The sequence below is a fragment of the Pantherophis guttatus genome, chromosome 18, assembly GCF_059756535.1.
Source record: "Pantherophis guttatus breed Tessera chromosome 18, ASM5975653v1, whole genome shotgun sequence".
Classification (NCBI taxonomy): domain Eukaryota; kingdom Metazoa; phylum Chordata; class Lepidosauria; order Squamata; family Colubridae; genus Pantherophis; species Pantherophis guttatus.
The window spans coordinates 12636024-12777995 of NC_142080.1; the positions used below are offsets into that span (position 1 = coordinate 12636024).

A 141972-nucleotide genomic window follows, 5' to 3' on the forward strand; every position below is an offset into this window, starting at 1 on the left:
GAATATTCATCTTAATTGTGGCTATCTTGCCCAAAAGTGATCATCTTATTTTCTTCCATCTGTCAAGGTCTTGTTTCATCTTCCTAATTAGGGGAGTATAATTGTCGTCTTTTAAGGTCGAACATCTTGATGTAATCCAAATTCCTAGGTATTTAATTTTTTTGGCAACCTGTAGTCCTAATACTTGTTTTTCTGGCTCTCAGTTGTATTCTTAATCAATACTTTGGTTTTGGTTTTGTTCAATGTGAAGCCTGCCACCTCTCCATATTTACTTAATTCCTCTAGCACTTTTGGTCCTGATTCTATGGGGTCTTCAAGGATTAAGGCTACATCGTCTGCAAATGCTTGCGTCTTGTAAATTTCCTTCCTGATCTTCAGTCCTTTTATTTCCTCATTAATTCTAATTTTCCGTAAAAGAACTTCTAAGGCCAAAATAAACAATAATGGGGATAGGGGGCAACCTTGCCTTACTCCCTTACTAATTTGGAATGTTTTAGTCCTATGCTCAGTGGCAGACTTAGCCAATCAAAGAACAAAGTTGATCAGCCTTAATCTTGGTTAGGTTCTTTTGAGATCTAGCACATTGAGGGACACCATCACAGTGGGTCATTCCATAGTGACCCCTAGCTTTGCTCCCCATAATGTCGCTAATGTTATCAAGGGGGTTATCCAGGGGACCCTCCATATCCCATCCCTATTATCTTGGGGAGTAAGAGGCCCCTTGGGTCATGACACCAGCTGTCCCCCATGAGAACATAATGCGGTGATGTCACAGCCCCTGGGGCAGAGATATAAAGGCAGAAGGGATGAGAGGGGAGCTGTGGAGAGTTGAGGAGAGTAGAGGATAGTTGAGTTCAGTTGAGTTGTGTTGAGCAGAGTAGAGCAGAGCAGAGCGGAGGGGAGTGTTCTACTTTGTCAAATACCTCGCTGAAGCCTTTCAACTTTTATTTCTAGTCTGTCTTTCACAGTTACGTTGTTGGTAGGTTGGGCTATAGTTTCTTTTTGCATGCAAAGAACGAGTTAAGCAACTCTGCTTTCTCTCTGCTGCCTGTAATTTCCTTGCCGTCTTCTCTCTTTAGGGGACTTTTAGTTTGGTTGCTGTGCCAAACCAGACAGTTGTAGAGGTACAAAGGAGAGACTCCCAAATTCCTCTGTAGATCAGCAGCTCCTTGGGCAGTCTGAGCTTCTTGACCCAGGAAGAACATGTGATAAATAGAGATAGATAGATAGACAACTAGATAGATAGATAGATAGATAGATAGATAGATAGATAGATAGATAGATGATAGATGATAGATGATAGATGATAGATGATAGATGATAGATAGATAGATAGATAGATAGATAGATAGATAGATGATAGATAGATAGATAGATAGATAGATAGATAGATAGATAGATAGGAGCACCAAGGACCCCTCCTTTCAACCTGGAGTTACAAAACTTCTCCTTTATTGACAGGATCTCCATCCAGTTCAAGAACTCCCTCTTCACGAGAGGATGGACCACATGCTAAAAAAGTTGCCCTTCTTGAAGAAGGAGGACAGCAAGGAGTCCCATCCACAAATTACGAATAATGACCCATGGCAGTGGAACAGTCACTTCTCTGGCTCCCACCCGTCCACTTCTTCGGCCACTCAAAGAACCACGCAGGTCTTGCCCCTTCTTGTAAAGGGTTCCCCAGCTCCAGTGGACATGAGCAAGAAGGTGCAGCCTCCAGCACTGGTGCTGCCAGAATTGGTGCGCAGGACCCCTCTGAGGGCTTCTCAGGGGGAAATGAAGCCTGGCCTCAAAGACCCCCCTCCCTTGCCAAGGAGGCCCGAGAGGGAAAGGGCTCCGGGGAGAAAAAGCTCTCAAGACACCATCCTTCCCTCATATCCAGGTATAGATGCTACAGGGCTGGGCTACCTATGGAACCAGCCTTGTCCTATCACATCAGCCCACCCCACACAATCAATCCATCCATCCCTCCATCAATCAATCCATCAGGACAGAGCCAGAAGGGACCTTAGAGGTCTTCCTTCTCCAGAGACCAATTGCATTAAGCAATAAGTTTCTCTTCCTACCTTCTAGTGCTTTGGAAAATAAGTTGGCCCCCTCCTCTGTGTGCCAGCCCCTCAAATACTGGAAGACTGCTCTCATGTCACTAGTACACCCTTCCTTCCTTTTCCTAACTACCCAAATCCAAATCCTGCAATCGTCCTTCATCAGGTAGGGACGTTATGGTGCAGACTCCATCAGTCAAAGAGTTTCGACTGTGGGGCCTAGGAAGAGGGTCTTCTCTACTGCTGCCACTGTATTAGGGAACATCTTACCCTCAGAGGTGAGGAAAGACCCCTCCCTCTTAGCCTTTTTCAAAGGCTAGATCTAAATTATAAGATTACAACATCATGAAATTTCAAAGCAATAAAAAATTCCAATTCCATATATAAGATGGTTGTCTAAGGACAGGAAGATCAGGGCCTCGAGACTTATGACACGTTTGACCCCTCCCTCAGGCTCAGCCTGGTGATCCACTACGCACTCCTTGTCTCTCTCTGCTTTGAGAAGGCTTGTCCTGTCGAATTGCCCATCAATCTCTGTCTGTCTCTTCTTCTCAGAACTCTCTGACGAGTCTTTCAAAAATTTATGGGAGAGCAGGAAGCCATTAAAAGGCAGACCCGTCAAAGAAATCTTGGATCTCATGGACGAGAGAGAAATATTAGAGACCATCTTGGACCATCTTCGTCCTTTCCAGGTAAGCAGCTGGGTTTGTGTCGCGGTGGGCCCTGAGGTCCATCGTGGAGAGGGTCCAGAAGCCAGGGCTGCCTCGGTGGAGATCATTTATCCCAAAAGTAGACAAATGTAGTTATGGAGAATTTGCTGAACTAGGGGGTCCTTGCTGGAAGGATCATGGAACGACCATGGAATGATTGCCTCAACCATTTTGGACTCCACCTCAACATCAAGACAGGATACTTAGGGACTGTCACCACCCCTGGAATGCTTCAAATCAATGGAGAAAACCTAAAGAAGGTGGACATTTTTTGGTATCTGGGATCCCACCTCCAATGTCAATGGTGACATCAATGGCGAGGTGAGAGCAAAGGAGAATGCAGCCTGGATACGTTGGCGAGAACTCACCAGTGTGTTACTGGACAGACGAATGGCCACCCATCTTAAATCGAAGACCTACAAGACAACCATCCGCCCTGTTGCACTGTCTGGCACTGAATGCTGGGCAGCAGCAACAGGGACCGGAAGCTCTCTGCATGCCACGGAAATGCGAAATGGTCCTGAGTGTGAGAAACAGTCCATTTTTTTCAGTTGTAAACTATCCTTTATAACTTCGAACAGTCAGTAAATAAATGTTCTGACCCAAACACGACAAACCCTCTGAAGTGAACTCAAAGATTCCTTTATGAGGAGAGCCAGCAGCCCCGACAAAAAGTTTCTCTCTCACCACAGGCTAACAAGTCCATCCGGCAGGGAGAAGAATCGTTGTCTGCCACATCTATTCATCTCCGCCCCCTGCCTTTTATCCCCAGAGCTAGGGAGGGGCTTCGCTAGCAGTGGTGGCTCGTCTGTCCCAAGGACCGGCCCATAGATTTCCACTGCTCTCCTCTCCTCTGCCTTCTGTGTATCCGCGCGTCAGGCACTGGACCCAGATGTTCCTCCTCTTCCTCATCCACCTCCAGACCTGCGGTCTGTTGACTCACCATCTGAGGGCTGACGGATGGCCCAGGCTCCTCCTCTGTCTCTCTCTCTGCCAGCCCCATTCCCTCTTCCCCGTCGGAGCTCTCAGGTTGCCTTGATGCTGGCCCTGACTCCCACGCCGCCTCCTCCTCCTCCTCCTCCTCCTCCTCCTCCTCCTCCTCCTCCTCCTCCTCCTCCTCCTCCTCTGATTCGGCTGCTGGAGGGCCACAACAATAAATGGTGATAAATCAAGTTCTCACAATTTGTGGCAGAGATTTTCCAACCGTTCATCTCAAAAGCTGCCTCTGCTCCAGCTGATACAATCCGGATGGTCCTTGTTACGTGCTTCGTGTCTGTCCCAGCTAGAAAAGTCAAATTACTTATAATATGCATCCGGACGCAGAAGGGAAACCAATCCTCCCCTTGGAAACACACAGAAAGCTGTTCCTTCCTCTGCTCCTTCACTTTCTCACAACTTCTTTTTTGTTGTTCTTGTTGTTGTTGGCAAAGCAGATTTCTTCAGACCACAAACTGCCCAGGAGGAAAACAAGCGCATTGCCGCCCATCGACCAGAAGCAAAGCACGTCCCAGGTCTTGTCTAAAGACAAGGTAAATATGCGGAGGTTTTACACTTTTAGGGCCGCAGTTATCTTAGATGCAACATCAGAAGAGGACAGCTTGCCATGGCCAACTCACCGTGGCTGCCCACGAGCCACAGCAGACTCACCGCGGGTTAATTCAACCATTCCGTTCTCTCCAATAATGTTAAAAATCATTTTAACATTTGTCGTTTATGTTTCATTTGTCCCTCCTTTGAGGCCTCCTTTCTTTGACGCTTCTGTTCCACCATTTCCTCGATATTAGACAGACAATGAATAATAGAACTACAGACTTGGAAGGGGGCCTTGGAGGTCTTCTAGTCCAACCCCCTACTGAAGGAGGAAACCCTTTCCCATTTCAGGCAAACGGTTGTCCAATCTCTTCTTAAAAGCTTCCAGTGATGCAACACCCACAACTTCTGGAGGCAAACTGTTCCACTGGTTAATTGTTCTGACTGTTTGGAAGTTTCTCCTTGGTTCTAGATTGGTTCTCTCCTTGATAAGTTTCCATCCATTGTTTCTTGTCTTGCCTTCGGGTGCTTTGGAGAATAGGCTGACCCCCTCCTCTTTTTGGCAACCCTTGAGGTATTGGAACCCTGCTATTAGTGTAACTCTTGTTCCCTGGTGAGTTGGCCACGGCAAGTAGGCCATGGCTAGTTGGCCATGGTTAGTTGGCCAAGCCAAGAGGGCCATGGCAAGTTGTCCCAATCCACCACGGAGAGCTAATGCATGTAAAAAGATGAAGCTGCCAGATCTCCACAGAAACCATAAAGGATCTCAGGACGGCCAAACAGAGAATCAGCAAAGGGCACCTATGGGGATGGGGGAGGGGGGTTAAAGTAGCTTTTCAAGAAGAAGAAGAAAGTCAAAATGGCAATTATTGACTTATTAGATTCGTATGCTGCCCATCTCCCCGATCAGGTCACCCAGGACCAGTTTCCGTGTGCTTGACCACACGGAGTCCTTTTCTGATCCTAATTTCTCCTATATTTCCTTTTCCTGGCCGTTTGGTGGAGCTCCCTAGGACTCACGGACTCTTTTTCCCACCTTCAGATTAGCCTCTACAAATATTATGGCGTTAAACTGCGAAACTCAACACAGAAGGACCTGGTGACGGAACAGCTCCAAAGCCTTCTAAGTTTTTCACTCCAGGAAGAAACAGACCGAGAGGTGAGTGGCAGTGGGATGCCTGCGGGGGCTGAGACCTCCATCTTTGTGGGGTCCTTGGGGCTCTCTGAGCTTGGATGTTTTCTTGCAGACGTTTAGTGACCCAACTAGGTCACCTCATCAGTGCCAGAAGAGAACAGGTTTTGCAGAATAGAGGTGAAGGGAGGAGGAGGAGGAGGAGGAGAATTGTGGGGTCCTTGGTGCTCTCTTAACTTGGTTGTTTTCCTGTAGATGTTTTATTACCCAGCTAGGTAACATCATCAGTGCTAGAAGAGAATGGGGGTTACAGAGAGGAGGAGGAGGAGGAGGACTGTGGGGTCCTTGGTGCTCTCTGTGCTTGGTTGTTTTGTTGCAGACATTTCATTACCCAGCTAGGTAATTTCATCAGTGCTAGAAGGGCCTGGGGTTTGCAGAGAGGAGGAGGAGCAGGAGGTGGAGAAGGGGAGGAGAAAGCGGAAGGTAAAGACAAAGGGTTAGGTGCAAATAAGAGCCTTGGTGGTGCAGCGGACTAAAATGCTGTTAAGTAGCACTTAGCTGCCAGCTGCCGGCAATTACTGTGAGTTCAAATCTCACCAGGCTCAAGGTTGACTCAACCTTCCATCCTTCCGAGGTAGGTAAAATGAGGACCCTGATTGTGGGGGCAATAAGATGACTTTGTATAAAAAAGAACACCGCTTGGGGGGGGGGAAAGACCTACTAAGCAGGTCTATACAAAAGTATGAAGGCTATTGCTTAACGCATTGTAAGCCGCCCTGAGTCTCCGGAGAAGGGCGGCATATAAATTGAACCTATAAATCAATAAATGTCCTAATTCACAAACATCGCTTTGCCTAGGGAATCTCGGAATCCATTCGAATGGCATCCTTTTGCCACCTGCCTGAGATTCTGGTGGCCCTGGAGGAGGCTGGCCAGTTCAGGCAGACAAAAGGACCGTTTGCAGTAGAAGCCCCCATTGAGGTAAGACCAGGGATGGGGTTGCAAGGTCTGAAACTCAGTGCAGAAGGAGGCTGGGGGATTCTGGGAAGGAGAGTCCAATGTGCTTAGAAGGACTTAGGCTCCAGGCTGTCTGGTCTCCTCAGATTGGTCATAGATCTCGTAGATGTAGGTGGTGCTGAAATTCTCCATCTCCATCTCCTGGAGAACTATTTTATAAGGCTAGAGAAGATTAGGAGCTGCCCCAACAAACACCTCGAGTAGACCCAAAGGTGCTTTTTCCAAAGGCTTGGGCTTGGTTTTTTCCTGAAGACATTTCGCTTCTCATCCAAAACGCTTCTTCTCTTTTGACCCAAGTCAGACCTGAAGAAGCTTCTGGGATGAGAAGCGAAACCTCTTCAAGGAAAAACAAAGTCCAGTTGCCTTTGAAAAAGCCCCTTTGGGGCAACCGTGACCTGGATGACTAAGAAGCTCCATCAGTTTCCATCCATTGCTTCTTGTCTTGTCTTCTGGTGCTTTGGGAAAGAGTTTGACCCCCTCGTCTTTGGACTGACAGGACTCACAGACTCTCTCCGAGAGATGGATTCGGACCACATTAATACTCTGCTATGGCCAGGCAGTCCTGGGAGCGCAAGTAGAGGACATGATGCCTTTCCTGGACAACATTGTCTCAGAAATACTCTATCAGTATTCCAGCATGAAAAAGGTAGGCAGGTTTCCACCCTCTACTTCTCTTAATGCTGAGTTTAATCACAAGAACAATTATAATCCGGAGTCCTTAGCTTGTTTGATTTCTTAAAGACATTTCATGACCCAACTAGCATGTTGTGGGAGAGGAGGAGGAGGAGGAGGAGGAGGAGGAGGAGGAGGAGGAGGAGGAGGAGGAGGAGGAGGAGGAGGAGGAGGAGGAGGAGGAGAATCTATGGTCTTGTTGCATTTATTATCCTCAAGGCAGTGCTCGTGCATTACACTCTTTCTTCCTTTCCACACAACAACTCTGTGACGTGTTTTGGATTGAGACTGGCCCCAACTCACCTAGCTGGCTCTCGTGCCTAGGGCGGGACTTGAACTCACAGTCTCCTGGTGATTGGCCCAAAGACAGTTGGCCTTTTTCCCTAAGGAGGAACTAGAACTCACCATCTCCTGGTGATGGGCGCAAAGTCTCTCAGCTGCCTTTCATCCTATAGTGGGACTAGAACCCAGAGTGTCCAGTGATGTTTTGATTGGGGGCCCCCAGAGTTCAACCAAAGACAATCGGCTACGTAAAGGTTTCAGTAAATAAATACATCCTCTTCCTTCTGGTTTCTTTTCATTCCCACTGGGGTTTTCCAGGACGAAGGGCTGAAGAAAGCCTTCATGAGGTCCATCATCATGATCACCAAAGCTGTTGCCAACAGCAGGAGGCAAGACCTCGATTTGCCCCAGAAACAGGAACTGGTCACAAACATCGTTGTAAGTGGGGAGAGGGGGGGAGGCAGGTGCTCCTGGGCGTCTTTCTTTTTGGAAGTGAATTTGAACCGAATTGAATGCCAATCAATGGAGCCTGAAAGGTTTTGTTGCTAAGAGGGACATTTGTTAAGGGAATTCTGCCCATTGTACGACCTGTCTTGCCACCGTTGTTAGCCGAATCATTTTCGTTCGGTTAATCGCACGGCTGTTAAGGGAATCTGGCTTCCCAATTTTATATAGGTCATCAAGAGGCCACAGTTACCCACCCCTGACTTAAATCATGGTCACGGGACACTGCAAACTGCCATCAATGCAAGCTGGTGGCCAAGTGACCGAAATGGGGTCACAGGATCGCTGAGGAAGGGGCGCCTCTCGGAACTTGGCATCTGGGTCATAAGTAGTCCTGAAGAGATCCCTCAAAACTTTAAATGGTGGCTAAGTGACCAGTTGTAAGCTGGGGACTTCCTGTGTCAACCAGAAAAAGCGTAGGGCTGGGAAGAGGGCCAGCTGGAGGGTGGCCGTATCTCAGGTTCTTTCTTAGATGGGTTTCCTTCTCTTTTCAGGAAGTCATTGAAGATGAGCCCGCGAGACCCTTGTCCATCGAAAATCTCCATCAAGCGATCATCACCATCACCTGCATGAGGTATGTACCTGCCAAGAGACAGAGAGAGAGACAGAGAGACAGAGAGAGAGAGAGAGACAGAGGAAGGAGGGAGGGAGAGAGAGAGAAATCCTGCATCCTGTTTTGGTCACCACAATATAAAAAAGATGTTGAGACTCTAGAAAGAGTGCAGGGAAGAGCAACCAGGATGATGAGGGGAGTTCTGATATTTGAGGGGCTCTCAGAGAGAGGAGGGGGTCAACTTCCCCTCCAAAGTAGCTGAGAGCATGATGAGAAGCGATGTAGGGAAGCTTATCAAAGAGAGATCCAGGAGAAATTTCCTGACACCGAGAACAATCCATCAGTGGAACAGTTTGCCTCCAGAAGTTGGGGGTGCTCCATCCCTCGAGGTTTTCAAGAAAAGAGGGGACAACCATATGACTGGGATGGTTTAAGGACCATCAAGCAAGGGTTGGAGTAGAAGACCTCCGAGGTCCCTTTTAGCCTAATGAGTCTATGATCTTCTCACCCTCCTCCTCTTTTCTCGTCTTTCATCAGCCGTATGAAGCCCCCCTTGAACTCCGAGATGAGGTCTAAAGTGGTGAGAAAAAGCATCCAGAAGGTGTTTTCCTTGCCGGCTTACCTGGTGACAAAACTGAACGTGAACGGCCCAGGACAACCAGCTCAAACTCAGGTGAGCAGTCCAGATGGAGCCAAGCCATCTGAGATCCACCTGGAAATAAGCATGATTCAAAATCTCCTCCAAAACTCTGGATCCATCCATCGAGCCCAATGTCCTTTTGTTCCTCGTGTTCAGCCGAGAAAGCATTTCCTCCAACTCTGGAAGAAAAACCAGCCCTGCAAGACGGGCCACTCCGTTGATTGCAGAAGGGTGGACTTCAACTCCCAGAAGTCCGTGGCTGGCTCAGGATTGTTGGGCGTTGCAGTCCACCAGTCGTCCTAAAAGGGCCATAAGTTCCCCAGCCCTGGATTTCTTCCTCTTTCTTCCTTTACACCACTTCTTCCTTTAGATATTCTTTTTCTCCTTCTAGGATTTTTATGACCAGATGGTGACCACCTGCAACACCATGGTCACCGCCTTGCTGTCCGAGGCTCCCAATTTGGATTCCCTGCAGGATGTCTTGACGGTAAAGAGTGATTCTTTCTCGGGGTTGGTCAGCCAGATGTTTAGGCTGGATTTGGCGATTCTGTCCAGCTGTCGAGCCCCTCCCAAGGACCCGGGAGAGGCAAATGTGGCTGTTGGATGGACAACTCGTCCCATGGGACAATTCAACCATTCAATTGAACTCATTTCAATAGTTAAAAAATGATGTTCATTTTTGTCATTTACATTTGTTTTGTCCCTCCTCTGGCATCTTTTCACTAATGATTCTATTCCACTATTTCTCCGATATTCGTGTCTCTCTTGTCCCACGGCAAGGAGGAAGGGAGGGAGGGAGGGAGGAGATGATAATAAGAGTGAGGGAGGGTCTCAGGGAAGTCCACAGGTGCCCCTGACACGAGAGACGTTGAGCTGGCCACTCCCACCTCGGCCACGCCCCCCTCGAGGTCAAACACAACCTTGATTCGGCCCTCCATGAAATCGAGTTTGACACCCCTGTCATAGAGCCTCGCAGCTGTTCCGAGTAAAGCTGCCTTCTGCAATTGACCGATGCAGATTATGTCGATGCCGATGGGATTCATTTTAGCAACAGAAATTTTGGACTCATTGTGGTCATAAGTCGAGGACTACCTGTATTTGTGATGGTTGCAGCATCCTGGGGGGGGGGGTGTCACCTGACCACCATTGGCGAACTGCCCAACTGGCTTCCGACAACCCAAAGTCTACGGGGAAAGCGAGATTCGGCTAATGACTGCATTATTCACTTAAGGACCACAGGGATTCGTTCAACCCTGGCAAAAAAAGGTCATAAAGCCAGTCACAAGTCGCCTAACATCCACCTTGGTAAGCACCCCAAATTCTGGTCGTAAATCAAGGACTACTTATACAGGAAGTCCTCGACATACAGCCATTCATTTAGTGACCGAGCTGGGATGCTGCAGCCGTCATAAAGATGAGTCATTGGCCAAGTGTTCAAATTTTGATCACGTGACCATAGGGATGCTGCAATGGTCATAAGTGTGAAGAATGGTTGTAAGTCCCTTTTTCAGTGCCATTGTAACTTTGAACAGTGACTAAATACTAATAGCACTTAGACTTACATACCGCTTCACCGTGGTTTACAGCCCTCTCTAAATGAGGACCCAGGTTCTTCTCCTATCTGGGTCCTCATTTTACCGACCTGGTAAGGACGGAAAGCTGAGTCAACCTGGAGCCGATCAGGATGGAACTGCTGAACTTCTGGCAGTTGGCAGAATTAGCCTGCAATACTGCGTTCTAACCACTGTGCCACCACGGCTCTAAATGAACTGTTGTAAGACTAGTTGTATTCCAGAAATCTTCAATTGCTACTCTAGTTTTCAGTCTAAAATAGACCTCAATTGACCAATGTCTCAAATTTGTTGAGCTCCTTAGATTTTCTCCCCAGTCCTGGCAACTTCTGTGGCTCTTCCAACTGTGAATCACAAATTCTTCCTTTCCTCCTTCTCCTCCTTTGTTTTTCCTGGCAGCACATTAATCCCTGGATTGAATCTCCCAAGAGACACGAGAGAGAGAGGGCCATCAAGAGCATCAGACACCTCCTGAAGTTCGTTTCTGAAAACGTCAATTTCGACGTAAGTCACCGTTTGGGATGCGCAGTGAGATGTTTTCAAAGAAAGGAAGAAAAAGAAGAAAGTCCTGCTGCCTTTTGGAAAAAGCATCTTTGGGATGTGACCAGGAGGATAGAAGGAGTCCCGCTTGATGAAGGGGTTGGAGGAGAAAACCTCCACAGTCCCTTCCAGCAATTGAGGTTCTGGGATTCTAAGGTTCTAAGGTTCTAAGATTCAGAGATTCTGAGATTCAGAGATTCAGAGATTCAAAGATTGTATGATTTAGAAATTCAAAGATTCTATGATTCTAAGATTCTATTATTCAAAGATTCTAGGATTCACTGCTTTTATGAATCTATGACTATGATTCTAGTCTTCTAAGATTCAAATATTGGATAATTCTAAAATTCTAAGATTTTATGTTTCTAAGATTCTGTGATTCTAGAATTCTAAAAGGTAGGATTCTAGGATTCTGTGGTGCTATGGTTCCTATGCTCTGATTTCAGTTGGCTGAAACCTTCATGAGCCCCCCTTCTCATCTTTCCCCTCCTTTTTGCTTCCTTTCATTAGCCCACAGGTGACTTTTCTTTGCTGGGACAGCTGGTGGCTTTGCTGGGCCTGCACGTTGGCGACACCAGCAAAGAAGTTGGCCAGACGTCCGCAGAGGCCGCCTACCACCTCCACCACCTCATCATGAGCAAAATGGGTGAGAAAGTTGGACTCCAAGGGCTGCCAGGAGCCCAGGGATGCGCACTGCCCAGGAGAGCACTGGGTGGCACAGCTTGTGGCGTGACCAAGACCCCGGTCGTTTGCCTGGGCAGAGATGCCTGGAATTGGCCGTTGGTATTGGCACCTCTCAGGGCCAGGGGTCATTTGAAGACTGAGTTTCTCACGTTAAGTGGATCCGTTAGGCCAGTGGTCGGCAAACTCATTAGTCAACAGAGCCAAATATCAACAGTACAACGATTGAAATTTCTTTGGAGAGCCAAATCGGTTAAACTTAAACTAGATAGGTAGGTACATTGTTATTAACTTAATTAGGGTACTCCTAAACTGGCCTTTGCTAAGAACGTCCTCAATCTGATGGAGGTACGTTCGCTGAGGTCGACCCCTTCCATCTCTCCCATCCACACTCGTCCTGTATACTTCTTTTGTCTATCTCCTTTCGTTCATCCTCTTTATATGTCCAAACCATCTCCTCGACACTACATCTTCTTTCACTCCACAACATTCCCTAAAATTAACTTAATAAACTTTACTTAAAGTTTTAAGTCTTAGTTAAACTATAGGTACGTTGAATAAAACTTGATCTCATACTTAACAACGATATTATTTATTGATAAAATTAAATTCCTTACAATTGACCTTACAATATCCATAAAATTAAATCATGACAATGACTGACAAACACTAATGTGAACAATGGCCTTGCATCTCCTTGGAAAGTTTGAGTAAGTCAGGTTTGTATGTTGTTTTTAATTTTAGGCACGATTCCAGGTTCTCATCAATAAGACAACTTCTCAATTTACTCTTTTTTTTTTATTGAAAAAGTTTTCAAATACAAATTTCCCCCCCTTTTTTTTCCCCTCTCCCTCCTCCTCCCTAACCCCCCCTCCCCACCCATCCCCCCCTGTGACTTCTTCATAACAAAAAAAAAAAACCTAATTCATAACAGATTACTTACTCCCTCCTCTAGATATTGACCTTTACTTACTAAAAATATTATTAATATTATAACATCCCCCTTTATCCATACATTTCAGAAAAGAGAAAAGAAAGGGAAAAAAAAAAGACATTATACTATGACATTATAGAATAACTTCTCCACTTTAAAACTATACAATAAGTCCTACTTTAACATTTAATCTTCTATATATATTAGTATAACATTTCAAAGTGGCCTTCCCCATAAAATCTAGTTTAACATTTATTCCACTCTATCCATTTCCTCCACTCCCCTAAATATATCACTTAAAAATCCCTTTTCTTAGACTAATCAATCTACTAACTAGCTTATTCACCCACTATCATGCAAAATTACCATACACAACATTTCTTAATATCTTTGAATCACTGCCCACACTACTTAAAAATATATGTCTATATTTTCCATTATATCTAAATAAAAAAAAAGAAAAGACAATGACTTTAAATTTATAATCCATGTAGTATCTTCTTTGAGGTCTTTCCACTGGATTGGTAGAACCAACATCCATAATCGGGTAACATAGCTTACTGGTGCAACAGTTTATTCAGGATCTTCAATCATATCTGCCCCCGTCAGTAGTAAATATCTTCTTATATGTATAAAAGTAAAAACAACCACCCGAGTGACATTATAATTATATTCCATATAGTAATAATTGTGGGTTTCATCAGGATTATTAATTCCCATCATCGTAGTGGGTAACAACCCGATCTTCTGCATGCCCCAGCATAATTCTCTTGCCTTGTAATTCAAGATAATATAATATGTTTATCAACACAAAAAGAAATTCCAAAATGGATAATTCAAATCCATCAGTTTAAGGCTCGTTTCACGTTCCCAAATTACGGCCATGCAGAGATCTGCCACAATCCTCAGGATGATATTAACCAATACATCGCCTCTTCTGTGTTTACACATAATCATTCATATTTTAAAGTCACTGGCTTCACTGTTGCCTAATTTAGAAATTTCTATTTTTATGCCACCTATTTCTTTTTTTCTTTTCTTTTTGTGGGTTTGGTTTCCATCCTGGTTTCCTTTCTACAAATTGTGTATCATCTGGTCGGTTTTTATTCTGCTTTGTAGATTGGTCTTGTTGGTTTTGTTTTTGTATCTCATGTTTCTTTTTTATCCCTTGTACATCCCCTAATTGGTTTCCATACTTATCCTTGCCTTGATAAGTCATCACATTAATGTTAGATGCCACTTCTCTCAAATTTGTAGATAGTCCAGCTGGGGTATCCAATAAATCCAAAGGCAATTCATCTAGTACAGTCTCTGTAATTCGATATTTTACCTTTATTTCCGGCTCCTTCTGCTTATCCTGTATTATACCTGAAGATATTAAGTTCATTTTCAACCTATTTTGATAAAATTCTTCCGCTCTTTCAACAGTATTTAGCTGATATCTTTCTCCTTGGTATCTAAATATAATACCAACTGGGGCGTCCCACCTGAATGAGATATTTCTCTTTTTTAACTCATTCACCAGAAAACCAAATTTCTTCCTTTCCATCAATATCTTAGGTGGGAGTTCCTTGTAAATCCAAATCTTTCTTCCATACAATTGCAAATTAGAATTGAAGGAATTTTGCACGATATTATTCCTAATTTCTTTGTCTGTAAAATAAATCACCACATCTCTAGGCAATTGCCTTTGCTTGGCAATCCAGGAGTTAATTCGATAAACTCTGTCAATCCTACAAAACACTTCGTCAGGTTGAACCTTTAGAATCCCAGCTAGAAATTCAGAAGATATTTTCCTTAAATCCTCTCTATTATTTTCCTGCAAACCTCTTAATCTTATCGCATATTCTGTGAAATTATATTGTACCATTAAAATCTCTTTTTCAATCTTCTGTTGCAGATTTTCTGCATTACCATACTTTTGATCAGCATCAGCGATGTTTCAACAGGCTTGGAAAGTGAATCGAAGTTTCTCTTTCAAAATCTTGAGCAAAAAGAGATCATTGGTTTTCGAATGAAATAACTTCTTCTAACATCGAAAAAATGGTGTTTCCTTTCCCCTGTAGTTTACGATTAAGCTGATTCAAATGAGACGTAATATCTACCATGAAATAAAATTTTTGGATCCACTGATCGTTCGTTAGTTCTGGATAGCGAATCCCCTTCTCATGGAGAAATGCTTTAATTTCTGTTAATAAGGAAGCGAAACGTTTCAAAACGTTTCCTCTTGATAACCAACGTACCTTGTTATGCAGCAGAAGATCGGCGTACTCGCTCTCCATTTCAACTAAAAATCCTTTAAATTGGTGATGATTAAGAGGTTTAATCAGTATATTCGAAGACATTTTGACTGTTCTGTCTTTCACTGTTTTAGCAGACAATGGTAACTCTTTAATTTTTTTTAGAATATCGGCTTTGTTCTTAAAATCCCGAAATAGCTCTTCGGATGCATTTATAAAACAACTTTTTATGTATTCGCCGTCTGTATATGGTTTTCCTCTCTTAGCAATCTTTTGACTAACCACAAAACTTGCAATATTAACATTGTTGGAAGATTGAATCCAGTAATCAAATACAGAACTTGATTTTTCTTGACTCTTCTGAAGTTCCTCAACTGCTTTCTTCCTTGCATCAACGACAGGATATTTACTACTAAATGGCACGTGTTTAGTTTTAAAGTGTCTCTCCAAATTTGATTTCTTGTTATGCACCAATTTTTCCTGACAAATAAGACAGGTCGGAAGGCCATTTAAGTTTTGAACAAACGCGAAAGTCTCGGTCCATTCAACTTTAAATTCATGGTTTTCGTCTTCCGTTTTTCTTTGCTTCTTCTTTGTAGCCATGTCAAACAGGGCACCTAAAAAAATGTTTCATTTTATAATAATAAAGCCACCAACACAAAATAATTACAATTCTTAAATTGATGACAAAAATACCTGTAGGATTTGCAGCTGGTTGGAAAAATACAGGTAACTTTATGCTCCGAGTAGTTACTTTTGTCACCCGCGCGTGATTGGCGGATGCGACTAGCACTAACCACTGCACAAGGAGATTGCTGACTGACTGGCTGACTCAACTCGTGCATGAATCGCGTGCGCCTCTCCCACGCTGCGTATCCCATGGCCCACCTGCGCCGCGTCTCCCGTCTCCCGTCTCTCGCCCGCAAGACACCCCCACTTCTTCTAATGCCACTTCTTCAGAATAGACTCGCCCAGGCCGAAAACCGACTTCTGCGCATGGGCCACGAAGTTCCAATCGCACTGTGCGTGCGCGCCCGCAGGTGGTATTTTGTGGAAGAGCCACACTCAAGGGGCCAAAGAGCCGCATGTGGCTCGCGAGCTGCAGTTTGCCGACCACAGAGTTAGGCTAGGCATCTGCCATCAGCCAGCCTGGGCTTGTGAGTCTTGGCACATGGATTGGGTCTTAGCGTGTTTTGCAAAGCCACCTTTTAGTCATTGGATGGCTGCATGTATTGCAGGAAGCCAGAAAACGGGTTAACCAAGTTACGGGTTGAGTGGGCATTGTTAAGGAAAGAGCTAAAGAGGGTTTATAATTGCAATACATTATTTGTTAATTTTATAGTTTCAACCCCATTTTACGTGTCTTCTAATTTTTAATTGGGAGCCGTCCACAATCGGTTGAAAGACAGGCACTTATATCAATGGTTTACCTAAAGAAAAGGATCGGTTAAATTTGGCTAGTTAAAAGCTTAACCCAGTGGCAACTTTAAGCCATGTGGATTTCAATGCCCAGAATTCCCCAGGCAGCACACAATCAATTCACAACCTAATGCTTCATTTGCACATCAGACCAAGGTAGTCTGGGTTAAATCCGGTTAGATTCATTCATTCGTTTGTTCATTCGTTTGTTGGTTCATTCCTTCATTCCTTCATTTATGTAATTTGTCTCTTATGTAGCCCTATATTTCCCCTCCATTTACAGTCCCATCTATTGTGTTAACCTAGAAAAGGGGTTACAGGTAGTCCTTGACTTACAACAATTCATTTAGTGACCATTCAAAGTTTAACCGGCAGTGAAAAAAAGTGACTTGTGATTGTCTTTCACACTTACGACCGTTGCAGCATCCCCATGCTCACGGGATCAAAATCTGGACACTTGGCCACTGACTCCGATTTATGACGGTCGCAGTGTCCCAGGGTCATGTGATCCCTTTTGTGACCTTCTGCCAAACAAAGTCAATGGGGAAGACGGATTCACTTAACAACCGGGTTGCTAACTTAACTGCTGCGGCAATTCACTTAACCACGTTGGCAAGAAAAAAAATCACAACCTGAGGCAAAACTCGCTTCATAACTGTCTTGCTTAGGACTCAATTGTGGCCGTAAGTCGAGGACTGCCTGTAATTGGACCACTAAAGAGGTCATTGTACCTGTTTCGTTCCTGATCAGTGAGATAAGAGAAAGGGGGGGGGCAGAGAAAGAGGGAGCGAGGGGGGAGGAGGAGGACTGGTGTCTCTGAGCTTTGTTGTTTTCTTGTGAAGGTTTCATGACCCAACTAGGTAACGAGAAAACCACCGAGCCCAGAGAGCACCAGGGACCCCTCAGGTCAGCCCTGAGCTACAGATCTTCTCTTCTGTTGGAACGACTAAACCGGCCGTCAGACGAAGGATGTTCAGAAGTTCCGAATGCCAAAATCTGACCTTCTCTTGTTTTCCTCCCTCCAAAGCCAAAGAAATGGATGAGAAACCTAGAAACAAGAAGGGGAAGGTCGTCACTTGGCTGAGGGAAGACTTCTCCTTTTCGGGCCCAACAATATTTTATAATAACGTCTCCAAAATGGCTACGGTACGTTGTCGTTCAGCATTTTGCCTGGCTTCTTATTGACCTTCCTTTCTCTCCTCCTCTTGACCTGGAGATACTCAAAAAAGTCAATATCACAGTGGGGACGGCAGGCTCCAAAGGCCGGAGGGTGGATATCCATCCCCCACAATGTCTAGGAGCAGGCGATCTCGGCTGCCATGTTGGCTTCTTTCACCCACATCCTAATATCACGTGGTGGATGTCATGGAATACGGCCTGCCTCTCTACATGGGGTGCTGTCCCCAGATACGGGTCAAAGTCTCTGGCTTGTCAAAACCCTGATGCATCTCTTCATGGTCTCCTTTTCTTCTTTCCGATAGGCCTTTGGCGAGCATCTGAGCCCATCACAAATAAACGACCTGATCTTAAAAGCCCTGGCAGCTCTGACACACCTGGACAAAAACATTTCACACACTGCGGGACTCCTGCTCAATTCGTTCTTGGAAGAATGTGGGATGGACATGGAGGAGGTAAGAAAATGGCAGGGTTTGGAGCAAAAGGGATAGAGGAGATTTTGTAGAAAAGAAAGATGAGAATGGGTGAGACCTTGTTGACTTGGTGACAACACTTCAGCTGGATTTAAGAAGGCTAGGGTTGGATGGAGACCACCAGGTAATCTTAGGGCTGTTGAGAAAGTTGGTCATCCCTTGGATTTCTCTTTTGCCATAGCTGCCCATGATCCTCAAGGAGATCTACCGACGTCTCCCGAAGATCTTGGACCCTGCCACCAAACAACAAACGCTAAAGGCAGTGTGTCACCTGGCGTCCAAACGGGTGAACAAAGTCGTGGATATTCTCCTCGAGTGCTCGGTGGCGTGCGATGGGTAAGAAGAACCTCAAGGAGATGTGCCTCCTGTTTTCTTGTACTCTACAGAGATTCTCAACCATTTGCGATAGGGGTGAATATCTGTAGCTTGGGGTGGGCAGGTCATGTGCTGATTGGGGGGGAGGTTGCATTGGGTTGGTTGAGGGCCAGTGCAGTCGCTGGTTGGCTGTGCAGTCGATCTGAATTCTGAGAGCTTCCTAGGCTGGTTGTCTCCACCATCCAGGTCATGATTGTCCCAAAGGTGCTTTTCCAAAAGGCAGCTGGACCTCCTTGGTTTTTTAACTTTCTTGGTCGCCACACTGTAGAAACAATGCAGAGACTCTGAAAGAGTGCAGAGAAGAGCAACGAAGATGATTAGTGAACCGGAGCCTAAAACATATGAAGAAGAGTTGCAGGAATTGGGTCTCTCTAGTTCGATGAAAGGAAGGATTGAGGGGGGACAGGATAGCAGTGTTCTGATATCTGAGGGGCTGCCACAAAGAGGAGGGGGTCAACCTATTTTCCAAACCACCTGAGGGCAGGACAAGAAGCAAAGGATGGAGACGAATCAAAGAGAGAAGCAACCTACAATGTGCAGAACTTTCCTAGCAGTGCAAACAATTAACCAGTGGAACAACTTGCCTCCAGAAGTTGCGGGTGCACCATCACTGGAGGTTTTCAAGAAGAGATTGGACAGCCATTTGTCTGAAATGGGATAAGATTTCCTGCCTGAGAAGCGGTTTGGAGTACAAGACCTCCATGGCAGGGGTGAAATCCTCTGGTTTGGTCTGGTTCGCCCGAACCGATAGTAATAATTGCTACTGTTTGCCCGAACCGGTAGTAAAAAAAAACACTTTAAAAAGTACGACAATCAGCTGTGCCGGGCAATGTCGGAACCTTTTTGTAATTTCTAATTTCAGCATTTTTTTACTACCAGTCAGCTGTGAGAAAATCAGCTGTGCCTGATTGTCTGTGAGGTTCCTGTTTGTTGCAGGGGCCATTTTGTGTAAAGTCCAGCTGCTTCTGCATTGTATGTGAGTCAGTTGTGTAGCTTTTGTGTTACTTTTGTGTAAAGTGTGATCGTTTGCTTTTGAGCTCTCTGTGATTCAGTGAGGTTCTGCATTGTGTGTGAATCAGTTGTGCAGCCACGCCCACCCGGACACATAACCACCAAGCCACGCCCACCAGGACACATAACCACCAAGCCACGCCCACCCGGACACATAACCACCAAGCCACGGCCGCCTGGTCATATGACCACCAAGAAACGGCCACCCGGTCACATGCCCACCAACCAACGCCCACAGAACCGGTTGGGAACATTTTTGAATTTCACCACTGCTCCAAGGTCCCTTCCAACTCGGTCCTTCTGTGAAAAGCACCTTTGGGTTAATTCTGTAGACACACTGCTCCTAGAAACCTCCCCCCCCTTGACCAGTTCTGGGTTCTCTGGCACTTCCGGTGGCGCAGAGGCCCTCCTTTGAATGGCTACTAGACAAACGGTTGCAAGTCGAGAACTACCTGTAGCTATATCTTTTTCCATGCCTTAAAGCAGTTCATTTGGCCATCGGTTCTCTAACCCTTTCTTCCGTTGGGGGGGTTAATCTATCTGGAATGGCCGTCTCTTTGAAAATGGGGAAAGAATCTGATTTTTTTTCCCAATCCATTTTTCCACCTGCACAGAAGTGCCAGGGAACTGTGGAGGGCGCTGGCTGCAGACCCCTATGCTAACCTGAAGATCATGAAGCCCCTCCTCAAAAGGCTTGATGACCACGATCCCAGCACCGAAGCTATTGGGAGGGGAACAAGCAAATCCATCATGCCCATTGCGGTAAGCCCTCAACCGGTGGCTCTCCTTTCCTGAGATCTGCAGGTGGGCCAGGCCTGAGGAAAGGGGGAAGGGGCTGAGCAGAAGAGTCACCCTCGGGGGTCTCCTCATCAGGAGCAGGCACGCCCTGGCTGGAGGGAGGCAGAGGGCAAACTGGTGGGGGCTGAAATCGGAGCAAAATTTGACGTAAGCCCCCCTTCCCCCCAAAGTGCCCCATTGAAAGTAGAGGCATCTGTGGGCTTCCTCACCAGAACAGCTTTGATATTCATCCATCCATCCATCCATCCACCCATTCATCCAGCCAGCCAGCCAGCCAGCTCTATCATCTATCCACCCATCCATCCATCGGTTCATCTATTCATTAATCCATTCATTCATGTATCCGTTCATTGATTTATTCGTTTATTCATACATTCCTTCATTTATTCATTCCTTTACTCATCCAATCATTCATAATTCAATTGATTCCTTTATTCATTTCTTACGTTATTTCTTACAGAAATAACTAAAAAAGAGTTCGATTTAGGAAAATACATGATAGGAACCAACAAAGGCAAACACCCAACGGAGTACTTTGTGTCATATCTTATTTTAAATATTCTTAATCTGTATTTTTATTATGTGTTATATTGTTTTATTACGTTGTTGTAAACTTCCCAGTGTCAGATTGCTCAGATGGCCGGTGGAGAAATTTAATTAATTAAGACCAATAGATTTGTAGTCCAGGTTTGAACTGTGGGGTCCTTGGTGCTTACTGAGCTTGGTGGTTTTCTTGCAGATGTTTCCCGACCCAACCAGTCTAACCCTACCTCTAAGCCTAACTCTTCCAGCACTGATGATGTTACCTAGCTGGGTCATGAAACATCTGCAACCAAAAAACACATGCTCAGACAGCACCCAGGGCCCCTCCAAGGACCCCTAAGAGGTGGAGAGTCAAGAGCCCATTTAGGAATGAAGACAAACAGAGAAACGTGAGGTTACCGATCTCTTTGTCCCCAGTTCTGTCTCACTTGTGCTACTCGTTGTCTCCCTTTTGTCCTGTATCTACACCCCACTGGCCTCTCAAAGTCTGGAGGGGGTGTAGAATGGGAGTTTCAGAAGTCCCACTTCTAGCAACCTTTTGCTCCGTGTCTCAGACATGGACTTTCCTGGCTCAGGTTTCATGGACATGAGGATTTTTTTCTCTCTCTGGGCACAATGAGAATGTATCTGCCGAACAAAACTCTGCATTGGCGACAAGAAGGGCATCCAGCCAGGAAAGCCTCAGCTCCATTCAGTTGCCCAGACTCCACCCCGCAAGGGATTAGGGGGTCGTTAAAAGAAGAAATAGATGATGATGATGAATCTAAGTAACCTGATGAGCCCGAGCTGACTCTCCTCTCCTCCTGTTTCTAGGCCACCAATGCGCTCTCCTTCCTCCTCTCGCTTCCTGAGGCAGCAACCATTGTCCAGCATAAGTTCTCCAGCCTGCTCCTGGCGCTCGTGACGCACATCTATTTTCTGCTGGGAGCAGGCAAGAGCGGGTCAGAACAGACCTACCATCTGGGGTAAGGAATCTCCTGGGCCCAATCTGGATCCTTTCTCCATTTCTGCAAAGCTCAGGAAACAGTCGTTAAGTGAACTTTGTCCTATTTTGCAACCTTTCTTGCCAGAGTGGTTAAGTGAATCATTGCACTGGTTAAGTCCCATGGTCGTTAAGTGAATCTGGCTTCCCCGTTGACTTTGCTTGTCAGAAGGTCCCAAAAGGGGATCGCGTGACTCTGAGACACTGCGACCGTCATAAATATGGGTCAGTTGCCGAGAGTCTGAATTCTGACCACATGACCATAGGGATACTGTAACGGTCGGAAGTGCAGGGGGATCAGCTGAATGATTGGCACCAACTCTTCTGCCTTTGTTTCATTTAGCAACGCAGTCAAAGCCGTCAAACACCTCATCTTGCGCACCGGCTATCAGGAGGAGTTCAAGGACTTAGATATGGTTCAATGTTGGGTGATGCTGATGAGTCCTGAAAGTGTGTTTGAAGGCATTTTCCACCTGGTCCGGTAAGAAATTAAAAGTCAAAAGAGCTTGGCTACGAGGGGCAGTGGGTGAGAGAGGGAGGGGAGGCAGAGGGAGAGGAGGAAGAAGAGGAGGCAGAGAGATAGGGGGAAGGGGAGAGAGAGGGAAGGGGAGAGGGAGAGGGGAGAGGGAGAGGAAGAGGGAGAGAAAGAGGGAGAGAGACACACAGAAGGCAAAAGTGAGAGAGAGGAAAGATTAGAGGGGAGGAGAGGGAGGAGAGAGGGAGAGGGAGAAAGAGAGAGGGAGGGTGAGAGAGAGAGGGAGGGTGAGAGAGAGAGGAAGGGGAGAGGGAGAGAGGGAGGGTGAGAAATTCTCTAAATGGAGTAATTCATTGAGTAATTCATTTATCGATCATTCAGCTCATGATTTCTCTAGCTTGGTGATTTTCTTCTCCCTAACCAGCAGATCTTGTCTGATCTCTCCATATTTATTCTCTTAGGATCTTGTTCAACTATTCGAAACATGAGCTGAAGGTCATGCTCCGACAGGCTGAGACCTACGTGCGCCACCCCGATTTAAGACACAAAACCATTGGGATGGTTTTCTTTTCGGAGGTGAGGAGACCTTGAGATGCACCCCAACCTTCTGGAGCTCAAGGAAAGTTGCCCAGGGTTCAACAGAACTTTATGGTTAGAAACTAGAAGTTGTGGGTTCTCCATCACTGGAGGTCTTGAAGAAGAAACTAGACAGCCATTTGTCTGACATGGTAGAGGTCTCCTGCTTCACCAGGGGGTTGGGCTAGAAGACCTCCAAGGTCTCCTGGTATTCTGTTAATCAGTGGAATGGCTTGCCTCCAGAAGTTGTGGGAGGGAGGGAGGGAGGGAGGGAGGAAGGAAGGAAGGAAGGAAGGAAGGAAGGAAGGAAGGAAGGAAGGAAGGAGATTGAGGGAGGGAGGATGGGAGAAAGGGAGGAAGGAAGACTCAATGACCCCAAATTCCTTTTACTTTTTGCATTATTTTTTGTATTCTTGCAACTATCATTTACACTACCTATCAGACAGTCACAAAAGGGATGACGTAACCTCGAAACACTGCGACCGTCATATATATATATATATTTATATGCCGCCATTCTCCCGAGGGACTCAGGGCGGCTTACAAAAACAATATCCAATACAAATCACAATAAATTAAAATCAACAACCCAATTAAAACAATTTAAAATTATAACAATGTACACCCATAACGGATCAGTTAAGTTGACGAAAGGGCCACATCTTCAACTCAAATATGGACCGGCAAGTACCCAAATTTTGATCACATGACCATGAGGATGCTACCATGGTCATAATTCTGAAAAATGGACGTATCTCTTTAGTCAATGCCGTTGTGACTTTCAGCGGTCACTAACCGAGGACTGTGTTTATTTTCTTTTTCTCTCCCCGTAATGGCTGAAAGTGGCATCCTTAGTCGAGGCTCTCAGGGAAGTTCTCTTCCTTGGCTTGGCTAACGCTCCATATCTCCACTCTTCTTCTTCAGCTGCTGTTTCACCCGGAAATTTGCCAATTCTTTGTCATCCAAGACATCCTCCAGGTGCTGAAGGAATGGATGACCCAGCCATATCCGCTGATACAGACTTTCAGCGTTAGAGGACTGGGGAACCTCATCCAACACCCGTTTGAGGTAAGAGAAGGGGGCAGGAAGGGAGTGGCTTCCAAGGTAGTAGCAGGTGTGACCTCGCTCTCTGGGAAGTCTACAAGGCTGGGAAGGATAGAAGAAGGAGAAGAAGAAGGCAACCAGCAGAAAGAGGACAGCTAGAGTGGTGTCTCTTCTACAAAGATGGCTGCAACCCTGGAAGATCTGAAGGTGCAAGTAGAGGCCAGATCCTCTTGGAGGACATTTGTCTGAAATGGTATAGGGGTTCTGGCTTGAGCAGGGGTTGGACTCGAAGACCTCCAAGGTCCCTTCCATCTCTGGTATTCTGTTAAGGACCAGGGGAGACCTGAGAGCAGTCTTCCAGTATTTGAAGGGCTGCCCCAAAGAAGAGGGGGTCAACCCATTCTCCAAAGCCCCTGAAAGCAGAACGAGAAGCAGCGGATGGGAACTCATGAAGGAGAGAAACAACCTGGAACAAAGGAGAAATTTCCTGACCCTGAGAACAATTCATCCTTGGAACGACTTCCCTCCAGAAGTTATGGGTGCTCCATCACTGGAGCTTTTCAAGAAGAGTTTAGATAACCATTTGTCCAGCAGAGTCTAGGGTCTCCTGCTTGAGCAGGGGGTTGGACTAGAAGACCTCCAAGTTCCTTTTCAACCCTCTTCTTCTATGCTCTGTGGCCTTCTCTTGCGTTTGGCATGATCGCTGTGAGACTCAGAGAACTCCAGTGACCGTTTAATTGCTCGTTTCTTTCCCTGCTTCCTCCAGAAGAACATCTTGGAACCCCTCTTGATGCCAGTGCTAAACTGCGCTTGTCACGAAGAGAAGACCGTGGCAAAAGAAGCTATAAGGACCCTGCATTTCCTCCTCAGGAACCTCGATATCAAAACCCATGCGGTGAAGGCAGTCAACCTCATTCCGCTCCTTCTAAAACATTTTCATGATGTAAGTCAACCAAATCATAACAAACTGGTTTTCCACCTCTCTCTCCCTCCCTCCCTCCCTCCCTCCCTCTCTCCCCCTCTTCCCTCACTCACTCTCTCCCTCTCTTTCTCCCCCTCCTCACTCCCTTCCTCCCTCTCTCTCTCTCTCTTTCACTCTCTCTCTCTCCCTCCTTCCTCCCTCATTCCCTCCCTCCCTCCTGCACTCCCTTTCATTCTCCCTCTCCCTCTATCTCTCTCTTTCTCCCATAAAGATGAGAGAAAGTCCAGAGGAGCTGCTAAGATTGAACAACTCTGGTCTAGATCAGGATTTCTCAACCTTGGCAACTTTAAGAGGTGAGGACTTCAACTCCCAGAACTCTCCAGCCAGCATACTGGAGTTGGGGTCCCCATCTTTGGGGCAACCATGACCTGGATGATTGACCATCTCCATGGACATTGAACTGGGAATAGGTGTGCTCTGAACTTGTGTGTTCTCCTGCAAACTTCAAGAAACTTCTGCATGGCTATTCTGCTATTGGAGGGACTAACCTGTCTCTCTTCCTTCGTAGGACGACATCGAACTGAGGAATACCTCCATCACCATTTTTGGCATGCTCCTGAAAGGACTGAAGGAGTTACGGAACAGTAATATGGCCGAAAACATCCTGAACAGCCTTATTCCCCTCCTCATACAACTGTCAAATGATCGGACAAAAGAGGTGAGTTGAAGGGCTGGCTAAGCTGAGCTCCTGCTCTGATCATGCTACCTTCACAGAGACCACTCTGTACCCCCATCTTCACTCAGAGCAACGTGGTTGTACCACGTGGACACTCTGGAGAATGCAAAGACATTGTAGACAATCCTGAAGTTGTGGGGTCCTTGGTGCTCCCTGAACTTGGTTGTTTCCTTGAAGACGTGTTTCATGACCCAACTAGGTGACAGGATCTCCCTCTTTCCTCCCTCGGCCAGGTCTCCAGGAAGACCCTCGACTCCTGCGTGTCCTTTATGAACTGGGGGGGCTTTCCCAGCAACTTGTTTGACTATGAAATGTACACCAGTCTCCATAGCATGTACTCCAACATCTGCTACGTGGTTGTAAGTAGGAGCCAAGCTGGCCTGTTTTCTTCCAGATTAGAGTAAACTAACCATTTATTTCTTTATTTTGTCCTGCCTTTCTTATTTTTCTAAATAGTTCAAGACGGTGGGCATCCCTAATACTTCTTCTTTTCTTCACAACAACCCTGTGAGGTGGGTTGCCCTGAGCGAGAGGGACTGCACCAAAGTCACCCAGCTGGCCATCGTGACTAAGGAGGGACTAGAACTCCCAAAGTCACCCAGCTGGCTTTGACCAAGAAAGCAGCCCCTTGGTTAAAAAAAAAAAAAAAAAAAGCTCTATAGTTCATTGGCTTCTTTGTTGCCTTGTTTTCCCCAGATGAATAAATGCAAGCAAAACCTTCCTGCGATGTTGGATCAGATGCTGGGATTCCTGAGGAGCCGGAACTCTTCCCATCGCGAGGCAGCTGCCCTCTTAATTGGTAATCACCAATGCCAACTCTGGAAGGAGGGCAGGAAAACCCAAGACAGGCGGGCGGCCTTGTCACCAAAAGAATCTATGCAGAATTAAGCCATGTCGCTTAATCAGACTGGAAGCTGCTCTTATACCGTGTGGCTTCTCCGGAACGGCTACCATCGCGCAACAGTTTCTCAGGCAGTTCCTGCCCTCTTTCTTAAGGGTATCGCTGCCGTTGTTAAGTGAGCCACATGGTTGTTAAGTGAATCTGGCTTCCTCCCGGATTTGGCTCAGCCGAAGATCGCAAAAAGTGATCTTTGACCCCCAAGACACTGTAAGCGTCATAAATACGAGTCGGTTTGCCAAGCATCCGGATTTTGATCTTGATGTGGCAACGCTTCTAAGTGTGAAAAGCAGTCGTAAGTTCCTTTTTTCAGTGCCATTGTAACTTTGAATGGTCACTAAATGAACTGTTAGAAGTTGACGACTACCTGGCCTGTATCCCTCTCTCTTGTATAGGCAAACCCACAGCCGTGGCTTTTTCTCTGGAAATATTTCCAGCTGGCCTCCCATTCTAGTATTAACTGGATTCAAGGCTGCTTAGATTTTTTTCCAAGATGATGGTTGTTTGCACAGTCCTAGAACATAAAGTAATAGAGTTGGAAGGGACCTTAGAGGTCTTCTAGTCCAACCCCCTGCTAAAGCAGGAGACCCGATTCCATTTCAGACCAGTGGCTGTCCAATCTCTTCGTTAATCTCTTCTTGAAAGCCTCCAGTGAGGCCTGGAGACAAAAACAGAGGAAGAACGGCTACCCCTCGTCCTTCTTATTATTAGACAGACCCAATCCCTGGAACCATCCCGTAAAGTCCCAAAGCGACTCTTCCAAGTGGAAACCAATGAATTGCGCATTTCTTTCCTGAATCAGTCGATTTAGCCGTCTCTGTTAACCCCACCAACGTTTTCTTTTTACGTGCCCAGGCTGCTGCGCGCAATACATGCAACCGGAAGTGATGACTTCCAAACAAATGAAAGAAGTTTTCCTGGGTGAGTTTCAAAGTTCCCTCGCTTGAAACAAGGAGTTTTTCTCCAGAAGCTCTGTCGCTGATCAGGGCTGGTTCTCACGGTTGATCCCGGAAATCCTTTGTTTTCTGGATTCGTTTCAGGTCTCCAGGATCTGCAAGGCGATTCCGAAGCCTCAGTGGCTCAGGCTGCAGCTGACTCAATGCAAGAAATCTTTCGGCAGTGTGGCCATCTGATCAAGCCGGGTCTTGTTAGTAGTCAACTCCTCTCCAAAGGCATCAGGAGGATCTCCGAGACCAAGCAATAATAGTTTCATAGTTTCATAGTTTTCATTATTGTCATGGCACCTCATAGAATGAAATTAAGTGCCATCCTCACTGTATATTATACTTTTTAAAAACCCTATAAAAATAAAACAAAAACACACTTCCTTCACATTGTATGCAATTGAATTAAAAAACCCTCGTATTGTATTCATATTGCACTGTACGTAGAATTGTATAGTTACTGCTCTGGGATAGAAGCTGTTTTTCAGCCTACTTGTCCTTGTTTTTATTGTCCTGTACCGTCTGCCAGATGGTAATAGTTCAAAAAGAGGGGGGCCCAGGGTGAAATGGATCCTTAAGGATGCTTTGAACTTTCTAAAGCCAGCGGGAGCTATAAAGCTCTTCCAAAGTGGGGAAGGGGCAACCCATGACCCTCTGGGCACCTGCCTTCCAGCTGGTCTTTGGGGAAAGCGAGGAAGCGTGAAGATAATTCTTACATCGCGAAGGACCACGAAGGAACATCGCAGAAACAAGACCTGGCAGGGAGATTGTGGAAACAGGCCCTGGAGATAGACAGAACAATTTAATGTCAGAGAGAGGAGAAGGTTCCACGAGAAGGTCACAGAGCCACAGGTGCTATTGGAGAAGGGTGGTAGCAACCATCAACCATCGATGATATCTGGAACATCTCCACTCTTGCTCGTCTTCCAACAGAAATAGGAACGCCTAGAGTAGGGCAAATGCAGAGAGCTGAACACTCCGTGGGGGGAGATCTAATGTCCTCCAAAAAGATGCTCATTATTATCCACATAGATGGAGCATTGAATAAAAGCCTTCGGGAAAACCTCTGGATCCCAAAGGCGTCTTCCCATGGGCCCTGATCTCCTTTGGAAAGCATGCAACGTTTCTCAACTTAGTTTGTTAAGCCAGAAGGTGGCTGAGCACTGGTCCCCTCCTCATATCTGTTCCTGGCAGTCCTTTCAACTTTCAGCCCTGAATGAGCCCAGCCTCATAGGTTGTAACTTTGTCTTCTTAAAAGCCTCCATTGATGAAGCACCCACAACGTCTGGTGGCAGGCTGTTCCACTGGTTAATTGTCTTCTTTCTTAGGAAGTTTCTCCTCAATTCCAGGTTGCTTCTCTCCTTGATGAGTTTCCGTGGTTTCTTCTCCTGCCTTCTGGTGCTTTGGAGAATAATTGGACCCCATCTTCTTTGGGGTAGCCCCTCAAATACTGGGAAACTGCTATCATGTCGCCCCTAATTCTTCTTTTCTTTAGAAAAGAATAGCGTCTAATTATGGTAGATGCCCCAAAGTGGAGAAAGGCAGACCAAAAAGGTATAGAAATATCAGGACAGGTAGTTCTCAACTTATAACCGGTCATTTAGTGTCCGTTCGAAGCTACAATAGCACTGAAGAAAGTGTTTTACGTCCCTTTTTCACACTGATGACCGTTGAAACATGGTTGGTCCTCAACTTACGACCACAATTGAGCCCAAAGTTTCTGTTGCTAAGTGAGACATTTTTAAGTGAGTTTTGTCCCATTTTACGAACCATTCTTGCCACCATTGTTAGGTGAATCTCTGCAGTTGTTAAATCAGCAACAAGGTTGTTAAGTGAATTGGCTTTGCTGGTCAGACGGTCGCAAAAGGGGATCACGTCACCCTGGGACACTGCAACCGTCATAAATGTGAATCAGTGGCCTAGTGTCTGGATCTGGATTGTGTGACCCTGGGAAATGCTGTGGAAAACAGCCCTAAGTCACTTTTTCCGTGCCGTTGTAACTTTGAATGGTCACTAAATGAACTGTTGTAAGTCAAGGACTACCTTACCCCAAGGCTTTCCTTTCTTTTCGTTCTCCACTTTCCGTTTCCTTTCTTTTCGTTCTCCACTTTCCGTTTCCTTTCTTTTCGTTCTCCACTTTCTGCCAAGTCTTTCCAAATTCTTCCAGCAGATGGTGGCATAATCTTACGAGTCTTTCCTCAGCCAAGTTCTGTAAAAAAATAATAATCAGAATTTGATTTTGGAATGTTGGAATTTCCCGATATATACGGCATACCTTGTTTGAACTTTCTGAACATGTCCCGGTCAGTTTCTCAACATGATGAGATGGAGGAATAAGACTGAAGAAGAAGGTTCGCAAAAAAGTCAGGAAAAAATCGAGATGGAAAAATTACAATCTTTTTGCCTGGGGAGGATAGTAGTAGTGAAAATGAATGACTAGACTTTTATTTAGGGACATGATTTGTTTTGAAAAGTTATATTAAGTAATCTTACGTTTGAATTGTTATGGGCTACTGACCAAACTGTCACTTTTGTCCTGAAGTATATTAACACTAAAGTTAATTTTAAGCAATGCTTTGCTGAAAATTTATATAAGCTTGTAAAGAATGTTTTGTTGAAGAATAAATATAAACTTGTGGGGTATAAGGAAAATATAAGTGGTGCAAGGGTTGAGGGAAGGTCTTTTACAATATTTTTTATAGATATCAAATAGTGAAGATGTTATTTGATTATAAGCAGTGTATTTGTAGAGAATAAGATGAATAAGTTTATGCAAAGTTATTAAGTAAGGCATGTTCCCAGGAAGAATTAATATGAGTTTATGGGGTAAAAAGTAGAAATAAGGTTTTTACAATATAGTTTATTTAAGATTGGTTAAAATATTTTGTCAATGGTTAATATATGTAAGGGTTGGAGATGTGATGGTTAATTGTAATTGGGTGCTGATTGTGCAATGCTGGAAGAAAGAAGACTTGCGTATTATTGAAGAACGGACAAGAATGAAGTTGGATTCATTATTTTCAAACAATAATCGGTTTAAATAGTTATATTCAGATACGAACAAGGGGAGTTAAAGTGTAAAAGGGAGATAAATCTATAGATAGTTAGCTTATGTTTTTTTTATATGTTTGTTAAATGCTATAGCCTGTATTTGCTCTGGGAAGTCGGGGGGGTGGGGGTGGGAGGGTTGGGCAGGAGGGGGGAGGAGGGAAGGGAAAATATGTGTAAAATTAAAAAAAAAACTTTTTAATAAAAAAAAAAAAGTGGTTTGGAGTAGAAGGCCTCCAAGGCAGGGGTGAAATGCTACCAGTTTGGGCAGGTGAGCCCGAACCGATAGTAATAATTGCTACCTTTTGCCCAAACCGATAGTTTAAAAATGCTTTAAAAAGTACGACAATCAGCTGAACCAGGCAATATCGGAGCTTTTTTAAAACTTTTTTTTAGCATTTTTTTACTACCAATCAGCTGTGAGAAATCAGCTGTGCCTGATTGTCTATGAGGTTCCTGCTTGTTGCAGGGGCCATTTTGTGTGAAGTTCAGCCGCTTTTGCATTGCGTGTGAGTCAGTTGTGCAGCTTTTGTGTTATTTTTGTGCAAAGTGCAATAATTTCTTTTTGAGCTCTCTGTGATTCTGTGAGGTTCCTGTTTGTTGCAGGGGCCATTTTGTGTGAAGTCAAGCAGCTTTTGCATTGCGTGTGAGTCAGTTGTGCAGCCACGCCCACCCAGTCACATAACCACCAAGCCACGCCCACCCGGTCAACTGCCCACCAAGCCACGCCCACAGAACCGGTAGGGAAAATTTTTGAATTTCACCACTGCTCCAACTTCCAACCGGGTCATTCTGGGAAAAGCACCTTTGGGTTAATTTTGGAGACACGCTGCTCCTGGAAACCTCCCCCCCCTTGACCAGTTTTGGGGTCCCTGGCACTTCCGGTGGCGCAGAGGCCCTCCGTGAGGGACGGCCCACTGAACTCTCAGCCACGGAGGGCGCGGTGTGGCTTGCCAACTCCTCAGCAGATGTGGCAGGGGAACGGCCAACGTTTTACCTGCCTGGGCTTCCTTGGAAAGCAAACTTCGGGAGTGGACCAGGGTTTCCGTGCTTCGGAAGGCTTTCATTGCTGCAGAGAAGAAGCAGCAAAGGCCCAGGAGCAACGTAAGCTTCCTGCCATCAGATCAGTTGGCAACCCTGGCTCCTTCACAGGGAGATACCAACCCAGAGGAATATATGGGCGGTCCTCGACTTACGACACAAGTGAGCCCAACACTGCGGAAGGAAGGAAGGAAGGAAGGAAGGAAGGAATTAAGGGAGGGAGGGAGGGAGGGAGGGAAGGAGGGAAGAAAGGGAGGGAGGGATGGAGGGAAGAAGGGAAGGAGGGAAGGAGGGGAGAGGGAGGGGGAAGAGGATATGGGAATGACCTTTTAAAGATATTTTAGGACTTTTCTTGTCACATCTGTTAAGTGAATCACTGCAGCTCTCAAGTTAGAAACATGGTTGTTAAGTGAATCTGGTTTCCCCACTGACTTTCCTTGTCAGAAGGTCGCAAACTGTGATCGCTTGACTTTGGGACACAGCAACGGTCATAAATCTGAACCAGTGGCCAAGCGTCTGATGCTGGGCTTTTTTTTCTGGCAGCCAGCAAACACTCTGCTGCCCATTGGGAGACTAAGGAGACTATGATAGATCTATTTCGGACTTATAAGTCCTCATCAGTTAGCCACACCCTCATCCCATGTATCCTCCCTGTAAAGGTACAGTATTTGTTTTTTTTTTTCCTTTCCTTTTCATAGGCTTTATGTGTATTTCTCTTTAGCCAGGTTCTTCCTACATAAACCAAGATTTTTATGGAACCCTAATTCAGTGAAATCACAATCCACTAGTTTCTAGGCTTTTTTTTTTTCTGGCAGCCAGCAAACACTCTGCTGCCCATTGGGAGACTAAGGAGACTATGACAGATCTATCTCGGACTTATAAGTCCTCATCAGTTAGACACACCCTGTTTGTATTAAAACGGTTTATTTGGCCATCTGTTTTCTAATCCTTTCTTCCGTTGGTGGGGGGGATTTAATCTATCTGGATTGGCCGTCTCTTTGAAAATGGGGAAAGAATCTGATTTTTCCCCCAATCCATTTTTCCACCTGCACAGAAGCACCAGAGAGTTATGGAAGGCGCTGGCCGCAGACCCCTATGCTAACCTGAAGATCATGAAGCCCCTCCTCAAAAGGCTTCAGGATCAAGACCCCAGCACCAAAGCCATCGGGAGAAGAAACAGCAAGTCTACCATGCCCATTGCAGTAAGCCCTCAGCCCGCGGCTCTGCGTTCCTTAAATCTAGAGGTGGGCCAGGCCTGAGGGAAGGGGGAAGGGGCTGAGCAGAAGAGTCAGCCTCGGGGGGTCTCCTCATCAAGAGCAGGCATGCCCTGGTTGGTGGGAGGCAGTGGGCAAACTGGTGGGGGCTGAAATTATTTAATTCGTTTTTAATTCATTTTAAATTTTTTGTATTTATGTGTTTTATCTTGTGGCTGTTCACCGCCCTGAGTCCTTCGGGAGAAGGGCGGTATAGAAATTAAAAAAAAAAAAAAATTGGAGCAAAATTTGGCATAAGCCCCCACCCCCCAAAATGCACCACTGAAAGTAGAGGCATCTGTGGGCTTCCTCGCCAGAACAGCTTTGATATTCATCCATCCATCCTTCCATCCTTCCATCTATCCATCCAGTCATTCACCCATCCATCGGTTCATCTATTCATTAATCCATTCATTTATTTATTCATTTATCCATCTATTCCTTTGTTTATTCGTTCCTTTATTCATCCATTCACTCATGTATTTATTGATTCCTTCATTCATTTCTTATTTCTTACAGAAATAATTAAAAAAGAGGAGGGGAAACCAGTTTGTCGTGATTTGGTTGACTTTCGTCAGGAAAATATTTCAACAGGAGAGGAATTAGATGGACCGCCTCAATGCATGGATGTCCGCAGCAAGGTGCCTAAGGAGGAAATGAAGGGTCCGGAGAGTTTCCTTCGCTACACTCTTCTCTGGGTGACAAGCGCAGTTGATGACCGGCATGAAAACTGGCCCTGAGATGTTCTTCTGGAGGAAGCAGGGAAAGGAACGAGCAATCAAACACGGTCACTGGAGTTCTCTGAGTCTCGCAGCGATCATGACAAACACAAGAGAAGCCCACAGAGCATAGAAGAAGAGGGTTGAAAAGGAACTTGGAGGTCTTCCAGTCCAACCCCCTGCTCAAGCAGAAGACCCTAGACTATGCTGGACAAATGGCTGCCTGGTCTCTTCTTGAAAAGCTCCAGTGATGGAGCAGCCACAACTTCTGGAGGCAAGTCGTTCCAAGGATGAATTGTTCTCACAGTCAGGAAATTTCTCCTTAGTTCCAGGTTGTTTCTCTCCTTCATCAGTTCCCATCTGTTTCCTCTTGTTCTGCTTTGAGATCTTCTCCAAGAGGATCTACTTGATCCTTCAGATCTTCCAGGGGTGCACCCATCTTTGTAGAAGAGACACCACTCTAGCTGAGTCCATCCTGTTCCTGATGATTGTCTTCTTCTCCTTCTTCTGTCCTCCCCAGCCTTGAAGACTTCCCAGAGAGTGAGGCCACACCTGCTACTACCTTGGAAGCCACTCCCTTCCTGCCCCCCATCTCTTACCTCCAAGGGGTGCTGAAGAACATATCCCAGTCCTCTCACGCTAAAGATCTGGATAAGAGGATACGGCTGAATCATCCATTCCAGGAGAACCTCGAGAATGTCTGGCGTCATAAAGAAGTTGTTGCAATATTTTCAGGATCAGACTCAATAAGATTAGCAATAGTTAAAGATTTAACTATATATTCTTTTATTTACAATAGGCATTCTATATTCACTGAATATTCACAGATAGAAGCAAGGGAAAGGGTGTAGGTAGCTCCTTATATATACAATGGGCGGAGCTATACGTGGGAGTGGTGAATTATGAATACATTAAGAAGTGAAGAATAAGTTAACCCCTGATACCCTGTTTGTACACTATTTACACATTAGAGAATAAGGCATTTACATCTGACAAATCCCCCTCTAAATGCCGATTCGTTATACAACACCAGTTACACTCAGATTCAGGACAATACAAAACATACAACTTAGAGGTTAAATATTTGTGTTGCTTAGAAGGTAAAGGCTTTGTCAATATATCGGCTAATTGTTCTGAAGTGTCGCAATGCACTGCTTTAATAAATCCATCCTGAGATAATTGTCTCACATGTTTAAATTTTATATCTATATGTCTGGACCTTTGTCCAATGGCATCAGATCTAGATATTTCAATGGCTGCTTTATTGTCTTCATGCATAACAAAAGGCAAAGCAGGTTTTTTCCAGACATCTGAAATTAAATCATTAAACCACACAAGGTTATTTGCGGCTTTGGATAAACAAACATATTCCGCTTCTGTCGTTGAAGTGGCCACTAGTTCTTGTTTACCAGTGTACCAGTAAACTGGACAGTCATTTAAGAGAAATACATAACCAGATGTACTTTTTCTGCATGAGATGTCTCCAGCCCAATCTGCATCTGCATAACACGTAAGGTTTGGTTCTTTATTATCATTAGGTTCTAACATTAAACAAAAGTCTAGTGTACTTTTTAGATATCTTAAAATTCTTTTAACAGCTTCCCAGTGATACATTGTTGGTTTGCTGACATGCCTGGATAATAAATTGAGTGGTAAAGCGATATCTGGTCTAGTCCAATTAGATATATAAAGGAGTGAACCTATGATTGATCTATAAAATGTGTTGTCCTTGAACTCGGGAGAAGATTCATCAGTATTTCTTAGAAAGTCAGTTTGCATAGGAGTATCACAAGGTTTGGCATTGTTTAAGTTGCATTTATTTAAAAGTTCTATGATCTTATCTCTCTGGGTAAGTTTGAATCCCCTTTTTGTCTTATTAATTTGGACACCAAGGTATTTGTTTACCTTGCCTAAAGATTTCAATGAGAAATGCTCATTTAATTTAGTTACAAAAGTTTCTCTTCTCTCTTTATGTTTTCCTATGTATAAAATGTCATCCACATAAATCAATACAAATTCAATGTAATCATCACCCCTCTTGACAAAGAAACAATTATCAGCAGTGGTAGCGTTGAAGTCCATGGTCTTAAGTACTTTTACTAAACAATCATACCACCGTTTACCAGATTGTTTTAGCCCGTATAAACTCTTGTTTAACAACCAAGTCTCATTTCTGTTTGTGTATTGACTGTGAGGTGCTCTTACGTATATTTCTTTATCTAGTTTTGCGTGTAGGTACGCAGTCTGTATGTCATATTGGAATACATCAAGATTGAGTGCTGATGCTACCACTAGAGCTGTTTTGACACTCTCTGTTCTTACAGTGGGGGAATACGTGTCAGTATAGTCCTCCGGATATTTCTGTGCATAACCCTGTGCAACTAATCTAGCTTTGTATAGAGTATTTCCTCCCTCTAAATTCTTAATTTTATATATCCACCTGGTACCAATAATTGTCTTATCTTTAGGTGCAATTGCAGGTGTAAATACATTTAATCCTTGTAAACTTTCCATCTCTTTCTTCATTGCTAATTCCCATTTTTCTTTTTCTTCGCGAGGAAGTTTTAACACTTCCTCATATGTATTGGGTGTTGTTGGTTCACCATCCATGTGCATTACATAATCCTTGTATTTATTTGGCATTTGATTTCTGGTGTTTCTAATGATTTTTTCGGGTTTACTATCGTTATCATGCAAATATCTTGCTTCCTTTTTTGTTAGTGTGTCTGTCTTTATTTTGTGTTGGCTATTTGTCCAAGTCTTGGTTTTGTTTTTATATTTGTTGATATTTTGCTTTTCTATAGTCCCTTTCTCATGAGGTTTTGTATCTTCATATTTATTTGGGAATATTTCATTAAGATGTAATTTAGACCAGTTGGCTTGTTCATGGAACACAGCTGTTCTGGAGACTATAAATTTGTTGTTACTATCAATGAATCTGTATCCTTTAGTGCCAGTCTCATATCCCATAAATCTGAGTCTTCTGGACACATTTTCTCCCTTTCTTCTTAATTGTTTAGGTATGTGTACGTCTGCTGTGACTCCAAATATATGCATGTGTGCTAATTTTGGTTTTCTATTATACATCACTTCATATGGTGTCTTATTTACAATGCTGGACCATGTTCTATTTTGTGTGTAATTTGAATAATGTAAGGCTTCTGACCAGAATTGTTTGCTTAAGCCAGCATCTTCCAATGTGCATCTAATCATGGTTTGTAATGTGGAATTTTTTCTCTCTGCAATCCCGTTTTGGAACGCAGAAAATGGACTAGATGTGTAATGTAACATTCCTTTGTCTTTTAACCATTGGGAGAATTCCTTAGACATGAATTCGCATCCTCTGTCTGTCATAATTTGTTTTATTTTGATGTTGTGTTGAGTTTCTATGCGTTTGTAAAATTCTTTAAATTTTTGAAATGTTTCATCTTTGTGTTTTAATGTATAGACAAATCCATAGCGGCTATAATCGTCCACTATTGTCAGGAAGTAACGTTTTCTATAAGTGATTGATGGAGTTAATGGACCAACTAAGTCCATGTGTACTAGATCAAAAATTTTGTTAGTTGATCTAGTAGATTTTCTTGGCCTGGGACTAGTTTTTAGTTTTGTAGATTTACATACTGAGCATTCCAGATAATTTTCACAATTTTTTATTTTAACACCTTCTGCGTGTTCAGTCATTTTTTGTACTACAGGAAAACTGGCATGTCCTAACTTCCTATGTAAGATGTGAGCACACTCATCATGAATTGGTTTACCTATTTTTGGCTTCTTATCGTTGTGTGCATCTGTGTGATCATGAGATATTTTACATTCATCATTGTCACTGTTGCTAACATTCTCATCATCTATTTCAATACAATCTTCCATATTTGAATCAATGTTATGTAACCATTTTTCTTTTGTTATCAGATAAGGTAGGCCTCCTTTAATCACCACAGTGCCTACATTTATTTTATTCTTTTCCAAAGTTGCCTTTCCTTTTGAAAAGACAATGTTAATGTCAGAATCTCTGCTTAGTTTTATGGCACTTAATATGTTATGAGGTATTTCAGGTATTAGTAATACCCCCTCTATTTTTCCTAGACCAGGCAAGGTTACATTTCCTCTACCTAATACTTGAACCTTTTCTTGGTTAGCTACCTTAATTACAAATTTATCTTCTGTAAATGAAGATAATATACTTTTGTTATTGGTGGTGTGATTAGTTGCTCCAGAATCAATAAGCCAATTATTGTTCTCACTTTGCTGTGTGTTAGTGTTGTCTTGTTTATTTAATCCATTCAGTGAACCAGATTTTCTATCCTTTGAATTGTCTCTGCCCCCTCTATTCTCTCTGTGATTTGGTGGGCTCCTATATCTATGCCTTTCTATGGAAGGCTGTCTATAATCGTACTTGTTTCTGTATTCTGATCTATATCTTTCTTTTAAAAATTTTGGGCAATCTCTTCTATTGTGTTCCCTGGATCCACAATTATGACATTTAAATGTTCCACTATATTTTTCTTGGAAAGCTACTTTCCTATATGGTTTGTGTTCTGTGTGATTGTTAGAACGATTCCTTCTTGAATTATCTTCTGTTATCAATTTGTTGGATAGACTTTCTACGGATAAATATCCTAGATTGATTGTGTCTAAATGTGACATAAAATTGTCCCATGATGGGTCAAGTGAGTTGATAATAACACTTTTCATTGTTTGGTCTGAAATCACCTCCCCCCTCAAATGCAGTTCAGCTCTTATCTTGTTCAAAGATATTAAATGTTCACTTATGGAAACCCCTGGTTTTACTCTAGACGAAAAGAAATCTTTAGATATCCTTGTGGTGGTAGCTACACTGTCACTGTGAAACAAATTAAACATGCATTGAATAATTTCTGAAACAGTCAAATTTGGCTTAATGCTGTGATACATTGCAGGAGATACACTAGATATTATTAAGAAAAAGGCTCTATGGTGTAAACAATCTATTTTTAGAGTCCAAGGTCTTTTTGGGGGACTAGTGATAAAAAACAGTAAGTTTTCCTTCATAAAGACAACCTGGAGCTGTTGATACCATTCTTGTAAATTAATGCCATCAACCCTTAGTTTTGGGAAGTCACTGGGTAAATTTCCGACATTATTGGGTCCATTACTTACAACCTGAGGTAGTCCGTGGTCTCGTAAATGCAGAAAATTGCAAAACGGCGTGGGGATGCTCGCTACGAGTCTGCATGGTCTTCTCTCCAGTTCATGTCTTCCCGGACCGTCAGCGTAGTTTCGCGCATGCGCGTTGTTCATTTCTTCTTCGGCGTCGTCGTGGAAGGTTCTCCCCATTGCATCTTGCTCGCTCTGCTCCTCTTCAGACGAGTCGGTCTCTGGTTCGACTTTGGGAGTCCTGACGACGGTGGCTGCTCTTCCTCTTCTATTGAGAGCGTTGGTGCTTGCTTCGGTCTGCGGCGTAGGGCGGTATCGGCAGGGCTCTCTGGGTTCGGGCGTCAGCGCTCTTGTAGTCAGGATGGGAGCGGGCAGGTCTTGAGGCATTGGCTTGCTCGCTCGTTTTTTCGGCATCTTTTTAGTAATTTTCAGTTTTGGCCCAAATGCAGCAAAGAGCGTTTTCATTGCTGATTTTATTTGGTGTTTTGTTGGATCTTCCTCACTTTCTGGTTCTGATTCTTCTGAGGTGTTTGAATCTTCTTTTTCGTTTTCGTTGTCTGATAACATTTTTCGCGCCAGAAATTTTGAATTGAGTTTGCTGATTGGCTCTGCTTCGCTCATCTTGGAGGTCCGTTGAAACCAAGATGGCTGCCATTCAAATTTTCGCGCGGGATCATCGTTTTTCTTCTTTGTAATGATTTTCTCCGCAATCATATCACTCACTGCTTTTGGGTCTTTAGGCTTTTCATTAGTGATGTTTTTCTCTCTCGCTGCTCCGCTGTTCTTCAGCATATCTTGGAGTTTCGCGATGAGGCTTTCATCATTCTTCTGGCTTTTTAATAGTTTTAATATCTCTGACCTGAGTTCGTTATTCTCTATTTCGATTTCTTCCTGGTCATCAATTATTTCTTCGTCTTCAGTGGTGTATTCTTCGGACTCTCTCGAAATTGCGTTTGTGGATTCGTTGATTATTTCTTGTTCCGTTTCCATTTCTTTGCTGTAGGCCCTGGTGTTGGGCCTATCTTTCTTAGACATTTTAAAGTTTTTTATTGAGTCAATTAACCATCCTCTGCTACCAGTTTGTTGCAATATTTTCAGGATCAGACTCAATAAGATTAGCAATAGTTAAAGATTTAACTATATATTCTTTTATTTACAATAGGCATTCTATATTCACTGAATATTCACAGATAGAAGCAAGGGAAAGGGTGTAGGTAGCTCCTTATATATACAATGGGCGGAGCTATACGTGGGAGTGGTGAATTATGAATACATTAAGAAGTGAAGAATAAGTTAACCCCTGATACCCTGTTTGTACACTATTTACACATTAGAGAATAAGGCATTTACATCTGACAGAAGTCTCCAACCTCCGGGTGATACAGCAGCTGAGGAAGAAGAGTGGAGATACGGAGCATTAGCCAAGCCAAGGAAGGGAACTGCCCCGAGAGCCTCGACTAAAGATGCCACTTTCAGCCATTACGGGGAGAGAAAAAGAAAATACAGTCCTCGGTTAGTGACCACTGAAAGTCACAACGGCACTGACAAAAGGGACATGCCCATTTTTCAGACTTTCAGACCATTGTAGCATCCTCATGGTCATGTGATCAAAATTTGGGTACTTGCCGGTCCATATTTATGACGGTCGCAGTGTTTCGAGGTTACGTGATCCCTTTTGTGACCGTCTGATAGGCCAAGTCAATGGGGAAACCAGATTCACTAATTCATCAGATTGACCACCGTAAGAACTGCACTGCAGCGATTCACTTAACAACTGTGGCAAGGAAGGTCAAACAATGAGGCAGAACTTGCTTAAGAACTTTCGCTTAGCAACAGAAATTTGGGGCTCAGTTGTGGTCGTATATCGAGGACAACTTTTAGACGGAAATCACTGAAAGATCTGGTTTATCCTAAGTATTCGACCACGGCATTGGCTTAAGGACTGCTGAAATCACTTAGTGACCACTGGAGGTTCTATGACAGTCATATGTCGAGGACTACAGTATGGCAAAAGGTAATGTAAATGATAGTTGTAAGAATACAAAACTGCCTATAATGCAAAGAGTAAAAGGAAATTGTGGTCATTGAGTCTTCCTTCCTTCCTTCCTCCCTCCCTCCCTCCCTTCTTTTCCCTCCCTCCCTCCCTTCTTTTCCCTCCCTCCCTCCCTCCCTTCTTTTCCCTCCCTCCCTCCCTCCCTCCCTCCCTTCTTTTCCCTCCCTCCCTCCCTCCATCCCTCCCTTCTTTTCCCTCCCTCCCTCCCTTCTTTTCCCTCCCTCCCTCCCTCCCTTCTTTTCCCTCCCTCCCACCTTCCCCACCAACAACTTCTGGAGGGAAGCCCTTCCACCGATTAACAGACTAGCAGAAGACCTTGGAGACCCCCTGCTCAAGCAGCAGACCCTCTACAACAGGCACCCTCAAACTACGGCCCACGGGCAAAGAATACGGCCCGCGGAGTGGTGTGATTAAGCCCCGCCCCTTGCCCCGCCCCTAACTGCCTTATCTCCCAGCGAGCCAGCTGCAAGGCCAGCTGAGGGCCAGCTGAGGGGTGATCTCGCCGGTGCAGCCTGGAAAAGCAGCTCTGGGCTTGTAAAGAACTCCTTCAAATTAAAAGTCTTTAAAAACAATTTAAACGGGGGCTTAGGAAGGAGAAAGGCAAAAAAAATGAATCGGCCCCCTCTTTAAAACGTTGGAGGACCCCTGCTCTACAACCTCAGACAAATGGCTGTCCAGAATATTGGGGTGCATCCCAAGGTCTCCTCACCTCCGAGAAGAAAAGCTTCCCGATGGTCTTCTCTCTTAGATCGGGACGGGGCAGGTAGGTGTTGGCCTCTCTGAACATCACCTTCAGCCCCAGTTTAGAGAAGCTGACTAAATTCCCAAAAGAGCAAATATGGAGAGCTCAGACGAGATCTGCTGGTTAGGGAGAAGAAAATCACCAAGCTAGAGAAATCATGATCTGAATTCAATTACTCAATGAATTACTCCATTTAGAGAATTTCTCACCCTCCCTCTCTTTCTCTCTCTTTCTCTCCCTCCCTCTCTGTCTCCCTCTCCCCTCCCTCTCCCTCTCTCTCTTCCCCTCTCTCTCTCTTTCCCTCTTTCTCTTTCTCCCTCCCTCCCTCTCTCCTCTTCCTCTCCCCTCCCTCTCCCCTCCCCTCCCTCTCCCCACTCTCTCTAGCTTTCTCTCTCTCTCTGCCTTTTCTTCTTCCTCTCCCTCTCCCCTCCCCTCCCTCTCCCACCCGCTGCCACTTGTAGCCAACCTCTTTTGTCTTTTAATTTCTTACAGGACCAGGAAGAAAATGGCTTCGAACAAACCATCAGGAGTCACCGTCATGTCCCAGCATCTAACCTTCTCCAACTGACTGAACTCCTCCTGATAGCCGGCACATAATATTAAATTTTTGATGGCTTGCACTGCATTGCTAAATCATGAGGTTCATGAGGACTTCCTTGATGGGTCTGCCTTTTAGCGGCTTCTTGCTCTCCCACAAATTTTGGAAACATTCGTCAGAGAGTTCTGAGAAGAAGAGACAGACAGAGATTGATGGGCAATTTGATGGGACAAGTCTTCTCAAAGCGAAGAGAGAAAAAAATGTGCTTAGACCAGGCTGATCCTGAGGGAAGGGTCAAACGTGTCATAACTCTCGAGTCCCTGATCTTCATATTCTTAGACAACCGTCTTGAGGAGGAACTTTGAACTCCATATATGGAATTGGAATTTTTTCCAATTCCATATATGGCGGAGGGGGTCAACTTATTTTCCAAAGCAGCAGAAGGCAGGAAGAGAAGCAACGGATGGAAGCTACTCATGGAGAGAAGCAGCCTGGAATTAAGGAGAAACTTCCTAACAGTGAGGACAATCAACCAGTGGAACTTCTTGCCACCAGAAGTTGTGAGTGCTTCATCACTGGAGGCTTTTAAGAAGAGACTGGATAGGCATTTGTCTGGGATTGTGTAGCATCTCCTTCTTGAGCAGGAGGTTGGACTAGAAGACCTTCAAGGTCCCTTCTGGCTGTGTTCTGATAGATAGATTGATTGGTAGTGTGGGATGGGCTGATGTGATGGGACAAGGTGGTTCCATAGGTAGCCCAGCCCTGTAGCACCTATACCTGGGTATGAAGGCAGGACGGTGTCTGGTGAGCGTTTACTCCCCCGAGGCCTTTCCCTCTTGGGCCTCCTTGGAAAGGGAGGGGGCTCTTTCAGGCCAGGCTTCATCTCCCCCTGAGAAGCCTTCAGAGGAGTCCTGGCAGATGTCCTGCGCACCAAATCAGGGAGCACCAGCGCTGGAGGCTGAACCTTCTTCCTGACCTCCAATTGAACTGGGGAAGACGTCACAATCAGAGGCAAGGCCTCCATGGTTCTGGCTAAAGAACGGGATGGGTGGGAGCCAGAGAAGAGGACTTCCTGATTGTCCCACTGACGCAGGTCATTGTTGCTGATTTGTGACTCTGACTCCTTGCTGTCCTTCTTCAGGAAGGGAAGCTTTTTCAGCCTATGATCCATCCTGTTGTGAAGAGTGAGTGTTGGAACTGGAGTAGAGTAGAGTAGAGTAGAGTAGAGTAGAGTAGAGTAGAGTAGAGTAGAGTAGAGTAGAATAGAATAGAATAGAATAGAATAGAATAGAATAGAATAGAATAGAATAGAATAGAATAGAATAGAATAGAATAGAATGAGCTGGAAGGGATCTTGGAGGTCTTCTGTTCCAGCCCCCTGTTCAAGCAGGAGAACCTATAGCATTTCGGATAAGTGGCTGTCTAGTTTCCACTCTAGGGATTCACTTAACAACGGTGGCAAGAAAGGTTGTAAAATGGGGCAAAACTCACTTAAGGACCGTCTCGCTTAGCAACCTCAATTTTGGCCTAGATTGTGATGGCAAGTCAAGGGTTGCCTGCGTTTCAGTTTCCTTGCAGACCATCCAGAATCTCTTCCTTTGTGAGATGGACAATCCTTTCACTTAGATGAAGAAAGAAAGAAAGTTTGTTTTGAAGGGGGGGGCGATTTTGGTGATTCAATGCAGCTTCTGGTTTCAGAGCTGAGTTTGCTCCAGTTGCTTTAAACACCGGCAGCTCTTTAAATTTCGAGTTTCTTGGCCTCTTCAGCTTTGAACAACCTTCATGGCATCAGATCTCCCTACCGTCAGTTTTGCACCTAACCATTCCTTCTTTCTCACGGGGTTACACGGCACATCAAGGTGTCTGCGCTTTCTCCAGAGATTTGAGCTGCCATTCACTTGCTGAACGTTTTCTGGATTGGACACAAATAGTTTCATTACTGGAAGAGACTTTAGACATGAAATAAACTCTAATAAGTCAAACAACAATATGAGAGCGTGTTATGTTCAGGGTCCCAGCGTCTGTGAGAAATATATCCTATTAATAATGTCTTTGTGTATTTTGAATGCCTTCACTGAACATAACTATCTGCTGTTTCCACGAGTCACAGCTATTGTCTTAATCAGTTGAACTTTGAACTGAGTAGAATTCTCCTATTATTTCAGAATAAGAGAGTTGGAAGGGACCTTGGAGGTCTTCTAGTCCAACCCCTAGCTCAGGCAGGTGACCCTAGAATCATCTCAGACCAATCTCTTCTGAAAAGCTTCCAGTGTTGGAGTTTCAACTTCAGCTTCAACTTCTGGAGGCAAGTTGTCCCACTGGGTGAATGTTCTAACGGTCAGGAAATCTCTCCTTAGTTCTCGGTTGCTTCTCTCCTTGATGAGTTTCCACCCGTTGCTTCTTCTCCCGCCCCCTTCTTCTTTGGGGCAGCCCCTGAGATATTGGAAGACTGCTATCCTGTCTCCCCTAGTCCTTCTCTTCATCAAACTAGACATAGCCGCCCTGAGTCTTCGGAGAGGGTCGGCATATAAACTTAATTAATTAAATTAAATTAAATTACCCAGTTCCTGCAACCGTTCTTCATATGTTTTCGCCTCCAGTGGTATTAAGACTTCACGGGCTCTTGATTCTCTCCCTCTGTTTACGCAGCCCAGAACTGTGTTGGCTTTTTTGGCAGCTGCTGCACACGGCTGGCTCCTATCTAAATGGTTGTCCACTAGGACTCCAAGACCCCTCTCACAGTCACCACTATTGAGCAAGGGACCACGTCTACGGTACCTGTGCATTTGGTTTTTCTTCCCTAAAAGTAGAACCTGGCTTTTTTCACTCTTGAATTTCATTTTGTTAGATAGCGCCCAATGTTCAAGTCTGTCAAGATCCTTCCGTATCTTGAGCCTATCTGCTGGAGTGTTGGCTGTTCCTGCCAGCTTGGTGTCATCTGCAAATCTGATGAGTTCCCCATCTCTCCCCTCCCCACCTCTCCCACCAAGCCATCAGTGACCGTCTGATAGGCCAAGTCAATGGGGAAACCGGATTCACTTAAGAACCGTGTGACTAACTTAACAACTGCAGGTCGTACAGTGGGGCAAAACTTGCTGAAGAACTGTTTCGCTTAGCAGCAGAAATTTGGGGCTCAGTTGTGGTCGTAAGACGAGGACAATCTATAGAAGGAAATCACTGAAAGATCTTGTTTATCCTAAGTATTCGAGCACGGCATTGGCTTAAGGACTGCTGCGATCACTTAGTGACCACTGGAGGTTCTATGACGGTCATATGTCGAGGACTATACTATGGGAAAAGGTAGTGTAAATGACAGTTGTAAAAATACAAAACTGCCTATAATGCAAAGAGTAAAAGGAATTTGGGGTCATTGAGTCTGCCTTCCTCCCTTCCTCCCATCCGCCCTCCCTCCCTCTGCTTCCTTCCTTCCTTCCTTCTTTCCTTCCTTCCTTCCTTCCTTCCTTCCTTCTTTCCATCCTTCCTTCCTCCCTCCCTCCCTCCCTCCCTCCCTCTGCTTCCTTCCTTCCTTCCATCCTTCCATCCTTCCTTCCTTCCTTCCTTCCTTCCTTCCTTCCTTCTTTCCTTCCTTCCTTCCTTCCTTCCTTCTTTCCATCCTTCCTTCCTCCCTCCCTCCCTCCCTCTGCTTCCTTCCTTCCTTCCTTCCTTCCTTCCTTCCTTCCTTCCTTCCTTCCTTCCTCCCTCCCTCCCTCCCTCACTCACTCACTCACTCTCTCTGCTTCCTTCCTTCCTCCCTCCCTCTGATTCCTTCCTTCCATCCTTCCTTCTTTTCTTCCTCCCACCTTCCCCACCAAGAACTTCTGGAGGGAAGCCCTTCCACCGATTAACAGACTAGCAGAAGACCTTGGAGACCCCCTGCTCAAGCAGCAGACCCTCTACAACAGGCACCCTCAAACTACGGCCCACGGGCAAAGAATACGGCCCGCGGAGTGGTGTGATTAAGCCCCGCCCCTTGCCCCGCCCCTAACTGCCTTATCTCCCAGCGAGCCAGCTGCAAGGCCAGCTGAGGGCCAGCTGAGGGGTGATCTCGCCGGTGCAGCCTGGAAAAGCAGCTCTGGGCTTGTAAAGAACTCCTTCAAATTAAAAGTCTTTAAAAACAATTTAAACGGGGGCTTAGAAGGAGAAAAGCCAGAAAATAGACAGTTAAATTGGCCACGCCCACCCAGTCACATGACCACCTAGCCATGCCCACCCACCCCGTCCGGTCCCCCAACAGTCTGAGGGACTGTGAATCGGCCCCCTCTTTAAAACGTTGGAGGACCCCTGCTCTACAACCTCAGACCAATGGCTGTCCAGAATATTGGGGTGCATCCCAAGGTCTCCTCACCTCCGAGAAGAAAAGCTTCCCGATGGTCTTCTCTCTTAGATCGGGACGGGGCAGGTAGGTGTTGGCCTCTCTGAACATCACCTTCAGCCCCAGTTTAGAGAAGCTGACTAAATTCCCAAAAGAGCAAATATGGAGAGCTCAGACGAGATCTGCTGGTTAGGGAGAAGAAAATCACCAAGCTAGAGAAATCATGATCTGAATTCAATTACTCAATGAATTACTCCATTTAGAGAATTCCTCAACCTCCCTCTCGCCTCCCACTCTCTCTCACCCTCCCTCTCTCTTTTTCACTCTTCCCTTCCCTCCCTTTCTTCCCCTCTAACCTTTCCTCTCCCTCACTTTCGCCTTCTGTGTCTCCCTCCCTCCTTCTTTCTCTCCCTCTCCCCTCCCTGAGACTGATTTCTAGGATCTTACCCAATGAATCCAAACACAGGATGCAGTGAACCAATGCTCTTTATTGATCAACGTTTCTATTACAGGTATTTAGCTGGAAGTGGCCCCTGGACGCCTGGACCATGTCTTAAGTACCTGGGAGGCCGAGCTAAGGGAAGGAGGGGTCAGGGGAGGATCTAGGTGGATGTAGAGTTAACCCTTATCATACCTGGGATGGTGAATGGTGGGCATTTACACATAACAAATCCCCCTCTAAATGCCCAACAGTTGGACCTGTTACAGAATCCATGGATCAGGCCCAATAACTGGCACGAGTCAATCATTTGAATAAGTCTCTTTTATTTACAGGTTCATCATTACGTCACATACTGCATCTGGAAGTGGAAGTCGGGGAAGAGTGTGTCTACTTTTTATACTTGTGGGCAGAGATTCAGGTAAGGAGTGGTCAGTGGGTGGTACTGACCAAGTGAGTATTGTAGTTAACCCCTGCACTACTGTGTCCCTGTTGACCCCTGGCATGAGTAAGGCATTTATTTCTGACAGGACCTGCTTGCGTATTCTGTACCCATACCCCTAATTTAGTCGTAAGGTAGGCATGTTGTTTGCTGGGTAGAGGTTTGGTCAGGATGTCTGCGGCTTGCTCGGCGGTCTCACAATGTACAGCCTTAATAAAACCAATGTTTGTTAATTCTCTGACATGTTTGTGCTTAATGTCTATATGTCTGGACCTTTGGCCTACTGCTTCTGCCATGGATATGTCTATGGCTGCTTTGTTGTCCTCATGTATTACTATCGGGTAGGCCGATTCATTCATCTTTTGTACCATTGGAAAACTAGCGTGGCCTAGTTTTCTGTGTAGTAAGTGGGCGCACCCATCATGAATGGGTTTGCCAATATGTGGTTTCCCTTTGTGTGTTGTGTTTGTGGTGGGTTTGCCTCCTGCGGTGTGTTCTCCTTCACCCCCTCTATTTTCTGTGGGCATGCTTGTCCCTTTCTCGTTACTTTCTGAGTTAGTGTTTGAGTGCTCTTGGGGCACTAAGTAGGATAGTCCCCCTTCTATGATGATCTTTCCTATGCTTCTCTTTCCTTTGGTCATATATGCTTTCCCTTCCCTGAAGGTTGTCTCAATGCCCAAGTCTTTACTTAGTTTGAGTGTTGCTAATATATTGTGGGGTATTTCTGGGATGAATAGTACCCCCTCTATCTTCCCTATTCCATCTATGTGTGCGCTCCCTTCTCCTTTCACCAATACCTTGTTCTGGTTGGCTACATTGATGTGGTATTCCTTAGGTGTGAATGCCTCCAGTATGTTCCTATTGTTGGTGGTGTGATTGGTGGCTCCTGAGTGAATGAACCATGTGTTCCTTCCTTTTGCCTGGGTGTTTGGGTGTTGGTGGTCTCTAAGTTCGTATAGTGACCCAGTCTGACTATCCCTGGAGCTATCCCTATATCCTCTCCTGTCCCTGGGGTTGGGTGAGTCCCTGTGCCTGAACCTGCTTTCTGGGGAGCGCCTGTCTGAGTAACCTGGTTTGCGGCCTTGCCTTTCCCTATGGTAGCTGTGGTCCCTGTCCCTCTGGTTTCTGGGCAATCTCTCCTATAGTGATTCCTAGACCCACAGTTAAAACATTCTGGCTTATCTTGGTCCCTGGTCTGGAAGTCTACCCTTTTTGTTGGTCTGCTTTCCCTGAGGCTTGATGAGCGTTCCCTTCTCAGGCTGTCCTCCGCAATCAGCCTGTTGGATAACGTCTCTAAAGAGAGGTGCTCTATGTTGAGACTATCCAGTTGCATGATAAAGTTCTCCCAACTGGGGTTTAGGGAGTTTATGATGATGCTTTTCATGATATTATCAGAAATGGTTTCCCCCCTTTGTATGAGTTCTGCCCTGGTGGTGTTTAGCTTGAGTATATGTTCCCCCATGGGTGTCCCTGCCTTATGCCTGGCTGAGTAAAATTCCCTGGATATTTTGGTTGTAGTGGCTGCACTCTTACTGTAAAATAAATTAAGTATTTTTTATAGTATCTCTGCCACGGTTAAGTGGTGGCCAAGACTGGGGTAAATGCTGGGTGACAAGCTAGACATTAGCAGATAGTAAGCCCTGTGGTGCAAACAGTCAATCTCAAAAGTCCATGGCTTCTTGGGTGGGTCATCAAATAAGTACAACATATTTTCTTTCAGAAAAGCAATCTGTAGTTGGTGGTACCACTCCAAAAGATTGGCCCCATCTAATTTCAATTTGTAATTGTCAGCAGTAAAAGTTATATTACTTACAGTCTGTTGCTGTCCATGGTTCTTTATGTGAGTGAACTCACAATATGCTGGGGGAATGCTTGTTGCCAGTCTGAACTGACTTATCTCTATGTTCCTTGTACTTATCTCTATGTTCCTTGTACTTATCTCTATGTTCCTTGTACTTCCTGTAGGTGGCAACTGGGCATGCGCGAGGCTCATTTCGCGCCGGAGGTCGTCTGGTGAGGAGCTCCTTATTGCTGCTCTCAGGCCTAGGCCTAGGCCTGCTGGTGGGGGGCTGGGCTCGCTCCTGGCGGGCCCGTAGCCCTCCCTGGGCGTCGGATGCCATGGCTGGGCCCCTGCATCTTGGGCGAAGGCTGGAAGAAGGCGAGGAGGTGAGGCGGTCGCAGGTCAAGGATCCCTGGAGACGGTGGCGGCGGCTGTCGTAAGTCGAGGATCTCCCGGATTCGGCGGCACGGTAGCGGCGGTGTCAGATATGCTTCCTTCAATATCCAGGAAAGAAAAACCCAAACTCAATCATTTTAAAGAGCTTAGTACTTTTACTGAATATGAAATGATCGCAACCCAGGTAAAGCTGGAAGTGAGCAAAATGCGCGAAATAGCATCTACTAAGCTTCTCCCCCCCCCCCATGTCCATTGACCATCATCCAATCCAAAGGTCTCCCAAAGGTCAGGTGGCATCACGTCTGGCAACGTCATTCATCAGGAATGTAGGGCAGTTGGTCAGCCAGCCCCTTTGGAGATTCACTTTCGTTTCTTGGGAAGACACGTCCTACAATGGAAAAAACACCTCCTGCACCTTCCCCCCCTTCGCCCCCTTTACTAGTCCCTCCCCCCGTTTCTTATGGCAGCTGAAGCAGGCAAAGCTGAGGCTGACATTCGGCCCCTCTTGCAGAAGAGAAGTTATTCCTAAATAAGAGAAAGGGAAAAAAGAGAGAAACAGAATATATACAATAATTATGGTTTATCTGGGTATTTGGTATAGAATTGCTGTATTTTCTTGGGAGCTCGGACCTCCCGTTTATTCACCCATTCAGCCTGAGACAAAGGGAAATGTTTCCAGGCTATCAGATATTGGACTTTACCATGGTGTTTCCTAGAGTCCAAGATTTTCTTAACTTCAAAATGTTGCTCCCCCTCTATGAGAATGGGAATTGGAGGGGTGCTTTGATCAGCCCTCAGGGGAGACGAGTGTTCAGGTTTTAATAAACTAACATGAAATACAGGATGTATACGTCTCAACGTTTTTGGCAATTCCAATTCAACTGTTACTGGATTAATCAGTCTAATCACACGAAATGGTCCTACATACTTAGGGCCAGTTTTTTCGACTTCTGGGTAGTCTGTAAATATTTAGTAGATAAATAAACTTTATCACCCACTTTATAAATGTGAGCTGGGGACCTTTTCTTATCGGCTTGCGCCTTATGGGCCCGGTGTGCCTCATCTAATGCCTTCCGAGTCACTGCCCATGTGCTCTTTAATTGTTCAATCCAATCCATCAAAGAGGGATTCTGGGGATCATCTTGTGGTAGCTCGGGAATGGGTACGAAATCCTGGCCCGAAGCGACCTTAAAAGGAGTGAATCCGGTGCTACTGTGTACGGAATTATTATATGCCACCTCTGCAAATGGCAACAAGTCTACCCAATTGTCTTGCTGGTAATTTACGTAACACCTCAGGTATTGTTCTAGAACCCCATTGGTTCTTTCATAGGCCCCATTTGTCTGAGGGTGGTGACTGGAACTCAGCCCCTGGGCGGAGCCTATCAACTTCAAAAACCCTGTCCAGAAACTGGAAGTAAATTGCACACCCCTTGGAGATCCATGTAGCCGGTAAATCTGCCGAATAAACAGTTTTGCAAGGGTTTTTGCTGAAGGGATCTTTGAGCAACGGATGAAATGTACTTGTTTGGAAAACAAATCAGTTACTACCCAAATGACAGTGCAGCCTTCACTCTCTGGTAAGTCCACAATAAAATCCATAGATATTTCCTTCCATGGGGCATTCGGTCTGGCCACACCATGCAGTAATCCAGGGGGTTTTCCTGGAGGTCTTTTAGCCGAGGCACATACTGGACAGCTAGCCACATATGCCTCTATGTCCTTTTTAAGTGCAGGCCACCAAAATTGTCTCTTAACAAGATGTAGAGTCTTGACAAACGCAAAGTGTCCCACGGCCTTGGCATCATGAGCATATTTCAATACGGTTGTTCTTAATGTGGTCGGAACATACAATTTCGATCCAACCCAAGCTAGTCCGTCACAAAGTGTGCATTCATTCGAGTGGTTCTTAAACCACTCGTCAGTTTTTAGCGCTTCTCGCAATTTTTCGAGTAAATCCCCCAAGAGTTCTGGTTCGGGTTTTCCCTGCGCTCTGGTAGTGACAGGTGTTGCCAATTGTGTCGAGGGGATCATAGGTTGAACCACCTCCTTCTTGATGCTGTTATACTGCGGCAATCTGGAAAGTGCGTCTGCCATGAAGTTCTTTCCACCAGGAAGATAACGTAGGGTGAAATTGAAACGATTGAAATGTTGGGCCCAACGAGCCTGTTTTGGTGATAGTTTGTGTGGTGTTTTTAATGCCTCTAAATTCTTGTGATCAGTCCACACTTCGAAAGGGTGTTTCGCCCCTTCTAAAAATTGTCTCCATGTTAACAGCGCCCATCTAACTGCAAACGCCTCTTTCTCCCATATGGCCCATCTCCTTTCCGTTTCTGATAGTTTACGGGACGTGTAAGCACAGGGTTGTAATATCCCGTTCTCATTCTTTTGCAAGAGTATTGCTCCTACAGCTACGTCACTGGCGTCAGCTTGTACTACAAAAGGTTGTTCCATGTCGGGGTGTTTGAGCATTGGTTCAGCCGCAAACAGCTGTTTCAATTTTTCAAAAGCGGCTTGACAGTCCATAGTCCATTCTAGTGGTTTCGAGGGTTTGGGCTCTACTTCCCCTTTCCTTTTTAGCAAGTCTGTAATTGGTAGTGCGGTTTCTTATGGCAGCTGAAGCAGGCAAAACTGAGGCTGACAGGCAGTGGATCCTGGGCGACGCTGGAGGACCTCCGGATGGGCCAGGAAGCCTGGTGGAGGCCGCGTGGTTGGTGAGTCATTGTTTCTTCTCCTCATTCCGCGGCCTAGGGAAGTTGGTGCGGCGGGTGGCGAGTGCGAATCCTGCAGGTATTCAGTCCTGCAGGCGGCTGGGTCTTGGGTGTAGTTTTTGGGGTGCGTTGTCCCACGTGGTGTCTGCTGGCGTGCTGCAAGAGTTCCGGTGGCTACCCTGCTGCTCTTTTGGGGGTGCTGAGCGTCGGTTTGTTTCTTCCTGGCTCCTGGGGGCTTGAGTGCTGAGCCGAGTGCTGCAGCCAGGTTTTCGATCGTTTCGTCTGCTTCGGGCTCGATGGGTGAGCCCCCGCAGGCTTGTGATCTTGCTTGGGTGCTGTTTTGGGGGTCTTCCCCAGCGAAGTTGGGGTTCTCGCTGTTTCCCGCCATTCGATTTGAATCTCAGCTTCCCATTGGCTGTTGGCCATTCCAAGATGGCCACCGAGAGCATGGCGCGGAAATGAAATCCTCTACGTCCGGAGCTTCAGCTTGGGGATACCTTCCTCTTGCCGGGCTGAGGATTTCTTCTCTCTGTTGCTGGGTGCTCATCGCTGCTCCATTGCTTTCGAGTAGGCTTTGGAGTTTCGCAATGAGCTCCTCTTTGCTGGCAGTCGCTTCCATCATCCCCAGGATGGTGGATCGGAATTATTCATTGCTTGGTGGCTCTGCCCTTTCGCAGTAGTAGGTTTCTTCTCTTGGCCCTTCGTCCCTGAGTTGTGGACTCGGGTTGTAGTCTCCATCACCTTCAGTTGTGGTGGTCCTTGCTGTGGCACCTTCGAGAGCCTGCAGTTCTTTCATCTGTTTGATGTTGGCTCTGGTGGCCATTCTTTTCTCTGCCTCTGTCTGGGTTCTTGATTCTGCCATCTCTGTGAGTTGCGGGTAAACCGTCCTCTGCTACCAACCTGTGACTGATTTCTAGGATCTTACCCAATAACTCCAAACACAGGATGCAGTGAACCAATTCTCTTTATTGATCAATGTTTCTATTACAGGTATTTAGCTGGAAGTGGCCCCTGGACGCCTGGACCATGTCTTAAGTACCTGGGAGGCGGAGCTAAGGTAAGGAGGGGTCAGGGGAGGATCTAGGTGGATGTAGAGTTAACCCTTATCATACCTGGGATGGTGAATGGTGGGCATTTATACATAACAGAACCAGCCTATGCCAGTCTTCAAAGCCCTGAAACCTCATTGAACATCAGTTAACTCTCCATTCGTATTTGTCTTTATCTCCCCTCCCATTTGTGTTTCCTTATTTATTTATTTTATTAAATTTCTATACCGCCCTTCTCCCGAAGGACTCAGAGCGGTGAACAGCCAGAAGATAAAACACAGAGATACAAAAATTTAAAATAGATTAAAAACGAATTAAATAATTTGGCTGAATTTAAAATACCCCATAATTTAAACAGATTAAAATTTGTATTTAAAATTTATATTTAAAAGGGGAGAAGATTTAGGCCAGGCCAGCTTGATGAAAGAAAAACGTTTTAAGCGTTTTTGCAGGACTAACATCTCTGAAAAAGGGGGCAGAATGTCAGAACTGCAATCTTCAACTTGGCACTTCACTGGCGTCCTGCCACCAATTGTTAGGGGAGAGGATGGAGGCAATTGTCACGGACAGGGTAGAGTTGGCCTACAGGGAGGGCGTGTAACAGGCTTCAAAGAAACCACAGGTGTGAGAACCAGCCTGTTCCAGTCTTCAAGTCCACAAAGCCTGAGAAAAGAATGCAAACTTCACCAAGAGGCACCAAACATCTGAGCGGTTCCCCAAACACCTCCTCGGCACACCATTGGTTGAAGACGGACCGGTCGGGGTGGGTGGATGGGATGGTGAGAAGGGGAGAAATTTGCAAATTTTTGACCAGGAGCTTTAGTTGTAGCCTGCTTTTGCTGCAACCACTAATTCCTCTTTTAAAAACCTATCACTTCAACCAAATGGAGTCGAGGGTCTTTCTTTCCTAACGACCTACTTTTGGCAAGCCTAACAACATCATCCTGGGCAAAGGAAGGAGGCCAGGAACTTCCTGACATGATTGGGATACCTACTAGAAACACTCACGTCAAAGGACTCTTCCACCACATTTTTGTTGCGATTTGGCGAGATCTGGCCATGAATGGTGTGGATGGGTTTTAATTGTTTTCTTTTATTGAAAAGTTTTACAAACAAGAATTTTTTTTCCAAATATTTCCCCTCCCCCGCTCCTTTCCCTCCCCCCTCTACCCCCCCGGACTTCCCAGAACAAAATACAGGTAAAACAATTAACAGTCATATGCTAAGCTAAGCTAACTAACTACAGATTCCTATCCCCCCCTCGACACTTTAACTCACCTTTTACTTAACTAAATATACATACTCTTAACTTTTCCATTCATTCATAAGCTATTTGATACTTTTTAGTCCGATATTTGTTTTGAATATAATCAATCCATCTTCTCCATTCCAATATATATTTTTCTTGTGAGTGATCTTTCAAATATGCTGAAATTTTCGCCATTTCTGCCAAATTTGCCACTTTTAATGTCCACTCTTTAATAGTAGGCAATTCTTCCTTCTTCCAGTATTGCGCCACCAAAAGTCTAGCTGCAGTTATTAAATTTAAAATCCATTTAGTCTCTATAACCGTACAATTATACCCAAGAAAAACAATTGTGGGGTAAACTTTATCTTCTTTTTAAGAATATTTTGGATAATCCACCATATTTTAATCCAAAATGCTTTAACTTTTTTACAAGTCCACCATATATGATAATCACAATCACATCTCCAACACTTAGATTGCAAATTCGGATACATACAAGCCAACTTTTTAGGATCTAAATGCCATCTGTAAAACATTATATAAAAATTTTCTCTTAAATTTTGTGCTTGCATAAATTTTACATTTGTTTCTATTTCTTGCATAAGTATCTTGGTTACCCAAACCATGTCTATTCTGGACCAGGACTTATGGGGGTTAGAATAATATGTGAATTTCTTTACCTCGGAATTATAAAATCTGCAACCATCTATTAAATTCACTTCTTGTACTAAATCCATAAAAGTTCTAGGCAGTACATTTTTCTTTTTTTTATTACTCTGATCACTGCTATAATCCTTTTTACATCTACAATTGTGTTGAAATCGCCGATCAAACATATATTCCCTATTTTTTCTTCTATTATCTTTTGATGTACTTTTTTTTGTAAAATTCTAATTGTCCACTGTTCGGCGCATAGATAACCACCAATAACATACTTTTATATTTAAATTTTACTTCTATCATCAATATTCTTCCTACTGAATCTGCATATCTCAATTTACACTCTATTCCTTCTCTAATGTACACCACTATTCCTCTTTTCTTTTCTTCCGCTAGTGTTACAAATGATTCCCCTAATTTTTTACGTAATAAGTATTTTTCATCTTGTTTTCTTATGTGTACCTCTTGAAGGCACACAATATCCATTTTTTGTTTTATCACTTTTCTAAAAATTTGATGTCGTTTAGCCAGAGAATTGAGAGCATTTACATTTAATGATAAGATTTTAAAATTTTGTTCCATTCCTTTGTGGTTCTACTATGCGATATTTCCTATTACTTCCTGTCCTTTCTCTTAGCTCTTCTTTTCCCTCCTTCTTCCTCTTGAGGTTCCCCTTCTTCCTCTTTATCTCCTTCCTCTAGTAGTTTTTCTCGCTCTTCCTGTTTTTGTGTCCTTTTAGTCCTCCGTTCCGGTTCCTCCCTGTTACTATTTGCTCCTTCTATGCCCATCATTTGGTCATGCAGGTTCTGTGCTCTGTGCTGTGAATCCACTTTTATTTTTTTTCCCTTGCCACGACACCACCATTCCTTCCGGTATTATCCATCTAAATGGTATATGCCGTTTATTTAATAATGTGGCTAGGAACCAATATTCTTTTCTTAGTTCTCTTATTCTCTTAGGTACTTGCTTTAGCGTAATTATTTCTTTGCCTTTATAAAACATGGGTTCATTTTTTGTCATTTTATAAACAATGTCTCTTATTTGGAGGTGGGGGTGGAGGTGGGGATACAGTACAGCCTCGATTAATAGGACTAAAAACCCAATGTCAGACCAAGCTGTAATAATAATGCAAATCCAGAGCATGTAAATAAAAATATCAATCTCTGCTATAATTTTCTGTTGATGTAATTTTTTGTTGCAGTGAATGAAACAATACTGATTTGGTGCGCAGGACATCTGCCAGGACCCCTCTGAAGGCTTCTCAGGGGGAGATGAAGCCTGGCCTGAAAGAGCCCCCTCCCTTGCCAAGGAGGCCCGAGAGGGAAAGGGCTCCGGGGAGAAAACGCTCACCAGACGCCGTCCTGTCTTCATATCCAGGTATAGATGCTACAGGGCTGGGCTACCTATGGAACCAGCCTTGTCCTATCACATCAGCCCACCCCACACAATCAATCCATCCATCCATCCATCAATCCATCCATCAGGACAGAGCCAGAAGGGAAAGGTGTGACGAATTTGCCAAGGCTCTGGGGGAAAGGTTTACCCTGAAGTCCTTGGGGCGGGTTGACAGGTATCTGGGTGTACATATCTTGGCCACTAAAAAGGGATTTGCATTATCCCCCCCCCCAAAAAAAGATTGAGGAGTTGTTGGCCAAATGCAAAATGGCGGAGTCTAACTCAACGCATAGCCCCATGCAAAGTGACTACTATGGCCATAATGACAAGGACAGCCCTGAGTTCACAGATAATAAATTTTATAGATCTGTGATTGGCTCCTTGCTATACATTAGCAATTGGAGCAGGCCTGACATAGCTTTAGCTGTAAATCTATTGTCCAGGCATGTGGAAAACCCAAAGGAATTCCACTGGAATGCTGTCAAGAGGGTACTTAGGTACCTCAGGGGCACGGCCGATGCCCTCTTTATACTGGAACCAGAGAAGGGGAAGCCGGCCCAGCTCTCCGCTTACTCGGACGCAGACTGGGCTGGTGACACCAAGAGTAGACGGAGCACCTCTGGTTTCCTCATACTGCTAAATGGCTGTCCTATCCATTGGCATGTTAGGCAGCAAAAATTTGATTCTTGCTCCACGGCCGAGGCAGAATATGCCAGCCTATCGGGCACAACAAACGACTTGATTTGGTTCAATGCTCTGGTAACGAGCATCTGGGCACCTCCTACTCTGCCCATCCAAATTCAAGAAGATAACACGGCCGCAATTGGAATCTCGGGGGCGTACACGGTGGGCTCTAGGTCACGCCACATAGACATCCGCTACAAGAATGTCAGGTAGCTTGCCAGAATGGGGTTTGTACACATCAAACATTGTAATACAACCGACCAGTTAGCTGATCTGTTCACAAAACCTGTGCCCATTGACCGACACAACCTTCTGTGTAAGCGTTTGTGTTTGCTCCTGTAAACGATGCATCTGCATGTCTATGACGCCTGCTCACCCCCTCACTCATACTCACTGGCACCTGTCATTGGCTGGCAAGAAGGGGAATTGTTAGGTGTTTTGTGCCAGCCATGGCAGTTTCTTAAAAGGCCACCAGATGGGAGCAAAGAGGCACCTTTGATCCCACTGGTGGGCCAAAGGGCTCCGGCCCCTGCAGCCCCATTGGGGAGAGTTAATGGCCCTCCGGCCCCCTCACACTTTGGTAAGGGAGAGGCCAGGGGCCCCTCTAAGAATCCCTGCACAGGGGCTGCTCTTTGGCTCTTGTTCTAACTTCCTACAGGACTGAACCAGGGGCTCAATCCAGGCATGGATGCCTCCATGCCAGGGAACTCATTTTACTCTACTTTACTTCTAAATAAAGATTCAACGTGATTGCATCCTTGCGTGCTGTCTTTTCTTGGAAGTGGCCTCAACGAACCATCAATCTTTGTGAGATCCCTCACATCCCCATCAACTTTGCTGGTCAGAAAGTCAGAAAAGGGGTCATGGGACCTCGGGACACTGCAACCGTCATAAGTACATGCCAGTTGCCAAGCCTCTTGAGCTGAATTGTGGCTGTACGTCTAGGTAGCCCAGCCCCAGAGACGAGGCAGGCCCCCAACCTCCTGACCTTCCCCAAGAGCATGAAGACTCAACTCTGCCAGCTGTCTGGGGGCCCAGGGGGGCCCTGCAAGCCATGGGGGGGAGGGGTTGGGGGCCGAAGGAGCTTCCTCTCCTTTCAACTCTGCAATTGTCCCTTTTGCCTTTTTTAAAAAAACAAACCTGTTTGGCTTTTTTTTAAAAAAACTTTGCTTTCAACTGCAGCTTTTGTATCGTTGGAGAGTTTTACCAAAACTACTACAACACTTCAGCGATGATGGGCACTGCAGAAACTGGACCCCCCCAAAAAATCATATATACAAGTAGTCCTCGATTTACGACCATAACTGAGCCCAACATTTTTGTTGCCAGTTGTTAAGTGAATCACTGCAATTCCTAAATTAGTAACATGGTTGTTAAGTGAATCCGGTTTCCCCCTTGGCTTTGCTTGTCAGAAGGCTGCCAAAGGGGATCACGTGACTCCTGGGACACGGCGACTGTCATAAATGTGAGTCACTTGCCAAAGGTCCAAATTCTGATCATATGACCGTGGAGATGCCAGAATGGTCATAAGTGTGAAAAATACTTTGTTCAGTGCTGTTGTAATTTGAACCAGCACTAAAAAAACGGTTGTAAGCCAAGGACTCCATAAGAATAGAATAGAATAGAATAGAATAGAATAGAATAGAATAGAATAGAATAGAATAGAATAGAATAGAATAGAATAGAATAGAATAGAATTAGAGAGTTGGAAGGAACCTCGGAGGTCTCCTAATCCAACCCCCTGCCCATGCAGGAAACCCTACACCAGTATATCATATCTCATATATCTCATATCTCATAATAAGAAAAATTAAAAAACCAAGCTCGGTAGCAGACTTAGCCAATCAAAGAACAAAGCTGATCAGCCTTAATCTTGGTTAGGTTCTTTTGAGATCTAGCACGTTGAGGGACACCATCACACTGAGTCATTCCATAGTGACCCCTAGCTTTGCTCCCCATAATGTCGCTAATGTTTTTTGTGGTTTTTTTGAGAAACTTTATTGAGATTTTTTACAAAAAAGAAAAAAAAACATAAGTGTACTGACATTTACAGTTAGTATCAGATGTGCAGTGTTTTAACTATATACATAAATAATACTTGGTGATATTTCAAATCACTTTTTACCGTTATTTAACACACCTTTAGGTCTTTCTTTCATTTTATCATGCATCCACTTGTACCACCTTTCCCACACAATATAATAAACTGACTTCTCATCATCGTTTAATTCATGAGTTAATTTAGTCATCTCTGCGCACTCCAATATTTTCCTAATTGTGAGCTCTTCTGGTGGTTGGGTTTTCTCTTTCCAGTACTGTGCGTATGCCAATCTGGCGGCTGTAATTATGTGGATCATTAAATGTATCTTTTCCTTTCCATATGGCTTCTTTACTATTCCCAGGAGAAATATCTCTGGTGTTAATTCAATATCTTCGCCAATTATTTCATATAACCATCTCCTGATCTTGTTCCAATATCCTTTCGCTTCCGGGCATGTCCACCACATGTGAAAGAAGGTGCCTTGACCGTGGCCACATTTCCAACAATTAGGATGTATATTAGGGTATATCTTTGCTAGTCTGGCCGGGACTAAATACCATCTATGTAGCATTTTATAATGGTTTTCCTTGTATGTCGCCGCTGTAGTCAATTTAAGATTCCTATTCCATGCCTCCTCCCATTCCCCAAAATTTATATCACGCCCTATATTTTTCTCCCATGCATTTATTTGATTCTTTGTGATATCTTCGGACTTGTCATCACCTAATAAATAGTTGTATAGTTTGGCCAGAATCTTTTTATTTGTTCCCATCAGGACTTTATCCAATCCATTTGATCCAAGTTCTAAACCGTATTGTTCTTTGTCTTTGTGATATCTAGATTTTATTTGTGAATAGGTCCACCAATCTAAAGTTATTCCTTGCTCTCGTAAAGTATCATTTGATTTAAGATTCCCTCCTTCGTCTAAGATATCTTTGTATCAGCCCATTTTCTCCGTCCCCCATCTATTGGGGTGGATCAGGGCCTCCATCGTTGAGAGCCAACTTGGAATTTTTTTGTAATATCTTTGCCTAATCGGGGTCCATGTTTGTATCAATGAGTCTCTAATTTTATGTCTATGGAAATATGTCTTCCTTTTCTTCTCTACATCCCAAATGTGGGCATGCCACCCTTTTTGCAAATCGTGGCCTTCTAGGGTAAGAATCCTCTCATTTTCCAGGGTGATCCAATCTCTTATCCAGACTAGCTTAGCTGCCCTGTAATATATTTCCCAATCGGGGAGTCCAAATCCACCTATATCTCTTTTGCCCCTTAAAATTTTAATAGAAAACCTCGGTTTTTTCCCCTCCCATATAAATTCTCTGATGATTTTGTCTAATTCTAAAAAAAACTTTTTCTCTAAATTTACCGGTATGTTTTGGAATAAAAATAGTATTCTGGGGAGAATATTCATCTTAATTGTGGCTATCTTGCCCAAAAGTGATCATCTTATTTTCTTCCATCTGTCAAGGTCTTGTTTCATCTTCCTAATTAGGGGAGTATAATTGTCGTCTTTTAAGGTCGAACATCTTGATGTAATCCAAATTCCTAGGTATTTAATTTTTTTGGCAACCTGTAGTCCTAATACTTGTTTTTCTGGCTCTCAGTTGTATTCTTAATCAATACTTTGGTTTTGGTTTTGTTCAATGTGAAGCCTGCCACCTCTCCATATTTACTTAATTCCTCTAGCACTTTTGGTCCTGATTCTATGGGGTCTTCAAGGATTAAGGCTACATCGTCTGCAAATGCTTGCGTCTTGTAAATTTCCTTCCTGATCTTCAGTCCTTTTATTTCCTCATTAATTCTAATTTTCCGTAAAAGAACTTCTAAGGCCAAAATAAACAATAATGGGGATAGGGGGCAACCTTGCCTTACTCCCTTACTAATTTGGAATGTTTTAGTCCTATGCTCAGTGGCAGACTTAGCCAATCAAAGAACAAAGTTGATCAGCCTTAATCTTGGTTAGGTTCTTTTGAGATCTAGCACATTGAGGGACACCATCACAGTGGGTCATTCCATAGTGACCCCTAGCTTTGCTCCCCATAATGTCGCTAATGTTATCAAGGGGGTTATCCAGGGGACCCTCCATATCCCATCCCTATTATCTTGGGGAGTAAGAGGCCCCTTGGGTCATGACACCAGCTGTCCCCCATGAGAACATAATGCGGTGATGTCACAGCCCCTGGGGCAGAGATATAAAGGCAGAAGGGATGAGAGGGGAGCTGTGGAGAGTTGAGGAGAGTAGAGGATAGTTGAGTTCAGTTGAGTTGTGTTGAGCAGAGTAGAGCAGAGCAGAGCGGAGGGGAGTGTTCTACTTTGTCAAATACCTCGCTGAAGCCTTTCAACTTTTATTTCTAGTCTGTCTTTCACAGTTACGTTGTTGGTAGGTTGGGCTATAGTTTCTTTTTGCATGCAAAGAACGAGTTAAGCAACTCTGCTTTCTCTCTGCTGCCTGTAATTTCCTTGCCGTCTTCTCTCTTTAGGGGACTTTTAGTTTGGTTGCTGTGCCAAACCAGACAGTTGTAGAGGTACAAAGGAGAGACTCCCAAATTCCTCTGTAGATCAGCAGCTCCTTGGGCAGTCTGAGCTTCTTGACCCAGGAAGAACATGTGATAAATAGAGATAGATAGATAGACAACTAGATAGATAGATAGATAGATAGATAGATAGATAGATAGATAGATAGATAGATAGATGATAGATGATAGATGATAGATGATAGATGATAGATGATAGATGATAGATAGATAGATAGATAGATAGATAGATAGATAGATGATAGATAGATAGATAGATAGATAGATAGATGATAGATAGATAGATAGATAGATAGATAGATGATAGATAGATAGATAGATAGATAGATAGATAGATAGATAGATAGGAGCACCAAGGACCCCTCCTTTCAACCTGGAGTTACAAAACTTCTCCTTTATTGACAGGATCTCCATCCAGTTCAAGAACTCCCTCTTCACGAGAGGATGGACCACATGCTAAAAAAGTTGCCCTTCTTGAAGAAGGAGGACAGCAAGGAGTCCCATCCACAAATTACGAATAATGACCCATGGCAGTGGAACAGTCACTTCTCTGGCTCCCACCCGTCCACTTCTTCGGCCACTCAAAGAACCACGCAGGTCTTGCCCCTTCTTGTAAAGGGTTCCCCAGCTCCAGTGGACATGAGCAAGAAGGTGCAGCCTCCAGCACTGGTGCTGCCAGAATTGGTGCGCAGGACCCCTCTGAGGGCTTCTCAGGGGGAAATGAAGCCTGGCCTCAAAGAGCCCCCTTCCTTGCCAAGGAGGCCCGAGAGGGAAAGGGCTCCGGGGAGAAAAAGCTCTCAAGACACCATCCTTCCCTCATATCCAGGTATAGATGCTACAGGGCTGGGCTACCTATGGAACCAGCCTTGTCCTATCACATCAGCCCACCCCACACAATCAATCCATCCATCCCTCCATCAATCAATCCATCAGGACAGAGCCAGAAGGGACCTTAGAGGTCTTCCTTCTCCAGAGACAAGCAATAAGTTTCTCTTCCTACCTTCTAGTGCTTTGGAAAATAAGTTGGCCCCCTCCTCTGTGTGCCAGCCCCTCAAATACTGGAAGACTGCTCTCATGTCACTAGTACACCCTTCCTTCCTTTTCCTAACTACCCAAATCCAAATCCTGCAATCGTCCTTCATCAGGTAGGGACGTTATGGTGCAGACTCCATCAGTCAAAGAGTTTCGACTGTGGGGCCTAGGAAGAGGGTCTTCTCTACTGCTGCCACTGTATTAGGGAACATCTTACCCTCAGAGGTGAGGAAAGACCCCTCCCTCTTAGCCTTTTTCAAAGGCTAGATCTAAATTATAAGATTACAACATCATGAAATTTCAAAGCAATAAAAAATTCCAATTCCATATATAAGATGGTTGTCTAAGGACAGGAAGATCAGGGCCTCGAGACTTATGACACGTTTGACCCCTCCCTCAGGCTCAGCCTGGTGATCCACTACGCACTCCTTGTCTCTCTCTGCTTTGAGAAGGCTTGTCCTGTCGAATTGCCCATCAATCTCTGTCTGTCTCTTCTTCTCAGAACTCTCTGACGAGTCTTTCAAAAATTTATGGGAGAGCAGGAAGCCATTAAAAGGCAGACCCGTCAAAGAAATCTTGGATCTCATGGACGAGAGAGAAATATTAGAGACCATCTTGGACCATCTTCGTCCTTTCCAGGTAAGCAGCTGGGTTTGTGTCGCGGTGGGCCCTGAGGTCCATCGTGGAGAGGGTCCAGAAGCCAGGGCTGCCTCGGTGGAGATCATTTATCCCAAAAGTAGACAAATGTAGTTATGGAGAATTTGCTGAACTAGGGGGTCCTTGCTGGAAGGATCATGGAACGACCATGGAATGATTGCCTCAACCATTTTGGACTCCACCTCAACATCAAGACAGGATACTTAGGGACTGTCACCACCCCTGGAATGCTTCAAATCAATGGAGAAAACCTAAAGAAGGTGGACATTTTTTGGTATCTGGGATCCCACCTCCAATGTCAATGGTGACATCAATGGCGAGGTGAGAGCAAAGGAGAATGCAGCCTGGATACGTTGGCGAGAACTCACCAGTGTGTTACTGGACAGACGAATGGCCACCCATCTTAAATCTAAGACCTACAAGACAACCATCCGCCCTGTTGCACTGTCTGGCACTGAATGCTGGGCAGCAACAACAGGGACCAGAAGCTCTCTGCATGCCACGGAAATGCGAAATGGTCCTGAGTGTGAGAAACAGTCCATTTTTTTCAGTTGTAAACTATCCTTTATAACTTCGAACAGTCAGTAAATAAATGTTCTGACCCAAACACGACAAACCCTCTGAAGTGAACTCAAAGATTCCTTTATGAGGAGAGCCAGCAGCCCCGACAAAAAGTTTCTCTCTCACCACAGGCTAACAAGTCCATCCGGCAGGGAGAAGAATCGTTGTCTGCCCCATCTATTCATCTCCGCCCCCTGCCTTTTATCCCCAGAGCTAGGGAGGGGCTTCGCTAGCAGTGGTGGCTCGTCTGTCCCAAGGACCGGCCCATAGATTTCCACTGCTCTCCTCTCCTCTGCCTTCTGTGTATCCGCGCGTCAGGCACTGGACCCAGATGTTCCTCCTCTTCCTCATCCACCTCCAGACCTGCGGTCTGTTGACTCACCATCTGAGGGCTGACGGATGGCCCAGGCTCCTCCTCTGTCTCTCTCTCTGCCAGCCCCATTCCCTCTTCCCCCTCGGAGCTCTCAGGTTGCCTTGATGCTGGCCCTGACTCCCACGCCTCCTCCTCCTCCTCCTCCTCCTCCTCCTCCTCCTCCTCCTCCTCCTCCTCCTCCTCCTCCTCCTCCTCCTCCTCCTCTGATTCGGCTGCTGGAGGGCCACAACAATAAATGGTGATAAATCAAGTTCTCACAATTTGTGGCAGAGATTTTCCAACCGTTCATCTCAAAAGCTGCCTCTGCTCCAGCTGATACAATCCGGATGGTCCTTGTTACGTGCTTCGTGTCTGTCCCAGCTAGAAAAGTCAAATTACTTATAATATGCATCCGGACGCAGAAGGGAAACCAATCCTCCCCTTGGAAACACACAGAAAGCTGTTCCTTCCTCTGCTCCTTCACTTTCTCACAACTTCTTTTTTGTTGTTCTTGTTGTTGTTGGCAAAGCAGATTCCTTCAGACCACAAACTGCCCAGGAGGAAAACAAGCGCATTGCCGCCCATCGACCAGAAGCAAAGCACGTCCCAGGTCTTGTCTAAAGACAAGGTAAATATGCGGAGGTTTTACACTTTTAGGGCCGCAGTTATCTTAGATGCAACATCAGAAGAGGACAGCTTGCCATGGCCAACTCACCGTGGCTGCCCACGAGCCACAGCAGACTCACCGCGGGTTAATTCAACCATTCCGTTCTCTCCAATAATGTTAAAAATCATTTTAACATTTGTCGTTTATGTTTCATTTGTCCCTCCTTTGAGGCCTCCTTTCTTTGACGCTTCTGTTCCACCATTTCCTCGATATTAGACAGACAATGAATAATAGAACTACAGACTTGGAAGGGGGCCTTGGAGGTCTTCTAGTCCAACCCCCTACTGAAGGAGGAAACCCTTTCCCATTTCAGGCAAACGGTTGTCCAATCTCTTCTTAAAAGCTTCCAGTGATGCAACACCCACAACTTCTGGAGGCAAACTGTTCCACTGGTTAATTGTTCTGACTGTTTGGAAGTTTCTCCTTGGTTCTAGATTGGTTCTCTCCTTGATAAGTTTCCATCCATTGTTTCTTGTCTTGCCTTCGGGTGCTTTGGAGAATAGGCTGACCCCCTCCTCTTTTTGGCAACCCTTGAGGTATTGGAACCCTGCTATTAGTGTAACTCTTGTTCCCTGGTGAGTTGGCCACGGCAAGTAGGCCATGGCTAGTTGGCCATGGTTAGTTGGCCAAGCCAAGAGGGCCATGGCAAGTTGTCCCAATCCACCACGGAGAGCTAATGCATGTAAAAAGATGAAGCTGCCAGATCTCCACAGAAACCATAAAGGATCTCAGGACGGCCAAACAGAGAATCAGCAAAGGGCACCTATGGGGATGGGGGAGGGGGGTTAAAGTAGCTTTTCAAGAAGAAGAAAGTCAAAATGGCAATTATTGACTTATTAGATTCGTATGCTGCCCATCTCCCCAATCAGGTCACCCAGGACCAGTTTCCGTGTGCTTGACCACACGGAGTCCTTTTCTGATCCTAATTTCTCCTATATTTCCTTTTCCTGGCCGTTTGGTGGAGCTCCCTAGGACTCACGGACTCTTTTTCCCACCTTCAGATTAGCCTCTACAAATATTATGGCGTTAAACTGCGAAACTCAACACAGAAGGACCTGGTGACGGAACAGCTCCAAAGCCTTCTAAGTTTTTCACTCCAGGAAGAAACAGACCGAGAGGTGAGTGGCAGTGGGATGCCTGCGGGGGCTGAGACCTCCATCTTTGTGGGGTCCTTGGGGCTCTCTGAGCTTGGATGTTTTCTTGCAGACGTTTAGTGACCCAACTAGGTCACCTCATCAGTGCTAGAAGAGAACAGGTTTTGCAGAATAGAGGTGAAGGGAGGAGGAGGAGGAGGAGGAGAATTGTGGGGTCCTTGGTGCTCTCTTAACTTGGTTGTTTTCCTGTAGATGTTTCATGACCCAGCTAGGTAACATCATCAGTGCTAGAAGAGAATGGGGGTTACAGAGAGGAGGAGGAGGAGGAGGACTGTGGGGTCCTTGGTGCTCTCTGTGCTTGGTTGTTTTGTTGCAGACATTTCATTACCCAGCTAGGTAATTTCATCAGTGCTAGAAGGGCCTGGGGTTTGCAGAGAGGAGGAGGAGCAGGAGGTGGAGAAGGGGAGGAGAAAGCGGAAGGTAAAGACAAAGGGTTAGGTGCAAATAAGAGCCTTGGTGGTGCAGCGGACTAAAATGCTGTTAAGTAGCACGTAGCTGCCAGCTGCCGGCAATTACTGTGAGTTCAAATCTCACCAGGCTCAAGGTTGACTCAACCTTCCATCCTTCCGAGGTAGGTAAAATGAGGACCCGGATTGTGGGGGCAATAAGCTGACTTTGTATTAAAAAGAACACCGCTTGGGGGGGGGGAAAAGACCTACTAAGCAGGTCTATACAAAAGTATGAAGGCTATTGCTTAACGCATTGTAAGCCGCCCTGAGTCTCCGGAGAAGGGCGGCATATAAATCGAACCAATAAATCAATAAATGTCCTAATTCACAAACATCGCTTTGCCTAGGGAATCTCGGAATCCATTCGAATGGCATCCTTTTGCCACCTGCCTGAGATTCTGGTGGCCCTGGAGGAGGCTGGCCAGTTCAGGCAGACAAAAGGACCGTTTGCAGTAGAAGCCCCCATTGAGGTAAGACCAGGGATGGGGTTGCAAGGTCTGAAACTCAGTGCAGAAGGAGGCTGGGGGATTCTGGGAAGGAGAGTCCAATGTGCTTAGAAGGACTTAGGCTCCAGGCTGTCAGGTCTCCTCAGATTGGTCATAGATCTCGTAGATGTAGGTGGTGCTGAAATTCTCCATCTCCATCTCCTGGAGAACTATTTTATAAGGCTAGAGAAGATTAGGAGCTGCCCCAACAAACACCTCGAGTAGACCCAAAGGTGCTTTTTCCAAAGGCTTGGGCTTGGTTTTTTCCTGAAGACATTTCGCTTCTCATCCAAAAAGCTTCTTCTCTTTTGACCAAAGTCAGACCTGAAGAAGCTTCTGGGATGAGAAGCGAAACCTCTTCAAGGAAAAACAAAGTCCAGTTGCCTTTGAAAAAGCCCCTTTGGGGCAACCGTGACCTGGATGACTAAGAAGCTCCATCAGTTTCCATCCATTGCTTCTTGTCTTGTCTTCTGGTGCTTTGGGAAAGAGTTTGACCCCCTCGTCTTTGGACTGACAGGACTCACAGACTCTCTCCGAGAGATGGATTCGGACCACATTAATACTCTGCTATGGCCAGGCAGTCCTGGGAGCGCAAGTAGAGGACATGATGCCTTTCCTGGACAACATTGTCTCAGAAATACTCTATCAGTATTCCAGCATGAAAAAGGTAGGCAGGTTTCCACCCTCTACTTCTCTTAATGCTGAGTTTAATCACAAGAACAATTATAATCCGGAGTCCTTAGCTTGTTTGATTTCTTAAAGACATTTCATGACCCAACTAGCATGTTGTGGGAGAGGAGGAGGAGGAGGAGGAGGAGGAGGAGGAGGAGGAGGAGGAGGAGGAGGAGGAGGAGGAGGAGGAGAATCTATGGTCTTGTTGCATTTATTATCCTCAAGGCAGCGCTCCTGCATTACACTCTTTCTTCCTTTCCACACAACAACTCTGTGACGTGTTTTGGATTGAGACTGGCCCCAACTCACCTAGCTGGCTCTCGTGCCTAGGGCGGGACTTGAACTCACAGTCTCCTGGTGATTGGCCCAAAGACAGTTGGCCCTTTTCCCTAAGGAGGAACTAGAACTCACCATCTCCTGGTGATTGGCGCAAAGTCTCTCAGCTGCCTTTCATCCTAAAGTGGGACTAGAACCCAGAGTGTCCAGTGATGTTTTGATTGGGGGCCCCCAGAGTTCAACCAAAGACAATCGGCTACGTAAAGGTTTCAGTAAATAAATACATCCTCTTCCTTCTGGTTTCTTTTCATTCCCACTGGGGTTTTCCAGGACGAAGGGCTGAAGAAAGCCTTCATGAGGTCCATCATCATGATCACCAAAGCTGTTGCCAACAGCAGGAGGCAAGACCTCGATTTGCCCCAGAAACAGGAACTGGTCACAAACATCGTTGTAAGTGGGGAGAGGGGGGGAGGCAGGTGCTCCTGGGCGTCTTTCTTTTTGGAAGTGAATTTGAACCGAATTGAATGCCAATCAATGGAGCCTGAAAGGTTTTGTTGCTAAGAGGGACATTTGTTAAGGGAATTCTGCCCATTGTATGACCTGTCTTGCCACCGTTGTTAGCCGAATCATTTTCGTTCAGTTAATCGCACGGCTGTTAAGGGAATCTGGCTTCCCAATTTTATATAGGCCATCAAGAGGCCACAGTTACCCACCCCTGACTTAAATCATGGTCACGGGACACTGCAAACTGCCATCAATGCAAGCTGGTGGCCAAGTGACCGAAATGGGGTCACAGGATCGCTGAGGAAGGGGCGCCTCTCGGAACTTGGCATCTGGGTCATAAGTAGTCCTGAAGAGATCCCTCAAAACTTTAAATGGTGGCTAAGTGACCAGTTGTAAGCTGGGGACTTCCTGTGTCAACCAGAAAAAGCGTAGGGCTGGGAAGAGGGCCAGCTGGAGGGTGGCCATATCTCAGGTTCTTTCTTAGATGGGTTTCCTTCTCTTTTCAGGAAGTCATTGAAGATGAGCCCGCGAGACCCTTGTCCATCGAAAATCTCCATCAAGCGATCATCACCATCACCTGCATGAGGTATGTACCTGCCGAGAGACAGAGAGAGAGAGAGAGAGACAGAGAGAGAGAGAGAGACAGAGGAAGGAGGGAGGGAGAGAGAGAGAAATCCTGCATCCTGTTTTGGTCACCACAATATAAAAAAGATGTTGAGACTCTAGAAAGAGTGCAGGGAAGAGCAACCAGGATGATGAGGGGAGTTCTGATATTTGAGGGGCTCTCAGAGAGAGGAGGGGGTCAACTTCCCCTCCAAAGTAGCTGAGAGCATGATGAGAAGCGATGTAGGGAAGCTTATCAAAGAGAGATCCAGGAGAAATTTCCTGACACCGAGAACAATCCATCAGTGGAACAGTTTGCCTCCAGAAGTTGGGGGTGCTCCATCCCTCGAGGTTTTCAAGAAAAGAGGGGACAACCATATGACTGGGATGGTTTAAGGACCATCAAGCAAGGGTTGGAGTAGAAGACCTCCGAGGTCCCTTTTAGCCTAATGAGTCTATGATCTTCTCACCCTCCTCCTCTTTTCTCGTCTTTCATCAGCCGTATGAAGCCCCCCTTGAACTCCGAGATGAGGTCTAAAGTGGTGAGAAAAAGCATCCAGAAGGTGTTTTCCTTGCCGGCTTACCTGGTGACAAAACTGAACGTGAACGGCCCAGGACAACCAGCTCAAACTCAGGTGAGCAGTCCAGATGGAGCCAAGCCATCTGAGATCCACCTGGAAATAAGCATGATTCAAAATCTCCTCCAAAACTCTGGATCCATCCATCGAGCCCAATGTCCTTTTGTTCCTCGTGTTCAGCCGAGAAAGCATTTCCTCCAACTCTGGAAGAAAAACCAGCCCTGCAAGACGGGCCACTCCGTTGATTGCAGAAGGGTGGACTTCAACTCCCAGAAGTCCGTGGCTGGCTCAGGATTGTTGGGCGTTGCAGTCCACCAGTCGTCCTGAAAGGGCCATAAGTTCCCCAGCCCTGGATTTCTTCCTCTTTCTTCCTTTACACCACTTCTTCCTTTAGATATTCTTTTTCTCCTTCTAGGATTTTTATGACCAGATGGTGACCACCTGCAACACCATGCTCACCGCCTTGCTGTCCGAGGCTCCCAATTTGGATTCCCTGCAGGATGTCTTGACGGTAAAGAGTGATTCTTTCTCGGGGTTGGTCAGCCAGATGTTTAGGCTGGATTTGGCGATTCTGTCCAGCTGTCGAGCCCCTCCCAAGGACCCGGGATAGGCAAATGTGGCTGTTGGATGGACAACTCGTCCCATGGGACAATTCAACCATTCAATTTAACTCATTTCAATAGTTAAAAAATGATGTTCATTTTTGTCATTTACATTTGTTTTGTCCCTCCTCTGGCATCTTTTCACTAATGATTCTATTCCACTATTTCTCTGATATTCGTGTCTCTCTTGTCCCACGGCAAGGAGGAAGGGAGGGAGGGAGGGAGGAGATGATAATAAGAGTGAGGGAGGGTCTCAGGGAAGTCCACAGGTGCCCCTGACACGAGAGACGTTGAGCTGGCCACTCCCACCTCGGCCACGCCCCCCTCAAGGTCAAACACAACCTTGATTCGGCCCTCCATGAAATCGAGTTTGACACCCCTGTCATAGAGCCTCGCAGCTGTTCCGAGTAAAGCTGCCTTCTGCAATTGACCGATGCAGATTATGTCGATGCCGATGGGATTCATTTTAGCAACAGAAATTTTGGACTCATTGTGGTCATAAGTCGAGGACTACCTGTATTTGTGATGGTTGCAGCATCCTGGGGGGGGGGTGTCACCTGAACACCATTGGCGAACTGCCCAACTGGCTTCCGACAAGCCAAAGTCTACGGGGAAAGCGAGATTCGGCTAATGACTGCATTATTCACTTAAGGACCACAGGGATTCGTTCAACCCTGGCAAAAAAAGGTCATAAAGCCAGTCACAAGTCGCCTAACATCCACCTTGGTAAGCACCCCAAATTCTGGTCGTAAGTCAAGGACTACTTATACAGGAAGTCCTCGACATACAGCCATTCATTTAGTGACCGAGCTGGGATGCTGCAACCGTCATAAAGATGAGTCATTGGCCAAGTGTTCAAATTTTGATCACGTGACCATAGGGATGCTGCAATGGTCATAAGTGTGAAGAATGGTCATAAGTCCCTTTTTCAGTGCCATTGTAACTTTGAACAGTGACTAAATACTAATAGCACTTAGACTTACATACCGCTTCACCGTGGTTTACAGCCCTCTCTAAATGAGGACCCAGGTTCTTCTCCTATCTGGGTCCTCATTTTACCGACCTGGTAAGGACGGAAAGCTGAGTCAACCTGGAGCCGATCAGGATGGAACTGCTGAACTTCTGGCAGTTGGCAGAATTAGCCTGCAATACTGCGTTCTAACCACTGTGCCACCACGGCTCTAAATGAACTGTTGTAAGACTAGTTGTATTCCAGAAATCTTCAATTGCTACTCTAGTTTTCAGTCTAAAATAGACCTCAATTGACCAATGTCTCAAATTTGTTGAGCTCCTTAGATTTTCTCCCCAGTCCTGGCAACTTCTGTGGCTCTTCCAACTGTGAATCACAAATTCTTCCTTTCCTCCTCCTCCTTTGTTTTTCCTGGCAGCACATTAATCCCTGGATTGAATCTCCCAAGAGACACGAGAGAGAGAGGGCCATCAAGAGCATCAGACACCTCCTGAAGTTCGTTTCTGAAAACGTCAATTTCGACGTAAGTCACCGTTTGGGATGCGCAGTGAGATGTTTTCAAAGAAAGGAAGAAAAAGAAGCAAGTCCTGCTGCCTTTTGGAAAAAGCATCTTTGGGATGTGACCAGGAGGATATAAGGAGTCCCGCTTGATGAAGGGGTTGGAGGAGAAAACCTCCACAGTCCCTTCCAGCAATTGAGGTTCTGGGATTCTAAGGTTCTAAGATTCAGAGATTCAGAGATTCAAAGATTCAGAGATTCAGAGATTCTGAGATTGTATGATTTAGAAATTCAAAGATTCTATGATTCTATGATTCTAAGATTCTATTATTCAAAGATTCTAGGATTCACTGATTTTATGAATCTATGACTATGATTCTAGTCTTCTAAGATTCAAATATTGGATAATTCTAAAATTCTAAGATTTTATGTTTCTAAGATTCTGTGATTCTAGAATTCTAAAAGGTAGGATTCTAGGATTCTATGGTGCTATGGTTCCTATGCTCTGATTTCAGTTGGCTGAAACCTTCATGAGCCCCCCTTCTCATCTTTCCCCTCCTTTTTGCTTCCTTTCATTAGACCACAGGTGACTTTTCTTTGCTGGGACAGCTGGTGGCTTTGCTGGGCCTGCACGTTGGCGACACCAGCAAAGAAGTTGGCCAGACGTCCGCAGAGGCCGCCTACCACCTCCACCACCTCATCATGAGCAAAATGGGTGAGAAAGTTGGACTCCAAGGGCTGCCAGGAGCCCAGGGATGCGCACTGCCCAGGAGAGCACTGGGTGGCACAGCTTGTGGCGTGACCAAGACCCCGGTCGTTTGCCTGGGCAGAGATGCCTGGAATTGGCCGTTGGTATTGGCACCTCTCAGGGCCAGGGGTCATTTGAAGACTGAGTTTCTCACGTTAAGTGGATCCGTTAGGCCAGTGGTCGGCAAACTCATTAGTCAACAGAGCCAAATATCAACAGTACAACGATTGAAATTTCTTTGGAGAGCCAAATCGGTTAAACTTAAACTAGATAGGTAGGTACATTGTTATTAACTTAATTAGGGTACTCCTAAACTGGCCTTTGCTAAGAACGTCCTCAATCTGATGGAGGTACGTTCGCTGAGGTCGACCCCTTCCATCTCTCCCATCCACACTCGTCCTGTATACTTCTTTCGTCTATCTCCTTTCGTTCATCCTCTTTATATGTCCAAACCATCTCCTCGACACTACATCTTCTTTCACTCCACAACGTTCCCTAAAATTAACTTAATAAACTTTACTTAAAGTTTTAAGTCTTAGTTAAACTATAGGTACGTTGAATAAAACTTGATCTCATACTTAATAACGATATTATTTATTGATAAAATTAAATTTCTTACAATTGACCTTACAATATCCATAAAATTAAATCATGACAATGACTGACAAACACTAATGTGAACAATGGCCTTGCATCTCCTTGGAAAGTTTGAGTAAGTCAGGTTTGTATGTTGTTTTTAATTTTAGGCACGATTCCAGGTTCTCATCAATAAGACAACTTCTCAATTTACTCTTTTTTTTTTATTGAAAAAGTTTTCAAATACAAATTTTCCCCCCTTTTTTTTCCCCTCTCCCTCCTCCTCCCTAACTCCCCCTCCCCACCCATCCCCCCCTGTGACTTCTTCATAACAAAAAAAAAAAAACCTAATTCATAACAGATTACTTACTCCCTCCTCTAGATATTGACCTTTACTTACTAAAAATATTATTAATATTATAACATCCCCCTTTATCCATACATTTCAGAAAAGAGAAAAGAAAGGGAAAAAAAAAAAGACATTATACTATGACATTATAGAATAACTTCTCCACTTTAAAACTATACAATAAGTCCTACTTTAACATTTAATCTTCTATATATATTAGTATAACATTTCAAAGCGGCCTTCCCCATAAAATCTAGTTTAACATTTATTCCACTCTATCCATTTCCTCCACTCCCCTAAATATATCACTTAAAAATCCCTTTTCTTAGACTAATCAATCTACTAACTAGCTTATTCACCCACTATCATGCAAAATTACCATACACAACATTTCTTAATATCTTTGAATCACTGCCCACACTACTTAAAAATATATGTCTATATTTTCCATTATATCTAAATAAAAAAAAAGAAAAGACAATGACTTTAAATTTATAATCCATGTAGTATCTTCTTTGAGGTCTTTCCACTGGATTGGTAGAACCAACATCCATAATCGGGTAACATAGCTTACTGGTGCAACAGTTTATTCAGGATCTTCAATCATATCTGCCCCCGTCAGTAGTAAATATCTTCTTATATGTATAAAAGTAAAAACAACCACCCGAGTGACATTATAATTATATTCCATATAGTAATAATTGTGGGTTTCATCAGGATTATTAATTCCCATCATCGTAGTGGGTAACAACCTGATCTTCTGCATGCCCCAGCATAATTCTCTTGCCTTGTAATTCAAGATAATATAATATGTTTATCAACACAAAAAGAAATTCCAAAATGGATAATTCAAATCCATCAGTTTAAGGCTCGTTTCACGTCCCCAAATTACGGCCATGCAGAGATCTGCCACAATCCTCAGGATGATATTAACCAATACATCGCCTCTTCTGTGTTTACACATAATCATTCATATTTTAAAGTCACTGGCTTCACTGTTGCCTAATTTAGAAATTTCTATTTTTATGCCACCTATTTCTTTTTTTCTTTTCTTTTTGTGGGTTTGGTTTCCATCCTGGTTTCCTTTCTACAAATTGTGTATCATCTGGTCGGTTTTTATTCTGCTTTGTAGATTGGTCTTGTTGGTTTTGTTTTTGTATCTCATGTTTCTTTTTTATCCCTTGTACATCCCCTAATTGGTTTCCATACTTATCCTTGCCTTGATAAGTCATCACATTAATGTTAGATGCCACTTCTCTCAAATTTGTAGATAGTCCAGCTGGGGTATCCAATAAATCCAAAGGCAATTCATCTAGTACAGTCTCTGTAATTCGATATTTTACCTTTATTTCCGGCTCCTTCTGCTTATCCTGTATTATACCTGAAGATATTAAGTTCATTTTCAACCTATTTTGATAAAATTCTTCCGCTCTTTCAACAGTATTTAGCTGATATCTTTCTCCTTGGTATCTAAATATAATACCAACTGGGGCGTCCCACCTGAATGAGATATTTCTCTTTTTTAACTCATTCACCAGAAAACCAAATTTCTTCCTTTCCATCAATATCTTAGGTGGGAGTTCCTTGTAAATCCAAATCTTTCTTCCATACAATTGCAAATTAGAATTGAAGGAATTTTGCACGATATTATTCCTAATTTCTTTGTCTGTAAAATAAATCACCACATCTCTAGGCAATTGCCTTTGCTTGGCAATCCAGGAGTTAATTCGATAAACTCTGTCAATCCTACAAAACACTTCGTCAGGTTGAACCTTTAGAATCCCAGCTAGAAATTCAGAAGATATTTTCCTTAAATCCTCTCTATTATTTTCCTGCAAACCTCTTAATCTAATCGCATATTCTGTGAAATTATATTGTACCATTAAAATCTCTTTTTCAATCTTCTGTTGCAGATTTTCTGCATTACCATACTTTTGATCAGCATCAGCGATGTTTCAACAGGCTTGGAAAGTGAATCGAAGTTTCTCTTTCAAAATCTTGAGCAAAAAGAGATCATTGGTTTTCGAATGAAATAACTTCTTCTAACATCGAAAAAATGGTGTTTCCTTTCCCCTGTAGTTTACGATTAAGCTGATTCAAATGAGACGTAATATCTACCATGAAATAAAATTTTTGGATCCACTGATCGTTCGTTAGTTCTGGATAGCGAATCCCCTTCTCATGGAGAAATGCTTTAATTTCTGTTAATAAGGAAGCGAAACGTTTCAAAACGTTTCCTCTTGATAACCAACGTACCTTGTTATGCAGCAGAAGATCGGCGTACTCGCTCTCCATTTCAACTAAAAATCCTTTAAATTGGTGATGATTAAGAGGTTTAATCAGTATATTCGAAGACATTTTGACTGTTCTGTCTTTCACTGTTTTAGCAGACAATGGTAACTCTTTAATTTTTTTTAGAATATCAGCTTTGTTCTTAAAATCCCGAAATAGCTCTTCGGATGCATTTATAAAACAACTTTTTATGTATTCGCCGTCTGTATATGGTTTTCCTCTCTTAGCAATCTTTTGACTAACCACAAAACTTGCAATATTAACATTGTTGGAAGATTGAATCCAGTAATTAAATACAGAACTTGATTTTTCTTGACTCTTCTGAAGTTCCTCAACTGCTTTCTTCCTTGCATCACCGACAGGATATTTACTACTGAATGGCACGTGTTTAGTTTTAAAGTGTCTCTCCAAATTTGATTTCTTGTTATTCACCAATTTTTCCTGACAAATAAGACAGGTCGGAAGGCCATTTAAGTTTTGAACAAACGCGAAAGTCTCGGTCCATTCAACTTTAAATTCATGGTTTTCGTCTTCCGTTTTTCTTTGCTTCTTCTTTGTAGCCATGTCAAACAGGGCACCTAAAAAAATGTTTCATTTTATAATAATAAAGCCACCAACACAAAATAATTACAATTCTTAAATTGATGACAAAAATACCTGTAGGATTTGCAGCTGGTTGGAAAAATACAGGTAACTTTATGCTCTGAGTAGTTACTTTTGTCACCCCCGCGTGATTGGCGGATGCGACTAGCACTAACCACTGCACAAGGAGATTGCTGACTGACTGGCTCACTCAACTCATGCATGAATCACGTGCGCCTCTCCCACGCTGCGTATCCCATGGCCCACCTGCGCCGCGTCTCCCGTCTCCCGTCTCTCGCCCGCAAGACACCCCCACTTCTTCTAACGCCACTTCTTCAGAATAGACTCGCCCAGGCCGAAAACCGACTTCTGCGCATGGGCCACGAAGTTCCAATCGCACTGTGCGTGCGCGCCCGCAGGTGGTATTTTGTGGAAGAGCCACACTCAAGGGGCCAAAGAGCCGCATGTGGCTCGCGAGCTGCAGTTTGCCGACCACAGAGTTAGGCTAGGCATCTGCCATCAGCCAGCCTGGGCTTGTGAGTCTTGGCACATGGATTGGGTCTTAGCGTGTTTTGCAAAGCCACCTTTTAGTCATTGGATGGCTGCATGTATTGCAGGAAGCCAGAAAACGGGTTAACCAAGTTACGGGTTGAGTGGGCATTGTTAAGGAAAGTTGTTAAATTTGGCTAGTTAAAAGCTTAACCCAGTGGCAACTTTAAGCCATGTGGATTTCAATGCCCAGAATTCCCCCGGCAGCACACAATCAATTCACAACCTAATGCTTCATTTGCACATCAGACCAAGGTAGTCTGGGTTAAATCCGGTTAGATTCATTCATTCCTTTGTTCATTCGTTTGTTGGTTCATTCCTTCATTCCTTCATTTATGTAATATGTCTCTTATGTAGCCCTATATTTCCCCTCCATTTACAGTCCCATCTATTGTGTTAACCTAGAAAAGGGGTTACAGGTAGTCCTTGACTTACAACAATTCATTTAGTGACCATTCAAAGTTTAACCGGCACTGAAAAAAAGTGACTTGTGTTTGTCTTTCACACTTACGACCGTTGCAGCATCCCCATGCTCACGGGATCAAAATCTGGACACTTGGCCACTGACTCCGATTTATGACGGTCGCAGTGTCCCAGGGTCATGTGATCCCTTTTGTGACCTTCTGCCAAACAAAGTCAATGGGGAAGACGGATTCACTTAACAACCGGGTTGCTAACTTAACTGCTGTGGCAATTCACTTAACCACGTTGGCAAGAAAAAAAATCGCAACCTGAGGCAAAACTCGCTTCATAACTGTCTTGCTTAGGACTCAATTGTGGCCGTAAGTCGAGGACTGCCTGTAATTGGACCACTAAAGAGGTCATTGTACCTGTTTCGTTCCTGATCAGTGAGATAAGAGAAGGGGGGGCAGAGAAAGAGGGAGCGAGGGGGGAGGAGGAGGACTGGTGTCTCTGAGCTTTGTTGTTTTCTTGTGAAGGTTTCATGACCCAACTAGGTAACGAGAAAACCACCGAGCCCAGAGAGCACCAGGGACCCCTCAGGTCAGCCCTGAGCTACAGATCTTCTCTTCTGTTGGAACGACTAAACCGGCCGTCAGACGAAGGATGTTCAGAAGTTCCGAATGCCAAAATCTGACCTTCTCTTGTTTTCCTCCCTCCAAAGCCAAAGAAATGGATGAGAAACCTAGAAACAAGAAGGGGAAGGTCGTCACTTGGCTGAGGGAAGACTTCTCCTTTTCGGGCCCAACAATATTTTATAATAACGTCTCCAAAATGGCTACGGTACGTTTTCGTTCAGCATTTTGCCTGGCTTCTTATTGACCTTCCTTTCTCTCCTCCTCTTGACCTGGAGATACTCAAAAAAGTCAATATCACAGTGGGGACGGCAGGCTCCAAAGGCCGGAGGGTGGATATCCATCCCCCACAATGTCTAGGAGCAGGCGATCTCGGCTGCCATGTTGGCTTCTTTCACCCACATCCTAATATCACGTGGTGGATGTCATGGAATACGGCCTGCCTCTCTACATGGGGTGCTGTCCCCAGATACGGGTCAAAGTCTCTGGCTTGTCAAAACCCTGATGCATCTCTTCATGGTCTCCTTTTCTTCTTTCCGATAGGCCTTTGGCGAGCATCTGAGCCCGTCTCAAATAAACGACCTGATCTTAAAAGCCCTGGCAGCTCTGACACACCTGGACAAAAACATTTCACACACTGCGGGACTCCTGCTCAATTCGTTCTTGGAAGAATGTGGGATGGACATGGAGGAGGTAAGAAAATGGCAGGGTTTGGAGCAAAAGGGATAGAGGAGATTTTGTAGAAAAGAAAGATGAGAATGGGTGAGACCTTGTTGACTTGGTGACAACACTTCGGCTGGATTTAAGAAGGCTAGGGTTGGATGGAGACCACCAGGTAATCTTAGGGCTGTTGAGAAAGTTGGTCATCCCTTGGATTTCTCTTTTGCCATAGCTGCCCATGATCCTCAAGGAGATCTACCGACGTCTCCCGAAGATCTTGGACCCTGCCACCAAACAACAAACGCTAAAGGCAGTGTGTCACCTGGCGTCCAAACGGGTGAACAAAGTCGTGGATATTCTCCTCGAGTGCTCGGTGGCGTGCGATGGGTAAGAAGAACCTCAAGGAGATGTGCCTCCTGTTTTCTTGTACTCTACAGAGATTCTCAACCATTTGCGATAGGGGTGAATATCTGTAGCTTGGGGTGGGCAGGTCATGTGCTGATTGGGGGGGAGGTTGCATTGGGTTGGTTGAGGGCCAGTGCAGTCGCTGGTTGGCTGTGCAGTCGATCTGAATTCTGAGAGCTTCCTAGGCTGGTTGTCTCCACCATCCAGGTCATGATTGTCCCAAAGGTGCTTTTCCAAAAGGCAGCTGGACCTCCTTGGTTTTTTAACTTTCTTGGTCGCCACACTGTAGAAACAATGCAGAGACTCTGAAAGAGTGCAGAGAAGAGCAACGAAGATGATTAGTGAACCGGAGCCTAAAACATATGAAGAAGAGTTGCAGGAATTGGGTCTCTCTAGTTCGATGAAAGGAAGGATTGAGGGGGGACAGGATAGCAGTGTTCTGATATCTGAGGGGCTGCCACAAAGAGGAGGGGGTCAACCTATTTTCCAAACCACCTGAGGGCAGGACAAGAAGCAAAGGGTGGAGACGAATCAAAGAGAGAAGCAACCTACAATGTGCAGAACTTTCCTAGCAGTGCAAACAATTAACCAGTGGAACAACTTGCCTCCAGAAGTTGCGGGTGCACCATCACTGGAGGTTTTCAAGAAGAGATTGGACAGCCATTTGTCTGAAATGGGATAAGATTTCCTGCCTGAGAAGCGGTTTGGAGTACAAGACCTCCAAGGCAGGGGTGAAATCCTCTGGTTTGGTCTGGTTCGCCCGAACCGATAGTAATAATTGCTACTGTTTGCCCGAACCGGTAGTAAGAAAAAACGCTTTAAAACGTACGACAATCAGCTGTGCCGGGCAATGTCGGAACCTTTTTGTAATTTCTAATTTCAGCATTTTTTTACTACCAGTCAGCTGTGAGAAAATCAGCTGTGCCTGATTGTCTGTGAGGTTCCTGTTTGTTGCAGGGGCCATTTTGTGTAAAGTCCAGCTGCTTCTGCATTGTATGTGAGTCAGTTGTGTAGCTTTTGTGTTACTTTTGTGTAAAGTGTGATCGTTTGCTTTTGAGCTCTCTGTGATTCAGTGAGGTTCTGCACTGTGTGTGAATCAGTTGTGCAGCCACGCCCACCCGGACACATAACCACCAAGCCACGGCCGCCTGGTCATATGACCACCAGGAAACGGCCACCCGGTCACATGCCCACCAACCAACGCCCACAGAACCGGTTGGGAACATTTTTGAATTTCACCACTGCTCCAAGGTCCCTTCCAACTCGGTCCTTCTGTGAAAAGCACCTTTGGGTTAATTCTGTAGACACACTGCTCCTAGAAACCTCCCCTCCCTTGACCAGTTCTGGGTTCTCTGGCACTTCCGGTGGCGCAGAGGCCCTCCTTTGAATGGCTACCAGACAAACGGTTGCAAGTCGAGAACTACCTGTAGCTATATCTTTTTCTATGCCTTAAAGCAGTTCATTTGGCCATCGGTTCTCTAACCCTTTCTTCCGTTGGGGGGGTTAATCTATCTGGAATGGCCGTCTCTTTGAAAATGGGGAAAGAATCTGATTTTTTTCCCCAATCCATTTTTCCACCTGCACAGAAGTGCCAGGGAACTGTGGAGGGCGCTGGCTGCAGACCCCTATGCTAACCTGAAGATCATGAAGCCCCTCCTCAAAAGGCTTGATGACCAAGAGCCCAGCACCGAAGCTACTGGGAGGGGAACAAGCAAATCCATCATGCCCATTGCGGTAAGCCCTCAACCGGTGGCTCTCCTTTCCTTAGATCTGCAGGTGGGCCAGGCCTGAGGAAAGGGGGAAGGGGCTGAGCAGAAGAGTCACCCTCGGGGGTCTCCTCATCAGGAGCAGGCACGCCCTGGCTGGAGGGAGGCAGAGGGCAAACTGGTGGGGGCTGAAATCGGAGCAAAATTTGACGTAAGCCCCCCTTCCCCCCAAAGTGCCCCATTGAAAGTAGAGGCATCTGTGGGCTTCCTCACCAGAACAGCTTTGATATTCATCCATCCATCCATTCATCCACCCATTCATCCATCCAGCCAGCCAGCCAGCTCTATCATCTATCCACCCATCCATCCATCGGTTCATCTATTCATTAATCCATTCATTCATGTATCCGTTCATTGATTTATTCGTTTATTCATACATTCCTTCATTTATTCATTCCTTTACTCATCCAATCATTCATAATTCAATTGATTCCTTTATTCATTTCTTACGTTATTTCTTACAGAAATAACTAAAAAAGAGTTTGATTTAAGAAAATACATGATAGGAACCAACAAAGGCAAACACCCAACGGAGTACTTTGTGTCATATCTTATTTTAAATATTCTTAATCTGTATTTTTATTATGCGTTATATTGTTTTATTACGTTGTTGTAAACTTCCCAGTGTCAGATTGCTCAGATGGCCGGTGGAGAAATTTAATTAATTAAGACCAATAGATTTGTAGTCCAGGTTTGAACTGTGGGGTCCTTGGTGCTTACTGAGCTTGGTGGTTTTCTTGCAGATGTTTCACGACCCAACCAGTCTAACCCTACCTCTAAGCCTAACTCTTCCAGCACTGATGATGTTACCTAGCTGGGTCATGAAACATCTGCAACCAAAAAACACACGCTCAGACAGCACCCAGGGCCCCTCCAAGGACCCCTAAGAGGTGGAGAGTCAAGAGCCCACTTAGGAATGAAGACAAACAGAGAAACGTGAGGTTACCGATCTCTTTGTCCCCAGTTCTGTCTCACTTGCGCTACTCGTTGTCTCCCTTTTGTCCTGTATCTACACCCCACTGGCCTCTCAAAGTCTGGAGGGGGTGTAGAATGGGAGTTTCAGAAGTCCCACTTCTAGCAACCTTTTGCTCCGTGTCTCAGACATGGACTTTCCTGGCTCAGGTTTCATGGACATGAGGATTTTTTTCTTTCTCTGGGCACAATGAGAATGTATCTGCCGAACAAAACTCTGCATTGGCGACAAGAAGGGCATCCAGCCAGGAAAGCCTCAGCTCCATTCAGTTGCCCAGACTCCACCCCGCAAGGGATTAGGGGGTCGTTAAAAGAAGAAATAGATGATGATGATGAATCTAAGTAACCTGATGAGCCCGAGCTGACTCTCCTCTCCTCCTGTTTCTAGGCCACCAATGCGCTCTCCTTCCTCCTCTCGCTTCCTGAGGCAGCAACCATTGTCCAGCATAAGTTCTCCAGCCTGCTCCTGGCGCTCGTGACGCACATCTATTTTCTGCTGGGAGCAGGCAAGAGCAGGTCAGAACAGACCTACCATCTGGGGTAAGGAATCTCCTGGGCCCAATCTGGATCCTTTCTCCATTTCTGCAAAGCTCAGGAAACAGTCGTTAAGTGAACTTTGTCCCATTTTGCAACCTTTCTTGCCAGAGTGGTTAAGTGAATCATTGCACTGGTTAAGTCCCATGGTCGTTAAGTGAATCTGGCTTCCCCGTTGACTTTGCTTGTCAGAAGGTCCCAAAAGGGGATCGCGTGACTCTGAGACACTGCGACCGTCATAAATATGGGTCAGTTGCCGAGAGTCTGAATTCTGACCACATGACCATAGGGATACTGTAACGGTCGGAAGTGCAGGGGGATCAGCTGAATGATTGGCACCAAGTCTTCTGCCTTTGTTTCATTTAGCAACGCAGTCAAAGCCGTCAAACACCTCATCTTGCGCACCGGCTATCAGGAGGAGTTCAAGGACTTAGATATGGTTCAATGTTGGGCGATGCTGATGAGTCCTGAAAGTGTGTTTGAAGGCATTTTCCACCTGGTCCGGTAAGAAATTAAAAGTCAAAAGAGCTTGGCTACGAGGGGCAGTGGGTGAGAGAGGGAGGGGAGGCAGAGGGAGAGGAGGAAGAAGAGGAGGCAGAGAGATAGGGGGAAGGGGAGAGAGAGGGAAGGGGAGAGGGAGAGGGGAGAGGGAGAGAAAGAGGGAGAGAAAGAGGGAGAGAGACACACAGAAGGCAAAAGTGAGAGAGAGGAAAGATTAGAGGGGAGGAGAGGGAGGGGAGAGGGAGAGGGAGAAAGAGAGAGGGAGGGTGAGAGAGAGAGAGGGAGGGTGTGAGAGAGAGGAAGGGGAGAGGGAGAGAGGGAGGGTGAGAAATTCTCTAAATGGAGTAATTCATTGAGTAATTCATTTATCGATCATTCAGCTCATGATTTCTCTTGCTTGGTGATTTTCTTCTCCCTAACCAGCAGATCTTGTCTGATCTCTCCATATTTATTCTCTTAGGATCTTGTTCAACTACTCGAAACATGAGCTGAAGGTCATGCTCCGACAGGCTGAGACCTACGTGCGCCACCCCGATTTAAGACACAAAACCATTGGGATGGTTTTCTTTTCGGAGGTGAGGAGACCTTGAGATGCACCCCAACCTTCTGGAGCTCAAGGAAAGTTGCCCAGGGTTCAACAGAACTTTATGGTTAGAAACTAGAAGTTGTGGGTTCTCCATCACTGGAGGTCTTGAAGAAGAAACTAGACAGCCATTTGTCTGACATGGTAGAGGTCTCCTGCTTCACCAGGGGGTTGGGCTAGAAGACCTCCAAGGTCTCCTGGTATTCTGTTAATCAGTGGAATGGCTTGCCTCCAGAAGTTGTGGGAGGGAGGGAGGGAGGGAGGGAGGGAGGGAGGGAGGAAGGAAGGAAGGAGATTGAGGGAGGGAGGATGGGAGAAAGGGAGGAAGGAAGACTCAATGACCCCAAATTCCTTTTACTTTTTGCATTATTTTTTGTATTCTTGCAACTATCATTTACACTACCTATCAGACAGTCACAAAAGGGATGACGTAAGCTCGAAACACTGCGACCGTCATATATATATATATTTATATGCCGCCATTCTCCCGAGGGACTGAGGGCGGCTTACAAAAACAATATCCAATACAAATCACAATAAATTAAAATCAACAACCCAATTAAAACAATTTAAAATTATAACAATGTACACCCATAACGGATCAGTTAAGTTGACAAAAGAGCCACATCTTCAACTCAAATATGGACCGGCAAGTACCCAAATTTTGATCACATGACCATGAGGATGCTACCATGGTCATAATTCTGAAAAATGGACGTATCTCTTTTGTCAGTGCCGTTGTGACTTTCAGCGGTCACTAACCGAGGACTGTCTTTATTTTCTTTTTCTCTCCCCGTAATGGCTGAAAGTGGCATCTTTAGTCGAGGCTCTCAGGGAAGTTCTCTTCCTTGGCTTGGCTAACGCTCCATATCTCCACTCTTCTTCTTCAGCTGCTGTTTCACCCGGAAATTTGCCAATTCTTTGTCATCCAAGACATCCTCCAGGTGCTGAAGGAATGGATGACCCAGCCATATCCGCTGATACAGACTTTCAGCGTTAGAGGACTGGGGAACCTCATCCAACACCCGTTTGAGGTAAGAGATGGGGGGCAGGAAGGGAGTGGCTTCCAAGGTAGTAGCAGGTGTGACCTCGCTCTCTGGGAAGTCTACAAGGCTGGGAAGGAGAGAAGAAGGAGAAGAAGAAGGCAACCAGCAGAAAGAGGACAGCTAGAGTGGTGTCTCTTCTACAAAGATGGCTGCAACCCTGGAAGATCTGAAGGTGCAAGTAGAGGCCAGATCCTCTTGGAGGACATTTGTCTGAAATGGTATAGGGGTTCTGGCTTGAGCAGGGGTTGGACTCGAAGACCTCCAAGGTCCCTTCCATCTCTGGTATCCTGTTAAGGACCAGGGGAGACCTGAGAGCAGTCTTCCAGTATTTGAAGGGCTGCCCCAAAGAAGAGGGGGTCAACCCATTCTCCAAAGCCCCTGAAAGCAGAACGAGAAGCAGCGGACGGGAACTAATGAAGGAGAGAAACAACCTGGAACTAAGGAGAAATTTCCTGACCCTGAGAACAATTCATCCTTGGAACGACTTCCCTCCAGAAGTTATGGGTGCTCCATCACTGGAGCTTTTCAAGAAGAGTTTAGATAACCATTTGTCCAGCAGAGTCTAGGGTCTCCTGCTTGAGCAGGGGGTTGGACTAGAAGACCTCCAAGTTCCTTTTCAACCCTCTTCTTCTATGCTCTGTGGCCTTCTCTTGCGTTTGGCATGATCGCTGTGAGACTCAGAGAACTCCAGTGACCGTTTAATTGCTCGTTTCTTTCCCTGCTTCCTCCAGAAGAACATCTTGGAACCCCTCTTGATGCCAGTGCTAAACTGCGCTTGTCACGAAGAGAAGACCTTGGCAAAAGAAGCTATAAGGACCCTGCATTTCCTCCTCAGGAACCTCGATATCAAAACCCATGCGGTGAAGGCAGTCAACCTCATTCCGCTCCTTCTGAAACATTTTCATGATGTAAGTCAACCAAATCATAACAAACTGGTTTTCCACCTCTCTCTCCCTCCCTCCCTCCCTCCCTCCCTCTCTCCCCCTCTTCCCTCCCTCTCTCCCTCTCTTTCGCTCCCTCCTCACTCCCTTCCTCCCTCTCTCTCTCTCTCTCTTTCTCTCTCTCTCTCTCCCTCCTTCCTCCCTCCTTCCCTCCCTCCTTCCTGCACTCCCTTTCATTCTCCCTCTCCCTCTATCTCTCTCTTTCTCCCATAAAGATGGGAGAAAGTCCAGAAGGAGCTGCTAAGATTGAACAACTGTGGTCTAGATCAGGATTTCTCAACCTTGGCAACTTTAAGAGGTGAGGACTTCAACTCCCAGAACTCTCCAGCCAGCATACTGGAGTTGGGGTCCCCATCTTTGGGGCAACCATGACCTGGATGATTGACCATCTCCATGGACATTGAACTGGGAATAGGTGTGCTCTGAACTTGTGTGTTCTCCTGCAAACTTCAAGAAACTTCTGCATGGCTATTCTGCTATTGGAGGGACTAACCTGTCTCTCTTCCTTCGTAGGACGACATCGAACTGAGGAATACCTCCATCACCATTTTTGGCATGCTCCTGAAAGGACTGAAGGAGTTACGGAACAGTAATATGGCCGAAAACATCCTGAACAGCCTTATTCCCCTCCTCATACAACTGTCAAATGATCGGACAAAAGAGGTGAGTTGAAGGGCTGGCTAACCTGAGCCCCTGCTCTGATCATGCTACCTTCACAGAGACCACTCTGTACCCCCATCTTCACTCAGAGCAACGTGGTTGTACCACGTGGACACTCTGGAGAATGCAAAGACATTGTAGACAATCCTGAAGTTGTGGGGTCCTTGGTGCTCCCTGAACTTGGTTGTTTCCTTGAAGACTTGTTTCATGACCCAACTAGGTGTCTTTCCTCCCTCGGCCAGGTCTCCAGGAAGACCCTCGACTCCTGCGTGTCCTTTATGAACTGGGGGGGCTTTCCCAGCAACTTGTTTGACTATGAAATGTACACCAGTCTTCATAGCATGTACTCCAACATCTGCTACGTGGTTGTAAGTAGGAGCCAAGCTGGCCTGTTTTCTTCCAGATTAGAGTAAACTAACCGTTTATTTCTTTATTTTGTCCTGCCTTTCTTATTTTGATAAATAGTTCAAGACGGTGGGCATCCCTAATACTTCTTCTTTTCTTCACAACAACCCTGTGAGGTGGGTTGCCCTGAGAGAGAGGGACTGCACCAAAGTCACCCAGCTGGCCATCGTGACTAAGGAGGGACTAGAACTCCCAAAGACACCCAGCTGGCTTTGACCAAGAAAGCGGCCCCTTGGTTAAAAAAAAAAAAAAAAAAGCTCTATAGTTCATTGGCTTCTTTGTTGCCTTGTTTTCCCCAGATGAATAAATGCAAGCAAAACCTTCCTGCGATGTTGGATCAGATGCTGGGATTCCTGAGGAGCCGGAACTCTTCCCATCGCGAGGCAGCTGCCCTCTTAATTGGTAATCACCAATGCCAACTCTGGAAGGAGGGCAGGAAAACCCAAGACAGGCGGGCGGCCTTGTCACCAAAAGAATCTATGCAGAATTAAGCCATGTCGCTTAATCAGACTGGAAGCTGCTCTTATACCGTGTGGCTTCTCCGGAACGGCTACGATCGCGCAACAGTTTCTCAGGCAGTTCCTGCCCTCTTTCTTAAGGGTATCGCTGCCGTTGTTAAGTTAGCCACATGGTTGTTAAGTGAATCTGGCTTCCTCCCGGATTTGGCTCAGCCAAAGATCGCAAAAAGTGATCTTTGACCCCCAAGACACTGTAAGCGTCATAAATACGAATCGGTTTGCCAAGCATCCGGATTTTGATCTTGATGTGGCAACGCTTCTAAGTGTGAAAAGCAGTCGTAAGTTCCTTTTTTCAGTGCCATTGTAACTTTGAATGGTCACTAAATGAACTGTTAGAAGTAGAGGACTACCTGGCCTGTATCCCTCTCTCTTGTATAGGCAAACCCACAGCCGTGGCTTTTTCTCTGGAAATATTTCCAGCTGGCCTCCCATTCTAGTATTAACTGGATTCAAGGCTGCTTAGATTTTTTTCCAAGATGATGGTTGTTTGCACAGTCCTAGAACATAAAGTAATAGAGTTGGAAGGGACCTTAGAGGTCTTCTAGTCCAACCCCCTGCTAAAGCAGGAGACCCGATTCCATTTCAGACCAGTGGCTGTCCAATCTCTTCTTTAATCTCTTCTTGAAAGCCTCCAGTGAGGCCTGGAGACAAAAACAGAGGAAGAATGGCTACCCCTCGTCCTTCTTATTATTAGACAGACCCAATCCCTGGAACCATCCCGTAAAGACCCAAAGCGACTCTTCCAAGTGGAAACCAATGAATGGCGCGTTTTTTTCCTGAATCAGTCGATTTAGCCGTCTCTGTTAACCCCACCAACGTTTTCTTTTTACGTGCCCAGGCTGCTGCGCGCAATACATGCAACCGGAAGTGATGACTTCAAAACAAATGAAAGAAGTTTTCCTGGGTGAGTTTCAAAGTTCCCTCGCTTGAAACAAGGAGTTTTTCTCCAGAAGCTCTGTCGCTGATCAGGGCTGGTTCTCACGGTTGATCCCGGAAATCCTTTGTTTTCTGGATTCGTTTCAGGTCTCCAGGATCTGCAAGGCGATTCCGAAGCCTCAGTGGCTCAGGCTGCAGCTGACTCAATGCAAGAAATCTTTCGGCAGTGTGGCCATCTGATCAAGCCGGGTCTTGTTAGTAGTCAACTCCTCTCCAAAGGCATCAGGAGGATCTCCGAGACCAAGCAATAATAGTTTCATAGTTTCATAGTTTCCATTATTGTCATGGCACCTCATAGAATGAAATTAAGTGCCATCCTCACTGTATATTATACTTTTTAAAAACCCTATAAAAATAAAACAAAAACACACTTCCTTCACATTGTATGCAATTGAATTAAAAAAAACCCTCGTATTGTATTCATATTGCACTGTACGTAGAATTGTATAGTTACTGCTCTGAGATAGAAGCTGTTTTTCAGCCTATTTGTCCTTGTTTTTATTGTCCTGTACCGTCTGCCAGATGGTAATAGTTCAAAAAGAGGGGGGCCCAGGATGAAATGGATCCTTAAGGATGCTTTGAACTTTCTAAAGCCAGCAGGAGCTATAAAGCTCTTCCAAAGTGGGGAAGGGGCAACCCATGACCCTCTGGGCACCTGCCTTCCAGCTGGTCTTTGGGGAAAGCGAGGAAGCGTGAAGATAATTCTTACACCGCGAAGGACCACGAAGGAACGTCGCAGAAAGAAGACCTGGCAGGGAGATTGTGGAAACAGGCCCTGGAGATAGACAGAACAATTTAATGTCAGAGAGAGGAGAAGGTTCCACGAGAAGGTCACAGAGCCACAGGTGCTATTGGAGAAGGGTGGTAGCAACCATCAACCATCGATGATATCTGGAACATCTCCACTCTTGCTCGTCTTCCAACAGAAATAGGAACGCCTAGAGTAGGGCAGATGCAGAGAGCTGAACACTCCGTGGGGGGAGATCTAATGTCCTCCAAAAAGATGCTCATTATTATCCACATAGATGGAGCATTGAATAAAAGCCTTCAGGAAAACCTCTGGATCCCAAAGGCGTCTTCCCATGGGCCCTGATCTCCTTTGGAAAGCATGCGACGTTTCTCAACTTAGTTTGTTAAGCCAGAAGGTGGCCGAGCACTGGTCCCCTCCTCATATCTGTTCCTGGCAGTCCTTTCAACTTTCAGCCCTGAATGAGCCCAGCCTCATAGGTTGTAAGTTGGACCGGTCATAAAGCAGGTCATCCTGCGTCCGTGATCGATTTAATGACTTTTAAATGGATTAAGGGAGTTGTTCAGTACAGACATTGTCCATAATCATATATTCATGTGCGTCTCCTAGGGGAAATTGTTTTGAGAATAGAAGAAGAAGAATAGAATAGAGCTGGAAGGGACCTTGGACAGGGGTGAAATGTAAAATTTGTTACTACCGGTTCTTTGGGCGTGGCTTGGGGGGGGGTAATGTGACTGGGTGGGCATGGCCAACTTTGTTTTTTTAACTTTTCAAAGCATTTTTTCTGCAAATGCAAAAAAATGCTTTGAAAAGCCTCTGCCGATCAGGCAACACAGCTGGGATTGTCAGAGGCTTTTAAAGCATTTTTTAAAAAAGCCTCTCTGCCAATCAGGCAACTCAGCTGGGATCGGCGGAAGCATTTTTTCGGCGGAAGAGGTTGTAGAAAAAATGCTTTTAAAAGTAAAAAAAAAGCCTCTGATGATCGTGCGGGTCAGCTGGGCATGGTGTGTGTGTGGGGGGGGGGGATGCAGGGATTTTTGCTACCGGTTCTCCCAACCACCCGCCGCCATCGCTACCGGATCGGGCAATCTGGTCCGAACCAGGAGATTCACCCCTGACCTTGGAGGTCTTCTAACCGAACCGCTGCTCAAGCAGGAGAATTTACACAATCTAAGATAACTTTGTCCTCTTAAAAGCCTCCACTGATGAAGCACCCACGACTTCTGGTGGCAGGCTGTTCCACTGGTTAATTGTCTTCTTTCTTAGGAAGTTTCTCCTCAATTCCAGGTTGCTTCTCTCCTTGATGAGTTTCCGTGGTTTCTTCTCCTGCCTTCTGGTGCTTTGGAGAATAATTGGACCCCGTCTTCTTTGGGGTAGCCCCTCAAATACTGGGAAACTGCTATCATGTCGCCCCTAATTCTTCTTTTCTTTAGAAAAGAATAGCGTCTAATTATGGTAGATGCCCCAAAGTGGAGAAAGGCAGACCAAAAAGGCATAGAAATATCAGGACAGGTAGTTCTCAACTTATAACCGGTCATTTAGTGTCCGTTCGAAGCTACAATAGCACTGAAGAAAGTGTTTCACGTCCCTTTTTCACACTGATGACCGTTGAAACATGGTTGGTCCTCAACTTACGACCACAACTGAGCCCAAAGTTTCTGTTGCTAAGTGAGACATTTTTAAGTGAGTTTTGTCCCATTTTACGAACCATTCTTTCCACCACTGTTAGGTGAATCTCTGCAGTTGTTAAATCAGCAACAAGGTTGTTAAGTGAATTGGCTTTGCTGGTCAGACGGTCGCAAAAGGGGATCACGTCACCCTGGGACACTGCAACCGTCGTAAATGTGAATCAGTGGCCTAGTGTCTGGATCTGGATTGTGTGACCCTGGGAAATGCTGTGGAAAACAGCCCTAAGTCACTTTTTCCGTGCCGTTGTAACTTTGAATGGTCACTAAATGAACTGTTCTAAGTCAAGGACTACCTTACCCCAAGGCTTTCCTTTCTTTTCGTTCTCCACTTTCCATTTCCTTTCTTTTCGTTCTCCACTTTCCGTTTCCTTTCTTTTCGTTCTCCACTTTCTGCCAAGTCTTTCCAAATTCTTCCAGCAGATGGTGGCATAATCTTACGAGTCTTTCCTCAGCCAAGTTCTGTAAAAAAATAATAATCAGAATTTGATTTTGGAATGTTGGAATTTCCCGATATATACGGCATACCTTGTTTGAACTTTCTGAACATGTCCCGGTCAGTTTCTCAACATGATGAGATGGAGGAATAAGACTGAAGAAGAAGGTTCGCAAAAAAGTCAGGAAAATATTGAGATGGAAAAATTACAATCTTTTTGCCTGGGGAGGATAGTAGTAGTGAAAATGAATGACTAGACTTTTATTTAGGGACATGATTTGTTTTGAAAAGTTATATTAAGTAATCTTACGTTTGAATTGTTATGGGCTACTGACCAAACTTTCACTTTTGTCCTGAAGTATATTAACACTAAAGTTAATTTTAAGGAATGCTTTGCTGAAAATTTATATAAGCTTGTAAAGAATGTTTTGTTGAAGAATAAATATAAACTTGTGGGGTATAAGGAAAATATAAGTGGTGCAAGGGTTGAGGGAAGGTCTTTTACAATATTTTTTATAGATATCAAATAGTGAAGATGTTATTTGATTATAAGCAGGGTATTTGTAGAGAATAAGATGAATAAGTTTATGCAAAGTTATTAAGTAAGGCATGTTCCCAGGAAGAATTAATATGAGTTTATGGGGTAAAAAGTACAAATAAGGTTTTTACAGTATAGTTTATTTAAGATTGGTTAAAATACTTTGTCAATGGGTTAATATATGTAAGGGTTGGAGATGTGATGGTTAATTGTAATTGGGTGCTGATTGTGCAATGCTGGAAGAAAGAAGACTTGCGTATTCTTGAAGAACGGACAAGAATGAAGTTGGATTCATTATTTTCAAACAATAATCGGTTTAAATAGTTATATTCAGATACGAACAAGGGGAGTTAAAGTGTAAAAGGGAGATAAATCTATAGATAGTTAGCTTATGTTTTTTTTATATGTTTGTTAAATGCTATAGCCTGTATTTGCTCTGGGAAGTCGGGGGGGTGGGGGTGGGAGGGTTGGGCAGGAGGGGGGAGGAGGGAAGGGAAAATATGTGTAAAATTAAAAAAAACTTTTTAATAAAAAAAAAGAAGTGGTTTGGAGTAGAAGGCCTCCAAGGCAGGGGTGAAATGCTACCAGTTTGGGCAGGTGAGCCCGAACCGATAGTAATAATTGCTACCTTTTGCCCAAACCGATAGTTTAAAAATGCTTCAAAAAGTACGACAATCAGCTGAACCAGGCAATATCGGAGCTTTTTTAAAACTTTTTTTTAGCATTTTTTTACTACCAATCAGCTGTGAGAAATCAGCTGTGCCTGATTGTCTATGAGGTTCCTGCTTGTTGCAGGGGCCATTTTGTGTGAAGTTCAGCCGCTTTTGCATTGCGTGTGAGTCAGTTGTGCAGCCACGCCCACCCAGTCACATAACCACCAAGCCACGCCCACCCGGTCAACTGCCCACCAAGCCACGCCCACAGAACCGGTAGGGAAAATTTTTGAATTTCACCACTGCTCCAACTTCCAACTGGGTCATTCTGGGAAAAGCACCTTTGGGTTAATTTTGGAGACACGCTGCTCCTGGAAACCTCCCCCCCCTTGACCAGTTTTGGGGTCCCTGGCACTTCCGGTGGCGCAGAGGCCCTCCGTGAGGGACGGCCCACTGAACTCTCAGCCACGGAGGGAGCGGTGTGGCTTGCCAACTCCTCAGCAGATGTGGCAGGGGAACGGCCAACGTTTTACCTGCCTGGGCTTCCTTGGAAAGCAAACTTCGGGAGTGGACCAGGGTTTCCGTGCTTCGGAAGGCTTTCATTGCTGCAGAGAAGCAGCAGCAAAGGCCCAGGAGCAACGTAAGCTTCCTGCCATCAGATCAGTTGGCAACCCTGGCTCCTTCACAGGGAGATACCAACCCAGAGGAATATATGGGCGGTCCTCGACTTACGACACAAGTGAGCCCAACACTGCTGTTCTGAAGCAAGACAGTTGTTAAGTGGATTTCCCCCCATTTTACGAACTTTGTTGCCATGGTTGTTAAGTGAACCACTGCAGTTGTTGAGTTAGAAACAGTTGTTGAGGAAAGAAGGAAGGAGGGAAGGAAGGAAGGAAGGAAGGAAGGAAGGAAGGAAGGAAGGAAGGAAGGAAGGAAGGAATTAAGGGAGGGAGGGAGGGAGGGAGGGAAAGAGGGAAGGAGGGAAGGAAGGGAGGAAGGGATGGAGGGAAGAAGGGAAGGAGGGAAGGAGGGGAGAGGGAGGGGGAAGAGGATATGGGAATGACCTTTTAAAGATATTTTAGGACTTTTCTTGTCACATCTGTTAAGTGAATCACTGCAGCTCTCAAGTTAGAAACATGGTTGTTAAGTGAATCTGGTTTCCCCACTGACTTTCCTTGTCAGAAGGTCGCAAATTGTGATCGCTTGACTTTGGGACACAGCAACGGTCATAAATCTGAACCAGTGGCCAAGCGTCTGATGCTGGGCTTTTTTTTTCTGGCAGCCAGCAAACACTCTGCTGCCCATTGGGAGACTAAGGAGACTATGATAGATCTATCTCGGACTTATAAGTCCTCATCAGTTAGCCACACCCTCATCCCATGTATCCTCCCTGTAAAGGTACAGTATTTGTTTTTGTTTTTTTTCCTTTCCTTTTCATAGGCTTTATGTGTATTTCTCTTTAGCCAGGTTCTTCCTACATAAACCAAGATTTTTATGGAACCCTAATTCAGTGAAATCACAATCCACTAGTTTCTAGGCTTTTTATTTTCTGGCAGCCAGCAAACACTCTGCTGCCCATTGGGAGACTAAGGAGACTATGATAGATCTATTTTGGACTTATAAGTCCTCATCAGTTAGACACACCCTGTTTGTATTAAAACGGTTCATTTGGCCATCTGTTTTCTAATCCTTTCTTCCGTTGGTGGGGGGGATTTAATCTATCTGGATTGGCCGTCTCTTCGAAAATGGGGAAAGAATCTGATTTTTCCCCCAATCCATTTTTCCACCTGCACAGAAGCACCAGAGAGTTATGGAAGGCGCTGGGCGCAGACCCCTATGCTAACCTGAAGATCATGAAGCCCCTCCTCAAAAGGCTTCAGGATCAAGACCCCAGCACCAAAGCCATCGGGAGAAGAAACAGCAAGTCTACCATGCCCATTGCAGTAAGCCCTCAGCCCGCGGCTCTGCTTTCCTTAAATCTAGAGGTGGGCCAGGCCTGAGGGAAGGGGGAAGGGGCTGAGCAGAAGAGTAACCCTCGGGGGTCTCCTCATCAGGAGCAGGCACGCCCTGGTTGGTGGGAGGCAGAGGGCAAACTGGTGGGGGCTGAAATCGGAGCAAAATTTGGCATAAGCCCCCACCCCCCAAAATGCACCACTGAAAGTAGAGGCATCTGTGGGCTTCCTCGCCAGAACAGCTTTGATATTCATCCATCCATCCTTCCATCCTTCCATCTATCCATCCAGTCATTTACCCATCCATCGGTTCATCTATTCATTAATCCATTCATTTATTTATTCATTTATCCATCTATTCCTTTGTTTATTCGTTCCTTTATTCATCCATTCACTCATGTATTTATTGATTCCTTCATTCATTTCTTATTTCTTACAGAAATAATTAAAAAAGAGGAGGGGAAACCAGTTTGTCGTGATTTGGTTGACTTTCGTCAGGAAAATATTTCAACAGGAGAGGAATTAGATGGACCGCCTCAATGCATGGATGTCCGCAGCAAGGTGCCTAAGGAGGAAATGAAGGGTCCGGAGAGTTTCCTTCGCTACACTCTTCTCTGGGTGACAAGCGCAGTTGATGACCGGCATGAAAACTGGCCCTGAGATGTTCTTCTGGAGGAAGCAGGGAAAGGAACGAGCAATCAAACACGGTCACTGGAGTTCTCTGAGTCTCGCAGCGATCATGACAAACACAAGAGAAGCCCACAGAGCATAGAAGAAGAGGGTTGAAAAGGAACTTGGAGGTCTTCCAGTCCAACCCCCTGCTCAAGCAGAAGACCCTAGACTATGCTGGACAAATGGCTGCCTGGTCTCTTCTTGAAAAGCTCCAGTGATGGAGCAGCCACAACTTCTGGAGACAAGTCGTTCCAAGGATGAATTGTTCTCACAGTCAGGAAATTTCTCCTTAGTTCCAGGTTGTTTCTCTCCTTCATCAGTTCCCATCTGTTTCCTCTTGTTCTGCTTTGAGATCTTCTCCAAGAGGATCTACTTGATCCTTCAGATCTTCCAGGGGTGCACCCATCTTTGTAGAAGAGACACCACTCTAGCTGAGTCCATCCTGTTCCTGATGATTGTCTTCTTCTCCTTCTTCTGTCCTCCCCAGCCTTGAAGACTTCCCAGAGAGTGAGGCCACACCTGCTACTACCTTGGAAGCCACTCACTTCCTGCCCCCCATCTCTTACCTCCAAGGGGTGCTGAAGAACATATCCCAGTCCCCTCACGCTAAAGATCTGGATGAGAGGATACGGCTGAATCATCCATTCCAGGAGAACCTCGAGAATGTCTGGCGTCATAAAGAAGTCTCCAACCTCCGGGTGATACAGCAGCTGAGGAAGAAGAGTGGAGATACGGAGCATTAGCCAAGCCAAGGAAGGGAACTGCCCCGAGAGCCTCGACTAAAGATGCCACTTTCAGCCCTTACGGGGAGAGAAAAAGAAAATACCGTCCTCGGTTAGTGACCACTGAAAGTCACAACGGCACTGACAAAAGGGACATGCCCATTCTTCAGACTTTCAGACCATTGTAGCATCCTCATGGTCATGTGATCGAAATTTGGGTACTTGCCGGTCCATATTTATGACGGTCGCAGTGTTTCGAGGTTACGTGATCCCTTTTGTGACCGTCTGATAGGCCAAGTCAATGGGGAAACCAGATTCACTAATTCATCAGATTGACCACCGTAAGAACTGCACTGCAGCGATTCACTTAACAACTGTGGCAAGGAAGGTCAAACAATGAGGCAAAACTTGCTTAAGAACTTTCGCTTAGCAACAGAAATTTGGGGCTCAGTTGTGGTCGTGTATCGAGGACAACTTTTAGACGGAAATCACTGAAAGATCTGGTTTATCCTAAGTATTCGACCACGGCATTGGCTTAAGGACTGCTGAAATCACTTAGTGACCACTGGAGGTTCTATGACAGTGATATGTCGAGGACTACAGTATGGCAAAAGGTAATGTAAATGATAGTTGTAAGAATACAAAACTGCCTATAATGCAAAGAGTAAAAGGAAATTGTGGTCATTGAGTCTTCCTTCCTTCCTTCCTTCCTTCCTCCCTCCCTTCTTTTCCCTCCCTCCCTCCCTCCCTTCTTTTCCCTCCCTCCCACCTTCCCCACCAACAACTTCTGGAGGGAAGCCCTTCCACCGATTAACAGACTAGCAGAAGACCTTGGAGACCCCCTGCTCAAGCAGCAGACCCTCTACAACAGGCACCCTCAAACTACGGCCCACGGGCAAAGAATACGGCCCGCGGAGTGGTGTGATTAAGCCCCGCCCCTTGCCCCGCCCCTAACTGCCTTATCTCCCAGCGAGCCAGCTGCAAGGCCAGCTGAGGGCCAGCTGAGGGGTGATCTCGCCGGTGCAGCCTGGAAAAGCAGCTCTGGGCTTGTAAAGAACTCCTTCAAATTAAAAGTCTTTAAAAACAATTTAAACGGGGGCTTAGAAGGAGAAAGGCAAAAAAAATGAATCGGCCCCCTCTTTAAAACGTTGGAGGACCCCTGCTCTACAACCTCAGACCAATGGCTGCCCAGAATATTGGGGTGCATCCCAAGGTCTCCTCACCTCCGAGAAGAAAACCTTCCCGATGGTCTTCTCTCTTAGATCGGGACGGGGCAGGTAGGTGTTGGCCTCTCTGAACATCACCTTGAGCTCATGTTTAGAGAAGCTGACTAAATTCCCAAAAGAGCAAATATGGAGAGCTCAGACGAGATCTGCTGGTTAGGGAGAAGAAAATCACCAAGCTAGAGAAATCATGATGTGAATTCAATTACTCAATGAATTACTCCATTTAGAGAATTTCTCACCCTCCCTCTCTTTCTCTCTCTTTCTCTCCCTCCCTCTCTGTCTCCCTCTCCCCTCCCTCTCCCTCTCTCTCTTCCCCTCTCTCTCTCTTTCCCTCTTTCTCTTTCTCCCTCCCTCTCTCCTCTTCCTCACTCTCCCCCTCCCAGTTCCTCTCTTTCTCTCTCCCTCTCCCCTTCCCTCCCTCTCCCCACTCTCTCTAGCTTTCTCTCTCTCTCTGCCTTTTCTTCTTCCTCTCCCTCTCCCCTCCCCTCCCTCTCCCACCCGCTGCCACTTGTAGCCAACCTCTTTTGTCTTTTAATTTCTTACAGGACCAGGAAGAAAATGGCTTCGAACAAACCATCAGGAGTCACCGTCATGTCCCAGCATCTAACCTTCTCCAACTGACTGAACTCCTCCTGATAGCCGGCACATAATATTAAATTTTTGATGGCTTGCACTGCATTGCTAAATCATGAGGTTCATGAGGACTTCCTTGACGGGTCTGCCTTTTAGCGGCTTCTTGCTCTCCCATAAAATTTTAAAGGACTCGTCAGAGAGTTCTGAGAAGAAGAGACAGACAGAGATTGATGGGCAATTTGATGGGACAAGTCTTCTCAAAGCGAAGAGAGAAAAAAATGTGCTTAGACCAGACTGATCCTGAGGGAAGGGTCAAACGTGTCATAACTCTCGAGTCCCTGATCTTCATATTCTTAGACAACCGTCTTGAGGAGGAACTTTGAACTCCATATATGGAATTGGAATTTTTTCCAATTCCATATATGGCGGAGGGGGTCAACTTATTTTCCAAAGCAGCAGAAGGCAGGAAGAGAAGCAACGGATGGAAGCTACTCATGGAGAGAAGCAGCCTGGAATTAAGGAGAAACTTCCTAACAGTGAGGACAATCAACCAGTGGAACTTCTTGCCACCAGAAGTTGTGAGTGCTTCATCACTGGAGGCTTTTAAGAAGAGACTGGATAGGCATTTGTCTGGGATTGTGTAGCATCTCCTTCTTGAGCAGGAGGTTGGACTAGAAGACCTTCAAGGTCCCTTCTGGCTGTGTTCTGATAGATAGATTGATTGATTGTGTCGGGTGGGCTGATGTGATGGGACAAGGCTGGTTCCATAGGTAGCCCAGCCCTGTAGCATCTATACCTGGATATGAGGGAAGGACGGTGTCTTGAGAGCGTTTACTCCCCCGAGGCCTTTCCCTCTTGGGCCTCCTTGGAAAGGGAGGGGGCTCTTTCAGGCCAGGCTTCATCTCCCCCTGAGAAGCCTTCAGAGGAGTCCTGGCAGATGTCCTGCGCACCAAATCAGGGAGCACCAGCGCTGGAGGCTGAACCTTCTTCCTGACCTCCAATTGAACTGGGGAAGACGTCACAATCAGAGGCAAGGCCTCCATGGTTCTGGCTAAAGAACCGGATGGGTGGGAGCCAGAGAAGAGGACTTCCTGGTTGTCCCACTGACACAGGTCATTGTTGCTGATTTGTGACTCTGACTCCTTGCTGTCCTTCTTCAGGAAGGGAAGCTTTTTCAGCCTATGATCCATCCTGTTGTGAAGAGTGAGTGTTGGAACTGGAGTAGAGTAGAGTAGAGTAGAGTAGAGTAGAGTAGAATAGAATAGAATAGAATAGAATAGAATAGAATAGAATAGAATAGAATAGAATGAGCTGGAAGGGATCTTGGAGGGCTTCTGTTCCAGCCCCCTGTTCAAGCAGGAGAACCTATAGCATTTCGGATAAGTGGCTGTCTAGTTTCCACTCTAGGGATTCACTTAACAACGGTGGCAAGAAAGGTTGTAAAATGGGGCAAAACTCACTTAAGGACCGTCTCACTTAGCAACCTCAATTTTGGCCTAGATTGTGATGGCAAGTCAAGGGTTGCCTGCGTTTCAGTTTCCTTGCAGACCATCCAGAATCTCTTCCTTTGTGAGATGGACAATCCTTTCACTTAGATGAAGAAAGGAAGAAAGTTTGTTTTGAAGGGGGGGGGCGATTTTGGTGATTCAATGCAGCTTCTGGTTTCAGAGCTGAGTTTGCTCCAGTTGCTTTAAACACCGGCAGCTCTTTAAATTTCGAGTTTCTTGGCCTCTTCCGCTTTGAACAACCTTCATGGCATCAGATCTCCCTACCGTCAGTTTTGCACCTAACCATTCCTTCTTTCTCACGGGGTTACACGGCACATCAAGGTGTCTGCGCTTTCTCCAGAGATTTGAGCTGCCATTCACTTGCTGAACGTTTTCTGGATTGGACACAAATAGTTTCATTACTGGAAGAGACTTTAGACATGAAATAAACGCTAATAAGTCAAACAACAATATGAGAGCGTGTTATGTTCAGGGTCCCAGCGTCTGTGAGAAATATACCCTATTAATAATGTCTCTGTGTATTTTGAATGCCTTCACTGAACATAACTATCTGCTGTTTCCAGCTATTGTCTTAATCAGTTGAACTTTGAACTGAGTAGAATTCTCCAATTATTTCAGAATAAGAGAGTTGGAAGGGACCTTGGAGGTCTTCTAGTCCAACCCCTAGCTCAGGCAGGTGACCCTACAATCATCTCAGACCAATCTCTTCTGAAAAGCTTCCAGTGTGGTTGGAGTTTCAACTTCAGCTTCAACTTCTGGAGGCAAGTTGTCCCACTGGGTGAATGTTCTAATGGTCAGGAAACCTCTCCTTAGTTCTCGGTTGCTTCTCTCCTTGATGAGTTTCCACCCATTGCTTCTTCTCCCGCCCCCTTCTTCTTTGGGGCAGCCCCTGAGATATTGGAACACTGCTATCCTGTCTCCCCTAGTCCTTCTCTTCATCAAACTAGACATAGCCGCCCTGAGTCTTCGGAGAGGGGCGGCATATAAATTCAATTGATTAAATTAAATTAAATTAAATTAAATTACCCAGTTCCTGCAACCGTTCTTCATATGTTTTCGCCTCCAGTGGTATTAAGACTTCACGGGCTCTTGATTCTCTCCCTCTGTTTACGCAGCCCAGAACTGTGTTGGCTTTTTTGGCAGCTGCTGCACACGGCTGGCTCCTATCTAAATGGTTGTCCACTAGGACTCCAAGACCCCTCTCACAGTCACCACTATTGAGCAAGGGACCACGTCTACGGTACCTGTGCATTTGGTTTTTCTTGCCTAAATGTAGAACCTGGCTTTTTTCACTCTTGAATTTCATTTTGTTAGATAGCGCCCAATGTTCAAGATCTGTCAAGATCCTTCCGTATCTTGAGCCTATCTGCTGGAGTGTTGGCTGTTCCTGCCAGCTTGGTGTCATCTGCAAATTTGATGAGTTCCCCATCTCTCCCCTCCCCATCTCTCCCACCAAGCCATCAGTGACCGTCTGATAGGCCATGTCAATGGGGAAACCGGATTCACTTAAGAACCGTGTGACTAACTTAACAACTGCAGGTCGTACAGTGGGGCAAAACTTGCTGAAGAACTGTTTCGCTTAGCAGCAGAAATTTGGGGCTCAGTTGTGGTCGTAAGACGAGGACAATCTATAGAAGGAAATCACTGAAAGATCTTGTTTATCCTAAGTATTCGACCACGGCATTGGCTTAAGGACTGCTGCGATCACTTAGTGACCACTGGAGGTTCTATGACGGTCATATGTCGAGGACTATACTATGGGAAAAGGTAGTGTAAATGACAGTTGTAAAAATACAAAACTGCCTATAATGCAAAGAGTAAAAGGAATTTGGGGTCATTGAGTCTGCCTTCCTCCCTTCCTCCCATCCGCCCTCCCTCCCTCTGCTTCCTTCCTTCCTTCCTTCCTTCCTTCTTTCCTTCCTTCCTTCCTTCCTTCCTTCTTTCCATCCTTCCTTCCTCCCTCCCTCCCTCCCTCTGCTTCCTTCCTTCCTTCCTTCCTTCCTTCCTTCCTTCCTTCCTTCCTTCCTACCTCCCTCACTCACTCACTCACTCACTCACTCACTCTCTCTGCTTCCTTCCTTCCATCCTTCCTTCTTTTCTTCCTCCCACCTTCCCCACCAACAACTTCTGGAGGGAAGCCCTTCCACCGATTAACAGACTAGCAGAAGACCTTGGAGACCCCCTGCTCAAGCAGCAGACCCTCTACAACAGGCACCCTCAAACTACGGCCCACGGGCAAAGAATACGGCCCGCGGAGTGGTGTGATTAAGCCCCGCCCCTTGCCCCGCCCCTAACTGCCTTATCTCCCAGCGAGCCAGCTGCAAGGCCAGCTGAGGGCCAGCTGAGGGGTGATCTCGCCGGTGCAGCCTGGAAAAGCAGCTCTGGGCTTGTAAAGAACTCCTTTAAATTAAAAGTCTCTAAAACAATTTAAATGGGGGCTTAGAAGGAGAAAAGCCAGAAAATAGACAGTTAAATTGGCCACGCCCACCCAGTCACATGACCACCTAGCCATGCCCACCCACCCCGTCCGGTCCCCCAACAGTCTGAGGGACTGTGAATCGGCCCCCTCTTTAAAACGTTGGAGGACCCCTGCTCTACAACCTCAGAGAAATGGCTGTCCAGAATATTGGGGTGCATCCCAAGGTCTCCTCACCTCCGAGAAGAAAACCTTCCCGATGGTCTTCTCTCTTAGATCGGGACGGGGCAGGTAGGTGTTGGCCTCTCTGAACATCACCTTCAGCCCCAGTTTAGAGAAGCTGAATAAGTTCCCAAAAGAGCAAATATGGAGAGCTCAGACGAGATCTGCTGGTTAGGGAGAAGAAAATCACCAAGCTAGAGAAATCATGATGTGAATTCAATTACTCAATGAATTACTCCATTTAGAGAATTCCTCAACCTCCCTCTCGCCTCCCACTCTCTCTCACCCTCCCTCTCTCTTTTTCACTCTTCCCTTCCCTCCCTTTCTTCCCCTCTAACCTTTCCTCTCCCTCACTTTCGCCTTCTGTGTCTCCCTCCCTCCTTCTTTCTCTCCCTCTCCCCTCCCTGAGACTGATTTCTAGGATCTTACCCAATGAATCCAAACACAGGATGCAGTGAACCAATGCTCTTTATTGATCAACGTTTCTATTACAGGTATTTAGCTGGAAGTGGCCCCTGGACTCCTGGACCATGACTTAAGTACCTGGGAGGCGGAGCTAAGGTAAGGAGGGGACAGGGGAGGATCTAGGTGGATGTAGAGTTAACCCTTATCATACCTGGGATGGTGAATGGTGGGCATTTATCCATAACAAATCCCCCTCTAAATGCCCAACAGTTGGACCTGTTACAGAAGCCATGGATCAGGCCCAATAACTGGCACGAGTCAATCATTTGAATAAGTCTCTTTTATTTACAGGTTCATCATTACGTCACATACTGCATCTGGAAGTGGAAGTCGGGGAAGAGTGTGTCTACTTTTTATACTTGTGGGCGGAGATTCAGGTAAGGAGTGGTCAGTGGGTGGTACTGACCAAGTGAGTATTGTAGTTAACCCCTGCACTACTGTGTCCCTGTTGACCCCTGGCATGAGTAAGGCATTTATTTCTGACAAATCCCCCTCTAAATGCCTGACCTGTGGCTGTGGATCTGACTGTTTAAATGGTGCCCAAGGGCGGATATTGAGTTTGGATACCAGGTGTGAGTGTTGCCTGCCCTGTAGTGGTTTCGTGAGTATGTCTGCAGTCTGTTCTTCTGTGTCGCAATGTATGGCCTTTACAAATCCGATTTTAGAGAGCTGTCTCACATGCTTGTACTTTATGTCAATATGCCTGGATCTCTGCCCTACCGCGTCGGCCATGGAGATTTCTATAGCGGCCTTGTTGTCTTCGTAGATGTTTATCGGATACGCAGGTTTGCACCACACACTGGCGAGTAGGTCGTCAAACCAGATGAGGTTGTTTGCGGCCTTGGATAGGCATATGTACTCCGCCTCTGTGGTTGAAGTGGCCACTAAGTTTTGCTTACCCGTGTACCAATGCACCGGACTATTGTTCAAGTAGAATACGTATCCTGATGTGCTTTTCCGGCTTTTGGTGTCACCGGCCCAGTCAGCATCAGCATAGCAGGAGAGGACGGGCTCGTTGGACGGCTCTGGTTCTAGGACTAGACATGCGTCGGCACTTTGCTTCAGGTACCTCAGTACCCTCTTTACAGCGTCCCAGTGGTACATGGTGGGTTTGCCTATGTGCCTGGACAATAGATTAACTGATAATGCAATATCTGGCCTGGTCCAGTTGGCGATATATAAAAGAGAGCCTATGACTGACCTGTACAGTGTGTTGTCTTCAAACTCGGGTGATTCACCATGTGTATTTTTTAGGAAGTCCGGCTGCATGGGTGATTCACACCCCTTGGCATCTGCCATGTTGCATTTGTGTAGTATTTCTTCTATCTTTTCTTTCTGGGACAGTTGAAAGCCCTTAGGTGTTTCGTTGACCTGCACGCCTAGGTATCTGTTTATTTTCCCTAGGTATTTTAATGTGAAGTGTTCACTTAGTTTACTGGCGAAGGCGTTGCGGTTCCCTTCGTGTTTACTGATGTAAAGTATGTCGTCCACGTAGACTAGGATGTATTCTGGTGAATCCCCCTCTCTCCTAGTGAAAAAACAGTTGTCGGCTATGGTTGCTGTAAATCCCATTGACTTCAGGACCTCAACCAGGCACTCATACCAGCGTTTGCCGGATTGTTTCAGTCCATATAGGTTTTTGTGAAGTAGCCAGGTGTCCCCCCCTGTTGGTCTCTTTACTGTGTGGTGCCCTAACGTATATTTCCTTATCTAGGTTGGCATGCAGGTAAGCTGTCTATACATTGAACTGATGTACCTCTAGTCCTAGCAGGGAAGCGATGACCAGGGCACTCTTGACACTTTCAGTCCTTACAGTTGGTGAGTAAGTGTCAGTGTAGTCTTCTGGGAACCTCTGGGCAAATCCCTGGGCAACCAGCCTAGCCTTGTACAGGTTTTGGCCACCCTCCAGGTTCTTGATTTTGAAGATCCACCTGGTACCTATCGTATTTTTGCCCTCTGGAACCTCGGCTGGAATGTAAACTTCTAGCTCTCTCAGACTGTCCATTTCCTTGGCCATGGCTGATTCCCATTTCGACCTCTCCTCTTGTGGTAGTCTCAATACCTCTTCATATGAGTTAGGTGTGATATGGTTCGTGTGTATGTGCATCACATAGTCATTTAACCTTCTTGGTAATTGGTTCCTGGTTGATCTGACTGGCCTATCTGTCGTTTGTTCGGTGTCATGTAAGTACCTGGCTTCCTTTTGTGTTAGTGAGTCTACACTTATCTTGGGGTGATTCCCTTTCCATTCCTCAACCTTGATGCCTTGGAGCTTGGGTTTGTGTTCCTTCCTTTCCTGTCTATCTGCCGTTTCGTGTTTATCTTGCACTTGCTCGTCTGGCCTAGTCTCCTGCCTGGTGGATACCTCGTTGAGGTGTATCCTGGACCAGTTAGCTTGTTCATGGAATACCGCTGTCCTAGAGATCACGAATCTGTCGTTATTGTCCACAAATCTGAACCCCTTGGTACCTGGCTCGTACCCCATAAATCTCAGTCTCCTGGATACTTTGTCCCCCTTCCTGCGCAGCTGTTTGGGTATATGGACATCAGCAGTTACGCCGAATACATGTAGGTGTGCTATCTGTGGTTTTTTGTTGTACATGAGTTCGTATGGCGTTTTGTCTATTACACTGGACCAGGTTCTGTTGAGTGTGTAGTTTGAGTAAACTAAGGCCTCAGACCAAAAATGTTGACCAATTCCCGCGTCCTCTAAAGCGCACCTGATCATAGTCTGTAGCGTGGAATTCCGTCGTTCTGCGACACCGTTCTGAAAGGCCGAGAACGGGGACGACGTAAAGTGAAGCACGCCTTTGGATCTGAGCCAATGAGAGAAATCCTTTGACAGGAACTCAGATCCTCTGTCTGTCATGATTTGTTTGATTTGTGTGTTGTTTTGAGTCTCTATCCTTTTGTAGAACTCTTTGAATTTTTGGAAGGCCTCATCCTTTCGTTTTAGAGTATAGACGAAGCCATAACGACTATAATCGTCTACGATGGTGAGAAAGTATCTTTTCTTGTATTTGATGGATGGCCTTAGGGGCCCCACCAGATCCATATGGACTAAATTGAATACTTGTTTGGTGGTGCGTGAGGATTTCTTAGGTCTGGGTTTGACCTTTAGCTTAGAACATTAGCACACCGAGCACTCGAGGTAATTTTCACAACTCTTTATTTTGACGCCCTCGGTACAGTTGGCCATTTTTTGGATTACGGGGAAACTGGCGTGCCCTAGTCTCCGGTGTAGTAAGTGAACACAGTCGTCGTGCATGAGTTTGCCTATCGATGGCCTTCCCTGGGTGTGTTTGGTGGAGTGTGTTTCATGTGTCATGTTCTCCTCACTCTCTGTCTCTCTCTCATTCACCTGTTCTTCCTCAGCTTTGTCCTGGTTAGTGTCCTTCGTGTATTCTGAGTTGGTGTATATGCTGGGTGTGTTATTCTCATGGAATGTTATGTATGGTAGCCCTTGCTTGATTGTCACTCTACCTACTCCCTCTCTACCCTTGCTGACGTGAGCCTTCCCTTCTGCAAAGGTTACCTTGATCCCTGATTCTTCACTGAGTTTTAATGCAGCCAATATGTTGTGGGGTATCTCCGGGACCAGTAATACCCCCTCTATTTTCCCTATGCCTGGTAGCGTAACTACCCCCCCTGCCTGTTACCTTAACCTCGCTTTGGTTTGCAACCTTGATTGAAAAATTCTCCTCTGTGAATGAGGAGAGCAGTTTTTGGTTATAGGTCGTGTGGTTGGAGGCCCCAGAGTCCAGAAGCCACGAATTGGCCTCCCCATCCTGACATGTTATGTGGGTGTGCTCCCCTATCCCATATAATGATCCTGTTCTGCTGTCACGTGAACTATCCCTGTTCCCCCTCCTGTCTCTGGGATTGGGTGAGTCCCTGCGTCTGTACCTCTCTTCAGAAGTGTGTCTCTCTGTCTGTCTGAACCTATATTCCGGTCTGCTTCTCTCTCTGTGGTTCTTGGGGCAGTCTCTCTTGAGATGTCCCCTTGACCCGCAGCTATAGCACTCTGTTACGCCATGCTGCCTGTCTTGGAAGGCTACTTTCTTTTCATGTTTATGTTCTCTGGAGGGACCAGAGCGGCTCCTTTTCAGATTGTCTTCAGCGATCAGTTTGTTAGACAGCTTCTCAACGGACAGGAGGCCTAGACTAACAGTATCTAAGTGTGCTAAGAAGCTGTCCCATGAGTGATCTAAAGAGTTAATTATTACACTCTTCATGATCTGATCTGATATGACTTCCCCCCTAAGGTGTAGTTCTGCCCTGGTAGCGTTTAGGGACACCAGGTGCTCGCTTATGGGGGTCCCCGGTTTGACTCTGGCAGAGAAGAAATCTTTGGAAATCTGGGTAGTGGTTGCCACACTTTCACTGTAAAATAACCCAAACATTTTTTGTATGATTTCTGACACAGTGAGATTGTGACCAATGCTATGGTAAATTGTGGGAGATATGCTAGAAATTAAAAGGTAAAATGCCCTATGGTGCAATACAGTCCAACTCTAAAGTCCATGGTCTCTCTGGGGGGGTCATTAATAAAATGTGACATGTTTTCTTTTAGGAACACCACCTGAAGCTGCTGTGACCACTCTAGGATATTGCCCCAATCCATCCTCAACTTTGGAAAGTCACTTGGTAAGTTCCCAGCATTATTTGTAAAATTACTTACTGCAGGCTGCTGTCCATGGTTCTTTATGTGCCTATAACAGCAGTACGGCATGGGAACGCTTGCCGGCAGTTTAAAAGTCCCTCTCTGTAATTTTTTTCTTTTTTCTTCCTCTACGTGAAACAGCGCATGCGCGAAGTCCATTTCAGCTCTGCCGTCATCGTGGAAGGACCTGTTCATTGCAGCTCCGGCGTAGAGGTCTCTATCTCTCAGGTAGGCCTCGGCTTCGGTCTTGGGGGTCCAGGTGTGCTCTGGAAGGTGTCGTCTTGCAGCGGCTTCGTCAAAGTGAAGATCCTGATGGCGTTGGAGTCCCGGCGACGAATGCAGGTAGCTGCCCCAATCCCTGCGTTCTGGGGTGCGTGGCCTGGGCGATCGGAGGCGCGGTGTCCTTGGGATGCGTAGGGGGGTTGGCGCGCTGGCGTGGGCATCGGTAGTCCTCGGGTGGGTGTTCCGGTGCCCCTCTCCTCGCTTTCCTTTTTGCTTGGGCCCCTCCGGTTCCCCTTTTGCGATTTTGAGGCCTGGGCTGAAGGCGGCGGCAAGGGTCTTCATGGCCTTATCGACTTGCCACTCGGTCGGGGTGCATCTGGAGTCCGAATCGGATTCTGTCCCCTCACCCCGGTCACTTTCTTCGCCGCTTAGGGTTGGGTATTTTTCGCGCGCCGGCCATTTTGAATTCTGGCTACCGATTGGACGGGAGTCGGCCATCTTGTCTGACCACATGGTCAAAGATGGCCGCCGTTTCAAATTTTGAGCGGGGCTTCGCGGCTCGGTGACTGCTGTGGGGTCTTTTTGGGGCGATCCACTCACCGAGTTCAGCTTTTCGAGCTCCGGATCCTAGTCTTCCTCGCTCCTCGCCACATCGCGGTCCATTATGAAGCTTCGCAGGTCCGCGAGAAGGTTCTTGTCGCTGGCTCGCTCCTTTAGTAATCATAGGACGTTGAGTTGTAGTCTTTCTTCCTCCCGGTCATCATGGTCTGCTATTTTTCCTTTCTTGACCTCCCCCTTTTCTTCTGTTGCGGTGGCCTTGGGGTCGATCGAGGTTTCTGCCTTCCCTGGCGATCCCGCTGGGTTGCCCTCTCGTTGCTTCGGTGTCGTTGCCATCTCGTTGGCAGCGATGTGTCCTCATTGCGTGATCGGGAGTTATTGGGCCATAAAACCATCCTCTGCTACCATATTGTTACAGAATCCATGGATCAGGCCCAATAACTGGCACGAGTCAATCATTTGAATAAGTCTCTTTTATTTACAGGTTCATCATTACATCACATACTGCATCTGGAAGTGGAAGTCGGGGAAGAGTGTGTCTACTTTTTATACTTGTGGGCAGAGATTCAGGTAAGGAGTGGTCAGTGGGTGGTACTGACCAAGTGAGTATTGTAGTTAACCCCTGCACTACTGTGTCCCTGTTGACCCCTGGCATGAGTAAGGCATTTATTTCTGACAGGACCTGCTTGCGTATTCTGTAACCGTACCCCTAATTTAGTCGTAAGGTAGGCATGTTGTTTGCTGGGTAGAGGTTTGGTCAGGATGTCTGCGGCTTGCTCGGCGGTCTCACAATGTACAGCCTTAATAAAACCAATGTTTGTTAATTCTCTGACATGTTTGTGCTTAATGTCTATATGTCTGGACCTTTGGCCTACTGCTTCTGCCATGGATATGTCTATGGCTGCTTTGTTGTCCTCATGTATTACTATCGGGTAGGCCGATTCATTCATCTTTTGTACCATTGGAAAACTAGCGTGGCCTAGTTTTCTGTGTAGTAAGTGGGCGCACCCATCATGAATGGGTTTGCCAATATGTGGTTTCCCTTTGTGTGTTGTGTTTGTGGTGGGTTTGCCTCCTGCGGTGTGTTCTCCTTCACCCCCTCTATTTTCTGTGGGCATGCTTGTCCCTTTCTCGTTACTTTCTGAGTTAATGTTTGAGTGCTCTTGGGGCACTAAGTAGGATAGTCCCCCTTCTATGATGATCTTTCCTATGCTTCTCTTTCCTTTGGTCATATATGCTTTCCCTTCCCTGAAGGTTGTCTCAATGCCCAAGTCTTTACTTAGTTTGAGTGTTGCTAATATATTGTGGGGTATTTCTGGGATGAATAGTACCCCCTCTATCTTCCCTATTCCATCTATGTGTGCGCTCCCTTCTCCTTTCACCAATACCTTGTTCTGGTTGGCTACATTGATGTGGTATTCCTTAGGTGTGAATGCCTCCAGTATGTTCCTATTGTTGCTGGTGTGATTGGTGGCTCCTGAGTGAATGAACCATGTGTTCCTTCCTTTTACCTGGGTGTTTGGGTGTTGGTGGTCTCTAAGTTAGTATAGTGACCCAGTCTGACTATCCCTGGAGCTATCCCTATATCCTCTCCTGTCCCTGGGCTTGGGTGAGTCCCTGTGCCTGAACCTGCTTTCTGGGGAGCGCCTGTCTGAGTAACCTGGTTTGCGGCCTTGCGTTTCCCTATGGTAGCTGTGGTCCCTGTCCCTCTGGTTTCTGGGCAATCTCTCCTATAGTGATTCCTAGACCCACAGTTAAAACATTCTGGCTTATCTTGGTCCCTGGTCTGGAAGTCTACCCTTTTTGTTGGTCTGCTTTCCCTGAGGCTTGATGAGCGTTCCCTTCTCAGGCTGTCCTCCGCAATCAGCCTGTTGGATAACGTCTCTAAAGAGAGGTGCTCTATGTTGAGACTATCCAGTTGCATGATAAAGTTCTCCCAACTGGGGTTTAGGGAGTTTATGATGATGCTTTTCATGATATTATCAGAAATGGTTTCCCCCCTTTGTATGAGTTCTGCCCTGGTGGTGTTTAGCTTGAGTATATGTTCCCCCATGGGTGTCCCTGCCTTATGCCTGGCTGAGTAAAATTCCCTGGATATTTTGGTTGTAGTGGCTGCACTCTTACTGTAAAATAAATTAAGTATTTTTTATAGTATCTCTGCCACGGTTAAGTGGTGGCCAAGACTGGGGTAAATGCTGGGTGACAAGCTAGACATTAGCAGATAGTAAGCCCTGTGGTGCAAACAGTCAATCTCAAAAGTCCATGGCTTCTTGGGTGGGTCATCAAATAAGTACAACATATTTTCTTTCAGAAAAGCAATCTGTAGTTGGTGGTACCACTCCAAAAGATTGGCCCCATCTAATTTCAATTTGTAATTGTCAGCAGTGAAAGTTATATTACTTACAGTCTGTTGCTGTCCATGGTTCTTTATGTGAGTGAACTCACAATATGCTGGGGGAATGCTTGTTGCCAGTCTGAACTGACTTATCTCTATGTTCCTTGTACTTATCTCTATGTTCCTTGTACTTATCTCTATGTTCCTTGTACTTCCTGTAGGTGGCGACTGGGCATGCGCGAGGCTCATTTCGCGCCGGAGGTCGTCTGGTGAGGAGCTCCTTATTGCTGCTCTCAGGCCTAGGCCTAGGCCTGCTGGTGGGGGGCTGGGCTCGCTCCTGGCGGGCCCGTAGCCCTCCCTGGGCGTCGGATGCCATGGCTGGGCCCCTGCATCTTGGGCGAAGGCTGGAAGAAGGCGAGGAGGTGAGGCGGTCGCAGGTCGAGGATCCCTGGAGACGGTGGCGGCGGCTGTCGTAAGTCGAGGATCTCCCGGATTCGGCGGCACGGTAGCGGCGGTGTCAGGTATGCTTCCTTCAATATCCAGGAAAGAAAAACCCAAACTCAATCATTTTAAAGAGCTTAGTACTTTTACTGAATATGAAATGATCGCAACCCAGGTAAAGCTGGAAGTGAGCAAAATGCGCGAAATAGCATCTACTAAGCTTCTCCCCCCCCCCATGTCCATTGACCATCATCCAATCGAAAGGTCTCCCAAAGGTCAGGTGGCATCACGTCTGGCAACGTCATTCATCAGGAATGTAGGGCAGTTGGTCAGCCGGCCCCTTTGGAGATTCACTTTCGTTTCTTGGGAAGACACGTCCTACAATGGAAAAAACACCTCCTGCACCTTCCCCCCCTTCGCCCCCTTTACTAGTCCCTCCCCCCGTTTCTTATGGCAGCTGAAGCAGGCAAAGCTGAGGCTGACATTCGGCCCCTCTTGCAGAAGAGAAGTTATTCCTAAATAAGAGAAAGGGAAAAAAGAGAGAAACAGAATATATACAATAATTATGGTTTATCTGGGTATTTGGTATAGAATTGCTGTATTTTCTTGGGAGCTCGGACATCCCGTTTATTCACCCATTCAGCCGGAGACAAAGGGAAATGTTTCCAGGCTATCAGATATTGGACTTTACCATGGTGTTTCCTAGAGTCCAAGATTTCCTTAACTTCAAAATGTTGCTCCCCCTCTATGAGAATGGGAATTGGAGGGGTGCTTTGATCAGCCCTCAGGGCAGATGAGTGTTCAGGTTTTAATAAACTAACATGAAATACAGGATGTATACGTCTCAACGTTTTTGGCAATTCCAATTCAACTGTTACTGGATTAATCAGTCTAATCACACGAAATGGTCCTACATACTTAGGGCCAGTTTTTTCGACTTCTGGGTAGTCTGTAAATATTTAGTAGATAAATAAACTTTATCACCCACTTTATAAATGTGAGCTGGGGACCTTTTCTTATCGGCTTGCGCCTTATGGGCCCGGTGTGCCTCATCTAATGCCTTCCGAGTCACTGCCCATGTGCTCTTTAATTGTTCAATCCAATCCATCAAAGAGGGATTCTGGGGGTCATCTTGTGGTAGCTCGGGAATGGGTACGAAATCCTGGCCCGAAGCGACCTTAAAAGGAGTGAATCCGGTGCTACTGTGTACGGAATTATTATATGCCACCTCTGCAAATGGCAACAAGTCTACCCAATTGTCTTGCTGGTAATTTACGTAACACCTCAGGTATTGTTCTAGAACCCCATTGGTTCTTTCATAGGCCCCATTTGTCTGAGGGTGGTGACTGGAACTCAGCCCCTGGGCGGAGCCTATCAACTTCAAAAACTCTGTCCAGAAACTGGAAGTAAATTGCACACCCCTTGGAGATCCATGTAGCCGGTAAATCTGCCGAATAAACAGTTTTGCAAGGGTTTTTGCTGAAGGGATCTTTGAGCAACGGATGAAATGTACTTGTTTGGAAAACAAATCAGTTACTACCCAAATGACAGTGCAGCCTTCACTCTCTGGTAAGTCCACAATAAAATCCATAGATATTTCCTTCCATGGGGCATTCGGTCTGGCCACACCTTGCAGTAATCCAGGGGGTTTTCCTGGAGGTCTTTTAGCCGAGGCACATACTGGACAGCTAGCCACATATGCCTCTATGTCCTTTTTAAGTGCAGGCCACCAAAATTGTCTCTTAACAAGATGTAGAGTCTTGACAAACGCAAAGTGTCCCACGGCCTTGGCATCATGAGCATATTTCAATACGGTTGTTCTTAATGTGGTCGGAACATACAATTTCGATCCAACCCAAGCTAGTCCGTCACAAAGTGTGCATTCATTCGAGTGGTTCTTAAACCACTCGTCAGTTTTTAGCGCTTCTCGCAATTTTTCGAGTAAATCCCCCAAGAGTTCTGGTTCGGGTTTTCCCTGCGCTCTGGTAGTGACAGGTGTTGCCAATTGTGTCGAGGGGATCGTAGGTTGAACCACCTCCTTCTTGATGCTGTTATACTGCGGCAATCTGGAAAGTGCGTCCGCCATGAAGTTCTTTCCACCAGGAAGATAACGTAGGGTGAAATTGAAACGATTGAAATGTTGGGCCCAACGAGCCTGTTTTGGTGATAGTTTGCGTGGTGTTTTTAATGCCTCTAAATTCTTGTGATCAGTCCACACTTCGAAAGGGTGTTTTGCCCCTTCTAAAAATTGTCTCCATGTTAACAGTGCCCATCTAACTGCAAACGCCTCTTTCTCCCATATGGCCCATCTCCTTTCCGTTTCTGATAGTTTACGGGACGTGTAAGCACAGGGTTGTAATATCCCGTTCTCATTCTTTTGCAAGAGTATTGCTCCTACAGCTACGTCACTGGCGTCAGCTTGTACTACAAAAGGTTGTTCCATGTCGGGGTGTTTGAGCATTGGTTCAGCCGCAAACAGCTGTTTCAATTTTTCAAAAGCGGCTTGACAGTCCATAGTCCATTCTAGTGGTTTCGAGGGTTTGGGCTCTACTTCCCCTTTCCTTTTTAGCAAGTCTGTAATTGGTAGTGCGGTTTCTTATGGCAGCTGAAGCAGGCTAAGCTGAGGCTGACAGGCAGTGGATCCTGGGCGACGTTGGAGGACCTCCGGATGGGCCAGGAAGCCTGGTGGAGGCCGCGTGGTTGGTGAGTCATTGTTTCTTCTCCTCATTCCGCGGCCTAGGGAAGTTGGTGCGGCGGGTGGCGAGTGCGAATCCTGCAGGTATTCAGTCCTGCAGGCGGCTGGGTCTTGGGTGTAGTTTTTGGGGTGCGTTGTCCCACGTGGTGTCTGCTGGCGTGCTGCAAGAGTTCCGGTGGCTACCCTTCTGCTCTTTTGGGGGTGCTGAGCGTCGGTTTGTTTCTTCCTGGCTCCTGGGGACTTGAGTGCTGAGCCGAGTGCTGCAGCCAGGTTTTCGATCGTTTCGTCTGCTTCGGGCTCGATGGGTGAGCCCCCGCAGGCTTGTGATCTTGCTTGGGTGCTGTTTTGGGGGTCTTCCCCAGCGAAGTTGGGGTTCTCGCTGTTTCCCGCCATTCGATTTGAATCTCAGCTTCCCATTGGCTGTTGGCCATTCCAAGATGGCCACCGAGAGCATGGCGCGGAAATGAAATCCTCTACGTCCGGAGCTTCAGCTTGGGGATACCTTCCTCTTGCCGGGCTGAGGATTTCTTCTCTCTGTTGCTGGGTGCTCATCGCTGCTCCATTGCTTTCGAGTAGGCTTTGGAGTTTCGCGATGAGCTCCTCTTTGCTGGCAGTCGTTTCCATCATCCCCAGGATGGTGGATCGGAATTCTTCATTGCTTGGTGGCTCTGCCCTTTCGCAGTAGTAGGTTTCTTCTCTTGGCCCTTCGTCCCTGAGTTGTGGACTCGGGTTGTAGTCTCCATCACCTTCAGTTGTGGTGGTCCTTGCTGTGGCACCTTCGAGAGCCTGCAGTTCTTTCATCTGTTTGATGTAGGCTCTGGTGGCCATTCTTTTCTCTGCCTCTGTCTGGGTTCTTGATTCTGCCATCTCTGTGAGTTGCGGGTAAACCGTCCTCTGCTACCAACCTGTGACTGATTTCTAGGATCTTACCCAATAACTCCAAACACAGGATGCAGTGAACCAATTCTCTTTATTGATCAATGTTTCTATTACAGGTATTTAGCTGGAAATGGCCCCTGGACGCCTGGACCATGTCTTAAGTACCTGGGAGGCGGAGCTAAGGGAAGGAGGGGTCAGGGGAGGATCTAGGTGGATGTAGAGTTAACCCTTATCATACCTGGGATGGTGAATGGTGGGCATTTATACATAACAGAACCAGCCTATGCCAGTCTTCAAAGGCTGAAACCTCATTGAACATCAGTTAACTCTGCATTCGTATTTGTCTTTATCTCCCCTCCCATTTGTGTTTCCTTATTTATTTATTTTATTAAATTTCTATACCGCCCTTCTCCCGAAGGACTCAGGGCGGTGAACAGCCAGAAGATAAAACACAGAGATACAAAAATTTAAAATAGATTAAAAACGAATTAAATAATTTGGCTGAATTTAAAATACCCCATAATTTAAACAGATTAAAATTTGTATTTAAAATTTATATTTAAAAGGGGAGAAGATTTAGGCCAGGCCAGCTTGATGAAAGAAAAACGTTTTAAGCATTTTTGCAGGACTAACATCTCTGAAAAAGGGGGCAGAATGTCAGAACTGCAATCTTCAACTTGGCACTTCACTGGCGTCCTGCCACCAATTGTTAGGGGAGAGGATGGAGGCAATTGTCACGGACAGGGTAGAGTTGGCCTACAGGGAGGGCGTGTAACAGGCTTCAAAGAAACCACAGGTGTGAGAACCAGCCTGTTCCAGTCTTCAAGTCCACAAAGCCTGAGAAAAGAATGCAAACTTCACCAAGAGGCACCAAACATCTGAGCGGTTCCCCAAACACCTCCTCGGCACACCATTGGTTGAAGACGGACCGGTCGGGGTGGGTGGATGGGATGGTGAGAAGGGGAGAAATTTGCAAATTTTTGACCAGGAGCTTTAGTTCTAGCCGGCTTTTGCTGCAACCACTAATTCCTCTTTTAAAAACCTATCACTTCAACCAAGTGACACTTCAACCAAGTGTCCAGGAGGATCCCGGATCTGCGCACCTTCCGTCATGCGCTTAAAACGTTTTTATTTCATCAAGCTGGCCTGGCCTAAATCTTCTCCTCTTTTAAATTTAAATTTTAAATACAAATTTTAATCTGTTTAATTATGGGGTATTTTAAAATTCAGCCAAATTATTTAATTCGTTTTAATCTATTTTAAATTTTGTATCTCTGTATTTTATCTTCTGGCTGTTCACCGCCCTGAGTCCTTCGGGAGAAGGGCGGTATAGAAATTTAATAAAATAAATAAATAAATAAATAAAACGGAGTGGAGGGTCTTTCTTTCCTAACGACCTACTTTTGGCAAGCCTAACAACATCATCCTGGGCAAAGGAAGGAGGCCAGGAACTTCCTGACATGATTGGGATACCTACTAGAAACACTCACGTCAAAGGACTCTTCCACCACATTTTTGTTGCGATTTGGCGAGATCTGGCCATGAATGGTGTGAATGGGTTTTAATTGTTTTTTTTTATTGAAAAGTTTTACAAACAAGAAAAAAAAATTCAAATATTTCCCCTTCCCCGCCCCTTCCTTCCCCCCCTTCCCCCCAGACTTCCCAGAACAAAATACAGGTAAAACAATTAACAGTCATATGCTAAACTAAGCTAACTAACTATAGATTCCTATCCCCCCCTCGACACTTTAACTCGCCTTTTACTTAACTAAATATACATACTCTTAACTTTTCCATTCATTCATAAGCTATTTGATACTTTTTAGTTCGATATTTGTTTTGAATATAATCAGTCCATCTTCTCCATTCCAATATATATTTTTCTTGTGAATGATCTTTCAAATATGCTGAAATTTTCGCCATTTCTGCCAAATTTGCCACTTTTAATGTCCACTCTTCAATAGTAGGCAATTCTTCCTTCTTCCAGTATTGCGCCACCAAAAGTCTAGCTGCAGTTATTAAATTTAAAATCAATTTAGTCTCTATAACCGTACAATTATACCCAAGAAAAAAATTGTGGGGTAAACTTTATCTTCTTTTTAAAAATATTTTGGATAATCCACCATAGTTTAATCCAAAATGCTTTAACTTTTTTACAAGTCCACCATATATGATAATCACAATCACATCTCCAACACTTAGATTGCAAATTCGGATACATACAAGCCAACTTTTTAGGATCTAAATGCCATCTGTAAAACATTATATAAAAATTTTCTCTTAAATTTTGTGCTTGCATAAATTTTACATTTCTAACCCATATTTTTTCCCAAGTTTCCATCATTATTGGTTCCTGAATGTTTTGTGCCCATTTTATCATGCAATCCTTAACTAATTCCGTTTCTGAGTCTATTTCTATCAATATATTATATAATCTTTTTATATGCATTTGACCTTGATCTCTAATTTGTTTTACCAAATTTTCCTCCTTCTGCACGATACCAATTCTCTGGTCTTCTTTCCATCTAGCTTGCAACTGTCCATACTGAAACCAAGTTTGAATTATTTTTTCTTCTTTTAATGCCTTTAAGGACTTTAACTGCAATATACCCCCTTCCATTTTAAGAAGCTCTTTATAGGTAATCACCTCTTGCTTTTGTTCTACACTTATATTCTCTATTGCATGTCTGGGTATTGCCCATATACGTATCTTATAATTTAACTTATATTGATACCTTCCAAACTCGTAACAAGGCATTCCTTAGTATATGGCTTTTAAAGGTCTTACCCACCTTTTTGTCATATAATAAGTAAGCATGCCAGCCATATAACAAATCATATCCTTCAATATTCAATATTCTTTCTTCTGTTGAATTAATCCAGTCACTAATTATTGTTAGGACAGCTGCTTCGTAGTATAATCTTAGATTAGGCATTTTAAGACCTCCTCTTTCACGTATATCTTGCATTATTTTTAACTTTATTCTCATGTTTTTCCTGCCCAAACAAAATTATTAATACCCTTCTGCCATTCCCTCAAATTTTCATCTTTCTTGAGTATTGGTATCATTTGAAACAAAAATAAAAACCTAGGTAAAACATTCATTTTTATTGCTGCTATTCTCCCCAACAGAGATAATTGTAATTTCCCCCAATTCTCCATCTCTTTCTTTCTTTTTTTTTTGCCATAGCAATTCATAATTATTTTTATATAATTTTACACTTGAGGCTGTAATATATACCCCTAAATATTTAACCTTTTTTACTATTTCAAATCCTGTTAGTCTTTCTAGTTCTTCTTTTTGCTTTACCGTCATATTTTTAGCTATTATCTTTGTTTTTTGTTTGTTTATTTTAAATCCAGACATTTGACCGTATTGGGTAATTATATCCAGTAAGCCTGTAAGTGATTCTACTGGTTGGGTTAAAGTAACAACCAAGTCATCCACAAATACTCTTAATCTATAATCATGATGTCTAATTTTAATTCCCTTTATTTTATTTGACCCTCGTATTTTATTCAATAAGAGTTCCAAAGTTAAAATAATCAATAATGGTGATAAAGGGCATCCCTGTCTTGTTCTTTTTTCAATTTTAAAAGTTTCTGTTAAACCACCATTAATTATTATTTGTGCTGTTTGTCTCTGATGTATTGCCCTAATATGTATTAAGGTTCCTCTTATATATGCTTTACTTGCATCCCAGACCATTTCCATAGGTGTACCTTTGTTCATATTCATAACAAAAAGTTCTTTCATTTGTTTTTTACATTCTTTCACATTTTCCTCATATCTAAACAAATTTTCATTTAACCTCCAAGACCTTCTAGGTCCCTTTTCCTGCTCTAATTCCATCCACACCGGACTATGATCAGATAAAATTCTTGAACATATCTTCGTCTTCTTTACCCTAGAAAAGAAATCGTTAGTAATCAATATGAAATCAATCCTGGAAAGGGATTGATGTCTGTCAGAAAAAAAAGTAAAATCCTTTTCTTCCGGATTTCGTTCTCGCCAAATATCTCTCAACTCCATATCATCCATCATATCAAAAAAAAAAAAAAAAAAAAAAAAAAAGATTTGGGCAGTCTTACATGTTTTTGGATATTTTGAAGTAATCCTTTTTTGTCCTTTTAAGTGTCCAGTACTCCATTCCAATCACCCATTAATATACACGATTTATAATCCCATTGTATTATTTTGGTATGCAAAAACTTGTAGAATTTTTCTTGCTGTTGATTGGGAGCATGTACTCCAATTAAAAGTGTTTTCTTCCCCTCTATTAAAAGTTCAATTGCAATATATCTTCCTTGAGTATCTGCCTCAATTAATTTGGCTGTTAAATCTGTCCTTAGGTATATAACTATACCATTTTTCTTCTCTGGGGCAATCTTGAATTTATCAAGTATTTTTGATCTGTCACTCTAATATGTGTTTCTTGCAGACAAATTACATCATTTTTAAACTGTTTCAGATAATGAAATATTTTCTTTCTCTTTTGTGGTGAATTTAAACCATTGACATTCCAAGTCAAAAATTTAGTTGCCATTCTTGGCACCTTGAAGCTTTAAAAGGGCCAGATGAAGATCCCCCTGCACCTTTCTCTTCGGCCTTGCCCCCCCCCCACTGCTTCTGTTTTTGTAGCTTCTTGAGCTTTCATTTGAGTTTGCTGTATCTTTAAATCTTGTTCTTTTCGCTTTGCTGCTGCACAGGTTTGCCTTTGTTCTTGTGGTTCTTCTCTTTTTTCTGCTACTTCCAAAGGTTGAACAGTTGCAATAAATCTTCTTCAATAAGCGAGGTCTCTCCTGCAGCTTGTGGCTGTTTACTTTCCTTCTGTCCCTATATCGCCAGCTCTTCTTTTCTTCTCCTCATTTCCTGAGATGGTTGGCATCCAGCCTTTAATACATTAGTATAAAAATCTCTTGACTTCCAAATTGTGTTAAGGCGATACCTTTCTCCCATATAATTCACCACCAGTCCAGCTGGAACATCCCATCTAAACTGAATCTGTTGATTTCTAAGTTCATCCACCAAGAAAGCAAACTCCTTTCTGCTTCTCAACATTTTGGGGGGAATTTCTTTCAGCACTAAAACCTCTTGTCCTGCAATTTGAAGTTTATTTTTATAGAAAACTTGTAAAATTTCATTTCGGGTCCTCCTCGTTGTAAAGTAAATCACAATGTCTCTTGGCAATTGATTCTGTCTGGCAAACCAGGAATTAACACGATATATTTTATCAATTTGCAATGAGAGATCTGCTTGTTGCTCCCCAGTTATCTTTGCAAAAGCCTCTGCAAAGATCTCTCTCAAATTCTCTCGATTGTGTTCTCTCAAACCTCTTACTCTCAGGGCAAATTCCATCGCTCTATACTGTAACATCACCACTTCATCGTCTGTCCTATCCACCTTGGTCTGAACTTCATCCATTTTATTTTCCAAATTCAACTGATTGAATTTCTTCTACTCTTTCATCCAACAATTCAATGTGTTTTGTCAGACCCTGAAATGCCATTACTACGTCTTCTCTTATTTCTTTATTCTGAATTTGTATAACTTCTTTAATTTCAACCATTTCTTCAGACACTCCCTTAATTTTCCCCTCTAAAAAAGAAGTTTGTTGCTTCAAAGCGTCCTGCAGAGATTCCTGTAGAACTTCTAAAGTCAATATTTGTGGGTTTAAAGTAGACAAAGATTGTAGTTTTGATGGTTGTGCTGGCGATCCTCCAGCACTTTTAAAGCCAGATTTTATTTGCTTAGAAGCCATTTTTAGCTTTCAATTTATACTTCCTACAGCAACCAAATCAATAAGTCCAAATATTTTAAAATCTTTTTTAAGTATTATAGTTTATTTAAAGTCCAAACTGTAGTCTTTCCACTTTAAATCTTTCTTTCTTTGTTGTAGAACCCAGTAATCTTAAACAGCCTCAGAAGCGCTAATGATGTTAACTATCATTTTCACTATCACTTTCACTTTCATGCCCAGTTACAGTTCAGGCGCCATTTTTGCTTTCGTTTTAAAAGTCTTAGAAGGAAGAAGTATAGACACAGAGTTAAAGTTCAGTACTTGCAGTTGCTAGGACTCCTGTTTTTGTTCTGCCTGCTTTAAGCTTATTTTGAATCAATGTTGATTGCAGGGGTGGTTGCGGCGTCTTGTTCTGCTTAAAGCAGAAAAGCCTCAGATTCGGACCTCAGTCGAACTACCAGGGAGCTCTCACTCTCCAAGCCCCAGAATTACTCCTAGGGCTTTTGGGGAGCTCTACCTTTGTCCGGCTGCTCGCCTTCCTCTCTTCTCCCGAGGGGAAGGTTTCCAAGCCGCCAGACAGCTGATTTGTGCTGTATTGGCGGTTTTAATGAAATCGCGGGGCTGACGGTCTGAAAGGAGTGTCTGTCAGCGCCTGTGGTGCCACCGGAAGTTCCGGGTTTTAATTGTTTTAATGGTTTAACTTTTAATGTTTTATATATGGTTTTTAAATGCATTGTAAGCCGCCTTGAGTCTTCGGAGAAAGGCAGCATACAAGTTGAACAAATAAATAAACAATATGTGCAGTATATCTGCCAGCATCCTCTTTCTCTACACGGCTGAAATGTAATTCCCTGCAGTCCTTGGAGACATTCAGACTATTCGCAAAGTCACAGCGAGGAATTTGGAGGTGACATGGCTCTGTAAAGTTCACTTCAGCATTACTGCAGCCTAGCGTGCTGCCCATCCCCATCCCTGGGCTTGCCTGGCTGGCTAAGCCGCCCCAGCTCCATTCCAGGAGGGCCTAGCTAACTAACTTTCCCGCCAGCCTTCAGCTTGCTTACCCAGTTCACTCTCGAACCAAATCCCGAGCAGCTGGTCACAGGCCCGCCTGCCTTGCTTCACCTGCAATCCCACGGCTGCATCTGCATCCATCTCATCAGTGAGCAACTGAATCTGCCTGCCTGCCTTGTGTCTTCAATTGGGTATGTAAGTGGCCTTTTTTTAATGCTTTTAAAAAATAGTGTGTTTCTGCTTGCCTTCCAGCAGGTGACGCCAGGTTGGCAGTGCCCATCTCACTTTTTCCTGTGTGGCCCATCACCTCTCTGTGTCCATGAGCTTGCAGGAGGTGTAGGCACAGGACTGTAGGTTTCCTTGGCTATTTCTTTGGAGAAGCACCCCGTTGCTGGCGTCTGCTTGGATAACGAAGGGTTGGTCGGGGTCAGGATTCTGACCGGTTCCTTTACAAACAGTTTTCTTTCAGTGTTTCAAATGCCTTTTATTTATTTATTTAATTTATTTATTGTTCAAATTTATATACCGCCCTTCTCCCGAAGGACTCAGGGCAGTGAACAACTGAAGATAAAAATACATAGAATACAAAATTTAAAAATAGTTTCAAACGAATTAAATAGTATTGGTTCAAGACAATTAAAACACCCCCAATTTTGGCAGGTAAGGTCCTACTATAGGGGTTTCATCCCTTGGCCCCAGTGGTGAAATCTAAAATTTGTTACTACCGGTTCTGTGGGCATGGCTTGGTGGGGGGGGTTAATGTGACTGGGTGGGCGTGGCCAATTTTTTTTACTTTTAAAACAATTTTTTATATGTAAAACTATGTAAAAAAAATGCTTTCAAAAGGCTCTGATGATCCCAGCTGAGTTGCCGATCAGGCAACTCAGCTGGAATCGTCAGAGCTTGGATCGTCAGAGGCATTTAAAAGAAAAAAAGCCTTTGGTGATCGCGTGGCTCAGCTGGGCATGGGGGGCGGGGGCAGGGATTTTTGCTATCGGTTCTCCGAACTGCTCACCGCCATCGCTACCTACTCGCCCAAGCCGGTCCGAACCGGGAGCATTTCACTCCTGCTTGGCCCCCTGTCTTAAGGAGGCCCATCATGGGTTTGTCAATCTTCGCGGAGGAGGGGATGAATTGTCTGTAGAAATTTGCAAACCCTAGGAAGCTTTGTAGCTGTCTGTGGGTGCGAGGGGATTGCCAGTTTAGGACGGCTTGTACTTTGGCTGGGTCCATCTCTATGCCCTCATTTGACACTCGGTTGCCCAGGTAGTCTAGCCATGCATGGTGAAATTTGCATTTTGACAGCTTGACATACTAGTTGGCTGCCAGAAGTTTTTCCAGTACCTGACGGACTAGAGGTATGTGTCTAGGGCAGTGATGGCTAACCTTTTTGCCATCGCGTGCCAGGAGAGGGGGGGGCGGGGGAGGGTCGTGCACGCACGTGCCCACACGCATGCGTGCGCAACCCCCTCCCCCTGCTCCTGGCACATGATGGCCTGGTAGGCCAGTTTTTCTTTCTTACCTGGTTCCAGATCCTCTCTGTGTATCTGGGAACGGCGAAAACAGCCTTTCCCACCCCCTTGGAGGCCCTACGGAGGCTGAAAGGGCCCATTTCCCAACTCCCGGTAGGACAGGAAGTGACATTTTTTGCTGTCCCCAGCCTCCAGAACCTTTCTAGGAGTCTGTAGGAGCCTCTCTAGGAGTCTGTAGGAGCCTCTCTAGGAGTCTCTGGAGGCTGGGGACAGGAAAAAACGTCATTTCCTGTCCCACCGGGAGTTGGGAAATGGGCCCTTTCAGCCTCTGTAGGGCCTCCAAGGGGGTGGGAAAGGCTGTTTTTGCCCTTCCCAGATACACAGAGAGGATCTGGAACCAGGTAAGAAAGAAAAACGGGCCTTCCCCACCCCCCCAGGCCCTCCAGAGGCAGGAAACAGCCTGTTTCCCTACTTCTGGTGGGCCCAGAAGGCTCGAAAATCAGCTGGCCGGTGCGCGCATGTGCCCCAGAGCTGAGTTGGCGTGCCCACTAATATGGCTCTGCGTGCCACCTGTGGCACGCGTGCCATAGGTTCACCATCACGGGTCTAGGGGTAATAGTCTACACCGAGACTATTCATGGTCTCGGTGTAGATGAGGCTATCATTTGTATAGGACCCCTGTATAGAGGTGCTCGTGTAGCACCTCGTTTATTAACTGCATGAACACCGCTGGGCCCCCCTGCAGTCCATAAGGCATCACTTTGAATTGGAAGCTCCCGAGGGGGCAGTTGAATGCTTTTTTCCATTCATCTCCCTCCCTGATGCGTACTCGGTAATATGCTTCCCTGAGGTCTAATTTGGTAAAGACTTTTCCTTTGGCTAGGTGAGCTAGCATGTCCTTCACGAGAGGGTGGGGGTATAGGTTGTGTACACACATGCAGTTTATTGCGGGAGGAGGACAGAGAGAAAGCTGAATCAAACTATTGTCACAATCATTGAATTTCCAGTTAGTGCCTACATCACTTAGTGAGTTGCAGTCCCAATTGTGATCTCTAAACAAGGACTACCTGTACAATACAAATGTTTAATATTTCCTGTTGATATAAAAAGTTGGTGTGAATTATTCCAAGTTAGCAATCACACATGCTATTAAAATATTATTGCAATAATACAAAGTACATCTTACTTTTTACAGAATAACTTAATGCAATTAGTTTTGCAATGGTACTTTTTGTATCATTTGAGAAGTTTTGGATGTTCACAATGTAGCTTAAAGTAAAATTATAAATATATATTCACGTAATGATTATAAAATGAACACTGTACTAAAACAGCTATAATAAATATAGCTCATAAACTATAAAATCAATCAATGTCTGTAGTTACTGGGGAATAAGGCAATTTTGATTTGGTTGTTAAAGGGACAATGATGGAAAATCTAGGTTTCTGTCCTTCGGAGGCATTTAATGGCTGAAATGATGCAGTCACTGTTATTGATTTACTACCAGCCACTTTGAAGTTTTCATTAATTCAGCATAATTAGAGAAATAAAAATTATATTTTTCTCCAAAGTTACTGATATTCCAATCCAGACAGAATTCAAGATACTATGAGATAATTGCATATTGATATGACAAACCTGGGAGAAATCTTTGATGGGAACATATAACATTAATGTTTAGTAGTCTAATACAATAACATCAATAACATGTTTATTGATAGATGTGAAACATTAATCTATTTAATAAGCAAGACCCTTCATGAATTGCAATCTTGTAGGGAGAAGGAGGCTGTGTTCCCCATTCATGCTACCTGCTGTACTATTCGAAATATATACAGGTAGTCCTCAACTTACAACCATAATTATGCCCCAAATTTTTGTTGCTAAGCGAGAGTTGTTAAGTGAATTTTGCTTCATTTTACCACTTTTCTTGCCACCATTGCTGAGTTGCTGAGATGAACAATCAACCCATGGAACAGAAGTTGCCTTTGGAAGTTGTGCGAGCTTCATCACTGGAAGCTTTTAAGAAGAGACTGGACTGCCACCTGTCAGAAACTGTGTAAAGTCTCCTGCTTGGGTGGGGGTTGGACTAGATGACCTACAAGGTTCCTTCTAACTCTGTTAATCTGTAAAGGATATTGAGATTCTTAAAAAAGTGCAGAGAAGAGCAACCAGGATGACTTGGGGACTGGAGGCTAAAATATATGATGAACGGTTGCAGGAACTGGGCCTGGCTGGTCTAGTGAAGAGAAGGACCAGGGGAGACAGGAGAGCATCTTCCAGTATTTGAGGGGCTGCCCCAGAGAGGAGGGTGTCAAGCTATTTTTCAAAGGACCCGAAGGCCAGACAAGGAATAATGGATGGAAACTGAACAAGGAGAGATTCAACATAGAAATAAGGAGAAATTTTCTGACCGTGAGAACATTCAACCAATGGAACAGAAGTTGTGGGAGCTTCATCACTGGAGGCTTTCAAGAAGAGACTGGACTGCCATTTGTCAGAAATGGTATAGGGGCTCCTGCTTGGGTGTGGGATTGGACTAGATGACCTCCAAGGTCCCTTCCAACCGTTTATCAGTTGTTAAAATCACTCAATCAATAAACTGTTGCAAGAGTTCTTTCACACAATTTTGCAGTTGCAATTTCTCTTCCACCGAAGAGGCAGTCCTCGATACTACCACCATGAAAGTGTCAAAGAGAGGCTGTAGCGCTTTGAATATAGTAAAGACCTTCATTAGAATATTATGCAAATTAACCAGACTATTTATATTTTGCAGAAATTAGACTTTGCCTCACTATACTTCTTCTTGAAATGCAAGTCGCTGACATGTCATCCAAAAGCATTATCAGCTTGTGGTTATCAGTCATTATCTTAAGATCTGGTAAGTTGTGTTTCTCTAGCTTTATAGAATTTATAGAATACTGAATTGTATTTCTAGCTTTAGAAGAATTTCAGAAGAAATTTTAGAAGGAATTTCAAACCAGGACTGAAATTGGGGCTCAAAATATGGTTTGCTTCCTTGAGTCCAATCAGGATTTTTACTGGAATAGATATAAAACTCTGGAGGAATTTTGCTTTCCACCCAAAAGAGCTGAATTGGAGAAGAACTTCAAAAAAAAAAAAAAAAAAAAGCAGCTAAGATTGAAAATTACCTACAAACTCTGTAATTTCCTGTTTTTCTTTACAAAACCTGAGTCATATAAAGACAATTATATGTTACAGGTGGATTTCATATGTTACTCAATAGCACAGCCTAAAAATCAACAGTGCTAAAGACCCAATTTCTAATAATAATGCAACTCCATAGCATGTAAATAAAAATGTCAAACTCCAGTATAATTTTCTGTTGATTCAATTTCTTGTGATGAAATGATATTTCTTTCACTGTTTTTCAAACTGATTTATAAATCTGCTGATTTATAAGGACAGGTGATAAATTTATTAATAATTACACAAAGGGGATATAGAGAATATTCATAAGTGAGAGCTGAACCTGGTGCTCTCTGAGTTTGGTAATTTTCTTGCAGATATTTTATGACCCAACTAAGTAACATCATCAGTGCTGGAAGGAAGTGGGGTTTGTGGAACGGAGGAAAAGGAGGAGTAAGAGGAAGGGCAGCTGTGGGATTCTTGGTGCTCTGAGTTTGGTGGGGTTTTTTGCAGACATTTTATGACCAAACTAGGGAATATCAAGCAGAGCAGAGCAAGAAAATAGGCAAGGGAGGGAGGGAGGATACAGAGAAGAGTAGTTACGTCAGTGTTGGTGGGCTTCTCCTCTTTTGGGATGATTGACTGACATGAGAACTGGGACAAATGAATTTGGCTTTATAGTGAGGTCTGTGGAGATATAAAATGTTGGTACATTCCAACGATTCTCTCTCTGCCTAACTATTTTTTTTTATTTTGACTGATGAAGTTACTTGAATGAGTAATGACACTTCTCAGATTAACAAAATTGATTCTCTTCAATTAAACACCAACAAAGGAGACTCCAGTGGCTCATTCAATTCAAATATATTTCCTGATGTCAATTTCTTCCTTGCTTCTTGTCATGTCTTTGGAACAATTTTGGAAAACCTCCCAGTCCCGTAAACAAAAGCCTTTCAGACTGTTCAAAATGATTCTGTTTCATAAATTTCAATGTCTTTGCATAATTTTCCTGTTCCAATATATTCAATTTATGTTTAGCTGCTATCCATTTACCTTTAATTTGCTCATCTCCCCGTTTGTCTTGTAATTTTTCTTCCCAATTTTTGATCTCTTCCTTTTTCCTATATTCTTTTTCCCTTTTGCATTGTAAGCTATAGTTAATCCTCTTGCATATGCTTTCATTGTGTCCCACAGGTTCTGAAGAGAGGTGTGATCTTTTGTATTATCTCTAAAAAATCATTCTAATTCCTTTTTCATTTGCTCTATATATCCCTTTTCCTTCAGTATCTGTGGGCTCAACGTCCATCTACTCTTTTTCCTTGGTTGTCCTTTCCATATCAACATTACAGGGTTATGATCTGCCCAGTTATTTGCCATTATTTCTACTGTTTCTATTTCTTGCATAAGTATCTTGGTTACCCAAACCATGTCTATTCTGGACCAGGACTTATGGGGGTTAGAATAATATGTGAATTTCTTTACCTCGGAATTATAAAATCTGCAACCATCTATTAAATTCACTTCTTGTACTAAATCCATAAAAGTTCTAGGCAGTACATTTTTCTTTTTTTTATTACTCTGATCACTGCTATAATCCTTTTTACATCTACAATTGCGTTGAAATCGCCGATCAAACATATATTCCCTATTTTTTCTTCTATTATCTTTTGATGTACTTTTTTTTGTAAAATTCTAATTGTCCACTGTTCGGCGCATAGATAACCACCAATAACATACTTTTATATTTAAATTTTACTTCTATCATCAATATTCTTCCTACTGAATCTGCATATCTCAATTTACACTCTATTCCTTCTCTAATGTACACCACTATTCCTCTTTTCTTTTCTTCTACTAGTGCTACAAATGATTCCCCTAATTTTTTACATAATAAGTATTTTTCATCTTGTTTTCTTATGTGTACCTCTTGAAGGCACACAATATCCATTTTTTGTTTTATCACTTTTCTAAAAATTTGATGTCGTTTAGCCAGAGAATTGAGAGCATTTACATTTAATGATAAGATTTTTAAATTTTGTTCCATTCCTTTGTGATTCTACTATGCGATATTTCCTATTACTTCCTGTCCTTTCTCTTAGCTCTTGTTTTCACTCCTTCTTCCTCTTGAGGTTCCCCTTCTTCCTCTTTATCTCCTTCCTCTAGTAGTTTTTCTCGCTCTTCCTGTTTTTGTGTCCTTTTAGTCCTCCGTTCCGGTTCCTCCCTGTTACTATTTGCTCCTTCTATGCCCATCATTTGGTCATGCAGGTTCTGTGCTCTGTGCTGTGAATCCACTTTTATTTTTTTCTCTTGCCACGACACCACCATTCCTTCCGGTATTATGCATCTAAATGGTATATGCCGTTTATTTAATAATGTGGCTAGGAACCAATATTCTTTTCTTAGTTCTCTTATTCTCTTAGGTACTTGCTTTAGCGTAATTATTTCTTTGCCTTTATAAAACATGGGTTCATTTTTTGTCATTTTATAAACAATGTCTCTTATTTGGAGGTGGGGGTGGGGATACAGTACAGCCTCAATTAATAGGACTAAAAACCCAATGTCAGACCAAGCTGTAATAATAATGCAAATCCAGAGCATGTAAATAAAAATATCAATCTCTGCTATAATTTTCTGTTGATGTAATTTTTTGTTGCAGTGAATGAAACAATACTTCTATCACTGTTTTTCAAAGCAAAATCCTGCTGATTTATAAAGACAGGCAATGAGTATTTCAATAATTGTACAGAGATATAGAGAATATTCATAAATTAGGACTGAAGTGTGGGATCCTTGGTGCTCTCTGAGCTTGGTTGAGCCATGGTGGTGGTTAACAGAGTTAGCCTGCAATACTGCTTTCAAACCAGTATTGCAGGCTAACTCTGTTAACACTGTCAGGAGTTCAATTCCTGTGCTAATTGTACAGGTGATTGTTGATGTGATTTAGCTTCACCTGCTGCTTCCTGTCCGATAGAAAGCTTGTGATCCACTTACAAGGTCAGACACACCTAGCTGAATCAGTTTAATTAGAAGAATATCTGGAATGGTGGTGCTCAATGCTGAGCTGAAGTCTACAAAGAGGACCCTTGCATAGGTCTTTGGAGATTCAAGATGTTGTAGGATTTGCTCGATAGGCAAATTGCAAGGGGTCTAACAGAAGATCTGTGATGGTCTTCAAGTGGGCCAGCACGAGCCTTTCAAACGTTTTCATAATTATGGATGTCAGAGCAACTGGTCTGAAGTCATTCAGTTCCTTGATGGAGGGTTTCTTCGGTACTGGGATGATAGTAGAGCATTTGAAGCAAGAAAGAGCACAACACATCTCTAGTGATTTATTAAAGATATGAGTGAAGATGGGGGGCAATGCATCAACAGTCCTCTATCCTGGAGCCATTTAGTCTTTCTTCACAAAGGTTTCCTGGGAGTCTGAGGGTCAGAAATGAGATTCTTGGAAAGTCATGTGGTCCAACTTTGAACGTTTTCTGTGGCCCTGCAGGAGTTTGTGGAAGAGAAGAACTGTATAGTGATCTGGGGTACTCTGTCACTTTCCGATTGATGAAACCTCCACCCTATCAAAATATTTACTGGAGTAAAGGTATCGGCAAAAACTCCATAAATATTGCTGTGGTGAACTTTCGGGAACCATGTCGTCTCCAGCGCTCCCACGCAGCCTATAAAAACCGATTGTGGGTCTCTAAGGACTGCCAAAAACTAGTTCTCATGAATCTAAAGAAAGAGGATGCTGGCACATACACGGCAGACATTGTTTTACAAAACACAACTGCAAAGGAGTCCTTTGACCTGCAGGTGCGTAGTAAGTATCCCAGCCATGGCAGCAAATTCTTGGCCTCCCTCCTTTGCCCAGGCTGATGTGGAAGGGTGGGGGGCTTTTCTTTTGAGGGGTGATCTTTAGGTATCCAGTTTCTGCAGAGATGAACTTTTTGGAGGGAGCCCAGAGCTGAATGTTGGATAGCTCTTTGTCCAGTTTTTGCAATGCAAATTAGTTCAAGATGTTTTGATCAGGCCGAGCCTTGCTTATGTTCCCCCGCCCCTCCACAAATCTACCATTTTGCTCCCTGTCCCACCCTGCCCCCCATCTTCCACACCAGGAGATTTGGTTCGGCTGAGGACTTGCACTTCTACGATGGGTCAGAAATGGAGTTCAAGCCGTGTCCTGCATGCTCTTCCCTCTGGAAGTGGGACCATGGGGATCCGTCACAGCTCCCTCCAGGCTTCCCTCCCACAGGGGCATAGGCTGCATTGGCCAGACCATGTGGGTTCCCAGACGGGGTAGCAGGGAGTGGCTGGTGTGCTTTGAAACTGGGATCTCCAGAGAGGCAGTTTAGGAGTCTATCTGTGGATCTGGTGGGACTGGTTGGAACCTCAAAGACTTTGGGGGAAGAGTCAGGGGGTCCCTGAGGGTCCCTGAGCCTGGAAGGTTATCCTCGTGCCCTCAATCCCTGGTTTGGTGTAAGGAGGGCTTGCTGGAAGGCAGAGGGTGGGGTGTGGGGTGCCTGCCCTCCTGTATCATGGTGGCCATAATGTGTCATTATGATGTGAGAGGGGGGATTGTTGTGGTGTTGTTACTTGTGACAGAAATGGATGAGACGTATTTTCCTTGCTCTAATCTAAGCAAATCTATGGATTGACTCATGCCGTTGCTGCTTCTCCTTCCTCTCTGGCCTCACTGTGATTTTGTGGTCTCTCACAATGTGATGTGTCTCTCCATCTCCTGCTCAGGAAAGTTGCCAGACTCTGAGTTACGACTGACCTGCATTTCCAAGGGGGCTGGAAATGGAACCTGGCAGCTGATTTGCTCTCAAGAGACCTGGAAAGGTGAGGTGAACTTCAGATGGATCTCAGATTTCTATGCCACGGATGAAACCTTAGGGAGTTCTGTGATGGAGCTCACCTCCCAAGACCTTGAACTAATAGTCACCTGCGAGGGAGAAAGCAAGGATAGCATAGCATCCAGGACAGTCACCTTAAAGGAAGTTTGTGCTGGTAAGTTTTTCTCTCCATGAAAGAGACTTTTGAATCAAAAGGAGCCTCATTGCGACCACTTCTCCTCCTATGACCGGAGCCTAGTGGATTGGTCCACTTCCTTAGGCACAGGTTGACCACTGAGTGGGACTGTTTCCATTGCTTTATATATTTAACCACTCATGATCGAAATTTGTGTTTCCTGACCACAGCAGAAGTCCCCTCTGGGGTTGCAAATTACCCCTTTGCCCTTCCTTCCAGCAATTCTTAAATTTCCCCTTCAGATTCCTGATTGATCTCTGTTCATGTCTGGGATTGGAGGGTCTCCTGGCCAAGCTTCCCCTCTTCTCCTTTCCTGTGTTGATTGTTGTGATTATCTTAGATTCACACATGGGTCTTCTGACTGGGAAGGAACAGCCTTTTATATGATCTCTTTCATGTTCACACACTCCCCCCTCTCAAAGGGGGCCATTCCCCATTCAGAGTCTGCCCTGATCTCCATTCTACATGTTTCCCCTGGCTAGTATCAGCTTTGCAAACTGCACTCAATGAGGCAATGGGAAAAAGGGGTTTGAACAGAGCCTCTGGGTCAGTCTCTGCCTGACACAGGAAGGTCACCCTTGCCTCCAAAGCCAAATTCCCCCCTTGATTTCTGGACACCTCCAGTTGAGCTGGCAGCAGGACAGAGGCAGCTGAGAATTGGGATGAAAAGGGGCCACACACATTCAACAAACAGTGTTTGTCTCCAGAGAGTTATGCTATAACACACACACACACACACACACACACACACACACACCCCGAGGGGCTTTAGGGCTGTCTTACCCCCACAGTGTTTGTCTCCAGAGGGCAAGTCATCTATGTACTAAGTTTGGTTGGAATTGCTCAAGGCATTCCAGAGTTATGCTTGAACATACATACATACATACATACATACATACATACATACATACATACATCCTTATATATATAGGTAGAGAGGGATAACATGGAGAATTGCAGGATCTGAACTCCCCACGCAGAAACATTAGGTTAAAAGTCACTTTTCAAAAACCCTCCCAATTGTCCGGTGCAGTGGGAGCCAATCCCAAGATGTGAAGATGTTGTGGGAACTCCGAGCTGAGAAGGTGGTAAGAAGTTGTTTCAGGCACAGCAGTCTGGCTCCTCTGGAATTGAGATGAAACAGATGGTCCCAGGCTCATCCCTCCCCCCACCCATTCCCAGGAGCAAGGTAAAAGACACATCACAGAACTTCCCTCCAAGCGCCCCACCCTTCCCTCCAGAATGGCAGTGTCCCTCCAGTATATGAACAAATGTATTGTAGTAAAGAATAGAGAGGACTCTTTTACACACACACACACACACACACACACACACACACACACACACACCCCTGGGTGCCAAATCGCAGGGATGTATGTGAGACTCAAAGGGGTTGAGGCAGTACTCCAAACTCTCATTGTGTGACATGTAACTGGAGAGGATTATCAAGGTCTGGATGGGAAGGATCAGGCTCAGGCTCAGTCCTAGCAAGTCTGAGTGACAGTAGATTCAGGGATCTTGTTTCTATGGGGTCACACTTCCCTAACCTCTGTGTCATTCAGGGGTCCTTATGGACTCTTGGCTTGTGTTCAGCTGTGCCCAGGAGGGCTTAGCAAGCATCCATCTCATGTGACAATCACACTAATTCCTGCCACTGTCACACATGCTGATCCAACTTGTGTTGGGACAAGCCTTTGAAGACCGTGCAAGAGCTTCAGCTGATCCACTGGGGGTCAGCACAAGTAACTGTGGGTACAGATTGGTGCACCCTGGTAACACCTGCTCTGGTTGCTTGACGGAGTCTGGGTGCGTGTCAAGACTGACTTATACTTCCACCTATATTCTGCTTTGCTTGCAGCTTGACAAAGAAAAGGGAGGGGGTGGAATGGAATGCAAAGGTAGGGGGAATGGCATCCCATGAGACGCTGCTCCCACCCCAAGCAGATGTCCCAGTGCGGTTGCCTGGTTCCCATAACAAAATGCACAGGAGTTATTGGTGGATGTAATGGACCGTGGGTGGCCGGTGGGAAAAGTGGGGGATGACCTATGCTCGCTTTTGCATGGGAAGCCCAGAGCTGATTTCACTTCTTCCGTGCCAATGTGGTTTATTCCGTAAAGTTTTATATTCTTGGTAAAATAATGTTGCGGGAATGTCTTTTTTTGGCTTTGCCAAGTGGATGTCAGTGTTCCAGAAAGCTTCCACGCTGCCACTGGACAGTTGACATCAAACCAGCTCTCCAAATAGCAGCCCACTTGGACCCCACCAGGAGGTTGGCAGTTTCAAGATTTTGGCACCAACAAAGAAATGGAAGGGTGGGAGAAGCCAAGGGAAGACTCCTCTCAAGAGACCCCAGCGGCAGCCAAGCCGAAGGCCCAAAGAGAGGGCTGAGAAGCTGGAGCAAGAGCCCGTGCTCCAGAGGGAGAGAGTGACGGAAGAATCAGCGAGCCCCAGCAGAAGCAGAGGATCAACCTGTCCCCCCTGGAGTCACAGTGATCTGGGGGAGCAAGTGGAAGGCTGGGCGAGCAGCCAAATGGAAGTTTGGGGACAGATTTATTTATTTATTTATTTATTGGTTCGATTTAGATGCCGCCCTTCTCCGGAGACTCAGGGCGGCTTACAATGCGTTAAGCAATAGCCTTCATACTTTTGTATAGACCTGCTCAGTAGGGCTTTTGCCCCCCCCCAAAGCGGTGTTCTTTTTAATACAAAGTCAGCTTATTGCCCCCACAATCCAGGTCCTCATTTTACCTACCTCGAAAGGATGGAAGGCTGAGTCAACCTTGAGCCTGGTGAGATTTGAACTCGCAGTAATTGCAGGCAGCTGGTGTTACTTAACAGCACTTTAGTCTGCTGTGCCACCAAGGCTCTTGTTATGATGAATGGTTCCAGAGACATTAAGATGACCTGTTGAGAAAGGAGGGTTTGGCGTGGAAGGGGAGTAAAATCTACATCCCAGCCAGCCAGAATGATATGTCCCATTCCAGGGGCTGCTTATCTGCCTGGGCCTAGTGCTTCTTCTGCTGCAAATGCAGACAAGCACCTCCATTCTCTGGGGCCTCCTGAAAGGATTAACAGGGGCTGTTACTCTTTTTCAGGACAGACCAAGAACCCTTCAAGGCTGCATCTCTGGGCCCTGCTGTGCCTTAGCAAAGTGGGAAATCTTCTCCTTCTTGGCTGTTTGGGGCTTCTTCTGGTGGTGAAATCCAGAAAAGGTACCATTTTAAAGAAGCCCTCCTGTGAAAACCAACTTTTCCTTTTCCCTCCTCCCTCTCTCCCCTTCCTTCTCCCCTTCCCTTCCCTTCCCTTTGCTTTCTAGACCTCCTGGTCCATCCTGTCTACTAAAGCTCAACCTCTACTTTGCTTTCTACTTAGCAGCTGGAGGAAGGAGGATGCTGGTCCGATTCCTGCCAGCCTCCCAGAGGAGACCACAACCACCTGCAAGACATCCCAGCTCCATGTCAAACCCAACTGATGGATGCGACTGATGAACCTTCCCCAGTTCCTTCGCTTCAGATGTCCGTGGTCTTCTTTGATGGCTTTCAGGAGGGTTCTTTGGGACAAGGGTGCTTGCTTCCATGGGCAATTCACTGAAGATGATTATCAGTTTGGCTATTGGGGGGAGGGCTCAAAAGGTGGCCACGGGGCTAGTCCATGTCACTCTGTGTGGCCACTCCCTTCTTTCCTTTCCCACATCCCAATTGCCCCAGAAACTGCCTCATCTGCCCTCCCCCCCATCACAAATAAAATCCACTTTTGCTGCTTGTTTCTTTGTTTAATATTCAGGAGTATTCCCTGTTCCTTTCCCCACCACACCGTTGTGAGGGAAGCTGAGGGAGCTTCCACAGCTAAAGATCATGCTGGGGCCTCAGGGAGCCTTCCCTATTCTCTCTGGGTGTGTGAGGGGGTGCTACCCTGGTTTTCTTCCCCTCCATCTTTCCGTCTCAGTCCCGACTCCCTATTTTCAAACCCACCCTTTGTTTCAGTCATGGGGCTTCCCCATTTCCACAGGGGACCTCAGCCCCTCAGGGACCTCCTTTCTTCCCTGGCTCCATCCAGATGAATTTCCTGAGGGGGAATGGCTGGGGGCCCCTGGATTGATCCAAGAGGTGGCAAAACACTTCTGACAAATAAGTCTCGTGTTAGGTGTTTTGTGCCAGCCATGGTGGTTTCTTAAAAGGCCACCAGGTGGGAGCAAAGAGGCACCCATTGGGGAGAATTAATGCCCCCCTGGCCCCCTCACACATCTTGGTAAGGGAGGGGAGAGGGGCCCCTATAAGAACCCCTGCACAGGGTCTGCTCTTTGGCTCTTGTTCTAACTTCCTACAGGACTCAGTCCAGGCATGGATGCCTCCATGCCAGGGAACTCATTTTACTCTACTTTACTTCTACATAAAGATTCAACTTGATTGCATCCTTGCATGCTGCCTTTTCTTGGAAAAGCCCTCAATGAACCATTGATCTTCATGAGATCCCTCACAAAGTGGTAGCAGAGGATGGTTTGAGGCAATGCTTCCAAGCCAGCAGAAGCAAGATGCCTGGAGGTTCCAGCAAGAACCCCCAAGAGATGGATGGCAGGAGATCCCCGATTGTGACTAGAAGTCTTCAGTCAAGAATGGCAGCCTTGGGACTTCCTGTTTGCTGCTGGCCGCCGCCAGACGTTCCTTTGGGATCGTCAGCTTCCACTGCCTGTCAGAGCCGCCTTCACAACGGAACGGCGGCTCGAAAAAACTCCGTTCCCATGAGGAAACGGAGATAGAGCCGGCAGGGGTGGGTAGAACTCTCTGCAGAGTCCCAAAAGTTTTTCTTTTACTTTTGGGATGGAGCGGATGAGATGCCCCATATCCCCAGCCGTTGCTCCGGGCTTTGGGAGACCTCTGCTAATGCAGAGCCAGGCGTCAAAAGCAAGCTTGCGAATTTGACAGATTACTCAAAGAAAATGTGAGCTGGACCTGTAATACTGAAGCGCAAGTATTTTACTTATCTTTTAAAAATTACTTAAGAGAATAGAGGAAGAGAAAGAGGAAAAAAGTTTCTTTTTAAAATGGCGTCTGCCGCGGCTGGAGAAGAGTTTGAGAGGGAAAGTTCTTCCGTTTTTTATTATTACAATGTAGCGGAATAAATACCACTGGCTACATTTGTAGACAAAACTCCGCTCCTGTTTTTGTTTTTCTCTTTTTTCCCTGGAGGCTTGAGTGTTGCTGGCTGGAAGTCTTTTGTCTTGTTTTTTTTTTTTCTTCTTCTAACAAAGCCTGCTTAGGCGGAAACATGGCACTGAGGCTTGTGAAGTCAGACAAACAAATAGGTGGGGGGGATTCCCCCACTAAGAATTTAAAGCAATATGTTTTAACTCTTCAGTCCCAGAAACCTGATTTTAATATAATAGAATTTCTCTTAGAGGAGATTGAAAGAAGGGATGAGATTGTGAATCAGCAACTTGAAAAATTTAAGCAGGAAATTAAGGAATTGGTGAAATCCAAGTTTGACTTTTTGCAGCAAAAAATTTTAAAATTGCCAGAATTCATGATTCGGTTGGATACAAATACTAATTTACTAGAGTCAAAAATGGATGAAATTCAAGATAAATTGGACAATAGAATTCAAAAAATTGAAAATGATTTGTTAAATATTCAGGATTATAGTTCAGAAGAAAAATTTAAAATGGATGCTGACCAAAAGTCTGGTAATGTAGAATATCTGGAACAGAGGATTCAAAAAGAGGTTCTAAAGATACAATATAATTTCACAGAATATGCAATAAGACTTAGAGGTTTGCAGGAAAATAACAGAGATGACTTAAGGAAAATATCTTCTGAATTTCTAGCTGGGATTTTAAAGATTCAACCTGAGGAAGTGTTTTGTAGGATTGACAGAGCTTATCGAATAAACTCTTGGACTGCCAAGCAAAGGCAATTGCCTAGAGATGTGGTAATCTATTTTTCAGATAAAGAAATTAGGAATAAAATTGTGCAAAATTCCTTCAATTCTAATTTGCAATTGTATGGAAGAAAGATTTGGATTTACAAGGAACTCCCACCTAAGATACTAATGGAAAGGAAGAAATTTGGCTTTCTGGTGTCTGAGTTAAAAAGGAGAAATATTCAATTCCGGTGGGACGTCCCAGTTGGTATTATATTGAGATATCAAGGAGAAAGATACCAGTTAAATACTGTTGAAAGGGCGGAAGAATTTTATCAAAATAGGTTGAAAATGAATTTAACGTCTTCAGATATAATACAGGATAAGCAGAAGGAGCTGGAACTAAAGACAGAGACTGTACCAGATAAATTGCCTTTGGATTTATCGGATACCCCAGCTGGATTATCTACAAATTTGAGAGAAGTGCCATCTGATTTTAATGTGATGACTTATCAAGGCAAGGACAAGCATGGAAACCAATTAGAGGATATACAAGGGATAAAAAAGAAATGCGAGACACAAAAAATTAGGATGGAGGTCAAACCCACAAAAAGAAAACAAAAAAAGAAATAGGTTGTACAAAAATAGAAATTTCTAACCCAAGCAACAGTGAAGCCAGTGATTTTAAAATATGAATGATTATGTGAAAACATAGAGGAGGCGACATATTGGTCAATATCATCCTGAGGATAGTGGCAGATCTCTGCATTGCCGTAATTTTGGGACATGGAAAGAGCCTCAAATTGATGGTTTTGAATTATCTATTTTGAAACTTCTTTTTGTGTTGATAAATATATTATAATTATCTTGAATTATAAGGCAAGAGAATCACATTGGGACATGCAGAAGATCGGGTTGTTACCCAATACGATGATGGAAATTAATAATCCTGATGAAACCCACAATTATTATTATATGGAATACAATTATAATGTCACTCGGGTGGTTGTTTTTACTTTTATATATATAAGAAGATGTTTACTACTGATGGGGGCAGATATGATTGGAGATCTTGAATAAACTGTTGCATCCGCAAGCTATGTCACCCTATTATGGATGTTGGTTTTAACAATCCAGTGGAAAGACTTCAAGAAGATATTATATGGACTATAAATTTAAAGTTATTGTCTTTTCTTTTTTTATTTAGATATAATGGAATATATATATATATATATTTTTAAGTAGTGTGGGCAGTGAATTAAAGATATCAAGAATTGTTGTGTATGGTAAATTTGTAAGACAGTGGGTGAATAAGCTAGCTACAGACTGATTAGTTTAAGAAAAGGGATTTTTAAGTGATACATTTAGGGGAGTGGAGGAAATGGATAGAGTGGAATAAATGTTAAATTAGATTTTATGGGGAGCCCGCTTTGAAATGTTATTAAAGTAGGACTTATTGTATAGTTTTAAAGTGGAAGGTGGTTTTGAATTGTTGCAATAATGCATAGATATAAAACACTATTATGCTAAATTAGAGTTATTTTATAATAGTTATAGTATAATGTGTTTGTTTTTTTTTGTTTTGTTTTTTTTTCTCTTCTTCTTTTCTGAAATGTATGGATAAAGGGGGATTTATAATACTTTTAGTAAGTAAAGGTCAGTATTTTGAGGAGGGAGTAAGTAATCTGTTATGAATTAGGGTTTTTTTTTGTTACGAAGAAGTCACAGGGGGGGAAGGGTGGGGAGGGGGGGTTAGGGAGGGGGGGGAGGGGGGGGAAAAAGGGGGAAAAATTTGTATTTGAAAACCTTTTCAATAAAAAAAAAAAAAAAAAAAAAGAATGGCAGCCTTGCGGGGACTTCCGGTTTCCCTGTCTTCGGCGACGGCGGCGCCTTTTGAAGCTCCGCCAGCCCCGCCGCCCGTAGAGCCGCTCCAAGACGAAGAAGCGGCTCGAAAACTTCCAAATCCGTAGGATTGAGGAAGAAGAGATCGCAGGGCACAGGTCGAGCCCCTGCAACCCCCAGGGAAGTTTCTGGGGAGAGAACAGGCGTGGCTCCCTCCCAACCTGCTGAAAGTCCGGGCGACGTGGGACGATTCTGCTTTCGCAGAACAAGCCGGCTGCAGGAAACTTAAAGCAAAAATAACCAGCTTTAATAAACAGCGAAATTACCTGAATCCTGAAACTTGGAAATGCAAGTATTAGCGCTTTGTTGACTTTTTAAACTGAGAAAAATGCGAATGAGTGAAAGTGCTTTGAAAAAACATGGCGCTCAGCCTTAGAGTTAACAAGCCAGCGAGTGTGGATTGGTGAAGTTATCTTGTTTTGTTACAAAGTTTCCAAGTTGCTACAAAGTTGCCTTGTTTGTAATAAGAGAAACAAGTGGAAAATTTCTCCCTTTTCAATACTTGACTTTGCTTTACTTCAACCTTTATTTGATCAAATCTGGGGGACTTTTTTAGAAGTCTTTGTACAGGAGGGAAAGGAAAAGGAACTTCCCTCTTTAGAAAAACTAGATCACGTGGCAGGATGGCTTCAAAGAAGCAGGAAGGGAAGGCAACGGGGGGGGGATCCCCCACACACAAACATGAAACGCAGCTTCCCCCTGCTCAACAGCTACAGACTCAGAAAAAAGAATTTGATGTGGGAGATTTAAAAGAATTTATTTCTAGAACTTTGGATGACAAATTTCAAAAATCTCAACAGGAGATAGATGATAAACTTCAAAAATCACATCAGGAGTTTATGCAGGAAATTAATGAAGTTAAAGATATGGTGAAACAGAATCAAAACAAGGTGACCAAAAAAATATCAGAAGTGGCATCTGGCCTGGCAGAATTTATTGGGAAAGTTGATTTTAAAGTTGAAGAACTTAAATCAGAAGTTAATGTTAAGATGAAAGACAATGATTATAAAATTGCTGATCTTGACAATAAAATGCAAAGAGTTGAAAACGAGATTGTCATGATACAATTCAGGGCAATGGAGTTTGCTATACGGCTTTGAGGAATTCGAGAGGAGGAAAGACAGGATTTGAGACAAGTTTGTTCTGAGGCCCTGGCTAAGATTTTACAAGTTAATCCAGATGTGGTTTTTCACAAAATAGACAAAATTTACAGAGTGAACTCTTGGGTGGCCAGACAAAGACAATTACCTAGAGATGTGGTCATATATTTTACAGATAGAGAAATAAGAAATGATATCCTGCAAAAATCCTTTTACACTTCTGTACAAGTGGGGGGCTCACGAATTGGAATTTATAAAGAATTGCCTCCTAAAATGCTGAAAGCTAGAAAAGAATTTGGCTTTCTTGTTAAGGAATTGCAAAATTTACAGATACCTTTCCGGTGGGACGCACCAGTTGGCATAATTTTCAGATACAAGGGAGAAAGATACCATTTGAATACCGTGGAGAAGGCACAGCACTTCTACACTACTATTCTTAAGGAAAGAACACCATCTCCACGTACATCTACAGTTTTGGAGATTAAAGAGAGTGAAGAGAAGCAACCTCAACGAGAACTGCAAGAACAGTCTAAGCAGGAATTAGAAGAAGTGCAAGGTGCAGAAGGAGGTTTTCTGGATGAGCCCCTGCTGGAATCTTCTCCAATCTTGGACCCGGTTCGGATGATTGAAGTTAAGGATCAACGTATAACTCGAGCTCAATCTAAGTTACTTAAACAAAAGCAACAACAACAACAGGAAAGACAAGACAAGGAGGCAGATAAGAGTACTGCACAAGAGACTGGAGCTATGGGAGGAGCAAGATCGAAGCTTTCGGATGACCTTCAATTATTTTGCTCTTTGCTCCAGAAAGAGGCTGATGATGTTTAAGTGTTTATCCTGGAATGTTAATGGGTTGAACTCAGCACAGAAAAGGAAGAAATTATTTACATATCTGAAACAATTTAATAATGATATAATTTGTTTACAAGAAACGCATATCACAACTCAAGATCAAAAATATTTGATAAACTCCAAACTAGGAACACATTTTATATCTTCAACTTCGCAAAAAAAGAATGGTGTGGTTATTTATGTAAATAAAAAGTTAACAGCTAAAGTTATAGAAACAGATGAAGATGGTAGGTTTGTAGCAATTGAATTGTCTACAGCAAATGGCCAAATTCTTCTGATTGGGATTTATGCTCCCAATCAACAACAGGACTATTTCTATAAGATGTTACATACTAAAATATTGCAATGGGATTACAGATCTATTTTAATTATGGGAGACTGGAATGGAGTAATCGACTCTAAATTAGATAAAAAGAGCTTGGCAAAGTCTAGAATCAGATTACCACAGACCTTTTTTGACATGAAAGAAGATATGGAACTAAAAGATGTTTGGAGAATACATAATCCAAAAGAATTGGACTATACTTTTTTTTCTGACAGACACAGATCCTTCTCTAGGATTGACTTTATTTTGTTGACAGATGATTTACTTGTTAAGACAAAAAGAACAAAGATTTTTCCAAGAACTTTGACTGACCATAGCCCAGTATGGATAGAAATTGAGATGGACAAGTTTGAGAGACGTTCTTGGAGATTAAATGAGAATTTGTTTAGATATGAAAAAAATACAACAGAACTTAAAAAGCATTTGAAAGAATTTTTTGAAATAAATTTGAATAAAGGTACCCCAATTGAAATTGTGTGGGATGCAAGTAAAGCTTATATGAGAGGGGTACTTATTTACATGAACTCTAAACATAGACTGTTCCGACAAAAGAAAAGATCTGAACTGGAAATAGAAATAAAGAATAAAGAACAGTTACTTATTAAAAATCCAACAGATGAAAGAATATGCGGTGCTATAAAACTCTTGAAAGACCAATTTCAAATGCTTATGGCGGAACAAGTTGCAACAAACTTACAATATGCGAAGCATAACACATTTTGTAACGCTAATAAACCGGGCAGATGGTTGGCTTACACATTGAGGAAAAAACAAAGTATACGGACTATTGATAGTATTGATATTGGAGGGAAAGAAATCTTTCAACAAAAATTAATTAAAGAAGCTTTTGTGGACTATTATACTAAATTATATGCTAAAGAGGAGGTGCAGAATGGACTTATAGAAAAATATTTAAACGATAAAAGAGTTACAAAAATTACTGATCAACAAAAGGAAAGAATGAATTATCCTATAACAGAGGAGGAGATAATAGTAGCAATTAAACAGTTAAAAACAGCCAAAGCTCCTGGCACGGATGGCTTGACCGCAGTGTATTACAAAACTTTGCAAGCTGAAATGGTGGAACAACTTAGAGATTTATTTTGCAATATTCAGCAAGGGGGTAAAATACCCCCATCATGGACAACAGCTTACATATCTTTGATACCAAAAGAACAAATCGGTCTTAAAAAACCAGAGAACTATAGACCAATATCTCTTTTGAATACAGATTATAAAATCTTTGCGAAAGTACTAGCCAACAGGTTGATGCCAGTAATTCAAAAGGTGATTCATGATGATCAAGCGGGATTTATCGAGGGCAGATATATGAAGGACAATGTAAGGCAAGTAATAGATTTATTGGAATATCTTGAGAAGAATAAACAGATCCCTGCAGTGCTGGTTTTTTTGGATGCGGAGAAGGCCTTTGATAGAGTGGATTGGAATTTTCTATTAAAGACTTTGAAAAAGATGGATTTTGGGGATCAATTTATACAGGCGATTTCGGCAATTTATCAAGAGAAAAGGCACAGATCATTATTAATGGAAGTCTGACAACAGAGTTTAAAATTGAAAAAGGAACAAGACAGGGATGTCCGTTGTCCCCACTTTTATTTATTTTAACACTAGAAGTCTTGCTAAATACAATACGGGACTCTAATATCTTGAAAGGTATAAAGATTAGGCAAGAGGATTACAGAATAAAGGCATTTGCAGATGATCTGGTTGTTACCCTATCACAACCAATGGAATCAATAATCTTGATGAAGGACATTATTCAAGACTATGGTAAAGTTTCAGGTTTTAGATTGAATCTAAAAAAGACTAAAATGATAGCTAAAAACATGACACAAGATCGTAAACATGAGCTTGAAAGGAGGGCAGGTTTTGAGACTGTACCTAAGGTAAAATATCTAGGAGTTCAGGTTGCAGAATCAAACATGAAATTGTTTCAAAATAACTATGAGGTGTTGTGGCGAGAGGTGCAGAAAGATATGGAGACTTGGAAAAAACTGCAGCTGTCTCTACTTGGAAGAATAGCAGCAGTTAAGATGAATATTTTGCCAAGATTTCTTTTTTTGTTTCAAATGATTCCGGTGCTTAAAAGTGATAAACAATTGAAAGTTTGGCAATCTGGAGTGAATAAGTTCATCTGGAAC

At 44.6% G+C, this 141972-nt stretch overlaps 3 protein-coding genes and 3 long non-coding RNA genes across 13 annotated transcripts; all 6 read left to right on the forward strand.

The window, feature by feature from the left end:
• Positions 1-792: 792 nt before the first annotated feature.
• On the forward strand, positions 793-27809 carry LOC148111594 (maestro heat-like repeat family member 5). 2 transcript variants are annotated; one of them, XM_087880795.1, is made up of 27 exons: positions 793-979; positions 1462-1882; positions 2601-2737; positions 4189-4284; positions 5328-5444; positions 6276-6398; positions 6931-7080; positions 7707-7826; positions 8387-8466; positions 8983-9118; positions 9477-9572; positions 11056-11160; positions 11707-11842; positions 17498-17616; positions 17952-18101; positions 18301-18455; positions 20120-20267; positions 21660-21811; positions 22172-22309; positions 22765-22879; positions 23804-23947; positions 24690-24866; positions 25414-25563; positions 25815-25940; positions 26278-26380; positions 27335-27400; positions 27520-27809. In XM_087880795.1, exons 2-27 carry the CDS (start codon positions 1501-1503, stop codon positions 27681-27683), a joined length of 3585 nt encoding a protein of 1194 aa, XP_087736921.1. In that variant the 5' UTR covers positions 793-979; positions 1462-1500; the 3' UTR covers positions 27684-27809. The 2 variants fall into 2 exon arrangements, with proteins under 2 accessions (XP_087736921.1, XP_087736922.1); XM_087880796.1 differs by having other exon boundaries at positions 1462-1740.
• Positions 27810-31283: 3474 nt separating this feature from the next.
• Positions 31284-34200, forward strand: LOC148111595 (uncharacterized). Of its 2 annotated transcripts, none has more exons than XR_015730375.1 (3): positions 31284-31674; positions 32567-32714; positions 33285-34200. It is a non-coding gene; the product is annotated as an uncharacterized LOC148111595 (long non-coding RNA). The 2 variants fall into 2 exon arrangements; XR_015730376.1 differs by lacking the exon at positions 31284-31674 and adding an exon at positions 32056-32171.
• A 5786-nt stretch (positions 34201-39986) lies between these two features.
• Positions 39987-43286, forward strand: LOC148111596 (uncharacterized). Its single transcript, XR_015730377.1, has 2 exons — positions 39987-40637; positions 41911-43286. It is a non-coding gene; the product is annotated as an uncharacterized LOC148111596 (long non-coding RNA).
• A 7474-nt stretch (positions 43287-50760) lies between these two features.
• LOC148111597 (maestro heat-like repeat family member 5) lies at positions 50761-88141 on the forward strand. Of its 4 annotated transcripts, XM_087880800.1 has the most exons (28): positions 50761-53092; positions 56195-56370; positions 62056-62334; positions 63185-63321; positions 64785-64880; positions 65921-66037; positions 66870-66992; positions 67525-67674; positions 68286-68405; positions 68966-69045; positions 69562-69697; positions 70056-70151; positions 71631-71735; positions 72290-72425; positions 77930-78048; positions 78384-78533; positions 78733-78887; positions 80492-80639; positions 82032-82183; positions 82544-82681; positions 83139-83253; positions 84152-84295; positions 85039-85215; positions 85762-85911; positions 86151-86276; positions 86613-86715; positions 87670-87735; positions 87855-88141. In XM_087880800.1, exons 3-28 carry the CDS (start codon positions 62178-62180, stop codon positions 88016-88018), a joined length of 3360 nt encoding a protein of 1119 aa, XP_087736926.1. In that variant the 5' UTR covers positions 50761-53092; positions 56195-56370; positions 62056-62177; the 3' UTR covers positions 88019-88141. The 4 variants fall into 4 exon arrangements, with proteins under 4 accessions (XP_087736926.1, XP_087736924.1, XP_087736923.1 ...); XM_087880798.1 differs by lacking the exon at positions 50761-53092 and having other exon boundaries at positions 56260-56370; positions 62056-62476; XM_087880797.1 differs by lacking the exons at positions 50761-53092; positions 56195-56370 and adding an exon at positions 61310-61496 and having other exon boundaries at positions 62056-62476.
• Positions 88142-92861: 4720 nt separating this feature from the next.
• On the forward strand, positions 92862-106232 carry LOC148111598 (uncharacterized). Of its 3 annotated transcripts, XR_015730380.1 has the most exons (6): positions 92862-93225; positions 93623-93770; positions 94219-95787; positions 101875-101960; positions 103298-103401; positions 106157-106232. It is a non-coding gene; the product is annotated as an uncharacterized LOC148111598 (long non-coding RNA). The 3 variants fall into 3 exon arrangements; XR_015730379.1 differs by lacking the exon at positions 103298-103401; XR_015730378.1 differs by lacking the exons at positions 101875-101960; positions 103298-103401; positions 106157-106232 and adding an exon at positions 96945-98930.
• Positions 106233-124413: 18181 nt separating this feature from the next.
• On the forward strand, positions 124414-133899 carry LOC148111599 (SLAM family member 5-like). The gene is made up of 5 exons (XM_087881184.1): positions 124414-124483; positions 128246-128563; positions 129490-129753; positions 132871-133011; positions 133784-133899. Exons 1-5 carry the CDS (start codon positions 124414-124416, stop codon positions 133897-133899), a joined length of 909 nt encoding a protein of 302 aa, XP_087737310.1.
• Positions 133900-141972: the final 8073 nt, after the last annotated feature.

Bases quoted from the DNA above. Each gene is read 5' to 3' on its own strand.
- LOC148111594 (XM_087880795.1), top strand. From the start codon at position 1,501: ATGGACCACATGCTAAAAAAGTTGCCCTTCTTGAAGAAGGAGGACAGC. The intron at 9,119-9,476 runs GTGAGCAGTCCA...TTCTCCTTCTAG, and splicing joins GACAACCAGCTCAAACTCAG to GATTTTTATGACCAGATGGT. The intron at 18,456-20,119 runs GTAAGAAGAACC...CCACCTGCACAG, and splicing joins TGCTCGGTGGCGTGCGATGG to AAGTGCCAGGGAACTGTGGA.
- LOC148111597 (XM_087880798.1), top strand. From the start codon at position 62,095: ATGGACCACATGCTAAAAAAGTTGCCCTTCTTGAAGAAGGAGGACAGC. The intron at 78,049-78,383 runs GTACGTTTTCGT...TCTTTCCGATAG, and splicing joins ACGTCTCCAAAATGGCTACG to GCCTTTGGCGAGCATCTGAG. The intron at 82,682-83,138 runs GTAAGAAATTAA...TTATTCTCTTAG, and splicing joins GGCATTTTCCACCTGGTCCG to GATCTTGTTCAACTACTCGA.
- LOC148111599 (XM_087881184.1), top strand. From the start codon at position 124,414: ATGCAAGTCGCTGACATGTCATCCAAAAGCATTATCAGCTTGTGGTTA. The intron at 128,564-129,489 runs GTAAGTATCCCA...TCTCCTGCTCAG, and splicing joins CTTTGACCTGCAGGTGCGTA to GAAAGTTGCCAGACTCTGAG. The intron at 129,754-132,870 runs GTAAGTTTTTCT...ACTCTTTTTCAG, and splicing joins CTTAAAGGAAGTTTGTGCTG to GACAGACCAAGAACCCTTCA.